The sequence below is a fragment of the Delphinapterus leucas genome, chromosome 2 (assembly GCF_059928025.1).
Source record: "Delphinapterus leucas isolate spDelLeu-1000000601 "Yukka" chromosome 2, BTC_Dleu_Yukka2, whole genome shotgun sequence".
Taxonomy (NCBI): Eukaryota; Metazoa; Chordata; class Mammalia; order Artiodactyla; family Monodontidae; genus Delphinapterus; species Delphinapterus leucas.
Genome location: NC_143130.1, coordinates 36,658,252 through 36,780,147, shown reverse-complemented (window position 1 = coordinate 36,780,147; position 121,896 = coordinate 36,658,252). Strand labels below are relative to the sequence as shown.

The 121,896-nt window shown below is 44.9% G+C and overlaps 1 protein-coding gene and 1 non-coding gene across 3 annotated transcripts; both read right to left on the bottom strand.

Moving 5' to 3' along the window:
• Positions 1-4,301: 4,301 nt before the first annotated feature.
• Positions 4,302-4,374, bottom strand: TRNAA-UGC (transfer RNA alanine (anticodon UGC)). The gene has a single exon. It is a non-coding gene; the product is annotated as a tRNA-Ala (tRNA).
• Positions 4,375-18,943: 14,569 nt separating this feature from the next.
• Positions 18,944-75,749, bottom strand: ABHD17C (abhydrolase domain containing 17C, depalmitoylase). 2 transcript variants are annotated; one of them, XM_022554544.3, is made up of 3 exons: positions 74,858-75,732; positions 24,062-24,241; positions 18,944-20,123 (listed from the first exon to the last, which is right to left on the bottom strand). In XM_022554544.3, exons 1-3 carry the CDS (start codon positions 75,445-75,447, stop codon positions 19,904-19,906), a joined length of 990 nt encoding a protein of 329 aa, XP_022410252.1. In that variant the 5' UTR covers positions 75,448-75,732; the 3' UTR covers positions 18,944-19,903. The 2 variants fall into 2 exon arrangements, with proteins under 2 accessions (XP_022410252.1, XP_089762828.1); XM_089906702.1 differs by lacking the exons at positions 18,944-20,123; positions 24,062-24,241 and adding an exon at positions 25,875-26,938 and having other exon boundaries at positions 74,858-75,749.
• Between the last annotated feature and the right edge of the window lie 46,147 nt (positions 75,750-121,896).

Genomic DNA, 121,896 nt, shown 5'->3' with positions numbered 1-121,896 from the left:
GGTACAGGTGGAGAAGGGTCAGCCTTGAATTAGCCTTGCTTAGAGCAATGAGAGGGATAGGTGGGATTCTCCTCTCTCCCATCAGGAGAGAGTAGATTTGGGGCCTGCAGGGAATGAGGTCTCTGGAGAGAAGCCTGCACCATAGGCGTCTGAGAGATGAAATAGTAAAGAAGGATTCTTGTCTGCTGATGGGCTCTGAGAAGTGCTTAGTCATGTTTTCTCAAAGCACAGAAATGCCCAGCACATTCCTTGGTGTCCAGCTTTCTTTATCACAGACCAGTGCCCCGGGGAAAATGAGCGATGCTGAGGAATTACAAACAGGCTCTGCTTGTCTAAAAACAGATTCTTCAGGCAGAGCTCCATTCAGCACTTCCACTCAGCACTCGGTGATGGACGGGGTATGTGGGTAGTTCTTTTTTTGGATGAATGTTGGCAACATGACTCTGGCATAATTACTACCCATACTTTCCTCATGCCGAGGTCTTACTCTTATACATGCAGACACCGGAGCTGGTCAAGAAAGGCTGTATTGGGTTTTCTGGTTTGGGGCAGAATCTCTAGAGAGGAAAGAGCCTGTCTTCCTCAGGAGAGCTGCTGCCCCCCTCAACCACATTCTTGTAGTAGAATGGCCTACCTGCTCGCTGCTCCCATAAGCTGCCCAAGTCTGGTGTTTTCAGTCGGCTTTCAGGATCCAAGTCTGTCACTTAGAGCAAGGGTCACCGCACTCTACCCTCTGGCCGGCAAAGCCAGCCCCCTGCCCCTATAGCAGCCTGCCTGCGTGATGTTTAAAAGCTGGCCACAACTGTGGCTTCGTCCTTCAAGCCCCAGGCTTGGTTTTCCCAGGCAAACAGCAGGCAAACCTGGGGCAAGGAGGGGCATGGAAAGTTGGGAAGCAGCTGGGGTAAGGAGCGAGTGGCTGTTGGCTTTAAGGCTTCCAGCAGACCCCGCAAAAAAATAAAACCTCGGGGATGCCGATCCTAATAGCAGCTCGCAAATAATGGGCATACTTCAATTCCACCAACAGGGGTCGCCCTTGGACACCAAGCCTGAAGCTGGCATCCGAAAAGGGAAATTCCCAGCCATGGGCCCTGGGGCCAGATTTCCAAGACTCGTAACTGCTCAGTTCCTGTTTTGTTGGATGCAGATGAGGTTGGCCAGCTGAGGAGAGCCAAGTCCTCAGTTCTTCTGGTGAGTGGAGGTCTGCACTGGAACTTGGGACGGGAAGTCCTAGAACACTGGCCAGCCACTTAGGAGCTCTGAAAATAGATTTCTACATCTTTCTCTGCAGTGTCCTCATTACCATACAGAAAGAACATTCTTTCCTGTGTTTTTTTCTGTCTAAAATACATGTAAACCTGTGTGCCTGTCCATGATGTTTTCATATCTCTTTGTTCTTTTTCCTAAATGCAAAAATCATACGTGTTCTTTGCAAAAACAAAAAAAACTTCGAAAATCCAGAAAATGAACAAAAGGAGAAATCAACTAACTGCAAACATAATGTATGTACATTACAAAAAGCTCAGAAAATATAGAAAAGGAAAAATATCACTTCTTCTCAAGATCATCTCTGTTAACTCATAGTGTATAACCAAGTATTTTTCCGTGTATAAATTACATATACAGATGCACAGATATGTACATGTATGTAAGTATTCCATAAGTAGTTCAATGTTTAGCTCAAAAGCCTTCTCTTCCACCAGCTCGCACACTTTGGGAGAGCAGGGGTTAGAGTCTCCCAAGTTCACCCCTTTACCTACAGTAGCGCCTATAATGTCCAACAGAGAGTTGGTGTGTAGGAAGCGTTTACATGATAAATAAATGAATACACAGATAGAGCATTTTTTTTGGCTGTGCCACGTGGTTTGCAGGATCTTAATTCCCCGACCAGGGATTGAACCCGGGCCAGAGCAGTGGAAGAGCCGAGTCCTAACCATTGGACCACCAGGGAATTCCCCAGATGAGCATTTTTAATTAAAATGATATATTCATACATGCAGTTCATGGAAAAAGAGACCCAAATAGTTCATAAACATTTGAAAAGAGGCTCAACTTTGCCCATAAACAAAGAAATGCAAACTAATGCTACACTGAAACCCCTATCAGATTGGCAAAAATCCAAACATTTGCTGATAGCACCTTTGTTAGGGGATGGCGTGAGGTTGGAGAACAGAGCCTTGCCTCATACCTTGCTGGTGAAATTTCCATTTGGTACAACCTCTGAGGGCAGTCTGCAAAGACTTTTGAGAATGTGCATAATATTTGACTCAGCGGTTCCACTTATAGGAATTTATCCTATAAATAGCGTTGCACCATGTGTGAAATAACATGTGCAGGGTTATACATTGCAGCCCTATTTGTAATCACAAAAAATTAGAAAGAGCCTAGATGCCTATTGGTAGGGCTAACTAACGTATGTTACATTCACATAATAGCATACTGTACAGCTATTTTTTTTTAAAGAATAAAGATCAGTTTTATGTATTAAAATGAAAAATCAAAGTGTAAATCAATGTATATAGGAAGCTATCGTATGTCCAAAAGGATGTTTATTTGCATTTACTTAGAGATGCATAAGAAATCATCTAGAATGCTACACAAGAAACCAATAACATGATTTCCTGTCTGTTGCTGGTGATGGTTTTGCTGGGGCTGTAGGATGATGGAACAGACAGGAATAAGAAATAGACTTTTCCTTGTGTATGTTTTTGTGCCTTTTCATTTTTGAACCAAGTAAATATGCTACCTAGGAAAAAAGTGAATAAATTTTTAAATGGCAAAAAAATTATGCCATATATAATAATAAGCCTTTTTTCACTTAATAATATACCGTAAACATTTCCCCAAGTCTTAAATCTCCTTCAACATTATCTTTAAATGGTATACTGTTTCCTAATATGGACATAATTTTTATAATCAATCCCCTAATACTGGTTTCAGTATTCTAAATAAGGCTATGATTTTGAACACCTTTGCACTTCTCTCTCGTTATTTCTTCTGGATAAATTTAAGTTTGCATCAGCTTATTTATTTGTTTTATTTTTGGCTGCGTTCGGTCTTCATTGCTGCACGTGGGCTTTCTCTAGTTGTGGCGAGCAGGGGCTACTCTTTGTTGCGGCGCACAGGCTTCTCATTGCAGTGGCTTCTCATGTTGCGGAGCACGGGCTCTAGGCGCACGGACTTCAGTAGTTGCAGCATGTGGGCTCAGTAGTTGTGGCTTGCCAGCTTAGTTTCTCTGCAGCATTTGGGATCTCTCCGGACCAGGGCTTGAACCTGTGTTCCCTGCCTTGGCAGGCAGATTCTTAAGCACTGGGCCACCAGGGAAGTTCCTGCATCAACTTAAAGCCAACTTACCCTCTAGAAAAGTTAGACCAGTCTCCATTCCAACAATCCACACATGAGTGGGCCTCTTTCCCTGAATCCTCTTTAATACCTGGTATTCTTTTTTTTTTTTTTTAACCCATTGCCAAAGTAGTAGAAAAATATTATATTTCATTGTACTTTTAGTTTTCATTGCTTCTAGTTAAACACTTTGATGTGAGCATTTCTAGTTCTTCCTTTGGAAGTTGCCTGCTCCAGAAGAGAATATATCATGGGTCAATCACACCAAGCATTTGTGAGCTTAGTAGATGTTACTGAAGAATTGCTGCAGTGAAGGCTCTAAACTGCCTTGATATCAGACAGTGTCCTGGCAGGTCACAGAAGCATTGCTCGTTTCTCCAAAGATACACAACTGGCCAATAAGCACATGCAGAGATGCTCAACATCACTAATCATTAGGGAAACACAAATCAAAACCTCAATGAAATATTCCTTCACATCCATTAGGATAGCCACTATAAACAAAACAAAATTAGAAAATCACAAGTGTTAGCGAGGCTGTGGAGAGATTGTACACTATCGGTGAGAATGTAAAATGATGTAAGCACCATGGAAAACAATATGGCATTTGTGAAAAAATTAAAAATAGAACTACGATCGGATCCAGCAATCCCACTTCTGGGTCTATAGCCAAAGGAATTGAAAGCAGAGTACTGAAGAGATATTTGTACACTCATATTGATTGCAGCATTATTCACAATAGGCAGAAGGTCCCAAGCGTCCATCAACTGATGAGAAGATAAACAAAATGTGGTATATCCATACAATAGAATATTATTCAGCCTTAAAAAAGGGATGAGATCCTGACTTGGATGAAACTTGAGGACATTATGCTAAAAGAAATTAGCCAGTCACAAAAAGACAAATACTATATGCCTCCTTTTGGGGGCGGGGGGCATGCCGCACGGCTTGCAGGATCTTAGTTCCCTGACCAGGGATCGAACCCAGGCCCCCTGCAGTGCAAGCACAGAGTCCTAACCACTGGACCGCCAGGGAAGTCCCTATACACCTCCTCTTTAATGAAGTACGTAGTCAAATTCATAGCGTAGAAAGTAGAATGGTGGTTGCTAGGGGCTGGGGGGACAGGGAGCCGTCGTTGAACAGAGGTAGAGTTTCCTTTTTGCAAGATGAAGAAGTTCTGGGTATCGGTTGCACAACGGTGTGAATACACTCTGAACACTACTAAACTGTGCACTTTAAAGTGGTTAAGATGGTAAATTTTATCACAATCTAAAAAAAAAAGAAGCATTACAAGGAATTATGACTAGGGTTTTCCTTCCAACACGGATGTCAAAACATGATCCTTCTCTACTCAAAACCCTCCAATTTACTTCTCACTCGGAGCAAAATCTGGAGACGTGATGGGCAAGGGCCCACCTGCTGCCACTGCAACCACAGTCACTAGACATCTTGCTTGCTTGACTCTAGCCCCCTTCGGCGTCTTGCTGCTTCCTCAACGCATTAAATATATTGTGTTGATACTTGCTGTTTCTTCTGTCTGAAGTGATGCTTCTTCAACTACCTGCATGACCCCATCCCCGACTTTATTCAGGTCTCTGCTCAAAACTCACACACTCAGAAAGGTCTTTCCCATCTTTCCTATAGTCTCCAGCACCATCACTCTCTAGCCCATCCTCTTACCCTGATTTATCTTCCTTTTATTTTTTTCTTTTATTCGTTGTTTATTACCTATTGTCCCAATACCACTGGAGTATAAATGCCAGTGGATCAGAAATATAGTCGTTTATGGGACCTTCCTTGTGATGCAGTGGTTAAGAATCCTCCTGCCAATGCAGGGGACACGGGTCCGAGCCCTGGTCCGGGAAGATCCCACATGCCATGGAGCAGCTAAGCCCGTGCTCCACAACTACTGAGCCTGCGCTCTAGACCCCATGAGCCACAACTTCTGAGCCCGCGTGCAGCAACTGGTGGAGCCCGTGCACCTAGAGCCCGTGCTCCGCAACAAGAGAAGCCACCGCAATGAGAAGCCCGCACGCTCGCTCCAACTAGAGAAAACCCGCGCGCAGCAACAAAGATCCAGTGCAGCCAAAAATAAGTAAAAGAAATAATTTATTTTAAAAAAAGACTCAAATTTTGCTGCCATTGGGATACTTTTTCTGCTCTCCCCCATCCTGAGTTCTCATGGAATCTTGTAGAGAATTCTGTTGTAATATCATGGCACTGTGTGTGTTTACGGCACTGCGTGTGTTTGCGCCCCTCTCTTCCTCCTCCTCCCCACCTCCGGCTGTGAGCTTTGTGGCACAGAGATGCATCTTACCCATCTCTCTGTCCCCAGCCTAGCACAATGCGAGACTCAGTAGATGCTCAATAGATGAATTAATGGATAAATAACATTTCTCCACTGAGATTTATACTGTACTCTTAAAGAGAAACTCCTGGCATGGGAAATAATAAATACATATGAGCGAAATGGTATTTAAATACTCCATGAAATTCCTAGATAGCCAAGAGGAAGGGTTTTGTTTTGTTTTTATTGCTAATACCCTTAGCCAGAACCTGGATACCTCATGGTTTCAGTGGCAACATAATAAACACATTTGACATTTTTTTGTAATGCCATGAAATGTTCTTTCCAAAAGTATAGAAAGTACAGCAGTGTGGGAATGAACTGTATTTGAACTGCCACTAATGTATAAAGTAGAAAACTAATGAGAACTTACTATGTAGCACAGGGAACTCTACTCAGTGCTCCGTGGTGACCTAAATGGGAAGGAAATCCACAAAAGAGGGGATACAGATGTACGTATAGCTGATTCACTTTGCTGTACAGAAGAAACTAACACAACATTGTAAAGCAACTATACTCCAATAAAAGTTTTTTTAAAAAGTTAAAAAAATAATATTATATAATTGCTCTTAAGTTTGCATTAATAAAATAACACATTTTCTTGAAAAATAAATAAACTGCCACTAAATCAATTGTTCTTGGGCATCTCCCTTTACCTAGATCACCTCTTGTATAAAAAAAGAAGGGGGTGGGACTTCCCTGGTGGCCTGCCGATGCGGGGGACACGGGTTCGTGCCGCGGTCCGGGAAGATCCCACATGCCGCGGAGCGGTTGGGCCCGTGAGCCATGGCCGCTGAGCCTGCGCGTCCGGAGCCTGTGCTCTGCAACGGGAGAGGCCACAACAGTGAGAGGCCCGCGTACCGCAAAAAAAAAAAAAAAAGAAGAAGAAGGGGTGGTTTTGGTGTACGTGTCATAAAAATGTGACTGCCTTTCCATGTCACCACTTCTTTACTCAGTACTGCCTCACACCTGGCCCACTTTGTGCATTTACGATGCCCTCTTCCCCCGTAGGTGTCAGCGGCTGTCATCTCGGACTAAATCCAATTTTCTGCATGGGGTGCTGAAGGAAGAGGCCTCTCTCTACTCTATATCTGAAGCGAAAGGCTGGATTCATCGTTTGCAAGGCAGTGAACACGGCAGACTGCGGATCTCCTGTGGGGTATTTGGGAAGTGTGGGGCTGGGATTAGTAGAGTCTTCACAGCGGGAGTATTCAGGCATTAAGTGACCTTTAGCGGAGGCAGCTTGGCCACTGGAGCAAGGCTGTTGCTGATTGGCCCTCAGAAGCGTGTGTACTGACCAGAGGAAGCTGTCCTTGGGACTCCTGGTTACTTGTTCCAGTGGCCAAAGAACAGTGAGTCTTTTCTTGAACGGGAGGATAGGAACTATTCTCGGTAGGATCCCTTTTTTATTTAAATGTCAAATAATCCAGCTCAGAGATTTTCAAACTTTAATATGAATCAAATCCGATCACCCAGAGGGCTTGTTAGAGCAGACTATTGGGCCGCTCTCCTGCCGAGTGTCTGATTAGGTAGGTCTGGGATGGGAGCCAAGAATCGGCACTTCTAATGAGTTCCCAGGTGATGCTGATGCTCTGGTCCAGGGACCACACTTTGAGAACTACTGGTCCAGTATGATCGGAGTTGTAGTTAATTATTTGCTGTTAAGAAAATATTTAGGGGCTTCCCTGGTGGCGCAGTGGTTGAGAATCCGTCTGCCGATGCAGGGGACACGGGTTCGAGCCCCGGTCTGGGAAGATCCCACATGCCGCGGAGCAACTAGGCCTGCGAGCCACAGCTACTGAGCCTGCGCGTCTGGAGCCTGTGCTCCGCAACAAGAGAGGCCGCGACAGCGAGAGGCCCGCGCACCGTGATGAAGAGTGGCCCCTGCTCGCCGCAACTAGAGAAAGCCCTCACACAGAAACGAAGACCCAACACAGCCAAAAATAAATAAATTAATTAAATTAAATAAAAAACATATTTAGGGAATTCCCTGATGATCCAGTGGTTAGGGCTCCGTGCTTCCAATGCTGGGGTCCTGGGTTCAATCTCTGGTAGGGGAAGTAAGATCCCACAAGTTGTGCAGCGTGGCCAGAAAAAAAAAAAAAAGAAATATATATACATATTTAGCACAATACGTTACTGACGAGTCTAAGAATTCTGTAAATGATTTTGTAAAATGGTTATTAATCACAGCCACATCTATATACATTTGAAAAATAATGGTAAATACATAGGAGAAAGATAATACTCCTTCTAAAGCTAATGACTAGAAAATATGAATTCCAGGACATATTGTAGTAATTCTGTCCTGTCCTTCCCCTCCTCTTCCTTTCCCAACTTCCGCCTCAGAATGTGTGACCCATCCCGTCCTGGGGAATCCTAGACCAGGTACTTCCCAAGGATCCTCCCAGGTTTGTGATTCTATGTTTGTGGCAGATCGTGGTTTAACACATGAATTTCTGGTCAAGGTATGAGCCATGTTAGTAAAGTGATGTAAATTGAAAATACAGGAGGCAAGGAAGTTTACAAGACAATTGGGAGAGGAAGAGAGAGAGAGGAAGAAGAAGAAAGAAAGAGAGAGAGAGGCTGGCTGACTTTAGAAATTCTCCTTCATATCACCAAGGAAAACTGTCCATCTTTGTATCAGTGTAAGTGCTGGGTGATATCAGATTGTTGTGGTTCGTTGAAGATAAACCATGTTGCAGGCAGGACACACACTGTCCTCAGAAGGAAAGTTTGGCACGTCCCTGCGTTTCTACTGTGACGATCTGAGGTAGGGCCATTGCATGTAAATGTATGGAAGAGAAATGGAAACACTTTGTGTTTCTGAAGAAAATTTTTACAAGGAAAATTCTGATTAAACAAAAAAACCCCAAGGGATACTAGGACACACAAAAGCCATGGCTCTGCATGATACGGTGCCGGGAGTGAATGCTGCCATTTTCCCATATCTTCCCAAGAGGCTTTTACTAATGGGTTCATTGGAAAATCCTTTCAGTAGAGACCACAATGTTCTATTTCTACAAGTGGTAATAGCTAGTATTTTTATTGAGAGCTCAGTATGTTCTAGGCTCATACAATCCTCACCTGAGTATTATGAGGTAAGTACTAAGTCACCCTTATTTTACAGGTGAGGAAACTGAGACACGGAGAGGTCACATTGCGTCCCTGTGACACACAGGGAGTAGCCAGTGGAGCTGAGATTCAAGAGCAGGCAGAGGGACTCCCCAGATGCATGTTGAACCCGCTAGGTCATAATCCTCTCAAAAGCCTAAAGATTCGATCCCCTTAATCACTTTCTCGGCTTGTTTGTTGTTTCCTTTAGAACACATTATGATTTGATTTTTTCATTTGTTCACCTGTTATTGTCTGTTTCTCCTCCTAGCATATAAGCTGCAAGAGGATAGGGGCTTTGTTCACTGCTGCATCCCCAGAATCAAGTGTTTGGGCTCATAAACTTTTGTGGAAGGAAGGAAGGAAGGAAGAGAGGGAGGGAGGGAGGGACGGAGGGAATTCTGAGTATCAGTCAGCTTGATAGATGAGGTCTGATTAAAAGAATGCCTGTTATATTTTGTTTTTTTCCTATCGACCGCTAATTACGCACCGAGCGGTCTTGTTTTTAAAGAAAAACCCACTTGTGTCTTGCGCTGAAAAGAACAGAGGTCATCTTTAAGGTGACAGCAGGCAGTGCAGAGGGCAAAGCACCGCCCAGCTACAACCATCTGCCCTTTTTTAAAAATATATTTATTTATTTATTTTTATTTTTTTGGCTGTGTTGGGTCTTCATTGCTGTGTACGGGCTTTCTTCATTGCGGTGCGCAGGCTCCTCGTTGTGGTGGCTTCTCTTGTTGCAGAGCACGGGCTCTAGGCACACGGACTTCAGTAGTTGCAGCACGCAGGCTCAGTAGTTGTGTCTCATGGGCTCTAGAGCGCAGGCTCCATAGTTGTGGCACACGGGCTTTGTTGCTCCACGGCATGTGGGATCTTCCTGGACCAGGGCTCAAACCCGTATCCCCTGCACTGGCAGGCGGGTTCTTAACCACTGCGTCACCAGGGAAGTCCCATCTGCCCTTTATGTACATCTTCCCCTAGGTTACACTGAGACCCTGAAGGTAGTGGCATGGCTCCGTATTGGAAGTCCCAAGCTTCCTTCTAGTATGTCACCTGGGTCATCTCTGGTGCGTGGGATTAGTAAAGTAGGAAAGAGGAGGCCTCTCATCTTTTTACTTTAAATATTCCTGTATTGTTTGAATTCCACCACCCCCGCCCACCATGAGCATGTGTTATTTCTGAAATGAAACACAAGCGGTAAACAATATAAAAAGAAGAATTTGTAAGGCAGGGATTGGCAAACTACAGCCCATGAGCCAAATCTGGCCCACCACCTGTTTTGTTTTTTTTTTAATTTAATTTAATTTTTTTTAACATCTTTATTGGAGTAGAATTGCTTTACAATGTGGTATTAGTTTCTGCTGTACGACAAAGTGAATCAGCCATATGCATACATATGTCCCCATGTCTCCTCCCTCTTCCGTCTCCCTCCCACCCTCCCTATCTCACCCCTCTGGGTGGACACAAAGCACCGAGCTGATCTCCCTGTGCTATGCGGCTGCTCCACCACCTGTTTTATAAATCAGGTTTTCTTGGAACACAGGCACCTCCCTTCCTTTACATACTATCTATGGTTGCTTTACTACAACAGTGGCAGAGTTTGAGTATGGAGACCATATGGTCCACAAAACCAAAAATATTTACTCTCTGACATTCTATAGAAAACATTTTCTGACCCTTGATCTAAAATAATTTATTTTAAATTCCTTTTAGTTTCCCCCCCACCCCATAGAAACGAGACCTAGTGAAACCAATGAACAGAACTGGGTTCTTTCTGCCTACTAGGAAGGTAATCACTGGCTATATCTTGTTAATTTATTCAACGGCTATGTTCTCTGCATATACAAAGAGTATAAGATAATTGCTCAGCTAAAAAAACAAACAAACCTTTCTTAGCATTTCTAGAAATACAAACATCTGTCAGGATATCTGCAAGACTCAGGATAACACTTGGCATATTACACATTTATCTGATTATTGCCTGTTGTCCCACTGCCACCAGAATGTAAGTTTTACTACGTTAGGGATATAGTAAGCATGATTTATGTAAAAGGAGCTTGATACTGAGGCAATCTAGATATTTGGTGTTATTGGAATCGATGGTGTTTATAGATTTCTTCTTGTGGTTTTGCAAAAAAGTTTAATGTATTTTGAATCTACTTATTAAAGTAATAAGGAAGCAAAAACCTATTAGGGTTTCCCCGAGTAAAACTGAGAATATCCGTTCCGCAAAACATGTCACGAAGAAAATAAAAAGGCGAGGAACAAACTGGGAGAATATATTTGCAGCACGTAAAAATAAAAGATTAGTTTGAATATCAAGAATATATAGGGCTTCCCTGGTGACGCAGTGGTTGAGAGTCCGCCTGCCGATGCAGGGGACGCGGGTTCGTGCCCCGGTCCGGGAAGATCCCACATGCCGTAGAGCGGCTGGGCCCGTGAGCCATGGCCGCTGAGCCTGCGCGTCCGGAGCCTGTGCTCCGCAACGGGAGAGGCCACAACAGTGAGAGGCCCGCGTACCGCAAAAAAAAAAAAAAAAAAAAAAAAAAATATATATATGATCACCTGAAAAAGAGAGTACTCTATCAGAAAAGTGGGCCAGAGTCATGCATAGACATTTCACATGAAAGAACATACAAATGGCCCGTGTGTTTTTGAAAAGTTGCTCATGCCCATGCATAATCGGGGATGTAATATTTCACATACACTGTTTAGGCAAAAATTCACAAAGTCAGACAATGTCAACTGTGAATGACTAGGGGCTTCCCTGGAGGTCCAGTGGTTAAGACTCCACAGTTCCACTGCAGGAGGCGCGGGTTCGATACCTGGTTGCGGAACTAAGATCCTGCATGTCATGCGGCACAGCTGAAAAAAAAAATGTGAATGACTAGAACTTCCATCCAATGTTGATGGGAGGGAAATCAGTGTCTTACTTTGGAAATGACTTGGCATTACCGAGTGAAGCTGAACAGACAGATCCCCTACTCAAAATGGGGCCGTGCAAGCAGCATCGCTTAGGAGCCTCTTAGAAATGCAGAATTTGGGGCCCCATCCTGGACCTACTGAGTCAAGATCTGCATTTAGATGCCCACTGGAGGCCTCTGGGGTGCTTTTAAAAGTCCAGATGCCCACGTGGCACCCAGACCAGCTAAATTGTAATCTCTGAGGGTGGGACCCAGGCATCAGTATTTTAAAAAGCTTCTCAGTAACTTCAACATGTAACTAGGGTTAAGAAGCAGCAACCAGATGTCTCTCATATCATAAGAAATACAAAAATATCTTTAATATCTGAAATCTGGGTGATAACCAGTATGTATACCAGTGGTAGATCACACACACATTCTTACTATAAAGAAAAGCAAAGGAATGACTAGTAGAAAATTCAGGATAGTGGTTACTCTGTGGGGCGAGGGAGGAAAAGGCATGTGATTGGAGGAGACGCAGGGAGAAGGTGAGTTTCTAAGGTCCTGGTAATATTCTGTATCTTAGGTTCAATAATGGAAACATGGGTGCTCATTTTTTTTCCCCGTAAACTATAAAAATAGGTTTTATCCACTCTTTTGGATAAAATTTTAAAGTCTAAAAAATGTTTTAAGAGGGCATCTTTCATATCCGTTCTTCTAAGCCGCCTTCTTCGAGGCATCCCACCCTTTCCCAGGCCTCATTTGCTACTCTCCTCCAAGCTGGTTTTCTCTGCCTTTGCTAAGAAATCAGAGTCAAGAGGATCCACTGCTCTACCCACCTGGATCTTTTTTATCCCAGAAATCCTAGCCCACTCCAGGTCCCATCTTAGAAAGTTCTGGATGGGCTCAGGATCTACATGTGCCTCCCAGCCGCATCTAAGGGTCATCTGGAAGTCCAGGGAAGGGAGATCTGAAGGGCACTGAAACAGGAGACAATATGTGCACATGTCTGGAAGGCCCCGGGCCCTCCCACCCTGAAGCAGAGCCAGACAGGGCCAGGTGTCAACAAGTTGTGTCCGGCCAAATGGTAAATCATTTAGCAGCAGAGTAATGATTAAGCTACGACAGGGTAGACTGTCTTAAACTAGAGTTTTCAGAGTGTTCTCTGTTTTGTTCTAAACCCAAACTCAGCCAGCCATTTAATGAGTGGGTCTAAGACCCCACTACCTCTTACAAAGCTTTTCTACCTACAGAATTTCATCTGATCCCACCATGACTGCGGTGGGGATTACTACCACTTTAGAGACGAAGAACAGGCTCAGAGCGGTTAAGAGAGTTGCCCAAGGTCACACGGTATCATGGCAGAAAAACAGCCAGGCCTGCTGTAGCCAAGATTCTTCCAATGGTCTCAGGCCCTTCTGGGTCTGTAAATGCTTCTGCACTCAACTCCCGCACATCCGGAGATGCTCTCCTTATACAGAGAGCTCTGACCAGCCCATGGCCTTCCCTCCCTGGGCCTGCCTGCAGAATACATTCAAGCTCCTTAACCTCCCCAAAATCCGTACTCACAGTTCCTGGAATTCAAAAATATTGGCTTTAAAAGAAGCTGTAGACATTACTGTCTAGTTCAGTGATTTTAATCCTTCAGAATCACTGATACCTTTGAGAATCTGCTGAAGTTGTGGACCTTCTCCCCAGAAAAATGCCCATAGGTACAGACATCTCAAAGGGGCCACAGACCCCAAGACTCTTGTTAAGAATTACAGATCAGGGCTTCCCTGGTGGTGCAGTGGTTGAGGGTCTGCCTGCCGATGCAGGGGACACGGGTTCGTGCCCCAGTCCGGGAAGATCCCACATGCCGCAGAGCGGCTGGGCCCTTGAGCCATGGCCGCTGGGCCTGCGCATCCCGAGCCTGTGCTCCACAGCGGGAGAGGCCACAACAGTGAGAGGCCCACGTACCGCAAAAAAAAAAAATTGCAGATCAAGTATTACAATTTTGGTGTTTTCTCCAAAAAGTAAAAATAGAATTACCATACAATCCAGAAATTCCACCTTTAGGTATATATCCAAAAGAACTGAAAGCAGGGTCTCCAAATATATATATATATATATATATATGTGTGTGTGTGTGTGTGTGTGTGTATATATATATATATATATATATATACACACACCTATATTCATAGCAGCACTATTCACAATAGCCAAAAGGTGGAAACAACCCAAATGTCCATCAACGGATGAATGGATGAACAAAATGTGGTCTATCCATACAATAGAAAATTATTCAGCCTTAAAAGGAAGGGAATGAAATGTTACATGAATGAACCTTGACAACATTCTATTAAGTGAAATAAGCTAGTCACAAAAGGACAAATACTGTGTGATCCCACATCTATGAGGTACTTAGAGGAGTCAAATTCACGAAGACAGAAAGTAGAATGGTGGTTTCCAGGGTCCAGAGGAGGGGAAATGAGGAGTTAGTGTTTAATGGGCACAGTTTCAGTTTGGGAAGGTGATAATTTTCTGGGGATGGATGGTGGTGATGCTTGCCCAACAAATGTGAATGTACCTAATGCTACCGAACCGTACACTTAAAATTGGTTAAAATGGTGAATTTTATGTTACATATATTTTCCTCTGGCTGGGAAGGAGTAGGGCCAGGCCTCCTTGTTCCAAGGGCTGCGTCCCAGGCCCTCTGCTGGGCAAGCTCTGTGCGAGCTCCTGCAGGCACGACTATGTCTTCTTTGCAGAAATCCTGGTAGGCAAGGCCTCAGGGAAGAGGAGGCATCGGAGTTGGACAGCATGGGATGTGATATTTATATGAACTTCGTCTATTGGCTTAGTAACCCTCACACATGAGGGAATGAGATGTACTGAGGATGACTTGTTCTTTCTAGCTTGGGGAGTAAAACAGTGCCATCCAATGGATTCCAAAACAAATTATTTTAACAAAAGATCCTACTGATGATATGTTTTATAACCACTTCGCATGAATTCTGAAAGAAGGTTTGGGCTTTCCTCTTTATAAAGACTTATTGACAATATAATTAAACATCAACAACAAAGATGTCCATCTATTACATATCCAGCTCTTGGTCCAAGTTTGAATGTGTGGGGGTGTGAAGAGAAGAATCATACACGGGAGCTATTTAGTGATCAGTTTTACCATATAACGTATTTTGGCAATTTTGTCGTGCCACTAAATATTGTTCTACAGCATCGTTTATGATGGTTACAGAATAATGCATTGTACGGACATAATAAAAACGAAATCCCTGTTGCTGGAAACTTAGATTGTTTGCAAGTTTTCACTTTTACTAACAGTGTAGCCGTGATTATCCCATATAAGCCCAGGTCATCTTCTTGATTATTTCCTAAGGATAAATTCCTAGAAGCCAAATTGCTAGATTAGGCTTTTGATTCAAAGTATACTTTAGAACGTTTGTACCAACTTGGTGTGTAAAATTAGCAATATAATTTTTTTTTTTTTTTTTTTTGCGGTACGCGGGCCTCTCACTGCCGTGGCCTCTCCCTTTGCAGAGCACAGGCTCCGGACCCGCAGGCTCAGCGGCCATGGCTCACGGGCCCAGCCGCTCCGCGGCATGTGGGATTTTCCCGGACCGGGGCACCAACCCGTGTCCCCTGCATCGGCAGGCGGACTCTCAACCACTGCGCCACCAGGGAAGCCCCAGCAATATAATTTTAAAGTAACTATTTATCCAAACATTTACCACCAATGGGTATTATAATTCAAATATTTATACCAGCTTATAATTTAAATGGCATTTAATTATTTAAATGTATTTTAAAATATGTCTATTAGATTATTTGATTAAATCTGTGATTCTTTTGGGCAATAATCTCTTCAAATAAATACTGAGCAACCTCTTCAAATAAATATTTGTACCAAGTTTATAATTTAAAATGGCATTTCATTGTTCAAATGTATATATATTTGATATAGTCATTTGATTATTTGATTGGATCTATATGTGGTTATTATGGACAATAATCTCTTATGAGAGTCTCTTCACATCCTGTGCTTTGATAGAGTGCCTCATCATTTGATTATTAAATATATTTTTACATTACATGTCATTTGCTTTATAATGTCACCCCAGTTTGTCACTAGGTTATGCTATTTTTTCTTTTACTATGAAAGTTTTTAATTTTTAATAAATCAAACCTAGAAATGTATTCCTTTGTGGTTTCAAGCAGTAATGATATAGCTATGGTCAGGTGAGTACAGAATACTGAAGCAGCTGTTGGCAGGGGCTACAGTCAGGGTCATGAAGGTTTCTAGACTCTAGAATCTGAAAGACTGAGCCTTTTCAGTCTTAAGACTTCCCGCCTGGAATTCTTCTATCCGGTAAAGCACGTGCCTGCATCTTTTTCGTCTTCAGTTGCCCTGGCTATTCTTGGCACTTTGTTCTCCCATACAAATTTTAGGATCACCTTGTCAGTTTCCTGACAAAAAATCCTGTTGGGATTTTTACTGGAGTCATTATTAATCCTAGAGGTCTATTTGGGAAGAATATATTAAAAAGGAGCCTTCTTATCCATTAACATGGTATAACCCTCATTAACTTAGGTTTTAATGTCCTTCAAAAATGTTTTATGATTTTCTCCAGAGTATGTCTAACATGTGTTAGATTATTCCCAGTTACTCAATATTTTTAAAAGCTATTGTAAATGGTATCTTTGTTTTTAATTGAATTTAAAACATTTTTAACTGACTTATAGAAATAAGATTGACTTTTCTATATTGATTTTTGTGTCCAGAAACCTAACTAGATTCTTATTACATCTAATAATTTGTAGATACTTTCTGGTGTAGCTGTCTGGTGTTTCATCCAGACATCATAATCTGAGTTTTATTTATTTTTCATTTATTTAAACATCTTTTATTATGGTATAATCTACATATCATAAAATCTACCCCTTTTAAGTGTACATTTCAATGATTTTTGGTAAATTTAGTGAGTTGTGCAGCCACAATAATTTGGCTTTAGAACATATTCATCCTTTTTTTTTTTCCATGTCTTATACCTTTTTCATTTCTTTGACTCTACTGCATTTGCTAGGGGCTTTGTGTAATTTTGAGCAGAAGTGAGAATGGTCCTATGGCTAATTCCCAATCTAAAATAGAATAATGCTTCCAGTGTTTTACCACTCAGTACAATGATTGGTTTTTCAGTTTGTTTTGAGATAATCTGTTCATAAAGTTGCTTTCTAGCCCAAGTTTGATATGAGTTTGGTTTGGTTTTTAATCATGAATGGGATATTGAATTCCATCCAATGTTTTGTCTGTGTCTGTGGAGATGATCATATGATTTTCCTCTAAAAAGGGAAGCTTCCAATTAGTCTCCCCACCGTGGAGGGCACTCTAGGGTTTGTTTACTGTCCCGAGCTCCACCAGACTGGAAAACCAACGCTCAGGTTAACCTAGTCCAGGAAATTCCTTCCAAGAGAAAACTGGCTTCAAAGCTCCTCATCTTTACCTAGTATTTGGCCTACATAGTCTTTATTTTCTTACCAGTTCATGCGTCTATGATTTTTCCATTTTACTTAGTAGTGCTAGTTTGTTTTTGCTTTTTTTTTTTTTTTTTTTTCCACAAGGAGAGTTGGTCCTCACCCCAAGTCCATCTTACAGCAGAAAACAGAAGTGGCCAGATCTTTCAGGTTCAGTACTAAGTATGTTTTGTAATCTGAAACTGGCATGAGTGGGGTCTCTCTTGGGATTCCCACTATCATCACCCACGCCATCCTCAGAGAAAGGCTGTCCCCATGTCAAACTCTGCGAAAGAGCAGACAAAACCCCCTCCCCGGTTTTGGGGAAAGAGTCAGGAGTCAGAAAACAGGAGTTGCTTCCAATAAATATAAACCACCTACATCAAGTCATAAAAACAGTGAACTGAAAGGGCTTTGCCACCTTAGCTTCTGTAATTGTCAATCTTATTATCGTTTCCCATTAACTGCTGAAATCTGGCGGACAAAAGTAAGTTTACTAAATAGTTCAGGAGGGAAAAAAGGGGGAACTGGTTTACAGAAGATGCAAGCAGCAGACAAACGGGATCAGAAATCAGGTCTCTGGAAACTAGGTTAGGTGCTCTCGCACCCCAAAGGCAGGCTGTTGGATATGCTTCTTTCCCTTCTAAGTCTCCTGGACCCCTGGGACAGTACCACCTCTGTAGCTTCACTGATGACTCCCCTAGGTGAGCAGGGCCCCATCCTTCCAAGATCCCCCATTACAGGTACTGATCTAAGACCAGGAAGTAGCCTGCAATGTGCTGGGACACACACTCACGGGAGCATAGCCCACGCCCTTACACCTTCCCTCCACCACCATTTCTCTTCCTGCGTGCCCAGAAGGGGTGTTCTGAGAGTTGAAAACAAGCATCCCTCAGTTGCTCTTTTTCTAGTCAGTGATCAAAGGACTGAAAAGACTCAGCTCAGGTTTTCCAAAGAAACAGGCCTGTTCTCCCTCCTAGCCGGGTCACAGTGAGATTGCCTTCATCGTTCTTGTTTCACAGCCAGAATCCACTGCCCTCTCTATTTGGATGCCACCTGTACTTTACTGCTACAGGCTTTACATCTTGGCTTCTTCAAAAGTTATCTATGGTCTTTTAGAGAACAAAAACACACACCTTGAGACCTACTGCATAGCACAGGGAATTCTGCTCAATATTATGTAACAACCTAAATGGGAAAAGAATTTGAAAAAGAATAGACCCATGTATATGTGTAACTGAATCACTTTGCTGTACACCTGAAACTATCACAACATTGTAAATCAACTATACTCCAATATAAAATAAAAAGTTAAAAAAAACATATACACTTTGAGAAAGGTAGTGACGTTTGTAAGCTCCGAGGGTTTCTTCTTAAATCTAGACAGAATGTTTTCTTTGATGGAGAGGTAAAGGAAAAAAACTGCATGAGCCCGCACATTCTGATCCATGCATCCTTTATTCCATGACCAACCGCTGTGTCGCATCCAAGCAACAGTACACAAACTGGCAATCAACCGCAATCCAGCTGTACAACAATCTGAGGCTTACAGTACATTTAAGGCTTTTAAATTTGGAAAAAAAAATTTTTTTTTAATAAAACCAAAGAACCCTCAAACCCAAACCCCCAACCAACACAAGTAGTGTAGCAATTTTCAGCATCTTACACTTCTGATGCTTACTGGCGCAACTCCAGTGTCAAAACCCAAATAACTCCTAAACTAAAAAGATTAGTTGAGTGAAATTTTAATTACATAAATTTTTCAAAGCATAAACTTGTAATTTTTTGTCTTGGAAATGTTATAAAATTTTTTAATAGCAAAACATAGGAATAAAAACGTATTAACAAAATGTATTCAATCATTTACATTACAAACAAGGAATCTGCAGTTCATTGTTGTGGCCTGACAAAAGAAAACTACCCATTAAGAATCTATGCACAATGTAATTGCATATATGTACAGTACTTTAAAAAAGCCTACAAGGAGGACTTTACAGAAGGAAGGTCGGCTAGGTTCTTTGTTAGACCAACCAGACGATCAAAATATTAAAACTCTGTGGACTAGTAATAAATTTACACTTAAAAAAAACCCCAGTTTCCTTTTAAGAATATTCCAGTTATATTCATATGGTTCCAGTTGATGAAGTCGTTCATGATAGTTCCAGTAAATTACCCTTTAATTGATTTGTTTGGGGGAAAGATCGGAGTGTGAACAAAAATTAACAAAGGAATTTTCATCACGATGGTTTCCAGTTACACTATCACAGCTTCACAAATGGATTGGACCCATGAATCTAGTGGCTGAAAGAGAGCTGCAGCTCACATACTGAGAACACGGGTGGAGAGAGGCTGAGTCCTGCATAAATGAATCCTACGTGGTGGGTAAGGAATAGAAAGGGGTGTGAGCATCTTTTATAGCAGGAGAAAACGGTCCCCCCACTCAGCTCTCATTCCCATTCTGCAAGGCGATGAAGCTGGGAATCACAACTGTTCAGTTTAACATGATGTGTGAGTTAGTAGAACCTCTGGATATGAAAGACCGAGATGCCCTCAGCTCTTTGAGTAGGACGCCTGAAAAGCTGGGCACTTCCTCCTGGTTATCCCGCCATGACAGCTATCCAGTTAAAGCATGTGCAAAACCGAGGATTCCTGTGTTCACAGTAGATGAGGTAAAATCAAGTCATCTTCTTCAGGAATTAGGAAGTTCGTGAGATATGAACTGTTTTAGCCTTTCTAGGTATTGTGCATAAAGCTCTATGTCATTATGGCCAGCCCCTTCGACCCAGAGGGGCTCCACGGCCCGGGGACAGCGCTCGTACATGGCCAGGCCATGGGAGAAATCGATGACCTCGTCCTCTGTACCGTGAATGACCAACACGGGAGAGGTAACTTTAGATATCTTGTCAATGCTGCAAGACAGGAAAGGGGGAGGGGGAGAAAAAGGACTCCTTTAGTTATGCTCACAGATGACAGACATCACACTTAATGGAACCGAGTCGGTGTTCACAGGCAAGGGAGGTAAGCACGCGAGGGTGTTTTCCCCCCTCACTTTTCTAGTAATTCACTTTTTAAAAAGTTAATTTTGCATTTTGCAATAATTCTGGATTTACAGGAAAGGTACAAAGATAACACAGAGCTCCTATCCACCCCAACCCCTTTCCCATAAGGCCAACACCACGCGTTACCAATAGTACATTGCTCAAAACCGAAAACCAGCGTCGGTACATCACCAAACTCCAGACTTTATTTGGATTTCACGAGTTTTTCCACTGAAGTTTTTCCACTTTTTCCACTTTACATGAAGTTTTTCTGTTCCAAGATCCAACTGAGAATACCACACTGCATTTAGCCACATTGTGTTTCTGTTAAAGTATTTTATTAAAAACAGAACTCCTAAATGTCGTCAGACTAGCAATCCAGTAACGAATATTTCAGATATATTCATATTTTGGAGAGAGGATTTTTTTTTTAAATAAACAAGCTAGACCTTAACATACCAGAATGGACGTCTCTTTTGAAATCTGAGCACTGAATCCACAGCCACTCAAGTTTCCAGGACTCTTTCCGTGTAAGCCACCTTCAGCATCGATTAACAAGATCCTCAGAAACCTCACTTCATAGAAACAAATACCTCATTTGAAAATAAAAACCATACTATTTAGCTTGAAAACTTAATGTACAACATCTAGATTGAATTCTGAATGATTTCTGACTGTTTACAAAAATCAAAGCTACCCACAAAGGATGAATATTTGAGCATCTCCAAAAGAATGTGCTGCAGACTCTGAAAGCGTTTCCCAAAGAGGAATTAAGAAGACTGTAAACCTTGTTGGGCTGCGTGTGTAGGCAACTTCTCTGACAGTGGTAACTGTCATTTCACCTGCAAACACATGGAGGCAGGCGACCCTCTGTCCATTCTGGCCTCCTGCCAGAGACCCCCTTTACTGTTGACTTTCTGTATCTGATCCTAGCCAAAGTTACAGAGGGATCAAATTGGTACTACCCGTAGGGATCATTTTGTTAAAAGTCATAGCTAACATTTACTCAGCATTGACCACAGCCAGGTGCTTTGCACTTTACATACAAAACCGCATTGCATCTCCCATGAGCCACAGTGAAAGAGGAAGGACCATCTCTGTTAAACCAAGGAGCTAACTGAAGCTTGGAGAGATCATTAAAGGACAGACATGAGGCTGTGGTGATAGTACAGAGCTCTGACATCCGTTACACATTCCAAAGATCTACAAACAGCTGTCACAGAGCCTTATTAACAACTCAGGAAGTTGCCGGTCACCTCAAGACATCCGGGAAGACTGCAAAATCTCATCAGCCATGTCATTTGCCAAGATCAGGGCCACTGTGGAAGGGGTCAATTTTGCAAATCAGGAATCTTGTTTAGAAATCTACTTTCCTCTTATATTTAAATTTTAAAGTGACTTCTTCTAAGAATGCAATAGTCCAGTTATATTCAATTTAAAAATCTATTTACTGACAGCTCCATGCTGCGTGAGTTAGGAGACTCTGCAACCTGGAGGATGGATGTACCTGAGGTTAAATGCCACCATCTGATTCTAAATGTAAAGGAGGTAAAAGAAAATTAAACCACCAACCAAATAATAATCAGGACTCCTTATCTCTATTTTTTTAATACTAAAAAAGAAATGGGAAAGTGCCTTTCTTTAAAGACCGGGGCAGGGACTTCCCTGGTGGCGCAGTGGTTAAGAATCCGCCTGCCAATGCAGGGAACATGGGTTTGAGCCCTGCTCCGGGAAGATCCCAAATGCGGTGGAGAAACTAAGCCCATGAGCCACAACTACTGAGCCCGTGTGCCACAAACTACTGAAGCCCATGTGCCTAGTGCCCACAACAAGAGAGGTCACCGCAATGAGAAGCCCGTGTGCCTAGTGCCCACAACAAGAGAGTTCACCGCAACGAGAAGCCCACGCACCACAATGAAGAGCAGCCCCCACTCGCCGCAACTAGAGAAAGCCCACGCGCAGCAACGAAGACCCAACACAGCCAGAAATAAATAAATAAAATTAATAAATTTTTTAAAAAAAGAGAGAGAGAGGGACACAGAGGCAAGTGTGCATTTGGTACCAATGGACACCGTAAGAAAACATTCTCCAAATTCAATTAATGAAGAAAGTCCATGTGACTGTTAATGGTTTGAAATCTATCATATTAACACTTTATGGTACTGAAAAGGATGAATGGCCTTTTCTGGCTGTTTCCACTCACCAACTTTAATTAAGCAGCTTAAATCGCTTAACTTTCTAAGCCTCAGTTTCCTAACTATAAAATGAGTCTTGTGAGATAAGAGGCGTGAAATGTTTAGCCGTGGACTGGCAGCTCAGACAAACCCAGTAAAGACTAGTTGCTGGTTTCCTATTAATGAATAAGCTATAATTAGTTGTCGTGGCTGTACTTTAAGGTATATGCTAATTTAAGAGTCAGGGGGAAAACCGATTCATTTTGTTGCCAGGGTAACTCCTACCATAGCTTCCCGCAAACATGCTAAATATGTCCCTTTCAACAAACTGGCCTCTCAATACCCATTCAGCGCAAATAAGGCCACATTTGAGTCGCACATGGGCCCTACTTAGCATTCTCAGCCACGCCACTGGAAATTTGCAGTGCGTTCAACTTTCCCATGAAACTGAACTTCATTGAACCTGGTACACGGTGCACAGAAATGAAGTTCACCCAAGGTGTTAAGAGAAAGTTTCTTCTTGTAAAACAGGCCAGTCTGTGGAACAGGTGTTTATGTAACCAAATGATGTTCTTTTTCTCTCCCAGCAATAACAGAATGACAGCAATGAATGGGTCAATCAAAATCCGAAAACTGTACATTCTTCTGTTGAGGCTTTTTCTACAGTGTGGCCGTGTGAGTCCTGTTGTCAGAACCTCGGCCCGTTTAGCAACGTACCATGGGCAAATAGGTTTTAGTAAATACTTTCCTCAGCTTAGATTTTAAAAAACAAGCAGAAGTTTTCAAAGAGAGGTATTCAAGAAAGCAGTGTGCTCGCTGCTTTTGCATGTATATACAGCTGCCCGTTTTTCTTCCTTCTATTAGGGGACTAGAAAACAGCAGGGACTGGGGTGGCAGGGGCTCTGCTGCCCCTGGGGCGCCGGCAGGAGGGGGCCCGGCTGTGGGCTCTCATGCACATGCTTCCAGCGGAGGGTGCCGGCCCCTCTGCAGGGGAGGGGGTCTTCAGGGACAAGTGGGCGGCAGGAGGAATGAGTGGTCGCACTGGTCTGGGGCGGTGGGGAGGGGAGGGAAGGACCATCCACTTACACGGTCCCTGCAGCCCATTACCAGCTTGCAAATAGCTCACGTCGCTTTTTCTCTTACCTATCGGCCTGACTGAAAACGTAACAGAAATTTCAAAACTGGGGATGCTTGCGGTTTTTCTTTGCGTGTCTAGACCACTGCTAATGGCCTCATCACAGATTTTGCATTTAGCTCTCGTGATTCAACAATACATGTCCATCTGAGCGAATGAAAGAACACTGAACTAGACGTTCCTTTAAGACATGTGGGCACTTTTTTTTTTTTTATCCTGCACATCCAGCTAAACCAATTAATCCTGGATATCGGTACAAGCAAGGTCCTTATACATCATCTGGTAGATTGTTTTTACAAATGAGTCCAGCCCAGAGGACCAGGTTTCCGGCTGGTGGACATGTCATATCCACCTCCACGTTCCCTGAGGAGCGCAGCACAGGGGCTGGCGTCCGGCTGCATTCAGGAGACATTTATTAGTAGCCCACGATTAACGGTGGCATCTGATGTGAAGCTGGGTCACTGGACGCCTTAGCACTTGTTGGACAGGAGTGAGCTTACCTGGGGAAAGCATCAAAGCAGTACGTCTTCCTGGTATCGGGAAAAGCCACGCGCAATCCAGACATCAGAGGCGAATGGAGAATTACGGCCGCACACTCGTACCTGGAGGCCAGGTCTACCGTGGGGACAGTCCCGATGCTCTGACCATACAGGATGATGTTCTCGGGGCTTACGCCATACCTGGAGAAATCAGAGGGCACGGGCCGTTAGCTGATATGTGAAAGAAAGAGACAGTGAGACCGACAGCACAGTATCATGAACTCACAAAACTCCCACACCTGCCAGTTTAGAACCACATCATCTCACGGGTACCCTATAGCTGAAGACGGATGTGAACGCCACAAAAATGTTAGGGGCCTATCTCAGGACTAAGTGACTGAGATTCTGTCCTCCACAATTTTTGCAAAAATAATGAACACGACATTTTTTTCTGGAAATTAACTATATGAGTGCATCATAAACTTTATTTCAGTGTTCCCAGAGTCATTTCATTTCCTACTCTCCCCTCCTGAGTTTCTTTGACCATCCTAAATGTATTTCTGAAATAAAAACAGAAGCGTGTTTGCTAGATCATAATGAGAGTCCTTGAAGTGAGGTTTTAATAAAATACGAAAGAAATGAACATTTATCATCAGGAAAAGGTACTGGGAGACAATTAAAGGCAAATATATTTTCTATAGCCTCTCCTTGGGGTTTAACCCTTCCGAGTCTTTCAATCCATCAATGGTCTCCCCCTCCGCTGTCCGCCAAGGTTTAGTTGGGTAAACAGCTGTGTGGAATACGGGCTTCATCTCTTGGCCTGCCTGGCAGCCTGGTGTGCAGACAACTCAGCCTTGGGCGTGGGCTGTGAGCAGAAGTGACAGGGACAACCTGCAGGTCATAACTTTAAATGGAAGGCTCCATGCCCTCCCCTTCCCGTTGGTGGGGAGGAGACGTGATGGTGAGCTACCCTGGCCCAAGCAGAAGGACGAGCACCCCAGATGTGATGGAGGAACAAAATAGACGAATCCCAGGAAAACAGGTACGCTACATATGAACCTACAAAGGATATCCAGAATATATAGAGTACGTAGAAATAAAGAAGAAAAAGAAAGACAAAAGAAATGAAGACATATCGCAGAAAAGAAAACACGATGCCTAGTAAACACGTAAAAAGATGTGATGCTCGGGCTTCCCCGGTGGCGCAGTGGTTAAGAATCTGCCTGCCGATGCAGGGGACACAGGTTTGGGCCCTGGTCCGGGAAGATCCCACATGCCGTGGAGCAGCTGGGCCCATGCGCCACAACTGCTGAGCCTGCAAGCCACAACTACCAAGCCCGCTGTGCCACAACTGGTGAGGCCCACGCACCTGGAGCCCATGCTCTGCAATAGGATAGGCCACCGCAGTGAGAAGCCCGTGCACCTCAACAAAGAATAGCCCCCGCTCGCCGCAACTGGAGAAAGCCCGTGTGCAGCAATGAAGACCCAACGCAGCCAAAAATAAATAATGATAAATAAAAAAAACTTAAAAAAAAAAGATGTGATGCTCAACCTCGTTAGTATGTGAACATGCAAATTAAATCCACAATTTATTTTTTTACACCTAAAAGAAAGGCAAAAACTAAAAAGTCAGACAATGTCAAGGGATATAGCAAGGACATGGAAAAGTGGAAGTCTGTGACATTGCTGCAGGAATATAAATTGGTATGAGCCCTTGGGAAGATAATGTGATATTATCCGGTGAAGTTGAAGGCTATAACCCAACGATTCCAACTTCTTTGCATAAATACCCACTGTAGTTTACAGGGCAGTAGGATGTGCTTTCTTTTCTTTCTTTTCTTTTTTTTTTTTTTTTTCCTGGGTAATGTAGTTTTTTTAATTATTATTACATTATTATTTTTAATTGAAGTAGTTGATTTATAATGTGCCAACTTCTACTATACAGCAAAGTGACTCAGTTACACACATATACATTCTTTTTTTAATTTTAAAAAAATATTTATTTATTTGTTTGGTTTTGGCTGCATTGGGTCTTCGTTGCTGTGCTTGGGCTTTCTCTAGTTGCGGCGAGCGGGAGCTACTCTTCCTTGCAACGCACGTCCTTCTCATTGCAGCGGCTTCTCTTGCTGCGGAGCACGGGCTCTAGGTGCACGGGCTTCAGGAGTTGTGGCTCACGGGCTCTAGAGCACAGGCTCAAGTAGTTGTGGCGCATGGGCTTAGTTGCTCCGCAGCATGTGGGATCTTCCCGGACCAGGGCTCGAACCCGTGTCCCCTGCATTGGCAGGCAGATTCTCAACAACTGCACCACCAGGGAAGTCCTATACATTCTTTTTTTTAAATACACTTTTCCATTATGGTTTATCCCTAGGACATGCTTTCTGATAACAGCCTTCAGTGAAAAGAACTGTCAGTCTAGAGCTGAGGCGGGTGGCAGGATTTCACTGAGCTGCCTCCCGCTCAGGCTCCCTCAAACTTCACAGGAAAATGGGGGCCCTTAGGAAGGAATCTGGGGAGGGAATGGCTATTTCTGGCTGGTAAGTGCCGTTCTGTGCTTTATAGAGAGGCGACATCTGGGCTGTGCCGAGAGGGGCGGACAGGAGCTGAACACGTGGGGATAAAAAGGACCGTCGGTAAGCAGCATGAAGTCACACAGGGCCGGGGTGGAGTCCAGGGAGTAGCTTGGGGGGCTGGAGGGCTGAGGCGAGGCTGGGCAGGCCATCAGGGGGAAGATAAGGAGGTAGAGCTTGTCCTGGAGAAGGTGAGGGGCCACTGGAGACGTTCAGGTCAAGAGGACAGGAACAAGGCTGTGCTTCGTGAAGATTCATCTTCCCGCAGCACGCAGGGCATGACAGAGCATAAAAAGGGACCAGGGAGATAGGTAAGGGGCTATTAAGAATCCTACAGGGAAGAGGAAACAGGAATGTAAAAATCGAAGACAAACCAACCAACAAAAAAGAGATGCTCTCCTCCCCAGACGCAGGTAGGAAATCACCTGCTCAGAACGAGGATGCACCCTCTCTTTCTAAAGGGAAGTTTCTGTGTGGCCCCAGCCCTTTGAACTTTGACACCATCTAATACAACTGTGCCTGTGGAGGGGGGTCCCAAGATGCACGTCTTGTCTGACGTTCTTGCCTGGGCTTCATTTCAGTTGGAAGAACAGGTTATTAAAAAATGGTTGGGCTTCCCTGGTGGCGCAGTGGTTGAGAGTCCACCTGCCGATGCAGGGGACACGGGTTGGTGCCCCGGTCCGGGAAAATCCCACATGCCGCGGAGCGGCTGGGCCCGTGAGCCATGGCCGCTGAGCCTGCGAGTCCCGCAACAGGAGAAGCCACAACAGTGAGAGGCCCGCGTACCGCAAAAAAACAAAAACGTCAGCAAAAGGAGTTTTGATGGAAGGTTTGAGGAAGGAACTCATGTCTGCAGCATTCTGTGCCTTAAATCCCTATGTCAGAGACCATAGCTTTTAAAACATAAATCCCTTCGATCAGGATGGAATGATGAGAGATGTGAGAAATGACCGCTGTTCTAGTGCATCAGCAGGCCATCACCCAGGGTGATGCTTTTTACTGGAGGAAAGTTACCCGAAGGACCTCCCTCCACTGTAACTGCCACGGAATTCCTTCTATGATGGACTAGGAGGTCCATTTCAGTCGAATTTAACTGAGAGTTCAAAGTCCCTTGGAGGGGGAAGTATAAATAAGATTAGGGGGCTTCCCTGGTGGCGCAGTGGTTGAGAGTCCGCCTGCCGATGCAGGGGACACGGGTTCGTGCCCCGGTCCGGGAAGATCCCACATGCCGCGGAGCAGCTGGGCCCGTGAGCCATGGCCGCTGAGCCTGCACATCCGGAGCCTGTGCTCCGCAACGGGAGAGGCCACAACGGGAGAGGCCCGCGTACCACAAAAAAAATAAAAATAAAAAAAAATACGATTAGGGGTCTCCTTCTCCCCCCACAATTTGCAGCAAAAGTAGGCTATGACACCCCAAAGCACGAGGGCCATGGGATGCTGCATGCGGTGGGGTGTGGGGGTCACAAGGCACCTGAAGGTAAGAGCACCTCCAAACCGCACATGTGAAGTGTAGGCTCTTTCCACAGTGGCCGTCCCGTGGCAGGATATTGTGCGATTAATGATAAACAAATAGATCATAAATCAAAAAAGGAAGAGGAAGAGGAAAATGAAAACTGAATGTAGTTATTGAAGGACAGAGGATTAAGAGATGATTAATACTAAAAATCAAAAATAAAGCAGAAGACTTCCGTATTGAAATGGCATCAGACTCGCCCTTACCTTCTTTGATCAAATTTGCGGAATGATGAGAATCACATAGGATAACCTATCCCACTAATGAGTACTATCGTTATAGTCAAACCTATTTTCTCGGCATCTTTTTTTTTTAACATCTTTATTGGAGTATAATTGCTGTATAACAAAGTGAATCAGCTATGTGCATACATATATGCCCATATCCCCTCCCTCTTGCATCTCCCTCCCACCCTCCCTATCCCACCCCTCTAGGTGGTCACAAAGCACCGAGCTGATCTCCCTGTGCTATGTGGCTGCTTCCCACTAGCTATCTATTTTACATTTGGTAGTGTATATATGTCCATGCCACTCTCTCACTTCGTCCCAGCTTACCCTTCCCCCTCCCCGTGGCCTCAAATTCATTCCCTACGTCTGCATCTTTATTCCTGTCCTGCCCCTAGGTTCTTCAGAACCTTTTTTTTTAGATTCCATATATATGTGTTAGCATATGGTATTTGTTTTTCTCTTTCTGACTTCACTCTGTATGACAGACTCTAGGTCCATCCATCTCACTACAAATAACTTCATTTCATTTCTTATTATGGCTGAGTAATATTCCATTGTACATATGTGCCACATCTTCTTTATCCATTCATCTGTCAATGGACACTTAGGTTGCTTCCATGTCCTGGCTATTGTAAATAGAGCTGCAGTGAACATTTTGGTACATGACTCTTTTTGAATGATTGTTTTCTCAGGGTATATGCCCAGTAGTGGATTGCTGGCTCATATGGTAGTTCTATTTGTAGTTTTTTAAGGAACCTCCATACTGTTCTCCATAGTGGCTGTATCAGTTTACATTCCCACCAACAGTGTAAGAGGGTTCCCTTTTCTCCACACCCTCTCCAGCATTGATTGTTTGTAGATTTTTTTTTTTTTTGCGGTACGCAGGCCTCTCACTGTTGTGGCCTCTCCTGTTGCAGAGCACAGGCTCCAGACGCGCAGGCCCAGCGGCCATGGCTCACGGGCCCAGCTGCTCCGTGGCATGTGGGATCTTCCCGGACTGGGGCACGAACCCGTGTCCCCTGCATCGGCAGGCGGACTCTCAACCACTGCGCCACCAGGGAAGCCCTTGTTTGTAGGTTTTTTGATGATGGCCATTCTGACGGGTGTTTTTCTCAGTATCTTGATACTGTGTTTTATATCCTGCTCTATGGACCTTGGGGGCCACACTGAATAAGTAAAGGAGAAATGGGCACAGACTCAAGGAGCAGAGGTGGGTGTGTGGTTCCTGGAACAGCCTTTTCTCTTGAGGGCCCTGAATCTGTCCATCCTCTGAGATCATGATCTTGAAACGCCTTATGGAGAAGCCTGAGTATTTCACTGAAGGACCCTCAGCTTTCAGCTTTCCACTCACAGGCACCAGGACACACCCAGTACCAATCTCAACAAATTCCACCTTTGACACACAGACATTCGTAGCCTTAATGACAACAAACACTTTGCAACTCAACGTTTTCACTGGAAAACTTCGTCACGTAAAACAGTAGCCATTAAACAGGGGAAAATATGACAACTGGTATTATGTTAAAGAACATCCGGTCATCAGAAGACATCAGTAAGAAAGTAAAAAGGCAAGTGGGAAAAGATATTTGCCACACATATAACCAACAAAGGGCTCACATCTACAAAATATAAAGAACACATCAGTGGGGGGAAAAATGACCAAATACAGAAAAGCAGCATTTTACAAAATGGGCATTTCATAAAAGAAGAAATCTAAATGGCAGGGAGGGAAGAAAGGGAGGGAGAGAGGGAGGGAAACTCAACTTCATTAGTAAAAACGAAATGAAATTTCACCAATGAAAACCACAATGTGATACTAACAAAAATTTAAAAGTTGACAATATCAAGTGTTGACAAAAATGTGACCACAGGAACTTTCATTCACTCCTGATGGGGTTGTTAAGTTGATAGAAGCCCTTTACAAAAAGTAGAAGTGAAGACATCATAACACGTACCCAGTGACCTAGCAATTCTACTCCCAGGTATATTCACCACAGACTAGAAATATCCTCAAGGCCATTTGTGAGCGGTTGGAGACAACCCTAAGGGGTGTCAACAGCAGGGCGGATAAGTGGATGGGGGTGAAGTCGTGCCACAGAATATCACAGGGCAACGATGATGAATCTTAAAGGCTTGCTGTAAATCAGAAGGGGCAGACACAAGAGGACACATGCTATACAACACCATGTGCAGAAAACTTAAACCCACCCAAATTAAACTTCACTGTCTAGGGATACTTAACTGAAAGAAAAGCAAGGGAAGTGAAGCCCTAAAAACCAGGATAGCGGTTAAGGATGGGGGAGGGGAACGGGTTATGGCTGGGAAGAAGCATGTCATTTTGGGGGGGCTTACGGCTCGCTGGTTATAGTCTATGTCTTTTTTTTTTTTTTTTTTTTGGCTATGCCACTCGGCATGCCGGATCCTAGTTCCCTGACCAGGACTCGAACTCTCGCCCCCTGCAGTGGAAGCATGGAGTCTTAACCACTGGACCGCCAGGGAAGTCCCTATAGCCTGTGTCTTGTCACGAGTGTTCCTTTTACAGTTCATTAAGCTGGATATGTACATCTTATGAACATTCCTATCTGGCTACTTCTATCTGTTATATTTCGCAACAAAAAATATTTTTAAAAAGTTCACCAGATATTTCAGATATGGAGACAACCCTCCTCAAAACTGTTACAACTCATGATAGATTTTGTGCTAAAAACAAATCTCCTAAGGAAACATGAGGCCATTAAAAATTATGTCTCAAGAGCTAACGTGGGGAAAACTCATGTTGAAATGCTCCATAAAAAGCAGCCTACAAAAAACAGGGTCACAACTATGTTCCTTCCAACAAAATCTATATATGGAAAAGGGACTTGAAAGTAATATATTAAAATGATAATAATGGTAATGTTTCTTCTTTCAAATTTTCATTTCTAATTCGGGTAATTATTAGGTAGTGATTTGGTAAAATAAATAAATAAAGGAAACGGTATTGCCGGACCTTTTTGCATGGAGTCAGCAAGCTTTCTTTATAGTGTCTGTATTTGAAAAGGCTTTGAAAACTGTAACATGCTAGTGAAGTGTTCAGATTTGTCAGTATTACATTGAGGACTTTTCCACTGTTTTTCCCTGTTTATTAGACTGTTTATTATACTGTCTGACAACACATGAGATGCCTGGGAGGTGGGGATGGGGGCTAATTCTTTGAAGGTATGGAAGATTCTCGGGAAAACTCTAAGAGGCCTCTGTTCCAACACCCGCCGCTTGCACATGAGGATGTTGAAGTGGAGGGTCCTTTTCATGGTACCACTAGGGTGTTGTTTTTGACAAAAAAAGCTAGAAGACTGATGACCTCTATACCAATGGTTCCAAAATGAGAAGTATCTGAATTTCTTGGGACTTTTAAAAAATGTAAATTCCCCTTACTTAGAAATCTTCCACACGTAGAAATTCCAGCGGGTTTGTGGATTCCTCAAACTAACCATTGTTTGATACTGAGTAAAAAGGGTCAGACCAGATCCTATAGACCTTTTACCTCTCAAATTCAATTAAAAGATAAAGGATAAAAAGAGAGATGGTAAAGGGAATCTATTACTAAGTCTGTGTGAAATACAGGGCATTTAAAGATCACAGCTTTTCACAAAAGAGCAGGATTAAGTGCAAAGTATTTTCTTCAAAAACATCAACAATCCCAAAGTCCAAAACCTTTATCCTAAAGTAAAACAGATGTTAAACCCTCCCAACCTGGAACAGGACAGTTTTGTAGCAGGCAGACATGACACATAGGCAGGCAGGATTTTCTGCATTTTTACTTAGAATTTGCTATTTTCGGGTACGACGATAGCAAAACATTAAAAGTGATTTCTTCTCGCTCATACCACCTTTGTGGGCAAGATACAGGGACAGGAGGAACGGCAGCATCGGCCTACAAACAATGTTTTCTTCAATGCGTCCAATCCCCAAGGCAGGCTTTTACAAGTAAACTTCCTCATTGCTCAGCTACAAACACACCAGTCGCTGGGTGGATGACTTCAATCGGGAGACAAGGATGCCGTCCCTCCCGTCCTACGCCTACCAGCTCTCCTTCCTCTGCTGTTTCCCCCTGCTCCCCAGCGTGTCTGGAAGAGGCACTGCTTTTCCATCCCAGGGCTAACCTTCCACCTGAGCGCTGGATTCCCACCCTCCCAGGACTTTGAGAATTTCATCCCCACCCACGCCGAATTCCAGTCTTATTCCCAACGCAACACACGTCTCCAAGTCTCTGAAGCTAAGAAAGGGCCTGTCTTCACGGGTGCTTCATCCTTTAAGTGACGGCCCCATCTCTTACCTCTGCTTCCCTACTGCATCCTCAACCCTAACAAAGGCCCCTGAAACCCACCCTCTCCTCCCACAGTGTACCGAAAGCTGCTATCAGAAATGCCAGAAAAAAAAAAAAAAAAAGAAATGCCAGGTCCAACCGCTTTTTCCCCCTCCTCATCCAATTTTTTTTTTTTTTTTTTTTGCGGTACGCGGACTTCTCACTGTTGTGGCCTCTCCCGTTGCAGAGCACAGGCTCCGGATGCGCAGGCTCAGCAGCCATGGCTCACGGGCCATGGCTCCGCGGCATGTGGGATCTTCCCGGACCGGGGCACAAACCCGTGTCCCCTGCATCGGCAGGCGGACTCTCAACCACTGCGCCACCAGGGAAGCCCCCTCATCCAACTTGACTTCTCCTCAGTTCACGCTAAGAATGATGACTTTCTTCTTCAACTCCATTCCTGGGCCTCTGAGACATTGAGCTGCTCTTAGTTCCTCCCCCGTCCCCACCACCAGCGGGCTTGGCCCCTTCCCTGACTCCACTCCTCCTGCTGTAGACTTCCTACTGCATTCTTTTTTTTTTTGCTTTTGTTTTATTTTAAATTTTATGTGGCCGCACCACACAGCATGCGGGATCTTAGTTCCCTGACCAGGGATCGAACCCATGCCCCCTGCAGTGGAAGCGCTGAGTCTTAACCACTGGACCGCCAGGGAAGTCCCCTTCCTATTGCACTCTTACATGTTGTCTCCAAATGATTTCACTGAATCCCAGGCCTCAACTATTAACTCTGCTGATTCTCAAATATTTACTTCCAGCCCTGGCCTTTGTCCTGAGACAGAGCAGAATGCCCCCCTGCCTGAAGGGAAGGGAGGTGGATCAAATACAATGTCCCTTGCGCCCGCCTTGGTTCTCAGTGCTGGCCCTGACCTCACGCCTCATTCCATCTTCCAGTGATCCTGGGAGGGGGATATTCTTGTCCCCGTTTTATATCTGAGGAACTTGATAGTAAAAGCTAAGTAACTTGTCCAAGGTCAAGTGAGTGGGGAGGCTATGAATTTAATACTGTTATCTGTGATGGATAAATTCCAAACTCAACGTGTCTAAAACCAAATTCGTTATTTTCTCCCCTCAAAACCTTCTCAATAACTCAGTCATCAGGTAAAATTCTAAAAACTATATTCCCCTCTGTTGCCAATCCAGTATCCAAAGTCAGGATGAAGACAAATTATGAAAAGGAGTGGACGGTTACATGACAAATTCAGCTAAAGATCTAAACTTACTTCTGGCAGTGACCGATTAGCTTGGTGATTATGCAAACTGTGGATTCGTTTCTACACCTGGAAGATGTCACCTATTTTTTTTAAATAATGCATTCAAAAAAGTAGTTACTGAGCACCTCTTTTGGACTAGGCATGGAACCTCTGGGGGTGCAGAAGGAGCTTATAGCCAGTTGGGGAGGCAAGGAATGTATACAAAAGTATGGGGAGACAAGCAGAAGCCAGGTCTAAATCTGAGTCATTAGGACGCAGGATGTCACAGCAGATGAGGTAAGAGATTCAAGGTCAGGCCAGGGTAAAAGCCATGTGGACAAAGGCCTTCATTTGCTATGAGTCAACTACAGCTATATTTGCATGTCAGACAGACACACGTTCTTAGCAGACTCTCCCTGGACCTCCTCATGCAATCTGCAGGCCTGACTTAAATGTGTAAGTAGGTGTTGTCTGCACATGGATCTCTAGGGAAAAGCCATTCTTAGCCAGTGAGATTCAATGCATTCATCTTATAGCAGAGTCTCAGGTTAGTGCATCACCATCTCCTGCTGGGGTACGTCTAGGACTGCCACAGCTGGCCCTGGGGACCCACGGCAGGTCCCGACACTCAGATCTGACCCTTGGCATGTGGCTATATGGAACGGCTGAGACATGTATCTATACAAGAGCTATAATTGGGTCTGGCGGTCCTGATACTAACGATCAGAATTCCAAGGCTGCCAATGAAGAGGCCCTAGTTTCACAGCATCTTAAACATCAATATCGTACAAAACAAAGGTCTCCATCTCTAAGAGTCTCCTCTTGAGTACCGTTCCTTAGCCCTTCTTTGACCCGATCATAAGCTCTAATCCCTCAAATTTCTCCCAGGCTAGAATTCTGATTCTGTAAGTCCCATACCCAAGCACAGTCCATCTGGTCTTCAATTCCCAGTGTTACAACCCCCAGAATCCTGGACCTCCTGACCATCCTGCTTTTATCAATCCCCAGCCCCCAGACTTAGGTGAGAAGAACTGCCAGAGGAGAGGGGTGGGGGCGGGGGCAGGCAGTGGATGGATCCTCTTCCCACCACGGAGACCATGGCTCTACCCAAACGGCCAGAGCACCAAGTACCTTAAGTCCCCTACATATGAACCCTCAAGTTGTGAGCTTTCAAAGATGCGAACCAATCACATACGTTAGTTCACGTGTCTGGTGTATATTGTCACATGCGTGCATCCTCTACAAGTGGCTGTGCTTCTGTGTACTTTCCTGTACGGTACTGTACAGATTCCAGTAGTACAGTTTCTTTAGTTCAAGCCCAGGATGTCCAGAGTCAAGCGTAAGAGCAACGGTGATGTAGCTGGTACTGCTGTACTTTTCAAGGTACTGTACTGTAAGATTAAAAATGCTTATTTTTTGTTTGTTTTTTATGTATTATTTGCGTGAAAAGTAGTATAAACCTATTCCAGTACAGTACTATAGAGCCGACTGTGTTAGCTGGGTACCTAGGCTAACTTTGTTGGACTTACGAACAAATTGGATTTACGAACGCGCTCTCAGAACTGAACTCGTTTGTATGTAGGGGACTTACTGTACAGCCTAGAAGATGGAATTCATGATGCTTCTCATCAGAGTCTACAGATGAGCCTGAGAGGGCTCAGAACCCATTAGGTCTTGGAACTAACATTTCTTCTCTCTAAGGAGCTCGAGACATAGCATATGGTGCTGCATAGGGAAGACCAGCAGGGAAGAGTCCCAGAGCTAAGTACTGAGGTCAGGATGAGCTACAGGTCTGAGGAGGTGGAGGGGGTGAAAGCTGTTGGACGTTGTATCAAGGGGTTAGTTAGGCAGCGGAATCAGGAAGTCTGCGTGTGTGGGACACGTAGGACCAGAAAACAAACAAAAGCAAGCCTAGGCACAGACTGGGCAGTGGGGTTTCAGAAGTCAGACAGGGAGCTGGTAGAGCCCAAAGGTGTCATCTGCAGAGGCGTGGATGGACCTAGAGACTGTCACAAGAGTAAAGTAAGTCAGAAAGAGAAAAACAAATATCGTATAATATTGCTCATACGTGGAATCTAGAAAAATGGTACAGATGAACTTATTTCTAAGCAAAAATAGAGACAGGCACAGAGAACAAATGTATGGACTCCAAGGGGGGAAGGGGGGGGTGGGATGAATTGGGAAATGGGGATTGATTTATATACACTATTGATACTATGTATAAAATAGATAACTAATGAGAACCTACTATACATATATAGCTCAGGGAACTCTACTCAATGCTCTGTGGTAACCTAAATGGGAAGGAAATTTAAAAAAAGAGGGGATATATATATATACGTAGAGCTGATTCACTTTGCTGTACAGCAGAAACTAACACAACATTGTAAAGCAACTACACTCCAATAAAAATTAAAAAAAAAAATCTGCAGAACACGTATGTGGCACCAGCAGTTTAAAAAGGAGGAAGAAAACGCCCACAGAGGAAAAGACTTTAGTAAAGAGAAAACTCAAGCAACAGCTCACCTGTAAATTCGTAGAAATACTTGGATGACCCAGAGCGAAGGGGGCAAAAGTCAGGGTGGGTTCTGATGAACACATACTAGAAAACCCAAAATGCAGCGCAGTAACTAAGGCACGCCGCGTGAGCTGTTATGTGGGACCCTGGGGGTCAGGACGAGAGAGGGCTCCCAGGTGGGTGGTGGGTTTGGTGGTCAGCGAAGGCCCTGCTGCCTTTCAAGGGATGGTGTGAAGGGTGAAGTGTTTCTGCGTCAGGGAGCGGTGCTCAGTCAACTTTACCTATAGACGACCATGCCATTCTTTAAATGCTCTTCGCCTGTGGCTGCCCCAGTATCACACTGGCCAGATTCTTCTTCTCGCTCTTCTGTTTCCTTTGCTCACTCCTCTCTCTTCTCCCACACTTACCTGGGCATCCCTCGAAGGTCAGTCCTCACCCTCCTCTGGAATCTTTTCCTATGTAGTCCCTTGTTGAACTCTCCCAGTGCCAGACCCTAGCATAGCACAGCGTCTGTTCTATAGTAATCGTGCAATAAATACGTGTTAATGGAACACACGGGTGGCGAGGGTTTCTACAATGTGTTGACTCACTCCCGATATCTCACCTCTGCTCCAGCCCCCGGCCCCTCTCCTTTCTGTTGATATTTCTTCCTGAGCATCCCAGCACTGCACACTCAACACCTCCCAGACCGGACTCTTCCTAGTCTCTCCCCAAATCTTTCCATTTCTACCTATCACTCTACCCTCTACCTCACAGGCTTAAGAGTTAGGATGAACTTCAGTCTTTGCCTCTCACAGAGACTTTGTCACTAAGCCTGGTCACTTCTGTCTTGGAGCCGGTTTCCAGAGGATCGTTTCTGACACCACTTCTGTTGCTCTGTGGTGGCATCTTGTGGTCAATCGACCAGTAGCTGCCTGTCGGTTCAGTGTAAGAATGAGCGTTGCCCGCGACGAACATCCCCACTGGTACCCAGGGTCTGTTCCTCAGAGGCCTTCCTGGAACCCTCACCACCACTGGCTGTCCATCCCCACGGTGCGCACCCTGCTCCAGTGGGTCCCTGAATGCTCAAACTACTGACCTGTCCTGTCCTTTTGGTTCCTGTGGGTCCTTTTATATGGCTGGTGAGGGGGTGGGTATCCTAGTTCCTGACCACTGACCTCGTTTCCACCCACCGCTCACTCTGACTCTTGCTAACTGCTTGCACTTAGCAGCTTCCATCCTGGCCTCTCCCTTCTTCCCAGGGCAGAACCTGGGAACCTCCAGGCCTAATCGAGTCCCATTTCTGACTTCTCCTCTGCTCTCCCAGACCTGCTTTCTCCCCGGTTCTATCTGTACAAGCTGCCACACTCATGTCACTCCCCATGCCAATCCATCCTGTAACTTCCCATCAGGTAGATCTTCCAAAAAACTTTTGTTGTGTTACCTGGCTCATCAAACCCTTCGGCAAATCACTATCCCTGGGATAAAAACCCATGTCCTTTGAGTAACCTCCACAACGTGGCCGCATCTTACTATTCCAACCCTTTCTTTTCTCTCCAAGTAAATCTTCCGCTCCTGCGATTAGACTCCCCACTGCCTCATCACAGCCCCTGAGCCCCTGTCTGGACTGTCCTCACTCCTCCCCACAACCTAGAAAACCCTGGGGCCCTTCAGGTCCATTCAAGTCCTACCGCCTTCAGACACTTTTCCCAACCACCGCAGTCTACCTGTGGGGTTTTCTTTCCTGACCCATTCACTTGTGCACCAGGTCAACATGAGGTTGTATGTGATGAACCGTTTTGTGGCATGTCCTATGATGTCAGTGAGATTTTGAGCTCCCCAAAGTAAATAAAACTGTTTATCTCTTTGGGAACATTAACAATACCCAGGGGACTTCCCTGGCGGTCCAGTGATTAAGACTTTGCCTTCCAATGCAGGGGGTGTGATCGGGGAGCTAAGATCCCACAAGCCTTGTGGCCCAAAAAAACAAAACATAAAACAGAAGCAATATTCTAACAAATTCAATAAAGACTTTAAAAATGGTCGTTAAAAAAAACAAACCAAAAAACTAAAACAATACCCAGGCTCAGGGATCGGTACACTGGAGGCATATCTTGCTTTGAATGGAATGTGATTCTGGCCAAAGGCTGTTTCTGAACAAATTAAAACTAGATCTCATATATAGTTATCATTCCAATGGATAGACAATCCACTCCAAGTTCATTATCTTCTTTGGGATCTGGACAGGAGCAGAAACGACCTCTTGTCTGCAACCTAGCAAAAATGAGTCAGTCCATGAAGGATGACAGTAATATTTAGTAAGCACTAATGTTACTTTAGGCATTACGTAAGATTTACTTAAAACACGACACAAGGAACTGAAGTCTCCCAAATTTTGCTAGGGGAAAGCCACGACCCTGAATGATTACCTTCCATAACAGGCAATGCCAGGTGTATAGTTACCCCCTTGGAAACCCACAGTGTTTGCTCCCTGCCTCTTCCAAATGTCTAGCGTCTTCCTGCAGTCACCAGCTATGCTGAGCTCAGGCTGACAACACAAATTTAGGTTTCAGTTCCCGCTCAGCATACAGGACATGTCCCCAGGAGCCTCCACAGCCCGTACCCAAGGTACAGCAGCATTAGCTGCGAGAGCAGGAGCTGAGGTAGGAGGTGCCCACGGAGGAGGCCGGGAGCGCCAGGGGACAGTGTCCAGCGGGAACGCTCCCTCCACTCGTAAGGTAAAACCTGTTTGTTTTTGTTTGAACGTAAGGCTTTGCTCTTCTGTCGACAAACACGGCCAAGCTGAGCCTCCCTAAGACACACTGCATCCTGTTTAAGTTAATGGGCCCTGACTTTGCCCTGTGTCAAGAGCATTTCCATTTATCTTCAGATGAAGCATGCTTGGCACGGTTCCACTGACTTTGAAGTCTATATTTTAAATATTTCAGAGCTAGAACTCCTAGTGGAAATATCTTTAGACAGAGAACGAAGATAAATACACAAGGTAAGGTGAAAGTTAACTGAAGGATGAGGTCTGAGGATACTGGGAAACCCTAATAAACTTCAGAGCAAAGCCTCAGAGTAAAAGGACTGGCTGGGAGGGAAGCAGGTGGGTAAACACGGCCGGCTGAAAACACAGACGGCCTGTGGAACTCTAGCCTTCAGGCTCAGAACTGGGAAATCCATCTTTTACTTTCTGTAGCCAAAGCTTAGCAAATGTGTGATTTATATTTTAATCATGAGGAAGATAAAAAAGTATCAATCCCCGGAACATGCTTATTTTTCCTTTTGAAAAACACATCTTTGTAGGTTTAGACTTTTTAAAATGTTATACTGATGTTTCACAAACAGATTTCTATTGGTCGTTAACTCCAGTGGCAAAAGCAAAGGAAACACATTTTATTTTTTTGGCCACAACGTGAGGCACGCGGGATCTTAGTTCCCCGACCAGGGATCGAACCTGAGCCTCCTGCAGTGGAAGCGTGGAGTCTTAACCACTGGACCACCAGGGAATTCCCAGAAACATATTTTAGAGTGAGCACCTGCTGCATTAGCACTGTCTGAGACAATTAAAAGTTTTAAAGGTTAGTGATGTCAGTTGATTTGCTTCCTTTTTTCCGACCGAGGGAACTTAGTTAAAAAGGACATTTAAAAGCAAGATAATGATATAACTGTGCAAGTTCCAAAAATCTGAGCATGCTCAAGTATTCTCTCAACACTGCTTATAAAATAAAATGCGCCAATGCAGCATTAGAAGTAGCCTCCTTCAACGAAATAGTGCCATTTGCAGAGCGTGGGAGTCTAATCGCAGGCGGTAGGACTTGAATGGACCTGAAGGGCCCCAGGGTTTTCTAGGTTGTGGGGAGGAGTGAGGACAGTCCAGACAGGGGCTCAGGGCCTCAGGGGCTGTGATGAGGCAGTGGGGAGTCTAATCGCAGGAGCGGAAGATTTACTTGGAGAGAAAAGAAAGGGTTGGATAGATTGTCATACAGAGTGAAGTTAAGTCAGAAAGAGAGAAACAAATATCACATAATATCACTTATATGTGGAATCTAGAAAAACGGTAGAGATGAACTTATCTGCAAAGCGGAAATAGAGTCACAGATGGAGAGAACAAACTTACGGATACCAAGGGGGCAGGGAGGGTGGAAGGAACTGGGAGACTGGGATTGACATATATACACTATTGATACCATGTATAAAACAGATAACTAATGAGAACCTACTGTATAGCTCAGGGAACTCTACTCAGTGCTCTGTGGTGACCTAAATGGGAAAGAAATCTAAAAAAGAGGGGATATATGTATACGTATAGCTGATTCATTTTGCTGTACAGTAGAAACTAATGCAACACTGCAAAGCAGCTAAACTCCAATAAAAATTAATAAAAAAAAAAAGTAGCCTCCTTCACCTGAAGCATCAGTGAATGTAATGGGGATAAATATGAGCTCCTGGGTTATTCATCTTTGAGGAAATGAAGAAGGAAATGAGATTCAGACCAAGCAATAACACTAAAACCAAGCGTAAGTTTAGGCAACATGAATATTATGGTCAGTAAGCTCATCAAAGCACAGCGAAGGGAATGGTCCAAACTGGGGGCCAGGAAATCAGGAAGCACAGAAGTCGAGCTTGAAGCCAGTCACAAGGGAGGGGATATTTGAAAACATCCAGAGAGGAAAGGCAAGAGCTGAAGGGGAGGAAGAGCATCCTGCAAACATGGACGGCAGGCTGGCCTGGCTGGGGTGAGAGGTTCACCTTGGGAAGCAGAGGGCCATCCAAAGGAGGTGGCGCATACTCTGGAAGCATCTGGGAAATGTGCACAGGGTCCCTGAGAGGATGGAGACGTGACAAGTTGTGCCACAGGAAGGAAGAGAACGTCTGGACAAGACGTGCTCTGAGTGGCTTGCATCAGGTGTGTATGTAGCAAGTCGTGGCGGGGAAGGGAGAGACTTGAAGATAATTCTGCGGTTGAGGGTTGGAAAATGGGCACAGAGAGAGAAGTTGAGAGGGATATCATGGGTGGTTGGAATTTCGTTTTGTTAGAACATACATTCAGCTTGGGAAGACACTGAGTTCCAGGTAACTGTGGACCATCCTAGGAAGGCAAATACGAGTCAGACTCTCCGGGTTCCTTATAAGAAAAATCTTCCTGGGACTTCCCTCGTGGCACAGTGGTTGGGAGTCCGCCTGCCAATGCAGGGGACACAGTTCAATCCCTGGTCCGGGGAAGATCCCACATGCCGCGGAGCAACTAAGCCCGTGCGCCACAACTACTGAGCCTGCTGCGCTCTAGAGCCCGTGAGCCACAACTACTGAAGCCCGCGTGCCTAGAGCCCGTGCTCCGCAACAAGAGAAGCCACCGCAATGAGAAGCCCATGCACCGCAATGAAGAGTAGCGCCTGCCCTCCCCAACTAGAGGAAGCCCGCGCACAGCAACGAAGACCCAATGCAGCCAAAAATAAATAAAGAAAGAAAATTTTTTTTTTTTTTAAAAAGAAAAATCTTCCTGAATTGTACTGGGGTCTATGCTAGATAGACAGACGATCCCCTGAGTGCCCCTCATTGTGCCTCCTGCCAGGAAGGTGAGCAGCTGGAAGGAGGAGTCTGGGAATATCTGTCCAGGCCAGCAGCTGCAGGCGTACCTACGGCTGCAGGCAGAGGCTCTGGGGGACCAAGCGGCCCAGGTCCCATGGAGATGGACAGATCAGACACATCAAAACTTACATCTGTAAACGAAAAGATAACTGTGCCCTTTTCTTCAACGGACTGTGACGACAATGACACAACGCACAGAACAAGGCCATTCCAGCAAAACATAACTCTCCAGGAGGCATGGTATGGCGATGCATGCTCAGTCAATGGAGCCTTTCCTATAGGTACTCATGTATTTCAAAACATTATCAAGACATGCACTATCTAATTTTTGTAAAACAGCATCCACCCTCGGGTACGGTGTTTCATTCTATCCTAGGTTTGAGAAGTTTCCTTCCAAATGGTGGTGCAGGGAAGGGCTTTCTGTGCCAGGCCTAAACGCACCTTCAAAACAACGTCATTCTTTATGACATTCAAGACTGTTCTCTCCTCTACAATACTCTTTCTCTGTGTCAAAGCAAAAATAAACAAGACTTGGCATGATTTAATTTTTTTAAAAAACTACTTTTCAGAGGAAAAGTTACAGTCCTAAAGAATACAAAATCAGGGCTTCCCTGGTGGCGCAGTGGTTGGGGGTCCGCCTGCCGATGCAGGGGACACGGGTTCGTGCCCCGGTCCGGGAAGATCCCACGTGCCGCGGAGCGGCTGGGCCCGTGAGCCATGGCCGCTGAGCCTGTGCTCCGCAACGGGAGAGACCACAGTAGTGAGAGGCCCGCGTACCGCAAAAAAAAAAAAAAAAAAAGGAATACAAAATCAACTCTCTTTAGCTCTGTTACAATGAAAATAGAAAAATTTGCTTGAACTTGTTCGAGTATACTTGTGCATGAAATTGTTCTAATGATAACTGGGGCTCTTGGCATTCTGTAATTATCTAACATGTTGGAAAAGCTAAAAAATGCTACCTTACCCCCTACAGCTGCATAAATACCTGTGAAATGGTTAGGATACCACCTCCCCTACAGCTTTTGAGAGGATTACACGAGCCGGCTTATGTAAATCACCTGGTACAGGCATCTGACAAAAAAAGCCATTTAATAAATGTCACTTCCGTCCATACCAAACACAGATTAAAAACAGACCCTTGACCAAAGTGAAGCCTTAAAGGATCTCCCTATTTCACACCCAAGAAACACAGCCAAGGTTAAGGGACAGAGCTCATGAAATCTCTGGGACAGGGAAAAACATTTTTTAAAAATCTAATTTAATTTTCCACTTGAGGGCCAAGGCTGAAAGTCATTTCTTAGAACTAGAAACCCAAGAATCAATTCCTAATTATTTTATCTCACCGTAAGGTGCATTCTCACAACAGCTGTAGCACACAAGACACTAGATGGTAGGTGTGTCTGCCCCGGCTCACACTGACTTGCAAATGGAATTTGACAAAATCCCTTGAGTTCCGATGCTACAGCTGCTGAGATGTCCAGTAGAGAGATGTGCTGAAATGATACAGCAGGTCAAAAATGCTCCCTGTCCCCAGTAGGTGACCATCCAAGAATGTCCTACTGGAGCTGCAGGTATGAACACAAGCCCATTCCAGAACCCCCTGGCCAGAGTGACTGCTTCTGGGAGAAGCAGAGTTGGAACCAAGACGGGTCAATGGGAGTCCCTCCAGGACGTCTATGCCCTCTTCTGCCAAGCCTGGGGGAGATCACCTTTGTCACCACACAGAAAGAACCTCTTCAAGAATCACCACAAACAGGAAAGCAAAGCCGAGAGAGGGAGCAAGCGAGCTGAGTCCTGAAGCTACCGTTCGTTGCTGGAGACCCGGCACTTGGTCGCGCCTGGCCAGGGGGCTCCCAGCGTTCTGACCTGGGCGGAGCTTACATTGTTCTCTCTTGAAACTGGGCTAACATGAGTCTTTGGTGAGCAACTCCGAGTGTGTAGTCACGACAGTGTGGCTGTCTGGGGGCGGGGATGGCGGGTGGAGATTTGCACAGCGGGTTAGAGGAGTAGGCTTTGAAATCAGAGGACTCAAGGTCTGGAGCCCGGCTCTGCCTTGCACGGTGATCCGACCTCTGTGCAGTCTTGTTCCCTGGGCCGGAAAGGGGTGTAAGTTGCCTCAGGCCTGTGGTGACAATTAAATGAGGTAATGAGTGAAACTCCATGGACTCCCCTCTCCTCCCCCTTCTGGGCTGCTTTCCTGTGTCCACATCCAGACATGGCACGATTGGGAATTGAACATGACCCACGACGACACCTAATCTGAAACCAGAATGCTGGTTCGCTCGTCAGCTAGGGCTTGGCACTGTTTGCTCCCTTAAATGTTTTGTGTACACTCAAAAACATCTGCCTTGGGCAGACCCGGTGCAGCCCTTTGCCCCTCCTTGACGACATCTTCAGTTCCCTTTTCTCTTCAGTCTAATCCCTTCTTTGTGCCTGTCTTTTTTCCTTGTGTTGCCTACTCTTCACTCGGCTTCCAGAACCTTCCATTTTCTCCCCTGTCATCCTTCTTAAAAGCGGGCAAAGTTCACAGCACCGATTATGGAAATAACTCAAACCACAGGACAGGTGGCTGGAAAGGCCCTTGGAGATCACACAGATGGGTCCCTTTAAGATAAGGAAACTCAAGCTTTGAGAGAGGTTAAAACTTAACTCAGAACTGTAATTACCAAGACAGCTGCTGTGAGTACATTATGGCTCCAGAATATGGACAAACTGGCGGAAGAATTATGAATCCCATGAATTACAACCAAGCTGGCAAAAGCATCACTTAGTGGAGGGGGAACAGCACAGCTTCAGAATCAGGCGGAACTGCCAGAATCATGCTCTGGGTTTTGGTTGTCTCGTGCGTCAAATGAGGCTCCTACCTATCAAGGCTGGTGTGGTGTGTAGCTGCTCAATCACGTTAGTTATCACCCCCTTGTAACTCAAAGGTAAAACAATTTGGAATTAGCACGTCCGGAGCACCAACCTAAGCATGTCTGATATAAATACTGTTTTAAAAAGTGAACGTTCTGTGTAATGGGTACATAGCTTTCATCTGGGACAATGAAAAGTTCTGGAGACAGATGGTGGTGATGGTTTCACAGCAATGTAAATGGACCCAATGCCACAGAACTGTCCAGTTAAAAGTGGTTCAAAGAATCAATTTTATGTTATATACAGTTGGTCACAGAAAGAGGGAAAAAAAGTGAACAATCCTCTTAAATCTGACTTCTCCTAATTATTTCCTTATTACAGAGTACAAGGGAGAAATTCTAGCTCTCCTTGAATTCAAAATGAGATTTTTAGGGAATTGCCTGGCAGTCCAGTGGTTAGGACTTGGCGCCTTCACTTCTGGAGCCCAGGTTCGATCCCTGGTTGGGGAACTAAGATCCTGGAAGCCGTGTGGTACAGCCAAAAAAAAAAAAAAAAAGAGAGAGAGATTTTATTACAAAAATAAAAATAAATAGTAAATATAGTTTGCTTTTTTTAAATTGTCAACTCTCTAGAATCCAAAGGCATTAAAATCTATCCGTAACATGAAAAAAGATTCTAAAGATATGCATGTCACTAACACTGTGTTCTTCTACAAATCTGGTAGAATATTCTACTCAAGATCCATCTTCAGGGAAGCTTCAGGGAAGCTCAGTGGCTATTACGAAGCTGGGATCCAGTGACAGCTCGATTCTACTTGAGCACAAAAACTAGGCACAAAGACCTTGTTATCCTTTCCATTTTATCCTTCCACCTTGCCTGGGATTTTTTTTTTTTTTTTTTAAAGCAAAACAAAGAAAAACCACTGCTTAGCACAACCCAACGGTACTGCCATCCTTCTCTTCTGGACATGAAAGGCCTCCCTCGGGAACATCACGAAAGGACGCCAGTTTGGGAGGTGGTGATGGAGAGAGACCCCTCTCTTTTTAGCTGCACCTTTCATTTGAATAACACCGGGACAGAATTCCAATTCTATATTTGAACACTCAAGGGCTGTTGTTAGACAGGTCGGCTGCCTTCAGAAATATCACCCCCTTGTCTGTCAAGGACAGAGGATTTGGGATTGTAGGTGCCGGATCCAGCCTCGTAGCCTCCAAATAGCAGGCAGTGTCTGTGAGACTCAGAGGTCTTACCCACACGGAGTCTTCATTTCCTTTCTCAAGTCAGCCTAAAATACGGCCTTGAGGTAACGTCAACATTACATTTTAATCAAAATACTATGTAGCATATAAACATAGAGGCAAATGCCATGTCCTTATTTATCGTAAACAGGAAGCCTACATTTGGCCACTACGAACATTGTGTACCGTAACATTACTAATTCAAACATACCCAGCTCGGGACTTCCCTGGTGGTGCAGTGGTTAAGAACCCGCCTGCCAATGCAGGGGACACGGGTTCGAGCCCTGGTCCCGGAGGATCCCACATGCCGCGGAGCAACTAAGCCCGTGCGCCACAACTACTGAGCCTGCGCTCTGAGAAGCCCACACACTGCAACGAAGAGCAGACCCTGCTCTCCACAACTAGAGAAAGCCCACGCGCAGCAATGAAGACCCAACGCAGCCAATAAATAAATCAATAAATAATTCTTAAAAAATACCCAGCTTGCCACACTCCATTCCATACACTTCACGTAATCTGTTCTGATATCCTTATAACCCAGTCTTTGGAGTTCTTTCTGCAGGCCACACAAGCCCGTAATAACATGGGCTCTGAAGTAAGAAACTGGCAAGTTTTTTCCCCTTAAACCCACACGTCAATCCATACTCTCTACCTCGGTGGCCTACATTTTTCCCCTTGGGGTCATGGCTTGTCTTTGGCAGGATATAAAATACTATGTGTCTCTTATTTTAATCACTTCGGAAACACACAGACTTCATGCAAGCTGCGTGCCAAGGATGTTCCAAACAGGGACAGATGTGGACCCGGGTTTGCGTTCTGAAACGCAACCGTTTGGTCACTGCAGAAACTGCAGACTGTAACGACTCGATGCGTTTATCATACACAGTGAGGAGCCTGGTGGGGGTGACCTCTATCCCCATCCAGCCAACGGAAATTCAGGGAGGGCAGAGCAGGCCAGGCCACCAGAAGAAGTGGATCCATGTGCTATGTGGGGCATAGGACCTCAGGGCCCACCGGCGGACACTGGGATTAAGATGCTAAAACAAAGGATGGGAGGGCTTCCCTGGTGGCGCAGTGGTTGAGCGTCCGCCTGCCGATGCAGGGGACACGGGTTCGTGCCCCGGTCCGGGAGGATCCCACATGCCGCGGAGCGGCTGGGTCGGTGAGCCATGGCCGCTGAACCTGCGCGTCCGGAGCCTGTGCTCCACAACAGGAGAGGCCACAGCAGTGAGAGGCCCGCGTACCGCAAAAAACAACAACAACAACAAAAAAAAAAACACACAAAGGATGGGAGATGAAGAGTGGAGGATCAGACACAGTTAGGGGTACCCCTAACTCAGGCAATGCTCCTAGAACCTCAGCTGGATCCATCTTCCTTTCCTTTGTTCTGAGCATAATAAATGTATTCCACCCCTCTGAGCAAGGCTGATCTGTTAAGCTCCATATGTCTGCTCCTAGGCACTTACCTTGATTCTCTCTTGTTCCAGTTTCTATCACCCCATCATGCCAGTGGTCCCCTGTTCCAAACTGGCTTATCTGGCTGGATTCTCTCTTCTCTCTAAGCTCACTGGACCTCAAACAGTCCCCGTCTCTCTAAAATTCCATCCAAGACACCAATGGGCAATCTCTTCCCTCAGTCCTGGAATGTTCCTACGTTATTACTTCTAATACATTTGACTCCCTGTTGACAATTTACCACGGTTTGTGAGTTCCCGTCAAGTCAATGCAATTTGGAAAAGGAGTGTTTTGACCTCAGAATTGCAAAGTTAGTCGAAAAAATGTTTCACTCAAGACTGGAAAGAAATCAAAATGATACAAATCTTCTATAAAGTATTAACCATGCTTTCGATACTAGAGCTCTGTTTGTATGCATTTTTATCTTGAAAAAGAAGCTAATTTTTACCCTCTTTTACAACATATCAGAATTCCTCAGATCAAAAAAAAACAAGTGAAAGAGTACAGCCAAAATGTTTATGAAAATATTAAGATTCTATTACAGTTTCAAACTTGCTACTTCTTTGGCACAAAGCAAAATTTATGGGCAAGGTTATAAGTTTTCATAAAATGAATATTTGAATCGAGTTTTGCATAAGAAATATGTCAGTTGAGTGGTCCCCATTCCCACTGGTTACGTACATACATGTTGACCCGGTTCTATCCCAGGACAGAGATAGGGAAGGGGATAATTTATTGCTCAAATAATCACTGAGGGACCGCTATGCATCTGCGGTGCTCCAAGCTAAGGGTATAAGAATGAACAAGAAAGATTTGGGTTTTGCCCTCGTGGAGCTTATAGTCTAACGGTGTGATTATGTAGGTTCTCTTTATTCTAAAATAAGAATGCCTGATTTTAAAGATCTGGGGGAGGCAGATCCAGGCCTAATTCATTCCCTTCAGTTGACAGATCAGGAATCCAAAGCACATCACCTGATTGCTAATGTCCCCACATGGTCAACGCCTCCAGGCATTTTCATGGGGGCATTACAGGGCCTTTGACCTCATTTTCCAAGGGGACTAGGCCCATATTTGCCTCCTCCACCGTGTCCCCCGTGCCCCCCCACCCCCGCAATCACTGCCACTTTGCCCTGCAGGCTTGGGTCATAAATCACACCCAATCAGGCCAGACCAGAGGTGCTCGCTCCAGGGGAGGTTGGCATCTCATCTACCTGTGAACAATAGCCAAGAACCACTGGGGGTCTGGCTGCTGTTCAACACTAGAAGGTACTTGGCAGACAGCAGGATGACCCAGGATGAACCATGGTGATGATGATGGGGGCGGGGCGGGGGGGACATACCTTATCTCTCAATCTCACAACAACCTGCACGGTGCCATGAAGGTGCTATCATCAGTGCTTTTCATCTGTAGTTCTGGGCGTTTGGTGGCTTTCACCCAAGGCCATGAAGCTTGTAGGTGGTAGAGCCTGGCTCTGAACTCACATCCAATGCTTGCCTCCAAAGCTAAGCCCCTCTGCCCTGAGCCCCACAACAGCTAGAGAGGTGTGGCAGCACCCACACCGTCCGGTGACGGCCGGATGAAATCAGGAGTGCAAGAGGCCTAACGACCCTCCTCCTTCACCAAGGTACTTAAGGATGTCACCTGGCCCTTCCCCTAACTCCACACTCACGTCTCGAAATCATGAAGCACCTGAACCTTACTGGAAGCCCCAGAATTCATGGTGCAGCAGAAATCAGCACACACATTGCCAGCCCAGTCCCTGGTTCCACGACCTCGGGAAGTCTCAGACCCCACTGCACGTAGACCTGAGAATTATAGGCTTTGGACCACTGTTCTCACAGGTGCTCTTTCATTTCCTCCCTCCTTTCTCACCCAATACCTTCCCAGTTCTCTCAGGAAAGTTACCTCTATTTATGGAGAGTGATTCTATTCTAATTTTTAAAAGAATGCTATATCAGGACATTGATTGTTAAAGGATTGGGAGTGACTCAAAAGAATGCGTACCATTCAACCCTTCCAGGGCAAAGGCTGGCTAAGCCTCAGAGGACATTCTTCAGCTAAGGTGCAACGAACACAGGAGGTGTCACCTGCCAAACAACCAGACAGTTGGAATTTCTCAACTCAAATTTTTCAAATAACCAGATACTACAACCCATCCTCCACTGGCTAACTACCCAAATCTCTGCCTAAGTGCCGCACGGACCCACACAAAGCAGTTCACATCTCTTGCCTGGAGGGAGAAGAAAGAATTAAAGCTGAGCTCCTCCAGGACTTGGAGAAGACACCGAGGCAAGTCTTCCTAAGGATTCATCGTAGCCACGAGAACATTTTCAAATGAGTCAACGATATTTTGATTTTGCACTTTAAATGTTTCTCTCTGCCTTGGACCACAAGATTTGAACAGGGTCACATATCACCTCTGATAGAACGTATTTCAACTCCTAATAACAAGCCACTCTAGGACACCCTGAAGGAACAGACAATCAGAGGAAAAGCACTAGACATATGAAGAAAAGCTCTAAGTTCTGAAAAGGGGCTGATTTGAAGGATCAAAGTAAATAAAAGCTATGACACGTTGTTTGACTGCAATGCAAATAACAACAGAAATAGAAGGAATTAACCAAGAGAGGAGGAACAGTCCATGAAATTATCAAGGAAAAATCAAAACCACAATGACAGACGAGGTAAAACATAATGAGATCACCAGGTATCGAAAGGCAAAATAACAGTAAAATCATCACCGCCGTCTTGCCCAGCAAAACAGCCAAATCTATGGTAACACTAAACTAGCGTATGGAATTCAGAGCTTAAAGAATATGCAGCTGCCCACACTTGCTAACAGCATGGAGCAGGAATTCGGGACCTTTCCAGGTCTGCAGGAGCCCATCATTCCCAGAGAATGTCTGAGGAAGAGATCACAGATACTCTCCGTTCCCAGGGTCTGTTAGTGCGTAGAAACTGCAGAGAACATTTTCTGTATATATGGGTTAAATGTTTGGGGCAAGTTTTGGTTGGCTAGTTTTTGTTTCTTTTTGCGTCCCCTACTTGCCTAGGACCTTAAATCCAGTAGCGCCTGCACCTCTGAGTGAAACTCCCCCACAGACTAAACAGTGCTGGGCAGACACGCCCGCTTCTAGCTCTTGCAAGTCTTTGTTTGACTGGTTATTCTCCAAGAAACTAGAGTATAAAAACGTAATAACAGTGGTTATATAACTAAGCTAACAAGGAAATACTATTTGGTACAGGATTTAAAGACCAATAATGGGACTTGTCATAAAAATTGGCAAAGTAAAGGCATGCTTCTCTATTCTCCCCACTTGAAGCCCACTCAAAACAAAAAGAAAAAGTTTTTAAATAAGAAGGAGATGAAAAGAAAAAAGAAAACACTGCAGAGAGCCCAGTGTAGGGGCATCACTATCCCCACAGACCCACCAAGGGCAACGACACTCCAGCACAGAGCAAGCAGAGCCTGTGGAAGGCATTTTTAAATCTCATTTCTGGCTCCATTTTCTGTTTCCAGCCATGTTTTTATTTTTCCCTTATTGTAACTTATCTCCCTTGTTATTTTATAGAACATTCTAAGACAAGGTATAAATAGATCAATCAATCAAAAGTCACTGTATAGTACAATACCCAATTTCCATATCGATGACCGTGGGTCATCAAAATGATGTATTTTCTGCTCAGGATGGAAAAGTACATAAAATATTTTAGAAACATCTCATCACAAAGTGTAAGTTTTGGCGCTGAAAATAACGCACACCAGACCACTCTGAAGCCCTGCGGCTGAGCACCAGACTGTGGATCCCGTCTCCGCTGTCTCTGACCAGTGCCCAGCACACACCCCTCAGATGCCTTCTGAGCGAACGGAACCCCTTAAGAGTCCCAGGTAATCCAAGAGGACAGGCCTCCCTGACGGCAAATATCCGGTTCGCAACATCTGTGGGACTGAATTAGGAGGGACAAATACTATTAACCATTCAAAGCCAGAGCATCTCCTTCTGTGGTGACTTCATGTGCCCCAAGAAACCTTTGGTAATCTAGCTTTCTCTGAATTTCCCCTACATGGAGACAATGAGTTCTAACAACGCAAACATCAGCTTTACCTAACAGCTCTTATTGACAATTAATAAAGTGTCTCACGAGAGTCTTTTAGTGTGCCCTGGCTGAGTCTGATCAACTCTGGAAAACTGGCAAGATGTCCTTCTGGAGCCCCCAGTGTGATGCGACCCGTTGGCAAATTCTCTTTGGACTGTGGCAGTTCAACAAGATTCAATGAGCAAACGCCCTCACTATGTGACCTAGTCAGTTCCTGCACAGTATTAGATACCAAGACAGACCAAAAGGGCTGTCAGCACGGACAAAATTACAGGAGTCTCACCTGTGGGGAGGCTCACCTATAGCTGCACGGGCTGTATTCAGGGCAACTCTGGGGGTGCCACGTGCACAGGCTACAAAGTGAGTGGTGTCCCCGAGGTCGTGTGATGGGGAAGCCCTGATCACTAGCACAGGTAACAACACTGGTAGCTCAAAGGAAAACTTCTGGTTTATGAAACTGTAATGAAGGAGATTCCTTTGGCTTCTAGTTTAAAATGAGGACCCAAGCCCACGTGTTTGCTTCTCAACCCCACTGAAAAAGAAGTATAGAAGTTCAGCAAGGAATAAACCCACAATAGCAGAGACAATGGGAAGATGGGGCAAAATCAAGACACAGAAGATTTCAGTACATTTCTAGTGACAGGAGAATGGAAATGTGTGGTAGAGAAAGTTGTCCAGAATACACTACAAGAGGGCTGCAGGGAAGGCGGGGGTCACCTGAGTCACAGGAAGGCTTCTGGCTCAAAATTAGCATGAAACTAAAAATAGATAAGTTATAGAAAGTCTGCATAGAGAATTACACAATCTACTCCCCTCCCTAACACAGAGTTTAAATCCTCTGGGTGAGCTAAGACTTCTAGTTGGTGCCCCCAAATCAAGTCATCCTCATCCTGGCATTGGAGGGTCTCCTTCACCTGCCCAGGCTGACTTCCCTCTCAGGGGCGACGCCGAGAGGGGAACAGATCTGCTCACACCATGTGGCGGAAACCCAACCTGATTATCCAATCTTTCTTCCTTCAGTGAGAACAGATAACCAAAAATGATGGTGATGACAGCTAACATTTACTGAGCATTTACTGTATCCCTAGCACAATTCTAAAAACTCTGCAGGTACTGACTCATTCAATCCTCAACAACAGCCCTAACAGGGAGCTACCATTATTATTATTAAAGTGCTTTATAAGGACCAAAGGCAAAGCCAGGATTCAACCCGAGTCTGAGTCAGAGACCAAGCTCTTAACCACTAAGCTAAACTACCAACATATAAGGAAAGCGAGCGGCACAAAAGACCCAAATGTGTCCTCAGAAGAACAGACAATTATGGGACCAGCATTTAAGGCTTAAAAGAAAGAAGAAAGATACATTAAAAAAAAAAACAACCTCACAAATCTGAGAAAATATATCCATAAAACAAGAACAGTGTGTTAACAAAAAAGGGAAAGTCAAAGAGGAAAAGTGAACTCAGAGATGAAAAATGATGGCTAAAATAGAAAATTTAACTCAGAGGCTAGAAACTAAAATTGAAGAGACCTCCCAGGACATCAAAGTAGACAAAGAGATGGAGACCATGAGCGACAAAGGGGAAAATAAAGTCCAGGAAGTTGGAGTAACAGAAGCTATACTCAGAACTAGGACAACAGACAACCTTGACACTGTAGCAGTAAAGGTCAAACTGACAGTAAGCAGGAGTTGAGGGTAAAGGAAGGTGAAGAGAGTTCAGATACTGACTAAAGTGGATGGAGCTGGACGTAAAGTTTAAGTATATTATTTAAAATCACGAACACTGCCAGTGAAGAACCAAAAACAACTACCAAACACCAAAACTAGCAAAAAGAAGTCATCAGGACTGGATAGCTAAAAAAATTCCCCATGTTTATTAGCAGGAAATCAATAAATACTGTCTAGAGTTGCTCCTGGGTGCTGGGGGTAAGGAGGAAGAGGGGTCACTATTACTTTCCACCATAATCTCTTCTCTTTTTTTTTTTTTTTGCGGTACGCGGGCCTCTCACCGCTGTGGCCTCTCCCGTTGCGGAGCACAGCCTCCGGACGCGCAGGCTCAGCGGCCATGGCTCACGGGCCCAGCCGCTTCGCGGCATGTGGGATCCTCCCAGACCGGAGCACGAACCCGTGTCCCCTGCATCGGCAGGCAGACTCTCAACCACTGAGCCACCAGGGAAGCCCCAATCTCTTCTCTTTGATTTATATTGTCTGCATACGTTATTTCAGTAAAAATGCTCACTTCTGTCATTAAAATGTCATTCACCTCTTACGCCACGCGTTACTAAATTTTCTCACCAGCATGCTGGCATAACTTGGTGCCTAACGATATATGCTACCGTATTTACTGGGGCATACTCTCCACGGGTACCCCAATGGCACTTTCTTTAGAACAAATGAGGGGTGCGGTTTGAGGAAATGAAACGCAGGCGTTATTCGGACTGATTCTCAGAGTTATTCTGTCCCCTCCTGTGCCTCTTTCTGCCCTTCACAAATCAACTACATCTCCAGCTGAAGCAAAATGACGGCACTGGGTTGGCCTGGTGCCGCAGTCCTCCAAGTCACCAGAGCCTAATTTGCTGTCCTTGCGTTTAAGAATCGGATCTAAAAATCAAGACTGAATATTAACAAGGTCAATGGCAAGGAGATACCATGGGCAAAGCATGGGGCCTAAACTTACAGGAAGAAATTTAATATAAATATGTTTAAAATCTTCAAAGGTGGTGTAAAACAATTAAACAACAAGCAAGAGATCTGATTTGGCAACAGTGCATGTGGGTGGAAAATGAAATTGACAGGAGAGTCTTAAAATTGACAAAAAGGGACTTTCCTTGGCAGCCCAGTGGTTAAGACCCCGTGCTTCCAATGCGGGGGGGCGTGGGTTCGATCCCTGGTCGGGGAACTAAGATCCCACGTGCTACGTGCTGCGCAGTGCAGCCAAAAAAAAAAAAATCAAAAGATTGGAATGAGGCAAAATTCTGAGTGGGCTGTGGAGAACGCTTCTGAAGGCTGTGTTTGGTTCTAGAACAACCCCACTTTCCTAACCTAAGCCACCTTCCTGACAGACCACCCATGTAGACTTCTGTGTCCTATGGTGACGATGAACCAGCTGGGGGTTCCGTTAGACCAGCAGCAGCCTTACTCAGCGGTGTGTGTGAAATCATCGGAATATTTTATTGCAACCAGTTAAGGACTCTGTTCTAGGGCATCTTAAGCTCTTCAGGAACCCAGACAAGGGGAGAGGGTGGGGCTTCCTACTTGGATTCAACTTAATTGCTCTGAAGAAAAAGGGGTCAACTGCCAAATAAGGATTTTCAAACCTCTGTTTAAACACGTTTTGCTCCTATTTTATCAAACGAGTGGAAAATGGAAAAAATGAGAAGAGCTAAGATTAATAAGCACAAGTCTCATAAACTTAATACAGCTGAGGCAAGGATGAAAAGTATTCGATGGACCAAAGCTTTGATTTTTTTTTCTTTTTTGTCTCCATCAAATGGCCTCTGACTGAGAGTATATGTTCAATTGTAAAGGGAAAAAAGAACACTTACAGAGCAGGCATGGGGCTTCCCTGGTGGCGTAGTGGTTAAGAATCCACCTGCCACTGCAGGGGACACGGGTTCGAGCCCTGGTCCGGGAAGATCCCACATGCCATGGAGCAACTAAGCCCATGCGCCACAACTACTGAGCCTGCGCTCTAGAGCCCGCGAGCCACAACTACTGAGCCTGTGTGCCACAATTACTGAAGTCCACGTGCCTAGAGCCTGTGCTCCTCAACAAGAGAAGCCACCGCAATGAGAAGCCTGCGCACCACAACGAAGTGTAGCCCCCGCTCGCCGCAACTAGAGAAAGCCTGCATGCAGCAATGAACACAGCCAAAAAAATGAATAAATAAATTTTAAAAAAGAGAGCACACATGAAAAGCTAGCAATAAATGGAAATTGAGATATAATTCGGGAATTTTATAAAATGAATTTTCAAAGAATGCAATCTTCCATATAACATAGAAGTCTATCATTGCGCTTGATCCGATATTTTCAGAGATGCGTGCTGCCTGTTCATAGTTAGGCTGTACCAACTGGTGGGTCTAGGCCCTGGGAGGGAAAGTTCCATTGCACTTCTCTCTGGTCAAACCCCATCCAAAGTACTGCTGGTATAACTCCAGGCCTGTCTCAGAAATGTCGCTCAACAGGAATGCATTCAGAGGAGGACCAGGATGGTGAGGAATCTGGAAGCAACACACACAAAGCGTGCCCCAAGGAACCGTGGATACTTAGCCTGCAAAAGAGATGAGCGAGTATGAGAAGATTTTAATTCAGCTGACACTTACTGAGGCTCTACTTTTGCTCGACGCTGCAGGCAATTCAGACCTGAAGGAGATGCCATCATTGCCCTCGTGGTGGTGTCCAAATATCTGAGAAATGTTGTGTGAAATGGCAAGCAAGAATTGGGACCAAGGAGAGAAAAGTAAAAGACAGAGTGGAGCTTAACAGAAGAAAAACTGTTCTTCTTGGAAGGACTTGACTGCTGATATGCAGATATTAATTCAGGTATTCATTCAAACATAAAAAAGGAATTATTGGCAAAGATAAATTCAGGATTCGGGTGGTTGGCTACCTGGGAATTGGAGGCGGTTGCCAGGGGTGGGCGAGAGTGAGACAGGGACCAGATGGTTAGAAGTAAATTACTGTCATTTCCCTAGCTTTTACCCTTTACGGTAAAGCTCTGGGACACTTATTATTAAAACAAACATTAAACAAAATAATTAATTGATAGCAGATCATAAAAGTGTACTAAGAACCTAAAATTATGATGAATCAAATTTTGCACTTGATGTTAGAAATTAAAATAAATTCTTTTTTTTTTTTTTTTTTTTTGTGGTACGCGGGCCTCTCACTGTTGTGGCCTCTTCCGTTGCAGAGCACAGGCTCCAGACGCGCAGGCTCAGCAGCCATGGCTCACAGGCCCAGCCGCTCCGCGGCATGTGGGATCTTCCCAGACTGGGGCACGAACCCGTGTCCCCTGCATCGGCAGGCGGACTCTCAACCACTGAGTCACCAGGGAAGCCCAAAATAAATTCTTAAATAATGTATGAGTTAGACTAATTGACCAGCTCCTAGACTTCTACATTTCAGACACCAGGCAAACTGTCCCTTCCTTCCCTACTCCAGTAAAATGGGGAAATGATTTAGGTTGCCAAATAAAATATTTTTCAAGGTGATTTTAACAACAAAAGCAAGAGTGGCCAAAACCTCAGAATATCCAAACTTTGAATACATCCAGCTTCAGGAAACCTGCATTGCCTTTATTTTTCTTATTTTGCTGTGAAAAATAAGTCAAAGTGTCTTCTTACACCATGGATTGGCATTAGGGGTCCACGAGATCACATCAATTCTCAGGTCCCTTCCGAGGATCATCTGACTGTATGCCCTAAGGGTCTACCCGACAATGGAAGGTCAACACCTTATAACCCGTTGATAAATATAATGGACTTACACAGCACAGTTAACCAGAGAAATGACCATGCCCTTTAATATATCTGGCCATAATTCAAGAAGACTAAACTTTAGTGGGGTGGGAGGAGAGGGGAAGGATTTAAAATGATTTTCTTTATGAATGGTGTCTTATGCCAGGGATCCATTCTGCCGAAAAGCCTCTAGATGCCCTGGACATAACTCTTCTACTGCATGAGCCTCTCCTTTTAGGGTTAAAGAGACCTTCTCACTTCCAAAAAACTGTAAGGGACCTACAGCCTGATAAGAATCCACAAAGCAGAGAGGTTTCCAACAAGGTCAGAGGACTTACCTTACTTGTTGTCCCGTGGTTGTTGAGACAGAAGCATGTCCAGATCCAGTCTGGGGTTAAGTCAGTAAATCCTTATTGAAAACTGCCAAGTACTAGGCTCTTGGGCAGCTGGGTATGATAAACACCCTATATCCGTGGAGGGGACATGACTCCAGGAAACCATCTGCAATGGTAATTCAAGTTCTTGAGGATAAGAACCCCATTCTTAAGTTATCCCTCAAGGCCAGGTCCATAAATATCAGATGGCTTTTTAAAGATTTTCACTTCCCATCTAAAAAGAGAACCCCTGCAATTCCGTAGGAAAAACTGGTCCAACTTAAAATGCTCAGGAATAAAACACTGCTCTATTATTTAAAATAGGTCATAATGGCTCCTTAAAACCAATTTCGGGAATGAAAAACAGACGAATGAGAAAGAAAACTCAGTTGCACTTTTAAAAAAATAATAAAAATAAAAGGGTCAAATACAAAAAGACCATGTTGCCGGACCATTTGTACACGACTGCTTTATTTACAGACTGACAGAATCATTAGAAAACAAACTACAGAAGTAATTACTAATGGCAACAAATTAAGAGAGGCAGCCCTGGAACATTTTTTAAAGTCTAAAGAAATACACTGAAGCCTTGCACTTACTACTTAACAGCCACGTGGGGTGATGTGAGTCATTTACTCTCCCTCCGCTTCCTTCTACCTTTGGATCGAGTGGGGGTAACAGTATCTGTCCTATCTTTCTCACAGAACTATTCTCAGGAACAAAGACAGTGTCTGTGATAGTGCTTTGGAGATTACAAAACCCTTGAGAGATACAGCAGGCTGCTATTTCTCCAATCTTTGAAGGCTATCTACTATAAACTTTTTCATTTCTTTCCCTCTTCCTTTTCAGCTTTTTAAAAACCCATTTGATCTAACTTACATATAAAGCACTTTACACTGACTCATTTCTTATTCATGACAAACACTACTACATATACTACTACTATCATTTCTCCATTTTACAGAAGAGGAAACTGAGGCACAGAGGAACCAGCACAGGCAGGATTCAAACCCAGGCAGTCTGGCTGTACTGTCGTTGCTCTGTACCATGCAGCTCACCTAAAGTTATCGAGCGTTCTATTGACTAATCTTCAGCCATCTTCATTTTATCAGGATCCATAAAACAAAAGGCAACTTCGTGAGAACCATCTCATCCAAGTGCTGAAAGGAATCTGAGTAGACATCTCGGTAGAAAAGAATCATTTCTATTCTTCCTTTCATTTGATTTCCAAAGGTTCAGGAGACATTTTTTGTCTTCAGAATACTGTTAGACAAAAGTACAGAATTCTGTGTGTGTGTGTGTGTGTGTGTGTGTGTGTGTGTAGATAGATAAAAATTTATATGTACATTAGTGTTTTAAAACACTATATAAAATCTTATGAACATTTAAAACAAAAACATATATTGAAAAATAGTAAATAATGAGCAGAAATATAAGTTCTGGTATTTTCTTTCTGCATCCCAATGTACAGTCTTGAGCACCTTGGAAGATGCTCACCCCCTACCTACCCCATCACCTTGGGAGACTAGTTACATAGGGAATATTGCATGATTTTAGAACAGGAGCTCCAGGGTCAGGATGCCTGGGTCCACATCTTGGCTTGCCTTTTAACTCTGTGTGACCCTGGGCAAGTCATTCATCTTTCCTGGTCCTCAGTTTTCAAATCTTTAAAATGGAGATAACAGTCCCCACCTCACAGATACGTTGATGCTTAAATAATGTAATGTGTGAAATGTGCTTAGCACAAAACAGCCAATCAATGAATGATGGTTAAACCAGAACTGACATTTAATGCAAACCTTCTTTTTATAAATGGAGAAAATGAGGCCCAAAGACATTACCTGACTATCCAGGCCACACAGCTGGGTATCTCAATGGTTGCCTAGAAGCTACATCTCCTAGCCCCACACCAGTGATCTTTTAACTGTACCCCACTAATTCTAGATAAAATGGAACATACCCCTGGGGGTCCCCAACTTATTCTCTCTTTACAACACTGATATTGAAAACAAGGGCCAAGACTCCAGTGCCTTTCCTTTGATAATTATTGGATATTAAATCTATTTAATATCTCCCTTAGACCTGTTCTCACATTGCAATCCATACTCCAGTGGTGTGACACCACAGCACATCAGGAAAAGCTCGAGTCTGCAGCTAGCTCATCACACGCCTGAGTGCTAATACAGACAGCAAGAAGATACTGCTGGGGAAGCAGGCAGCTAAGATTTGTGCATTTCAATGATGCAGATTTTTTCTTAAAAAAAAAAAAAAAGACCTATTATAAAGTAATAATAAAAGAGTAAGGATGGGGCGTGATGCTACAAGAATGGCAGAATGTTGATAGCTGTTGAAGGTGGGTGATAAAGACATGGGGTTTATTTTAATATTTTATTTGCCTTGTATATCATAATAAAGTTAAAAAAAAAAAAAAACATGGCAAGGGAAACAAAGTAGCTGGTGTAGAGGCCTCAAGGACCATGAGGAAATGAAGGCGATAGAGAGGCAGTCAGTGGACTTCGAGAGACATTTTCTTCCAAGTCTGCATTCTCTTAATTGCCAGCTGAGATGAAATATACAAATATTCCTCAATAACAATAACCACAACCACCTTTTCCAAGTCTTAGAAAAACATGAGATGGCCATCAGTACAGGTATGGAGGACTGTGGGAATTCACTTTGATAGTAGACAGACTTGCATCCACTCTTGGCCCATCAATGACAAAAAACACAAATGTCCCCCCATTGCCTCTAAGTACTCCTCTACTCTTCTTGGAATGGTCCCACAGACAGGTGTCTCCGAAGAAAACAGCTCTGTCTTCCAGAAGGAGGGCCGGCCATGCGGAGGATCGGATGGCGGGCTGCCGGGAGGATCTCAGTTCCCAGGGTCCCTTATCGCCCCTCTCTCTCCCCTGGGCTGGGGTATACATTCACACCCAACCCAGGAAAGAGGCCTCAGCAGGAAGCTGGGGTGGCCACAGATACCTGAGGCCCAATCAAAGGAGATTAAGACTCTGAATCTTGAACCTGAAAAGAAAGAGGCCTCAGTACAAACACCACCCCTCAGTGATTCTCACCATTCCTTTGGCTGACACTGAAGGGTCTTCTGTACAATACACAGGGTATTGTACTGGGGTCTCAGTGTGAGCCAAAAGAGTCAGAGCCTGGCCCTGTCCTCAAGGAGATGGCATTCTTGTACAAGAGTCAGACAGAACAAACCAAAAGACCAGGTGATAAGAGCTGGAGCAGACATATAATCAGAGCTCTGGGAGCAGAGGAAGGGCCAGCCGCCTGGATGGCAAGGCTCTGTAGGGGAGACGTGTCACTGGGGGCGGGGGGGCGGATCCTGAACAGCCTGTGCTGGCCAGAGAAGGGCATTCCAGGTAAAGACACAGAAAGGCCAAGGCATATTTTTCTTTCATAAGCATACAGGCAGCAGTCTTTTACTCCAAGTAGCACTTTCCAGAAAAGAGGTGCTGATGGAAGAGAACAGCTCCTAAGAGGTTTAGATTCCAATTGTCTGGGCTGTTAATTAATTAACTTTGCAATCCTTTAGTAAAGGTGAAGATGGGAGGATAACTCAAAGATAATAAAAGAGTGCATTTTAGAAGATACAGATGCCTATAAAAGTCCCCCAGAAACTCTTGCCCCATTTTCGTTCGGTTCAGAGAGAAAACACGTGGAAATAGATAGGCAGGAGGAATTATGCAAATTAAAACTGTAATCTTCACCACACTTAATCCTGCAAAAGTAATTATGGTGCTCTCACATTTTACACATCAAGAAACGCTGGTCCAGGATTTCCCTGGTGGTCCAGTGGTTAGAACTCCGCACTCCCAATGCAGGGGGCATGGCTTTGATCCTAGGTGGGAAACTAAGATCCAGCATGCTGCACGGTGCAACCAAAATTTTAAATTTTTTTAAAAAAAATTCTAAGGAGGAAGCAATTATGATACAACTGTGAGCCATTCTGGGGGTCCTCAAGCAACTTAAATGTCTCAGTATTCCTCAAATACAGACCACCCACCCTTTGTACCAGGCCTGCTGATATAAAATGCTTTAATCCAGATCTACTATATCAGAATCTCTGAGGGTGGGGTCCAGAATCCATTTTAGCAAGGCCCCCCAGGCATTTCTTACACTCAAGTCTGTAAACTCATAATCACCGAGTCATCCATTTATTTACTCAACACATATTCCATAAGCGCTCATTATTGGCCAGACAGCGGTGTCCCAGGTACGCACAGATGTAAGCTAGATCTGGGCAGTGGATGGAGCGTATGGAGAAGGATGTGAGGTGCGGAGAGAGGGCTGTCGCAGGAAGCCCAGGGAAGCCCTAAAATGATTTTTAAATGAACTTGGAGTCGTATGTTTAATTGGAATACATTAGTTTTTCCTACTAAAAACATCAAGAAAACCCTAGAAAGATGTATTAAGAGTAGATGAAGCTGGGCTTCCATGGTGGCACAGTGGTTAAGAGTCTGCCTGCCAATGCAGGGGACATGGGTTGGAGCCCTGGTCTGGGAAGATCCCACATGCCGCGGAGCAACTAAGCCCGTGTGCCACAACTACTGAGCCTGCGCTCTGGAGCCCACTATCCACAACTACTGAAGCCCACGTGCCAAGAGCCCGTGCTCCGCAGCAAGAGAAGCCACCGCAATGAGAAACCCGCACACCGCAAGGAAGAGTAGCCCCTGCTCTCAGCAACTAGAGAAAGCCCACGTGCAGCAACGAAGACCCAATGCAGCCTAAAATAAAAAATAAATAAATTTATTTAAAAGATTTTAAAAATCATTTTATGTAGCCTTGTTATATGAAATGTTTAGAAATGATTAAACACGTAAATGGTTACATGTATGTATATATACATGTATGTAAATTTAAATGGTATGAATGTTATGATAATAGTAATCGTTAAACAACATAGCAACCAAAAACAGAGATTCTGAAATATCCTTGCATTATTTATGACACTAGGGATAACTCAAACTGTTTTAGTTAAACCAGCGCACAAGAATCTTGCTCTGGTATCACAGACCTTTGCAGTCAACATAATGATCACTGCACACGGTCGGGTTCTGTCTGTGACCATCACTAAGAACAGTTTTGGGTAAGCTGGAATTCTCATGGGATTACCAACTATAATAACAGAGGTGTTGGCCGGCAGAGTTATAATTACCGTCTGGAAACTCACTCTTTGTAGATATATTCTGAATACAGGCTTGCTTTACGTTTCCCCCCAGTGTAACTGCCCGGGTTTCATTTTAACCGTTTAAAAATGTAAACTGAAGGAACAAACTAATAATCGGCACTGCAGGTTCCTTGTGCTCCTTTTTCATTCGACTCGGTTAACAAGTAACCTTGAGGTAGGGCTCCTCTTGGTGATTCAGCAAGTCAATGTCATGCAACAGTTAACAGTCTGAGCATTGAATGTGAATGACCTAGACTTCCTGGAAACAGAGGTCTCCAGTTTCACCATGGTGCCACGGTCCTTTAACACTCTGAAGTAAATCAATATTGTAGGAGTCATCAATGAGCTCCATTTCACACAGCCTTGAAAACTCAACAGGGATCTGAGGTACAAGGCGTCACGGAGCATTCATATTTTAGGAGGAAATGTGCATTCAGGTCCCTGGGCCAACTTTAGGAAAAAAAGATAACTCTTATCTACTGAAGGCTGTCCCATTAAAAAAGAGCAGCCAGAGGGCTTCCCTGGTGGCGCAGTGGTTGAGAGTCCGCCTGCCGATGCAGGGGACACGGGTTTGTGCCCCGGTCCGGGAAGATCCCACATGCCGCGGAGCGGCTGGGCCCGTGAGCCATGGCCGCTGAGCCTGCGCGTCCGGAGCCTGTGCTCCGCAGCGCGAGAGGCCACAACAGTGAGAGGCCCGTGTACCGCAAAAAAAAAAAAAAAAAAAAAAGAGCAACCAGAATGTCCTAAGTGGTGGAGAAAGAAGGAGTTCCACTTCCTCGTTCTCCCCATCCCTGACTCTGTGTCTGAGGAAGTCTCTGGTTCCGCCCAGAACACAAGCTCAGCTCCTGAGCAGCTAAGCCTGGAAACAGCAGGGCAGAGGGAAGGGAGCAAAGCAGGAAGCGTTTGCAAAGTAATTGCAAGGTGTTGGATTACAGGTAAGGTTTCTTCTCCTTTTAAGGTCTCCTTTGGGGATATAAACACCTTGGTAGATGAAGTGCTATCCGATTTAAAATACTAATGCACACCACTCCCCGGAGCCAAAACATCATACATAGAGCCCTCGAGGTCAGAGGAACAAATTCAAAGAGCCTCTTCCCCCTTAGCTGCAAATAAAACTAAAACTCCTTTACAGTTCCTCTATAGCCACGCCCATCAAGCTCCCTCGCCCTGGGTATTATTTACATGTATGGAGAAGGGGGAAGGGAGCAATTTCTTTAGCACCTGATCTAAGCGTCTGGTCTACAGCATGATCTGAGCATTTGGTGATTACAGCTCTAATGCTCTCAACGATCTTAAACAACAACAGCTTCCCATTTTTTGTCCCCTGACTATGCGGAAAGCCTCGTGTGCTAGAGCATCTGACATGAGGTCGTTGTTGTTATTGTTACGATTATTATTACCATGTAGGGGCAGAAAAGTTTTCCCTTCTTCCTTTCTAGGTTCTTTGGCTGGTCTGCTAATTAAATTGAAAGAAGACAGATTAACAGGAGAAAAGCAAACAAAAGTTTAATAACATGCATACATGGGAAAGACCCAGGAAAACTGAGTAAGTCTCTGAAATGGCAGAAGTCTGCACCTTAGATATCGTCGTCAGCTAAAGCAAAACAAGACTGCGGTGGGGATCAGCTCTGGGAGGTCACCAGGAAAAGCAGAGGAAACAAAGGTGCGGTTGTTATGCAGATTTAAGTCCTCACCTTCTGCACTGATAAGAGCTTCTAGAGATAAGGTCACGCCCCCTCCCCCCCACCTTCCTGGAGCAGCTGGGGAGACACCCTTACAAATGGAGATTTCCCTTATACATGTAAATGTCTCTTACGGAAAGGTAACTTCTACTCGGGTTTTCCAAAGCTTCTCCCGTGGCTGCAGTTTCTTCAAATAATCAGCCTCAAATAATCCTTCTGCCAAAGAGACACACATTGCAGTGGCCAATTTTGCGCCCCTACGACCACCACTGTTACTACTTTAACTGAGGTTCAGAAAGGTTAGGAAACTTGCCTGAGGTCAAGCAGTTAATAAGTGGCCCAGGCAGGACCTAAACTCAGGTGTGTGATTCCAAAACCTCTGCCCATGACCATTAAAAACATCAGAGAAAGTGAAGGCTGGCAGCCACACTCCTCTTCAGGTTACCCTTGAGGTTAACCTTGCCTGAGCTGCTCTGATGTAAGAGCCACAAATCGGTTCCAGCAGTAAATCATCTCAATGAAGAACTGAATCATTAAATCATTTCAAGGTGGGGATCTCTTGTGACTCAGTGACACAGGAGTCCGCTGGCCCCTGCAGAGTTGGGGGCCTCCCTCTCCCCGCCCCCTTCACCCACCGCCTCCCTGTCTCCTTTGCCCCAAGGGCGGTGCAGAATTCCGTCCACACCACAGACCGTTTGCACAGCAGCCCCCGTTGCAGGGTGGATGGTGCATCTGCTGCAGGGCAGAGAGGGGCGAGGCAACTGGAGAGGAGAGCCCTATTTTTCCACAATCTTCCGTTTCCAGGCTCACAAAGGGAGCCACACGCCGGTCACGAGGCAACCATGTCACTGGTCTACTGACCTGGTTTAAGGTCTCTTAATTATGATCTATTCTTCAAGGTCCGTGCTCTCTGGCCAGTCACAGGCTGGGGTACACAGGGGCTGAGTGAAGAGTGGAGATGGCCCCGGGCAACCCCCTCCAGAAGTGCTAGTGATGGCTGTGCGGGGCACTGCTCATCCCAGCCACAGCCCCACCTTATCCCCAAGGAGGGAGCCCTGTTCACTTACACTGCCTCGGCCCCGGCCATCACTATCCCGGGGTACAACTGGGGGAATCAAGAATGGGAACGACGCTACTATATATAAAGTAGATAATGAATGGGAACCTACTGTATAGCACAGGGAACTCTACTCGGTGCTCTCTAATGGCCTATATGGGAAAAGAATCTTAAAAAAGAGTGGATATATGTATATGTATGGCTGATTCACTTTTCTGTACACCTGATACTAACACAGCGTTGTAAATCAAATATACTCCAATAAAAATTTTTTACAAAAGAATAAGAATGGGAACGAGGTATCTAGAAGCCAGAGGGAGACCAGCTCCTGGGCAGCTGAGTCGGGGGTAAACACAGCTGGGGTGAAGTGATGCGCAGAGACCAGGAACAGGGAAGAGGCTTGTTGTAGAAAGAGCAATGGACCAGGCATGCAGAGAGAAGGAGCTGGGAGGCACCAGCTCACACAGAGGAAGCTGAGAGCGTGAGGGCCAAGGGCCAAGACGGCTTTCGAGTCCCCAGCTTCAGTCCCCGGGAGGCTCAGGAATCTTGCAAGTATGAACATGGCTGTGTCCTCTCAACAACTACTCCCCGACTTGGTCCACGCTAGCAGGTTCCTGGCCACCAAAGACCTTCAACTAAAACCATCTACATACGCGTATAAAAAAATCATCCCTAGCATACTCTTTTCTTCAAGTGTTAACCAACTGTAATTGTGGCCAATCTTTAACTATAGTTTCTAGGTGCTTGCATCTCAACCCTGGCTGCACATGTGCACGCACAGATGCACACACACGTGAATGAATACATGCTCACTTATATATACGTACACAGACACACACACATGCATGTGTCTAGATACACACACAAACACACACACACACACACAGACACACACACACACACACACTAAGATAAAATCTACCAGGAACTGCTGAAGGGCAGCCAGGGTTGAGATCCACTGTAGAGACTTGAATCCACCAAGTTTCTCCGTGTAGTCAGGGAAAGCAAATTCAGAAACATGAGGCACTTCCTCTGAAAATCATGAAACACAGCCTTACTTAAAGAAGGCACCTCAGAAGCCATGTACAGTAAGTCCCTACATATGAACCAGTTCCGGTCTGAGAGCATGTTCGAAACAAGTCCAACTTGTTCATAAGTCCAACAAATTTAGCCTAGGTCCCCAACTAACACAGTCGACTCTATAGTACTGCACTGGAATAGGTTTATAATACTTTTCACACAAATAATACATAAAAGTAACACAAAAAACAAAGGAAACATTTTGACTCTTACAGTGCAGTACCTTGAAAAGTACAGTAGTAAAGTACAACAGCTGGCATCCAGGGGCTGGCATCGAGTGAACAGGCAAGAAGAGTTACTGACTGGAGGAGGGAGAGGAGGTGGGGGATGGTAGAGCTGAAGGATCCTCAGCAACAGGAGACGGAGGGCGAGCTGCAACGTCACTCACACCTGACATGGATGGCACAGGTTCTGGTTCCTTGCTGGAACCAGATGCACATTCGCATCTTTGAAAGCTCGCAACTTGAGGGTTCGTATGTAGCGGACTTACTGTAGTTGAATCCCTTGCTTTTAAAACAATGGAATGTAAAGCCCAGAAGTGTGGAGCGTCTCCCTGCATGAAGTGACATCATGGATTAGAGGGACTGCTGGAATTAGAACTAAGTTCCCTAGTTCAAAAAGTTTTGTGTACATCTAATTTTCGCAAATTAAGTCTTTTACAAATCAGCAAACCTATTATTTAAAGCAATCCTGAAAAAAAAATCATTCTGATATCCAATTCACGATCTCCTAAGTGTATCTGTGTTGAGACTTTGGATTCTTGTACCTGAAGCTTCTTTTCTTTTCTTTTTTTTAACATCTTTATTGGAGTATAATTGCTTTACAATGGTGTGTTAGTTTCTGCTGTATCACAAAATGAATCAGCTATACGTATACATATATCCCCATAGCCCCTCCCTCTTGCGGCTCCCTCCCACCCTCCCTATCCCACCCCTCTAGGTGGTCACAAAGCACCGAGCTGATCTCCCTGTGTTATGCGGCTGCTTCCCACTAGCTATCAATTTTACATTTGATAGTGCGTATATGTCAATGCCCCTCTCTCACTTCATCCCAGCTTACCCTTCTCCCTCCCCGTGTCCTCAAGTCCATTCTCTATGTACATGAAGCTTCTTAAAATGGAGCAGATTTATGGCCTCCAACACTAGCGTAAGCAAGATCCAATAGAGAAGGTAAATCTGCTGCCACGATGAACAGTAAAATTCCTGAAGCCAGACTCTGGAGTCTTATGCGGGGTTATTAATATGGGTACAGTAGTTACTAAATTTGGAGAGAGGGAGGGAAGTGCAAGCAGTAGCAGAAGGTCGGGAGTGAACTTAAGGGTTTGCTCTAAGTGATCTCACGACAGTATCATTCTAAAGACTTCTTCAGAAAATTAAAAAAAAAAAAAAAAAAGAGGGGGCTCGTCCACCAATATGCCATTGCACTAGTAGAGTTTTCAGACTGAATTTTAGAAAACTGAGCCTCCAAGATTGCCCTAAATAAAAACAGGAAGAGAAAACCCATTAAGGAGTTATTGACCATTAACACAGAAACATGGAAAGGTTTGTCAGATCTTTGGCATCTGGGTTACTAGAGGAAAGTAAGGCCCCTCAAAAAATAGAACCATGGGAAAGTAAGCTTTGGTGGGATAGGGGTGACAGCGCAGATTCTGGTTGTGCTAGAGGAAGAAATCCTGCCTGATGGCATGGCGAGGGCAGCCTGAAGAACCAGGTACAGCCCGAGGGCACTGGAGAAGGGCGGCGGGGACATTAAAGAAAAGGCTCTAAGTGAACCCCCAAAACACACATCACCAATGTCAGTTTCAAAAGGTCTCTTCTTAGGAGTTGCGTTCTTCCTGATGGGATATTTTCACACTGACTGCCTTGAACTGCAAGCTGATATTCTATTTCCATTCTAGAAAGATCATTGTGCATTCACATAACACATTATTCATAACACATTCTGTTTTCCTTGTCGCTAATCAGTCAAACTCAGGAAGAGATCATGAGCATTCTTCCTTTAATGGCACCGTGGAATTAATTCCCTCTGAGAAAACTGAGAATAAAGAAGTTAGGTCATTACATTCAACACTCTCGGGAAAGTAGTAACTGTTTTGCTGCTCCCAGGAGAAATCCATCCTGAGTCATAACTGTAAACATTCACAACCAACAGAAGAAGGTGCTTTTCAAGGCTCTCACTACCTGAGGATATCCACGACAGCCTTCCCATGACTTAGGGATTTTCCAATTATGGATCCTATGAATCACAGATGCAAAAGTTATAAAAGAGCAACACATGGCTACATATTCAAAATGCCTCTAAAATTTAGTCCATCCTTTCACAAAAAAAAGAAACAGTTTGAGATTAACGATACTCAAGCAAACCTTAGTGTCTGCTACAATCACAGTATCAATATATGTGTGTTCAACGGTTAATGGTTTATTAGCTGAAAGAATGAATGAGTGAAAGAAATAGTAAGTCTCTTGTAACTTGCCTTTTGTACCTAGGCATTTAAAGTTCTTTTTTTAACCCCCGCCTCTCGGCTTGCGGGATCTTACATCTTAGTTCCCTGATCAGGGATCAAACCCTGGTCCTGGCAATGAAAGCGCAGAGTCCTAACCAAGAGACCGCCAAGGACTTCCCTGAAAGTTCTTATTTACCTTCCTCTCTCTGCATTTGCTTTCTCTGATTAGGTCAATTTCTCTGCCAGTGTTATACCAAATGCCTCTCCCGTCCACAGTCATTGCACAAAACAACTTCTGTGAATGGTGATGGGAAACACTAATAACATATGGAATCATAAATGCCTCTACTCTCCTGTTTCTCTAGATTAAAATGTTCCAGCCAAAATTCTGTCTAACTTACACCTCATCCTCTGGGTTATTTGCTTGTTTGGGTTTACACCTTCAAATCAGCTTGATTCACTCCCTCTTGAATCACAGGTCCCAATTCTGCAGCCTAAATCAGCTCACATCCGAGAAGACCCCTGAAGGATGTGTGCTGAGGAAGCTTAATCCGCCTACCTAATCCCACCTTAACCAACAGGCAGCCTTCACTGCACAAATTAATCGCACCAGCTCAAATGACGACACTACCCTCCAGTAAGGCTACATTGATTTTCACAGTGTCCTTTCTACAAATATTTCTAAGTGATTCCAATTCATTCCCTCAACTGCTTGGAGTCACAACATGCTTATAAAGTGTATTAGTAACTCAAATGTAAAACATGCCCTAACCTTCAAGGCCTCCACCATGTTTAGATTCTCAACTGTCTCTCTCTGTTCTAAAACCAACTGCCGAGGGGCTTCCCTGGTGGCACGGAGGTTAAGAATCCACCTGCCGGGCTTCCCTGGTGGCACAATGGTTGAGAGTCCGCCTGCCGATGCAGGGGACACGGGTTCGTGCCCTGGTCCGGGAGGATCCCACATGCCGCGGAGCGGCTGGGCCCGTGAGCCATGGCTGCTGAGCCTGCGCGACGGGAGTCTGTGCTCCGCAACGGGAGGGGCCGTAACAGTGAGAGGCCCGCGTACCGCAAAAAAAAAAAGAATCCACCTGCCAATGCAGGGGACACGGGTTCGAGCCCTGGTCCGGGAGGATCCCACATGCCGCGGAGCGGCTGGGCCCGTGAGCCATGGCTGCTGAGCCTGCGCGACGGGAGTCTGTGCTCCGCAACGGGAGGGGCCGTAACAGTGAGAGGCCCGCGTACCGCAAAAAAAAAAAGAATCCACCTGCCAATGCAGGGGACACGGGTTCGAGCCCTGGTACGGGAAGGTCCCACAAGCCACAGAGCAATTAAGCCACTAAGCTGTGCACTGCAACTACTCTAGAGCCCACAGGCTACAAGTACTAAGCCTGCGAGCCACAGCTACTGAAGCCCGTGCGCCTACAGCCTGTGCTCTGCAACTGCAACAAGAGAAGCCTCCGCAATGAGAAGCCTGCGCATCGCAACGAAGAGTAGCCCCCGCTCGCCGCAACTACAGAAAGCCCGCGCACAGCAACAAAGACCCAATGCAGCCAAAAAATAAATTAATTAAAAATAAATAAAATAAATAAAACCAACTGCCGGTAGGCTGAATATTGTGTTTGTGTGTGTGTGTGCGTGCGCACGCACGCGTGCATGCACGCACATGTCCCATATGTTGAAACCTAATCCACAGGGTGATGTTATTAGGAGGTGGGGTTTTTGAAAGGTGACTAGGTCATGAAGGTGGAACCCATATGAATGGGATTAGTGCCCTTATAAACCAGCCCAAGAAAGCTCCCTTGCCCCTTCCACCGTGTGAGAAAACGATGAGAAGTCCGCAACCAGAAACAGGGTTCTCACCAGAGCCTGACAATGCTGGCACCCTGATCTCAGACTTCCAGCCTCCAGAACTGAGAAATTTTTGTTGCTTTTAAGCCACCCAGTCTATGGTACTTTGCTACAGCTGTACGAACCTAATAAAACACCAACTTACTTCTTCCATGCTGAGTCCATGCTCTCCCTGGCTCTTTCAAATCCCACCTCTCTTCTACACCCTTTTCAGTCATTTTTCAAATGCTTAAAATAATCATCTCTTGGCCAAACAGCAATGACCACCTTTTTGCCTTAGAATTTACTTCCTCCCCAAACCCTTATTTTAGATTACTGGCCCACTCTACTGCTCATCATTTAGGGAATTTGCTACCTTTACCCATGGAAATACTAGGTAGTATTTGTGTTTGAAGTCCTCCATCAAGGACTGGGCAGCTCACTGGAGCATGCACAGATAGTAATGGAGAAAGGATGAAGAGAAATACAAAAGGGTTACTGTTACTCTTCTGTTCAATACAGATACTTCAATGTTGCAAACATGGGCATATAATAGATACAAAGTGGATCAGACCTCAAGCCAACACATTGTAACCCCTTTCTTTGCCTGTGGTTATGCCCATGGATACCAAATCCTAGAGGTGAAATAGATGCAACTCTTTGTAAGAAAATTAGGAAAATTTGAATCTATCCCATCTATTTATGGGGCACCCATATGTGCAACCCATTAAACAAACATTTAATGAGTGTCTCTTATCTTAAAGCACTTTGCCGGTTGTTGGGAAAACAGAAGACAGGGAGTCCTTGCCCTCAAGGAACTTTCAACTTAGTGGGATGCAGTCACACAACAGGACACAGCAACACAGTGTGATAAGTGCAGGTAAAGGAGCTGAGTACCAGGTGCACAGGAATACCAAGGGTCCTGGAACCCAGTCAGGATCCAGAGGATACAGAATTCAGGGCATAGGAAAGGGGCATATACAAAAGGCCGGGTGTGAGTATGAGGAGGGAGGGCAAGTACTGGGCTGGGTACTTTGGGGGATGCACAGCACTGACACACACACACCTTACATTCCTCCTGGGGGAATAACACCTGAGTGCAGAGATGGAGATGATTTAGGATAGGGTGGGCTCTCCAATCAGTGTTCGGAGCAGTGTTCTGAGTGTCTCTCCTCATCAGGAGATCAGAAAAGAGAAAGATCCCCAAGGAAGACATGAAGGCTGGGGGTGGAAAACGGGATCTGAGGCAGCCACGGAACAATGGGTACATGGGGCGGGGGGGGAGGTCCTGCTGCCGTGGCAATGACCTGAACGGAGCTGTACATGGGCAGAGAAGAGGGCATCTTCCAGGCAAGGTTAGAGCAGAAAAACTACAGAGAGCTGAGAGGAGGTGGTTAAGGGACTGCCTAGCTTCTGAGTCAAGTAACTCCTAGCCTATTAGAATAACTGAGACCTCTAGAGAGGTTAATGCACCTCTAGAGAAATCTGATAAATAGGACTGCATGGTGTGGAAAGAGTACTAAACTAGCAGTCAAGAGACCTACTGCTCTTCCCCAGTTCTCCGTCAAATGAGGGTGCACAAGGACAGTGTCCATAAATGATATGGGACATAAACTTAGTCCTTCACAACCAGCATTCTTTTTCTTCTTCTTTAAAAAAAAAATAATATGAAATAAAACAGAACATAGTGGGACTGCCCTGGTGGCGCAGTGGTTAAGGATCTGCCTGCCAATGCAGGGGACATGGGTTCAAACCCTGGTCCAGGAAGATCCCACATGCTGCGGAGCAACTAAGCCCGTGCACCACAACTACTGAGCCTGCGCTCTAGAGCCCGCGAGCCACAACTACTGAGCCTGCACACCACAACTACTGAAGCCCGCGTGCCTACAGCCTGTGCTCCGCAACAAGAGAAGCCCCTGCAATGAGAAGCCCAAGCACCACAACGAAGAGTAGCCCCCGCTCGCCGCAACTAGAGAAACCTCGCACGCCGCAACTAGAGGAACCTCGCACGCAGCAACAAAGACCCAACACGGTCAAAAATAAATAAATATATTTATTTAAAAAAAAAAAAAAAACATAGTCTGCATGTGTATTGCCCACAGGCAAAAATATTGTTTTGTGAGACATTTGCTTCTGATATATAGACACAGATGTGTATGTGTGCGCTTGATCTAGATGTAAAATGTGTTTCTTATTGTGGGGTCACAATCCAAAAAAGTTTGAAAAGCACAGGACAAGAAGATTTGAAAGGTTTCTTCAAATCCTAAGATTCTCACTTAGCCTTTAAGTTCTAACCTATTTTACAGGTGAGTAACTCAATCTAGACATGAGTTCTGGTATAAAGTTAAATAAATCCTGGGCAAAGTTAAGCTACACCAGCACATAATTCAAAATTTAACCTTACCTAAAACAATGCCCTTAATTAAATTAAATATGACAAGTCTCCAGGAAATAACTATGCCTCACATATGTTGTAACACAGACACACCTGCATATTCAGGGCAAAGGGTTAGCCTTACATCTGAAAGGATTTCATTCTAATCCAGACACGCATATCTGAAAGGATTTCATTCTAATCCAGACAGGCACATACAGGAACAGTGTTCTGCAGAAATTTTATCATAAAACCTATTCAAGGTAGGATTTTAATGTTTCACTTTAAAAAGATCTAATGCCAACCCTTATTTTTAATACCTTTACCAACAGCAAATTCTAGCAATCTATTGATTGTGTGTGACACACATACTTTTGAAACCCTTTACTGGAACAGGTGGCTTTTTAACTTGTAGATTCTGACTCAGTGTCTCTGCCTATGGTACCATCTCAGCCTAAACCACTTTCAAAAAGCTATCATCCAAATGAACTCCTTCAGGACTTCAGGAGAACGTGAATAAGCAACATATTGAATCCTAAGTACTTCCCTGTTGGACAAGTCATCTTCCCAGAAAGGCACAGGGTAATTTATGAGCATATGTATGAACAGGCATGGAGACAAAAATCACTAATGTTGGCAGTCTGTATGAGCCGAGCAATCACATTTTAGATAAAGACTATACGTGTCAATAGCCATAACAGTGCCAATTAAACTTATTCTGGGGACTCTTTCATCTGAAGCAATCGGATGTCATAGGAGACATGATCTCAGGTATTTTCACCCCCTGGTACCAGGTGGCTGGGGCAAAATCATAGATACCCAAACCGGAGCACAAACAGGTGACACGACTTGCCCACTTACCAGACTTCTGCCTCACTCGGACTAACACTCAAGTTTTGTTTGCTGGTCTTACTAGGTCTAGCCCCGAAACCACGCCCCCAATTTCTGCCTTGCACAAAAAAGGCCCTCCCTCGATAAAATACTTTGTAGTTCTCCTGTGAATGCTAACTCAAGGTCAAGAGATTCCCCAAACCCTGTAACGTAAGATTCCAACTCATCCTGGGTTTTTATTGAGGCTCTGAGGAAGGTGCCAGGCCCACAGGCACGAGCTAACTCCCTGCCCGCAGTGCCAGCTACTCAGCCCCACCAGGAGGCAAACTTCACACCACCCGACCCTGCGGCTGACTCCACGGATGCCCAGACACGGCCCCGCCGAGCACTTTACAACCGGAACGTCTTTTGGAAGTCTTCCCGTCTCGCCCCCTGATTTTACAAGGAAGGAAACAGGGGTATGAGACTCGCGCGCCTTGCCCAAGGTCACTTCAGCCTGAGGACCTCCAGCCTCTGGCTGCCAGCTCACACAAACTAAACGCGAACCAAGCTGTTTCTGCCCGGTATTTAAGCACCCCAACGTTGCCACTTGCGGTAACCAGAACCACAAAAGACCCAGCCGGTGGATCGGGGGCACCCGGGCGCGCCAAAGCAGGCAAAATCCTCCGAGTCCGAACTCTCCAGGAACCCGAGGGCTGGCGGAGTTTTTGGAGGGGGTGAGAGAAAGCCAGGGAGCGAGAAGAAAAGAGAATCCACGGCGGCCGCGGGGCGGCGGGTTGGGTGGGGGGGGTCTCTGCTCGCCCACAGCCCCGGACGAGGGGCCCCTGTCCTCTCAGGCCGCCCCAGAGGCCCCCAGGGGACCCCCCGCCCGCCTCCCCGCAGTGGCAGGCCAGGCCTGGCGACCGCCGCCGGGCTCACCGGGTGCGTAGCGCCTGCCACGCGGCGTCGATGTCGGCGTAGAGGTTCTTCTCGGAGGGCTTGCCCGAGCTGACGCCGTAGCCCGAGTAGTCGTAGGAGAAGATGTTGCAGTTGATGCGCGAGCCGAGGCCGATGTAGAAGCTGCACATCTGGCCGAGGTCCACGGCGTTGCCGTGCGAGAAGAGCAGCGTGTAGCGGCTGGAGGGCGCGCAGCGCACGAACATGCAGCCGAGCCGGTTGTCCCGGGCCGTGCGCGAGAAGAAGACCTCGACGGCGTCCAGCTCGCGCTGCGAGTACTGCCAGTCGGCGCGCTCGCTCAGGTGCAGGCTGCACGCGCCGGGCCCCGAGCCCGCGCCCTCCTCGGGCTGCTGCGGCGCCGGCTGGGCCGCGGCGGTGGCGGCGGCGGCGGCGGCCGAGGCCGGGGCGGGGGCGCCGGGGCCGCGCTGCTCGGGCGCCAGCACCGTGTAGGTGGGCTCGGGCGGCAGGAAGGCCAGCTTGGCGGCGATGCGGCTCGGGCAGGGCGGGCAGCAGAAGAGCCAGCACAGCTCGCCCAGCGAGAAGCCGTTCATCCTGGGGCCTGGCTCGGGCATCGGGGCGGCCTCGAGCCCGCCGCCGCCAGTACGGCAGGCAGGCAGGCTGGCTCGGGTGCGAGGGCGGGCGGGCGCGCGGCGAGGAGCGCGCGAGCAGAGCACGGAGGGCGGCTGCTGCCCGCCCGCCCGGCGGCAGGAGGACGGGGGGGAGGGGAAGGGCAGGAGGAGGGAGGCGGGGCCGGCCCGGCGGGCGCCGAGCTTAGAGTCGGGGCGGGCCAGCGGCGGCCCCGCGGGCCGGGCGAGGCGCGGGCGGCTGGGGCCCGCGCGCTGCACACAAAGCGGGCGGTGGCGGCGGCGGCGGCGGCGGCCATGCCGGCTCGAGCGCACCGCCCCCAGGCCCCCGCTCCCGCACGACCGCCGCCGCCGCCGCCGCCGCCGCCGCCGCCACTTCCGGGTTACCGAGCGCCCGCGCCCCGGCCGGGCCCCGGCGCCGGGCTCGGCATCTGGGCGGGGCTCCCCGGCCACCTCCTCCGACTCCGCGTGTGAGGGCGCGGGCACCTGCTCTGGCCTGGGAAGCGAGTCCTCCTTCCCGGGACGGACCGGGGCCCGGAGCATGGGGCGCCCGGCTTAGGTGTCTGCGTGGGGGGCAAGGGGGCAGATCCCCAGAGGGGGCCCTGGAGGGGGCGCCGGCACCTTTAGCCCCCTGGGAAGCACGACCTGGGGCCGACAGGGGCTCTCCGGGAGCGCAGGGACCCGGAGGAGCGGGGCACCCGGGCTTAGGCACGTGGGGCAGGTGGGCCGATCCCCAGGCCGGACAGTGGAAGTGGCGCGGGTATCCTCCCCGATCGGACCATTCCCCTCTCTCCCCTTCCCCTGAAATTCCCTTCCTCAAATCCAAGTTTTCTCATGCATGGAGGTTCTTGGGAATCTATTGAAAATTTAACGAGTGGAAGAGAGTTGGAATGAACCTGAAATACTTGACTCTTTGGGTCCATGGTGCTTTCTGAACTGCCTCTTCCCAAAGTCTCAGGACCATAAAGGGTACTGGTGGTGTGGGGTAGAGCGGCGATCGCTGTATTTCCCTGTTACAGGAGGCTGTTTCTGCATATGTAGCCACAGTATTGCTTTCCTAGGGACATGACTGGGCCTTTAGTAAATCCCTACATCTATAAAAGTCAGCTACTATAACAGGGCCGCACTGTATAGTTAGCAATATATCACGTGGCCGTTGTCATTTCTAATCCCACGGGCAGTAGATTTTCTAGTAGCAGCTAGGCGTCCTTTACAGTGCTAGTTTCTCAAGGCTTGTTTCTCGGGCCCTGGATTTTTAATGGTCTTAATCAGGAAAGATTTTATAATGATTTAAATCCATTGTAATCTTGGCATGCACCTTTAAGTAATTTTTTCCCCCCTCCAAATATTACTCTCAGTGCCTTGAGACTGAGTAAGCTCCGGTGCCAACTTCCTTTCTCCTCCTGAATTGGCAGCTGAATTCTCTTTCAGGAATTGACAGGAGATACCCTTTCTGGACTGCCAGCAGGGCAGCTAAACACATGGAAGTTGCCAGCATCACCACTCTGGATCTGTTGTTTTAACTCACAGACATCCAGGAGAATTTAAACATTGTTGTGGCTTTTGTGGAAGGTGTTTTTTAAATTAATTAATTTTTTTGTGGTACGCGGGCCTCTCACTGTTGTGGCCTCTCCCGTTGCGGAGCACAGGCTCCGGACGCGCAGGCTCAGCGGCCATGGCTCACGGGCCCAGCCGCTCCGCGGCATGTGGGATCTTCCCGGACCGGGGCACAAACCCGTGTCCCCTGCATCGGCAGGCGGACTCTCAACCACTGCGCCACCAGGGAAGCCCCGAAGGTGTTTTCTTTTGTTTTTGTTTTTTTGCGGTACGCGGGCCTCTCACTGTTGTGGCCTCTCCCGTTGTGGAGCACAGGCTCCGGACGCGCACCGCTCCGCAGCATGTGGGATCTTCCCAGACCGGGGCACGAACCCATGTCCCCTGCATCGGCAGGCGGACTCTCAACCACTGCGCCATCAGTCGAAGGTGTATTTTTGAGCACCTTCATCTAAATGAATTTACCCATACTGATTTCTTTTTTCTTTCTTTCTTTATTTGGCTGTGTTGGGCCTTCACTGCTGCACACGAGCTTTCTCTAGTTGTGAGCAGGGACTACTCTTCGATGCGGTACACGGGCTTCTCATTGTGGTGGCTTCTCTTGTTGCGGAGCACAGGCTCTAGGTGCACAGGCTTCCGTAGTTGCGGCACGCAGGCTCAGTAGTTGTGGCTCACGGGCTCTAGAGCGCAGGCTTAGTTGCTCTGCGACATGTGGGATCTTCCCAGACCAGGGATCGAACCCGTGTCCCCTGCATTGGTAGGCAGATTCTTAACCACTGCACCACCAGGGAAGTCCCCATACTGATTTCTATAACCTTCAGGACCTGGTTTTAAAAGGTTATTTCTTCACTAAAATATTAATAGTTATTAAATGTTTTCGAAACTGTCCAAAAACTTGGGCTAAAGAAAACTTGGTTGGCAAAGCCTGTTCAGACTAAATATTTGAAGTGTTATTTTAACGTTATTTGCACTTGGTGATGTTTCACCCCAAACCAAATTTTATCTTCTGGAGATTAGGTTTCCCTTTCTAAAAAGCTTTATAACTTGCTACTGTTTAGGCACTTTGTTTCTTGTATTCAACATATACTGATGTAATGTTTTTCATGCTCACAGCACCTAAGATGTTAGAACTTTTGTGCTGAAGCTATAAAGATAAGACAGCCCCTGCTCTCAAGTACCTTACAATTTAATTAAAGTATTGGCAGAAGATTCAGAACACTTTTCCCCATGCATTCAAAACAAAACAAAACAATCAAAAAAAAACCCCAAATCCCTGTAAAAGCTAAGGAAATGGTTTTGAATACTGGTTCCATGGTGATATTTCTGTGGGAAGGTAAGGTGATAGCCAAGTGTGTTACTCCCTAGTCTTATTCAGAATAAAATAGGATTTGGGGAACTGAAATGAAAAAGTGTTTTAACATGCCCCTTGGTCAGTCTTTCTCCAATACTGCTGCCCTCATCTGTCTTTTGATGGGACTTGAATAGCATGGCAGTTCATGAAAGAGTGAGAGTCCCAAGTAGGTGCGTCTAACGTGCAGCTGGTGGAAGAGACCAGCTTTATATTCCAGATGGCCTGGTAGTAGTAGTGTTAATATTGTTAGGAAAATTTTAAAGTCAGATATTTGTTTTTTTTACATCCCTAAAGGATTTGTGGAGTGTCATGGAGTAAAATACCAATAAATAAACAACTAAATAAATAAAAGCCTGGTTTTTATTTTCATCCTCTTGGAAGGCTACACAGAGGTGGATTCAAAGAGCATTTATTGTGGGAGGGAGATGCAAGAGGGAGGAGATATGGGCATATATGTATACGTATAGCTGATTCACTTTGTTATATAGCAGAAACTAATGCACCATTGTAAAGCAATAATACTCCAATAAAGATGTTAAAAAAAAAACAAACAGAGCATTTATTTCCCTGGAGAGTATGTTGGTTCAGGTTTGTGGGAATATTAAATTGAGACCCTTTTTTAAATGAAATTGCCCATATTGATTTCAATAACCTTCCAGACCTGGTTTCAAAAGACCATGTCTTCACCAAATCATTTTTAGATGTTTCTGAACTATTCAAAAACTTGGCTAAAGAAAAACCTGGTTGACAAAGACTGTTCAAACTATGTATTTGAAGTCTGTTTTTAAGTTATTCAAACTTCATGAAGTTTCACCTAAAACCAAAATGTTATCTGTGCCACAGAATAGAGCTCCCAAATGTTTCTCACCCCATGCCACACATAGTCATGGTCAAGTTTGTGTGGCCCCTTGAGACAAGGCCCCCTCCCACCCCGGGGGGCTCAGCCTCCCCAGACAGAAGGGGTTCAGTATCTGCACGCCTCTCACACCCACAGCAAATGTGGCTGCGCGCCTTGGCATATTGGTTGGCGAACTTCAACATACAGCACAGGAAGAATAAATCTGCCCTATAGAATGCAAAAGTCAGGGATTACTAGCTGTTCACTTTGACCTTAAAGAATGTCTCTTTGGCTCTTCCTACATTTTAGTAGAGAAAGACGTTAAGTTTGGGTCTAGATCAGCAAACGTATTTACTAGCTACTTACCATGATTCGGTCACTGAGCTGATGTGCAGAATGCAAAGGTGGCTAAGACACAGTCCCTCCTGCCCTCCACAAGCTCATTGGTCTGCTGCTCAGACTAACTCTGCATCCTGCTAAGCCAGTCTGGGTCCGTAAACTAAACGATATTCCAAGTAGCTAAATGCCTTGGTCTCAAATTATTTAGTATTGGCCCTTTACACACTGAACTTTTCTACCAGATCAGTCGGCTTGATTTTGAGTGGGTCGAGATGGCCTCAGTTGTGTCAGCAGTGTAGAGGAGAATGATCCATTTTTCACTGACCGTAAGAGGAGGATATTTATGCTTCAAAACTGAATATGGTGGTTTCGATGGAAGGTAAAAGAGAAATCTAAGATACATTGCCCCCCAGGAATTCCCTGGTGGTCCACTGGTTAGGACGTGGTGCTGTCACTGCCAGGGCCCTGGTTCAATCCCTGGTCGGGGAATTAAGATCCCGCAAGCCGGGTGGCACAGCCAAATTAGGAAAAAAAAAAAAAATGAGTGCCCTGTTTTACTTTTGCTTTTCTTTTCTTTTTTTTAAATTTAGGACTGGATGCTCTCTGAGGGCAAGGATCATGCCTATTTTGGTCACCACTGTTTCTTCCGTGCCTGGCTAAAAGAAGATGCTCAGTAAATATTTATTAAATTGATCAAGGAAAGAATGAGTGAGTGATTTAGTGAGTGCATCAAGAGATCAAGACTGTACCTTCTGTTTTGGGCAGTATTATTGAAGGACAGGCTTTGTGGAAGACACAGAAGTCCAAAGCCCATGCCAGCATCCCCCTGCAGGAATAGACTACACACGCCCTCCGTCTAAGGAGTTGTGGCATTCTCCCCATCTTTCTTATCAACAGAGCTCAGGTTTTGTTCTGGGTAACAATGCTCCCAGTTAAGATGCACAGTCACCTGGCCTCCCCTGCTGTGAAGATGGCCACAGGACACAGTTCTGGCTAATAGTCTCTATGTGGAGAGTTTTGCAGAGCTTCTGGAAAGACTTAACAGAGCCAGACTCATCTGGAATGTTTCTCTTTGCCCTTCCCCTTGGTTCCCACTTGGGTTGCAGGCATTATTATCATTAGAGCTATGGGAGCCACCTTGCCACTATGAGGGTGAATTTCATAGTTGAAGATGGTGGAGAAGAAAGATAAAATTCTAGATCCTTCGTGGCATTGTTGAATAGCTGCCCAGCTTTGCCGTCATCTCGGCGGCTTCTTATTCTGTGAGAATAAGTCACTTTATGTAACTGTAGTTGAGTATTTTGTTACCCGTAGCCTAATGCAATAATTAGGAATCGGATTCAGGAATCAGAAACAAAAGATCTTACGTTGTTCTTAACTGCTTTCTCAATAAAATCAAAGAATATTGGTTGATGAACAATGGAACAGTTATGCCTGAATCCTGCTTTTTTCCCCCATTTAAAGAAAATATTAAAGTATGCCTGAAGATGGGATAGATTTTTGAGACGATATCTATTAAATGCATTGGAAATGTGAAGAAAATCAAGCTTATAATTTTGAAAATAGTATAGATGACACTTGAGGCAATTCCAGGAAATCTAAGCCCGTGTTAATTAGGGGAAGGGCCCACCATTCAACTAAAAGCTTTTGGAGGCAAAGTATCTTTTCCCAGAACCTTTTTCAGCCTGAGGGCTCTTATCAAAAGTGTTGTAAATGAGGTCACTGGAACCCAGCTGGGGAGAGCTCAGGAGATCCATGAAATGCTGAGAAAGCACTGCAGAGATAAGGATTGAAAGAAATAAAACACCAGCAACACACAGATAGGTGTTTTCACAGTTCCATTCTTCTCATGGATGATTAGGTCCTCAGACCTGCATTTCTAACTAGTCTCATCCTATCACCTATTCACGGATTCTTAATAGGAGGTCCAGAGTCCCTGAAATTGATCACAGAATTTGGACTTGGTAAGATACTTGAAGATAGGAACTGTGTCCATCTTGCTTTTCCCTGTACAATCAGCACCAAACATTATGTCCTAGCACGTAATAGGAATCCAAAACATATTTACTAGTTATTGGAATTCAATTTCTAGTAATTTCTAATTGCTTTTTTAATGTGCAAAGATGTAATAGTTAGTTTATATAAGTGATTTTTTTTAAATGGGAAGTGGGAAGGAACAGCCTTTCATATGCTGAGCTTGCAAATCTAATTTTAAGGTGATAATGAACAATATCAAGGCTTCAATTTTAAGGTTTTGGTTTTTTTTTTTCCAGAATTTTAGATAATTGCACATGAAAACAGTGTACATGAATGATTGATCTATAGTGTTATTCAGGGAATTTATAATAATGAAAGAACATACTCAAAAAAACAGTAATACTAGCATAAGACCGGACAGATCTAGCTGTCTGTAAATATTTCAGGTGTGATAAAGTTGATATTCCAAATTTGTAAGATTATATTAACTTATTTCGATAATTGGTTAAATATTTGAAAAAAAGATAAAGTTCAATCCTGATGGATCAAAAAACTCAAAGATTTTTTGAAAGGAAACCAAAAGACAACTGGAAAATACAGATGAAAATTTATATATTTTTGAGCTTAACACCAAAGGCAGAAACCACAAAGGAAAAAATTGGTGAATTTGACTACATAATTTTCAGTCTTCTATATACTGAAATATTTACAGATGAAATGAGATGATGTTGAAGATTTGCTACCAAAAAAAAAAAAAAGGTAAAAGAAAGAAATAGAAGAAAAAAAAGGCAACAAGATTGATTAGCTATGAGTTGATAATTGTCGAGTCTGGGTGCTGAGTTGATGAGTACATGAAGGTTTCATATACAAGTCTCTCTACTTTTGTATATATTGGAAATTTCCCATAATAAAAAATTTACATTTTTTTGATTTTTAGGATTTTGAAAAACTAGGCCAAAATGTTTGCCATGAATTCATTTAAAAAAAAAAGACAAAACACCCCAATGTGGAAAATGGACAAAATATATGAACAAGCATTTTATAAAAAGGAGTACAAATAACCAATAAGTATATGAAAAAAGTTTAGACGCAGTTTAAAAAAGCAAATTGTAAAAGTTTACTTTTAACCTTCTTGCATTGACCCAAATTAAAAAAAAAAGAAAAAGGAATAAAAAACACTAGTGCTCTGCTGGATATGATATAGAAAAGGAAGCACTCTCAGATACAACTTTCTGGTGGAAGTATTAATTGATATAACTTTCTGGAAGGAAGCTTGACAATATATATCAAAATGCTTAAAACAAGTCAAATTTGTAATCAAGTCATTCATGTTGAAATCTAGCCTAAGGAAATAATCCATTTTGCGCATAGATTTTTAAATAGTAGGATGTTTATGACAGCGTAGTTTAGAAGGGCAAAAAAAGCAAAGCAAAACATTGAGAACATCAAAGTCTAAAAAAGAAAATGATAGCGCATTCAGGCAATGGACCAATATGTGCCATTAAAACTGAAATGAAAGAACCATATTTGTTACCATAGGAAAATAGCCACAATATTTTGAGTAAGAACAGAAAAATATGTACAACAATATGTAAATATACTTTAAAATTTTAGGCCCAGAAAAAAAATCACTGGTCAATGAGATTATGGGGGTTTTGTTTTGGTTTGGTTGGTTGGTTGTTTCTGGTAGATGTGTATATTCTTTTAGTTCTGGGCGTGTTTTATTTCATAACTTAAAAGGAATAATAAAGGTTATTATAAACCAAACAAGGGGGGGAAAAAGGAGGAAAGAAAGTACTTTAGAATAATGAAAACGTTCTTCTGGCTAGTTTAAGATTCTTCAAAGATTAACATCCCAAAGATAAAGTAATTTTCCATTTACATGAGAACAAAATAATTTTATTACAATTGAGTTAAGCAGAGCTCTACCAAGACTTACTATGTGCCGGAAATATGGTGGTTTCTGCAGCAAATACAAAGATGAACAAGATAACCCACACCCCAGCCTCAAGAACCATTTCTTCTCTCTTGGAGTCCATATTATCTGGTTGCACAGGCTTTCACAGTGTTGGTACCTGCCTAGCCCAGGAATGTGCTTTTCTCCTCCGTGGTGGGTTTTTCTTTTGCAGCGGGTTTACCCTCCTTCTCTCCTCCCTTCTCTGCCTCCCTTCCCTATGATGAAGGTGGTGCTCACAGTGACAGCACTCCAGGTGAAGAGCCTGACCTCACAATTCTCTGTTGCCTCATTTCTTCTGACCTAAACGTTGTCACCACCTGGCCCTTGTTATTACGTGGCACTGTTTCATTTCCTGGGAGGTTGCCATTCCTTTCCCTGACTACAACTTCCTGTTCCTTCACCCTTCTTCCCTCCCATCGAACCTCTTACAGATTCTCTTGTTACCCATTCCTTTGACCGGACAGCCCACATGACTTGTGGGGTCCTATATTCAGTATCTCAGATTCAGACAACCCTCCCTTCCCTGCCCCAAGCTCCACTGTCCAGCCAAGAGAGCCTAGAGAACTATTAGACCCAAGGAAGAAGGAGCAAGGGCGTCAGAGTTAACTCAGCTTAATGGTAGCAGAAGTGCTACAACAGCTCTTGCCTTGATAGAATAGTGGTTGCCAGGACACTTGGCTCCAGAGATTCCATTGCTCTGGCTGGGCAAGTCCAGTCCTCAGACCTTTGAACTAAAGACAGTGTCTTCTTGCCTTTAGTCCCATGTCTTAGCATCCCATTGACCTACCCAACTTTACCCAGCAGGCCTTTGCTTTTTGGTGTGAATGCTTAACCACCACTGGCCTGTCCAAATGACTTGGGACTAACTCTCAAATTCTATCATTGGATACTGGTCCATGCCTAGTTTCTCCATCTGGAAGATCCAGAGAACAGGAACAGCCAGTATCCCAAGTATGTTGAAAGATTTAGATTAAGGCAACCCACATACAGTATGATTAAAGAGCACTGTGGAAATGTCAAATGCTATAAATATGGATAATATAATAATAACTGAGAAGAAGCTTGGTTAATTGAAGCCAGTCCCCAGAGCTCTCCTGTAATTATGGTATGATTGTATCTGGTATGCCCTGAAGCATGGCAAGGACATCTTATGCAAACAGGCAAGTCAAATAATTTGCATCCCACTAATTTCTGAGATACAGCTTAAGCCCAGGAGATGATGAGATGCATTCTTAAGAGTTTTGATAAGTCAAGAGAATTTCTTGACCCGAGCACTGTGTCTGTCTTTACAGCATATAAACTTATCACCAGTTGGCAATTCTAAGAGACACTGGACCTCTACAGTTCCTCGGGCCCTCTGCAAATCCATCTGAGTGTAAAATGCTAGGAAAGGTTTTTCCCCAACCTGAGCAGCTGAGAAAGAAAAATGAAAAGTCAGGGATGAGGGATATACACTTTTAAGGTCAATAATTTCTAAATCAATAACTAGGACTCCAATGTTTACAATAATAAAACTCTTGTTGAAATATTTATAGACATCTCCATTCTCCGTTTAGCTCTTGATGGTTGCCATGTCCCCCAAGAAGACAATTATGTTCTTACTTTGACAGACTAAAACCTCCAGGGCACCGAACCCTTATAGATTTATTTATTTAAAAAAAAATGTTGTTGTGGAATAAGTATGAATGGAATTGGTGTTTAAAAAAAAAACGGTACATATTCTGCAGTGTGCTTCCAATTCTCTTTCACAGATATGGGCAAATGCATAATATCATTCTGAGGGCTTCTCTCTGGATAATCTCAACTTCTAAATCATGAATAGTAGCCCACCACTTGCCCCACGTCTTTTTTTTTTTTTTTTGGCTGCGTTGGGTCTTCGTTGCAGTGTGCGTGCTTCTCATCGCGGTGGCTTCTCTTGTTGCAGAGCACAGGCTCTAGGCGCTCGGGCTTCAGTAGTTGTGGCTCATGGGCTCAGTACTTGTGGTGCACGGGCTTAGTTGCTCCGCGGCATGTGGGATCTTCCCTGACCAGGGCTCGAACTTGTGTCCCCTGCATTGGCAGGCGGATTCTTAACCACTGCACCACCAGGGAAGTCCCTGCCCCCACATCTTTAAATTGCTCTTCCACTTGCCTCCCAGACATCTCCATTTGAATGATCCACAGACGCCTTCTATTCAACATGTCCAAAACCGAGCTTTTTTCCCCAATCCGCATTCAGTGAGCCAGAACCTCTTCCCATATTTTCAACTCTGAATGACAGAGCCAGAAATTTTGATAATGTCTTTGATTCCTTCTTCTTTTTCACTCTCTATTTCCAATTGACCTGGGTCTTGCCAGTTCTAATTCCTAACTGTACTTGAATCCATCCCTACCATAACCCAGGCTATGATCCTTTCTTGCCTAGATTGCCGTCTTAACTTGTAGTCTCTGCCTCAATTCTTGTCCCCCATAAAATTTGATCATGTCGTGTCTCTGCTTTGAATCCTGCAGTGATATCCCCTTGATATGAAAATAAGGTCTAGACTCCTTCATATGGCCTCTGAGTTCTTTAACTTTGTCTCTAACTACTCCCTACCTCACAAGAACCTTCTCTCAATTCCTTAAATAGGTCACCCTCTCTACCTTCAGCCCCACTAGACTGTAAGCTCCAAGAGGGCAGGAACCATGTTTGTCTCAATTATCATCACATCTCCAGGGCCCCGTGCAGTGTCTGGCCCTCAATATATGGTCATGCTCTGTGGGTCTGCAGCGCTAGTCCAGTTTCCCTTATAACTGGTCATTTAAAAAGTGTATACCCTTTTTAATCCTCATATTCCTATCTTGAGCTCCTATCACACCAAATCAGCCTATTCTTACAAGATTGTATTTACTACACTACATCGTGATCTCAAATCCACATTACCAGTGAAATGTGCATTATTATGCAGGCAGCAGACGTTGTATGTGTCATTCATATAATCATTCAAATAATTTTCTTGTGTGAATCATGTGGTTCTTCCTGTATACCTTGAACCTGTCTTCCACAGTACCTGGTTTCACAGGTTTTCTAGGTTTTTGTCTCCCTCTTCTTCTTCTTTTTTAAAAATTATTATTTATTTTTTTTGGCCACACCGCACAGCTTGCAGGATCTTAGTTCCCTGAGCCCTCGGCAGTGAAAGTGCAGAGTCCTAAACACTGGACTGCCAGGGAATTCCCTCTCTCTCTTCTTCTAAATTCAGTCAAAAGCCCTTCTGATCTGGTCACATTGTCCCCATGACATAAGTACTCATCAACCCTCTTGAGGGGCATTCCCTCCCTAGTCAAGTGTTCGTCCGCTATTTCAAAGAAGGTTGATGTTTGACTTTGTTGCAATGTTATTTGAAGACTCTGATAGTCAGAAATTTTTCCGTTATGACTAAGAAATTACCCCTGCTTTAATTTCCACCATTCTTCTTCTTTGAAATAGTCAACCTAGGAAGGGAGAGTTTTACACATTCCCTCCCAATCCCCCCACCCCATACTCTTCCAGCCAAAAGTAAAGATCTAGGAAACACATTCCTTCATGGCACCCAGCCTTGAAGCCTGATTCTCACACACTTATGGGAGAACCCTAACCATAGATGACTTAGAAACTCCATTTCATTTCTGAAAGTCTGATGAGACAAAGTTTAGTTTATTTTCTTATGAAATCTCTCTTAAAGGGATCATGAATCTATCCAATTTTAAGCAACATATTATTAGGAAAACAATGTGAAAAGTGTCTTATCCTTCACTGTGGCAAATAAGGAGAAGAGATAGATTTTTAAAATACATCAATCTGTCCTGAGAATGTAAAGAGGAAAGCCTGAACAAATTCACTTTTTTTCTTTTTCTTTTTTTGGCCGCACCTCGCAGCTTGCAGGATCTTAGTTCCCTGACCAGGGATTGAACCTGTGCCCCTCAGCAGTGAAAGCTCAGAGTCCTAACCACTGGACCACAAGGGAATTCCTTTTTTTTTTTTTTTTAACAAATTCACTTTAGATGTCAATGTCTTCAAGGTACAGGGGGACCAAGATGATGGCATGAAGATGATATAATTGGATGGAATGGATTTCAAGAGAGGTCCTCTTCTCCGTGATCCTTCAGGGCTGTTCTCTTGCCAGTCTCTAGCCCTGGATAAACACAAACACCTGTCTCTTTCATTCTTCATCATGGGCCACTGAGCATTGCCATGACAAACTGTACTGGGTTATGCAATGTCAAGTGTGCCCTCAATATCACTCACAATCCTTCTCACTCCTTCCTTGTTGAGGTCCTGTTCCCAATCTGACCACACCTGGGTATTGCATGCAGTCTGGAGCCACACATCCAGATAGTTCGAGACAGGCTGAAGCATGCTCAGAGGCTTAGCTACTCACACCCTGCCTTCTGAAGAATTCTTCAAAGAGCGTTTGATATTTTTATTTAAGATTTTGTTTTAACGTGGACCACTTTTTTAAAGTCTTTATTGACTTTGTTACACTATTGCTTCTGTCTTAAGTTTTGGTTTTATGGCCACGAGGCATGTGGGATCTTAGCTCCCTGACCAGGGATTGAACCCACATCCCCTGCATTGGTAGGCAAAGTCTTAACCACTGGACCACCAGGGAAGTCCCTTGAACGTTTGATATTTAGACTGAAGAACATGAGAGCTGATTTCAAACGTCCGATTGTCCTTCTGGAGGTTCCTAGGGTAGAACTTGGAGTCCCCGGCATGAGTGGCAGACAGTAGGATTCAAGTGTCAGTCTAAGGGAGAACCACACCAGAGCTCTCCAAAAGTAGAATGGGCGTGTCAGGAGAGAGTTCCCTTTCACTGAACCTGATTATATCAAAGTTCAATCTTCAGGGCTTCCCTGGTGGCGCAGTGGTTGGGAGTCCGCCTTCCGGTGCAGGGGACGCGGGTTCGTGCCCCGTTCCGGGAAAATCCCACATGCCGCGGAGCGGCTGGGCCCGTGAGCCATGGCCGCTGAGCCTGTGCGTCCGGAGCCTGTGCTCCGCAGCGGGAGAGGCCGCAGCAGTGAGAGGCCCGCGTACCACACACACACACACAAAAAGTTCAATCTTCAGTGGGTGGCTGAACTAGAGTTGGGGGATCCCTTGTAATCAAGAGAGCCTATTTTGTGTTGTAGTTTTAAAATTTATTGAGACGTTCACTCACTATTTTATGTATAGGGGTACATTCATTATGATTGAAACTGGGTTGCTGCTTGAGGGTAAAAGAACGCAAATCAGAAAAGATCATTACCGTATGGTGTTACAAAGGGTGCGTAAGTAAGTCGGCACAGGAGGAATGAGCACTGCTGGGGAAGGGAGAGAAGACTTTAGTGAAAGAAGTGGGTTTTAAGCTCAAACTTATAGAATTCGGCCAGCGTGTTCATATAGGAGAAGCAGCATATGCAAAAGTACAGAAGAATAAATGCACCTGGTGTATAGACCCCAATGGGTGCAAATGGAAAGAAGCTCTTAAAAATATATTTATTGGGGACTTCCCTGGTGGCCCAGGGGTTAAAACCCCATGCTTCCACTGCAGGGGGCACGCGTCCCATCCCTGGTCGGGGAACTAATATCCCACATGCCGTGTGGAGTGGCCAAAAAAAAAGGAGTTTAAGACCAGATTTTGACTGACCCCAATGTCTTATGGTTGTCATGGGACAACGAAGCAGAGAATGAAATGATTAAGTTGGTGTTGTAGGAAGCTGTGCTGTGTTGTACGAGATAGTATGGGCTTTGGTGGGATCGAGGCTGGGAGAATTCTGAATTCGGGTGGTGGAGCTGGGAATAGGAAGGATAAGATGGAGCACATAATTATCTCAGGGGCAGAATTGACAAAACTGAGATGGGGGATTGTAAGGAAGCAGGATCAGTTGAATATGACTCAGGAATTTCTGTCTGGAGCAACTGAATGGTTGCTCAACTTAGAGGTACACATGGGACATGCAGCTGGGATAGTCTGATAATGCTCAGAAATAGGGAGAGAGAGAGAGAGAGGCAGGTAATAAAGCCAGGAGCCAGCATGGAGCAGACCCTCTTTACCCCGGATTCCTCCCTTCCTTTTCCCCTGGAAACAGAACCACCTTTTCTTCTGAGAACAGCCCCTCCCTGGCTACCCTGGAGTCCCAACCATAAGAGTTGCCAAGTTCACCACATCCCCTGGTTACTATGGCTTGATTCAGAGGTAGGATCAAGACAGGCTAACATATTGCTAATTCCTTCTCAAGGATTTTCTTTTTTTTAATTTAAAGAAAATTTTCAACATATATGAAAGTAGACAGAATAGCGTAATGAACCCCCATGTACCTAATAACCAGCTTCATCAATGATCAATTCATGGCCAACCTTGTTTCAGCTCTACTTCTATCTTGCTTCCTTTCCTTCCATGTTATTTTGAAGCAAATATCAGATATCTGGGGTTTTATTCTCTGGTATTAGGGAGTGTAGGATATCAACAAAAGATAGGAACTTTTGCAATCATGTTTCTGTCATGTTGAGGAAGCCAGTTCCATATAAGAGAGGATGACCGTGACATAAAATAATAATAATAATAGGGAGAAAGAGTCTTGGCAGTTTTTGAGTCTGTGGTTCCTGATGTTCCAGAGGCCTCTCCACCTCCTGGTTGTTTAATCTATGGATTCTATGAGCCAAAAGTCTGCTTTTCTGCCTTAACCAGGAAGTGGGCTGAGTTTCTGTCCCTTACAAGCAAGCGTCCTAATTAAGACACATCAACATTGCCCTAAGGATTAAAGCCCCACCAGAGAGGGTGTCCTCTCCTGTAAAAACAGCTTCCCTCCACTCCTGAATGTCTACATCCTTCAGCACAAAGGCCACTTCTTAATGACAGCCTCTCTAATCCCAGTAGCAGGAAGTGACCTCTCCCACTTCTGAATCACAGGACACTTTACCTAAGCATCCTCATTTCATGACCCACATTCTCTTCTGTTCTGTAGCTATTTGGGTGGGTGTATTAGCTTTCTGCTACAAACTGTAAGCCCCCTGAAAACAGGAACCACGTCAGTAGTTTTTTCTTCCCCATCTCACCTGTCCACATCACTCACAGTGTAAATTTTCAGTAAGTCTGCTGATTGAATGAGGAAAATTTTCATTTTGTTAAACAAAGGTTCAGTACCATTTAAAGCTTGAGAGAAATGGATGGAAAGAGATTTAGGACTGTTTCTCTGGACTCTTTTCAAGTCACATGTATGCAATAGATAAGGAGTTCATAATCATTCAGAAATACAGTCATAATAAAATCGAGAAAACAACATTACAGTTATATAATACTAATTTAATGAAAACATAAAGGCTACGAACTTGAAGTCACAACTCCTGCCATTTTCAACAGTCCCCCACAATAAAAATGTATTGTTTTCTTTCATCTAAAAGCAGAATATAGCATGTTTTATATACTGCTTCTCAAACTTTAGTGTGTACTGGACTCACCTGGTGTGTCCTATTAAAAGGTGGATTCTGTTTCAGCAGGTCTGGTCAAGATCTGAGATGATGTATGTCTTTCTTCCTCCCTCTCTTTCTTTCTTTCTTTCTTTCTTTCTTTCTATTGAAGTATAGTTGATTTACAATATTGTATTATTTCAGGTGTACAACATAGTGTTTCAATATTTTTACAGATTATACTCCATTTAACGTTATTATAAGATACTGGCTATGCTCCCTGTGCTGTACTGAGATGATACATTTCTGACACCCATGCTGCTAGTCTATGGACCACACTTTGAGTATCAAGGATATATACACCAGTGTTTCCCAGACATGGCTACCCACTGAAACCCTCAGGGAGCTTCAAACACTCCTGGTGCCTGTGTCCCACCCCAGATACTGTGACTTAACCCATGTGGTGCGTGGCCTGGGCTTTGGAAATTTTAAGAGATCCTCAAGTGATTTGAATGTGCAGACAAGTTTGGGAACCTCTTGCTCTATTCAAAACATAATTAGATTGAGAAGTAGCCAGATCTGAGTCCCACCTCCGCTGCTTTCATGCTAGCTGGGTTATCTTGGGCAAATAAGTTCATTTCTCTGAGTTTCAGTTTTCTCATCTCTAACATAGAAGGGATAAAACCTATTTGAACTCTCTCTCAGAACAAACTAGAAAAGGCATGGGGAATTTCTGTAACCTTTAAAGTTGTGTATGAATATGAGGAATTTCTCGAGAAGGGGTCTGGATCAGAGCTCTCCAGTATGACAGCCGCTCACCACGTGTGACTACTGAGCGCTTGAAATGTGGCTAGTGCCACATGGTGAAAATATTTTAGATATATTGGATTAAATAAAATATATTATTAAAATTCATTTCACCTGTTTCTTTTGTAACGTAGCTATTAGAAAATTTAAACGTAATGTATGTGGCTCATATTATATTTCTACTGGACAGTGCTGGCCTGGACACTTAAAAGAAATGGTAGGTGACAAAAAATTAACTTTATGTTACTAAATGCTAACATAGGAACTCTAAGTTCCTAAGTGCGAAGCAAATAAGTATTCAAAAGAGTGTCTTGGTGCGAATGAGCCATTTCTATGTCTCGCTCAGGCTTCCTGGCTAGAGCCCAGAGCAGGAGAGAATTCTGCCCTAGGTTCAGGATGAGATGTGAGCACTGCTGCCCCTGGGGCCACATGACCTGGCAAATTCCAAGGTGTGAGAGGATTTCATGGCAGGCAAGGAGACCGTGTGAGGTAGGAGGGTCCAGCGCAGCCCCCTAGGGCTCTGGAACAAGGCCACGCTATCCATAGCAGAGAACTATTCTCCATTTGAAAAGCAGATCCAGGCATATTACTGGGTCCCAGTTGAGACTGCGTGACTGATGTGAGTCACTGAAGGACCAGTAGGTTCTCAGAGCTGGCAAACCCACCAAGTCATTAGCTGGGGGTGGGCACAATAGCAGGGCATAATGGGAACCGACCATTTAAGGTTAGGCCTGAGCAGGTCTGGAGAGCACAAGTGAACTCTGCAAACAGACATCTCCCAAGTCATCCACTTCTGTGGCGCCAAGGCAACAGCTCCCACCCACGGCCTCCCGAAGAAGGTTCTCTACAGCTAGCTGATGGAGGAAGGAAAAACCGATGCCTGGGTCATACATGAATCAATCAACTCCATTTGTTGGTTCTAGCCCAAAATAGACTGCTGCCTCCAGAGAGACACTCATGGGTGGTCCTGAAAACAGCACTAAGGGAAGAGAGAGTCTCAGTGGACAGAGCTTCCAAAAGGACATCTGGTCATCAGATGGACATGGAGGGAGAAGTAGCCTGACATAATAAAACTGTCATCTGGGGGAAGAGAAAAGCAGATTTACTAAAGAAAAAAAAAAGGACTTGCTGTGTGGTGCTGCTTGCCTGTTTTCAGCTTGCAGTTATGACCTTTAAAGTGAACCAGTCATCCAGATTCCGGACTTTCCTCCAGTGACATTCAGGCCATCAGGAACGAGGACTAGGAAAGCCACAAGGTGGATTCAACTAGGGTTGGAGTTTTGCCGCCTAAAAGTGATAGAGGGAGAAAGGAACAAAGGAAATGAAGATATTTTAAAGAATGGAATGTAATGATGACACACAAAGACATAAGGGAGGTAAAGGGGTGTTGAAATTTTAATGGGGAAAAGAGGGAGGGGATTGAGGGATTCAGGTCAAATAATTTTATTATTTTTTTTAATTTTTGGCTTGCCATGTGGCATGCAGGATCTTAGTTCCGCGACCAGAGATCAAACCCATGCCCCCCTGCAGTGGAAGCACAGAGTCTTAACCATTGGACCGCCAGGGAAGTCCCAGCTCAAAAGAATTATGAAAGCGGGGTATTAGAGATCATGATGGGAAGAAGGGGCTGTGCTGGGCTGAAGGTAAGAAGCTTAAGGAATTGAAAGGCCAATACACTGAATAGTTAGATACTGGGGTCACCAAGGATTAAGGCAGGAGTGAGGGTGGAGAGGAAGTTACAGAGACGGGAGCCCAATTCCTCCATGAATACAGGAGGAGTGACCAGGAAGGCAGTGGGCAAGTCAGATTCTCAGATGGAATGAGACCGAAGGAGCTGGATGTTGGGAAGGAGGGAGGAGGGGAGGTAGGAGAAGTGCCTCGTAAGAGACAACGGGGATCAAAGAAGAAATCTTTGTTTTAAATTTTTATTGAAGTATAGTTGACTTACAATGTTGTGTTAGTTTCAGGTGTACAGCAAAGTGAATCAGTTATACATACACATATATTCACTGTTTTTAAAATTTATGTTAATTAATTAATTAATTAATTTAAATTTTTGGCTGCATTGGGTCTTCGTTGCTGCGCGCAGGCTTTCTCTAACTGTGGAGAGCGGGGCTCTTCGTTGCGGTGCACGGGCTTCTCATTGCAGTGGCTTCTCTTGTTGTGGAGCACAGGCTCTAGGCGTGCGGGCTTCAGTAGTTGCAGCACACGGGCTCAGTAGTTGTGACTCGCGGGCTCTAGAGCGTAGGCTCAGTAGTTGTGGCGCACGGGCTTAGTCGCTCCGTGGCATGTGGGATCTTCCCAGAGCAGGGATCGAACCCGTGTCCCCTGCATTGGCAGGCGGATTCTTAACCACGATGCTACCAGGGAAGTCCCCACTCTATTTTTTTTTAGATTCTTTTCCCATATAGGCCATTACAGAGTACTGAGTAGAGTCCCCTGTGCTATACAGCAGGTTCTTATTAATTATCTATTTTATATATAGTAGTGTGTATATGTCAATCCCAATCTCCCAATTTATCCCTCCCCCACTTTATCCCCTGGTAACCACAAGTTTGTTTTCTATATCCATGACTCTACTTGTGTTTTGTAAATAAGTTCCTTTGTATCCTTTTTTTTTTTTAAGTTGAGTGTCTCCCATTTAAAAAAAAAATTTTTTTTATTTATTTATTTTTGGCTGCGTTGGGTCTTTGTTGCTGCGTGTGGGCTTTCTCTAGTTGTGGTGAGCTGGGGCTACTCTTCAATGCGGTGCGGTGGCTTCTCTTGTTGCGGAGCACGGGCTCTAGGCGCAAGGGCTTCAGTAGCTGTGGCTGGTGGGCTGTAGAGCGCAGGCTCAGTAGTTGTGGCTCACGGGCTTAGTTGCCCCAAGGCATGTGGGATCTTCCTGGACCAGGGCTCGAACCCGTGTCGCCTGCATTGGCAGGTGGATTCTTAACCACTGCACCACCAGGGAAGTCCCTAGATAACCTTTTAAGTCCATACCAGCTCTCACATTCTAGATCTTTAAAATTCTTCTTTTTTTTTGGCCACAGCTTGCGGGATCTCAGTTAAGGGTTGAACCCAGACCACGGCACTGAAAACCCAGAATCCTAACCAGTAGGGCCACCATGGAACTCCCTAGATCTTTAAAATTCTGCGGACCTCAAAACAATGACAGTTGCAACAAATTCTGTGCAACTTTATAACCAGTGAAAGATGAGGATGTTACACAGGCAGGTGACTGAGTCTCAGAATGAATGCTCTGTCCTGGATTCTTAGATATATTGGTTTTACAATGTAAGAGCAAAAAAAATTTGTCCTGGTATGTGGAATATCCCAGAATGCTTCTTTCCATGCCACTGTGAGCAAATTCAGCTCAGTTTCAACGAACTTTCCCTCAGTGACCACCTCCTAAGTGCCAGGCAGTTTGCCAGTGGAATGGACAGTGAGAAAGGGATCGGGGGTAAAAGAGAGAAACAGGTAGAGGGCAAAGGAAGCCCACAGGTGCAAATGCCTTCCAGCTTGGAAGGATCTAGGAAGGCTTCATGAAGGAGGCGGCAGAGCAAATTGACTCCTCAGATATTTGTTTCTATTTAATGTGTATTTATTGAGCCATTACTCCGTGCACTGTACAATATGAAGGCCCTGGGGATGCAAGGCTGAAGAAGACACAAAGCCACGGTCCTTGCCTGCAAGGAGTTCCCAAGCAAGCAGCAGTTATGATAGCATGTGACGGAGGTGAACGGAGAAGGCTGTAGCCTGCAAAGGGACACCCAACCTTCTCAGGGAGAGGCTTGTCAAGGCTTCCAGGAGAAAGGGGCAGGGATAACCTTGTGCTTAAAGGATGTAGAGGAGTGATCCAGGCAGGTAACGAAAGGAAAGGCATTCTCTGCAAATCCAGTGGCACGTGTGAAGGCCTGGTGGTGGGAGAGAGCACAGCATATCTGGAAGGTGATACGTAATTCAATATTTCCAAAGCAGAAGGCATGCGAGTGGAAGGTGACAAAGTGAAGGGTGGGGCCTCTTTGTAAGGATCTGAGTGATCAATGAACACAGACGGATGCTCTGGTGAAAGGAACCTGATGGCAGAGAAGGTTAATGTTGTTAAAATAAAAAGGTAAAAACGACAGGTAGCGATACCGCAGAAACTGACGAGGCAGCAATATCAGAAACTTCACATTTCTCAATCATCCTCCCTCACGTGACTGAACAGCTCATCTTTTCTTTTTTTTTTTTTGCGGTACGCGGGCCTCTTACTGTTGTGGCCTCTCCCGTTGCGGAGCACAGGCTCCGGACGCGCAGGCTCAGCGGCCATGGCTCACGGGCCCAGCCGCTCCGCGGCATGTGGGATCTTCCCGGACCGGGGCACGATCCCGTGTCCCCTGCATCGGCAGGCGGACTCCCAACCACTGTGCCACCAGGGAAGCCCTGAACAGCTCATCTTTTGAAAAAAAGGATAGGAAATGGGATTTATCGTGTATTGAACAATTGGATTTTCCACTATCCCCTAAAACGGAATTTACTTCTCTCCCGGAAAACCACAATCCACAGAGGAGGAGAATAAACGAGACATAAATATAAACATACTCCCCTGAAGGGCAGTCAGCAGACAAAAGTCTTCTTGAGGAGATGCGCCAGTTGATGTCATAGTGAAGTCAGGTACAATTACTCATCCCCATTCTGTCCACTGAAGAAAAAAGGGGGAAATCTAGAGAAGGTCGTGGAAACTGTATCAATTGCAAATTATTCCAGGCAGCGCCACTGCTGCAGGCACCTTTGGCTTATGCTATAGTGAATAAACAAAGGACGTATTCTGGAAGTGGCTGTTTCTTTCCTCATCGTCTGGGCTCCTTCTGGGTGACGGCATCCTTTGACTATAGTCTCGTCCAAGCCCAGAATCAAGAGGAGAATAGCATCTCAGAGGCGCTGGCTCAGCTACCCTCTGCTTTATCCTGACTGTGCAAATTCACCAGCCTGTGTTTCTAATCCAGTTCAAGTGTCTTGAGTCCTGTCCCCATTCCCACCCCTCGCCGGTCCTACAGCTTTACAGGGGCCTCCTGACGCCCCGCCATGGCCTCTGCAGGCTCTGGAGGCCTTCCCAGCGGCCGCCTGGCAGAGCCCTGCAGGGTGGGCATTGCTGCTCCTTGGGAGGCCTCAGTGGTCTCTGTCTCCTGTGAGCTCGGCCTAAACAGTCTTCCTCTGGCTCTTTCGAGGCCCCTCACCCTCCTTATCCCTCTCCTCTGAACTCACGCTAGGTTTTCAATGGCTAAAAAAGGCCACGTGGGACTTTCCTGGTGGTCCAGCGGTTAAGATCCCACTCTTGCAATGCCGGGGGCGTGGGTTCCATCCCTGGTTGGGGAACCAAGGTGTCACATGCCACGTAGCCAAAAAGTACATAAATTTTAAAAATTAAAAAAGGCAAAAAGAGGGCTTCCCTGGTGGCGCAGTGGTTGAGAGTCCGCCTGCTAATGCAGGGGACATGGGTTCGAGCCCTGGTCTGGGAGGATCACACATGCCGTGGAGCGACTAGGCCCGTGAGCCACAACTACTGAGCCTGCACGTCTGGAGCCTGTGCTCCGCAACAAGAGAGGCCGTGATAGTGAGAAGCCCGCGCCCCGCGATGAAGAGTGGCCCCCGCTTGCCACAACTAGAGAAAGCCCTCGCACAGAAACGAAGACGCAACACAGCAAAAATAAATAAATTAATTAAAAAGGCAAAAAGAAAAAAGGCAACGTGATTTCAGTTTGCATTAGCAGAAGTGCAGAACGCAAAAGGAGAGCTGTGGGCAGCCACACTCACCTGCTCCTAGGGTCGTTGTGAGGGTTACGTGTAGAGCACTTCCCTACATCTTATAGAACCGTCTTCTTCTCGTTATCGTTCCATCCTCAGAGACTGTTCCTTTGCTACACACAGCGTAGGACCAAACCCTAAGGCGTCTGCGCTTGTCTGCAGGGAGACAGAATATCGGGCACCTACACAGTCAGGCATGGTCTCTGCCCGCAGGAGTCCCTGTCTATCAAGAGAGAGGGAGAAGGACCTGAGGCGGGTTCAAGGTAAAGGCAGCGGTGCGCACACGGGGGAGGGAGACAGCCCTCCCTCCCGGCCGAACCCCCTAATGGTGCTTTTCTCCCGGGGCTTGCATCCTAGAGGGAAGCTGGAGGCTGCCCGCCAGCCCCGCCAGCCCCGGAACAGACACTGTGCAGGGACTGAGGGACTGTGTTTGCAGGATCGTCCATCTGAACCGACAGTGAGGTTCGGCTCCAGTCACGGTGGGATGAGAGGGCCGTCCAGCACCAGGTCCGGAGGCTCCAGGATGAGGTACAGGAGGCCTCAACTCCCAGAGTATATGTACCACACAGACGTAGCGCAGGCTGCTCTCTCTGCCAAACACCGTCTAAAAACACAATGCCAGTCCCTGCCTGCCTGATCTTGGCTTGCTGGGGTCTGCAGCACCTCGGTCAATAGGCTCGAGGAAGAGGTAAGACGACAGGGTACCTGTATGTGGCCTCAGCCTCTCACTCAACATTTCTGGCACTTGTGTGATCACCAGCCGATGGTGTCCCTAAGCATCAGGGTGACAGTGGCTCTCAAAACTCTGTCTCCCCCCCCTACAGAAGCCACAGACATTGTGAGGTTGATGTCAGTGTACAGAGAGCCAGCATGTGAGAAAATATGAAAAATGTGAAAAGCTGATCTCAGGCGTCCATGGATCAGCCTCCTGGCAGCATCCAGCTCCTTCTCAGCAAAGACGCTGTTCATAGACGGAGGTGACTTCAGGTTCTGCGGCCAGCTGGCTCGGCCCCTCACTACCTGTGTCACTTGGGCAAATTTCTGCAGCACTCAGAGTCCCTGTTTCTCTATGTGTAATGCAGAGGGTGTTGGGAGGATAAACTGTCGACTGAAAAAAAATGCACAGCCTAAAAGTTGAGAGTTATGTTTTATTTGGTGGACTTTCTGAGGACTTCAAGCCCAAGAGACAGGACTCTCAGGTAGTGCTGTGCGACTGCTCCAAAGAGGCATGGGAGGAGCCAGGGGTTTTTTCAACAAAGCCCAGGTAGTCGGAACATCAAAAGATCACTGTTAATTGAAGTGAACCAGGTATCTCAAGCTAAAGAATTTAGCGCTCTTCTCTGTATGGGAAGATGCAAGAGTCTGGGCTCACTGAAATCATCCCTTTGATGTGCACCTCTGCTATCTGGGGCCAGTGCTTTCTCTTCTGAGTCCCCTCAGGGTGCACCGTTGGGGCCGCTGTAATGTGATGTCTTGATGGCTGCAATATTCTTTGTTTACTGATACGGCAGCAACATTTTTCATTCACAAAAGTGAGATAATTTAACGTTCTTATGGTACACAAGCCACTGGTTTACCTGGGCTGGAGGGATTCCCAGGACATGGGACCTTCGGTGCTAAACCCACAACAGATCCAGGCAAACTGGGACAGTTGGTCACCTTAGCAGCACCTGTCATATAGCAGGTGGTCAATAATGGCATCTGTAGGTACTTACTACTATTATTTCTACCGCCACGAACAGTAGTTAATGCTTGGAGGCTGAATCATGGCCAAGCCCTGTTCTACGTGTTTTGCGTGTATTAGCTCATGGAACCTCCAGGACCAGCCTGCAAGACAGGTAATTGTCATCTCAGTTTTGCAGAGGGAGAAATGGAGGAGCCAGGATTGGAGCTCAAGCAGTCTGATTCCACACGATACAATCCGAATCAATAGGCTATGCCCTCTCTTCTCCAATTTATTAAGCACTTTGTCCCAGGCACTGTTCCGAGTGCTTAAACTGTGTTAATTCATTTATTTTTATTGTTTTAAGATTTTTTTTTTTGATGTGGACCTTTTATTTTTTTTAAGTCTTAATTGAATTTGTTACAATATTGCTTCTGTTTTATGCTTTGGTTTTTTGGCCATGAGGCATGTAAGATCTTAGTTCCCTGACCAGGGATCAAACCCACAACCCCTGCATTGGAAGGTGAAGTGTTAACCACTGGACCACCAGGGAAGCCCTTATTTCATTTATTTTTACAGTGACCCTATTACTTCTCTTATGGACCAAAAAGAAAGGAAGGCTTATTTGGGAGAGTGGGAAGGAAAGCATCAAATACTAATTGTACAATAGCTGAACCTAGTATACAAAGATACGGCGATCATCTGGTTCTGGTTTTAGAACCAAAAGTTGCATCCCAGGAGCCTCCTCAATCCTGGGTAAACCAGGGCAGTTGGTCACCCAATGCAAAGAGCTAATACACACAGCAGGTCCAGACAAGCAAAAAACCCAAAGATCATTCGAATTAAGAGGAGATACAATTTTCAAATTTAGTTTCTCAAGGCCTAGTTCCTACGGCCACAGTATAGGATCTCTTTCTTTCTATTAGACTGCTACTCCATTGAAAGGTTGCAACTACCTAGAGACTTCCTTTTAAGACAAACTCTATATGGTTATTTTTAAGTTGTCTCTTTGAGGGAACTGAAGAACTTAATACAGTCCCTGGCTGGGTATCACTCTGAGGTCTCCAATACTATTTCTCTGGGAAACCTTTGGTACAGGAGTTTAAGAGTAGTATTGTCTTCTTGCCTTAATTCCTAGAAATTCTGTACTGGGAATCTCAGGAAATAAACTATGATAGGAGTTTAAAAATACCCTGATACATATTTAACCTTCCTCATTATCAAGGAAATGAGAAAAATATAACAACGAAGTTCAGTGTTTAACAAGTCAGTAAACCTTTTGAATCATATTAATAATCACGCAGATTTCAGGAAACTGTACACTCATCTATTGTTCGTGGCATTGGTGAAAGCAGCCAGTGAAATTCAGGGCAGCTATTAAACCGATGAAGTTTGTGTAGCAACATGGGAATGTACTGGTATGTGAGGCTAAGTGAGAACAGCTGAGTTCAGAATTAGGCCTTGCAGTGTTTACTGCAACAAAACATTTTTGCATAAATGTCACCAGGGCCTGGAAAAAGACTTGGAAAAATAAAAACGTCTGATGTGTTAAGCGGGAAAGTTGTGGTGTTTTGTTTGTTCTCTTTCTTTTTCCCCGACTTCTACTGTTGCTGTTTCATTTGTTTATACAATAAATGCAAAGGAAGGCCCCACAGTGACCCACTTTTCCGCCTTCAGTGGGCCTGCTGCTCAGGACCGGCTCTGCCCCCTCTTAACTGGCCAGGCGTCTCCAGACTGAGCAAATCTCCTTCCTCCAAGCCCCCTCGGTTGTTGGTTCCTCCCCTCTTGTGGCCCTCATCTGGCTCCACCGCGACCGGGTCGTATAGTCTGGGGCCTTGAAGGAGAGAACCAAGACGCACCCCCTTTGTGCTCACTCCATGTATCTGACAGCCAATTGCCACTAAAGTAATATCTGTTGAATCCAACATTTTGATTTCCTGTTTCTAGTTTCTCTGTCTGCAAGAGGCAAACAGGACAATGGAAGCCTGGGTGAGGTTAAAACGGCCTGAAATATTTCAAAGCTATGGAAGAGAGAAGCAAGGGGAGGGTGGGATGAATTAGGAGATTAGGTTTGACATATAAACTACCACGTGTAAAACAGATTGCTAGTGGGAACCTATGGTATAGCACAGGGAGCTCAGCTTGGTGCTCTGCAGTGACCTAGATGGATGGGATTGTAGGTGGGGAGGTAGGAGATCCAAGAGGGAGGGGATAGATGTATACATATAGCTGATTCACTTCATTGTACAGCAGAAACTAACACAACATCGTAAAGCAATTACACTCTTAAAAAAAAAAAAGGATGGATGGAGGGTGGGTGGTGACACAGCCACAAAACCTCCAATTAGACTTTTTATTATAACACAATTCATTAGAGCATAATTAAATTTCTTACTAAATGATTAACCATACGTTTAGGGGGAAAAAAAGAAAAAATTTTAAGTAATTTGGAATTCCTCATAAGGGATATAGGAGAGAGGGGGGCAAAATACCAGTGTATCCCAAAGATCCACAGACCCCCAGCAGCGGGTGTTGGGACATTAAGGAAGATGGAAACACCAGAGTTGGACGTTACATCAGCCAGCACCTAATTCCACCATCCATTGTATAGACAGAGAAACTGAGGTCAGGAAGTGGAGTGAAGTACCCCCAGCAAGTTAGCCCCGGTACTTCCTGCATCCCTTCCACCCTCCATGGGCCAGCTTCATCTACAGCAGCAGCTGTATCTCTGGCATGCCACGGCACCAGAAATTTCTGTCTTGCATGAGTCAGTCACTCTGTTTGGGAGTGGCATCTCGTCTGAAGAAGCCGTGCTAAATATTAGTTCAGTTTCCTGGAAGTGGTAACTTGTATTAGTTCAGTTTCCTGGAAGTGGTAACTTGTATTAGTTCAGTTTCCTGGAAGTGGTAACTTGTAAACTCACTGTGGGTCAGGCTGGCTCACTTTGCCTAAAGCCTAGCCTCATTAAAAAACTAAAAATAGAGGCTTCCCTGGTGGCGCAGTGGTTGAGAGTCCTCCTGCCGATGCAGGGGACGCGGGTTCGTGCCCCAGCCCGGGAAGATCCCACATGCCGCGGAGCGGCTGGGCCCGTGAGCCATGGCCGCTGAGCCTGCGCGTCCGGAGCCTGTGCTCCGCAACGGGAGAGGCCACAGCAGTGAGAGGCCCGCGTACCGCAAAAAAAAAACCAAAACAAACAAACTAAAAATAGAGCTACCATATGATCCAGCGATCCCACTTCTGGGCATATATCCAGAGAAAACTATAATTCAAAAAGATACATGCACCCCAATGTTCCTTGCAGCACTATTCACAATAGCCAAGATATGGAAGCAACCTAAATGTCCATCAACAAAGGAATGGATAAAGAAGATGTGGTACATATATACAATGGAATATTACTCAGCCATAAAAAGGAATGAAATAATGCCATTTGCAGTAACATGGATGGACCTAGAGGTGATCATACTAGGTCATCTCTGTCTGAAGTTAAGTCAGACAGAGAAAGACAATTATCATATATCACTTATGTGTGGCATCTGAAAAAACGATACAAATGAACTTATTTACAAAACAGAATAGACTCAGACATAGAGAACAAACTTATGGTTACCAAGGGGAAAGTGGGTAGAGAGGGGGTAGATTAGGAGTTTAGGATTAGAATATACATACTACTATATATAAAATAGATAACCAGCATGGACCTACTGCACAGCACAGGGAGCTATACTCAATATCTTGTAATAACATATAGTGGAAAAGAATCTAAAACATTATATATATATAATTTACACATAACCAACACACCATTTAAAATCAACTAGGCCCTGGTGGAGACGTGGAGAAAAAAAGATAGATTTTTATGGAAAAGGAGGGACTAGGGAGAGAAGCCCAGGGAGGTTGGACATGGATGGTGGAGGGGAGGGATGAGGGCATGAGGTCAGCCCATGGTGGTGGGTATAAGAAAACAGAGTGGTGTTGGGTGGTAGGGGGGCTTCTTCCCCTGTGCCTCTTCCTTGTATTAAACTACAATCTTGGGCAAGTCTTCCTGAGAGTTGGCTTCTACCTTCATCAAATAGGGTAACAACACCCACCCTCACTACCAGTTTTTGTGAGGATCCAATGTGACAAGGTCATAGCACTTTATAACCAGTCTGTGCCTGCTGGGCCAATGGGGAGGCTGGGCCAGAGAAGACCGGTGTCCAGCTCGATGTCACATGGCACCTCAGGAGCCAAACTGTGGCCACAACAGTGTCCGCACTCCAGTCCAAGTATCTGATGACGGGAAGTTCTCAGATAACTGTCCAAAAGGCTCATGGTCCCCATTGGACCAAGGTCATCATCCCAAGTGGCCCAGTCATTAAGGTTTGCTGATGGGCTGGATGTACATCTGTGCTCTGAACAAGAGTGCTCAGAATTCCTGATCTCGAGAGCCCTCCTTTTGCTCCCAGGTCCCAAACTTCCACCCTCCCACTTTACTGTAGACTGAGCAGCATTTCCTGCTATTGAGCTGAGAGGGCCCAGTTCCTTCTGGCCCAGCACACAGACTCCCAGGACACAGTGTGGGAAAGGGAGCCCCAGGAGGGGGGCGTAGGGCCGAAGCGAAAGAGGGGCTGGAGGTTGGTGCAAAAACAATGGGGCAAAGCACCTCGTGGACCATAAAAATGACTGTCACTTACTACACAAGGCTCTCTTCCTCTGTGTGCCTTACGTTTAATCCTCACAAGAACTCTATGCGTCCCCGTTTTACAGATGAGGAAACTGAGGTACAGAGTAGTTAAGTAACTTATCAAAACGCTCACAGCTAGCATTCCGTTGAGCCAGGATTTGAACCTGGGCAGGCTGATACCAAGAGGCCCTGCACTTTACTACTGCACCAGGCAGCAATCTGGTGATACTAGGGAAAATTCCAGTGAAATGTTTATCACCCACATAGTGTCATCTGGCAAAAATAAAGCTGGAGGAGGTGGCAAGAGTTTGGCCTCACTCCCAGCTCAGCTATTAATGTTCTGCTCAACCCCAGCAAGGTATATGGAGCCTCTCTGGGTCTCGGCATCCTGGCCGTAAAATGGGATGGGGGCAGGGTGGAGTAAGTTGCAATGGGTGAAGTTTAAGAAAGCCTTCACATCCATTGTGAAAAATCCCCCCATTAAATCAACAGTTTTCCCAATGACATCATGTGGTTGTTTGCTTAGGTCAGTAGAGACAAAATCATGAGGAAGTTGGAGGCTTCCAAGTCATTTCACAAAATATTTTCAAAGATGAAGAGAACTTGTTAAAAACAATGGAGGCATTTTCTCTTATTTCCAAAGGAAATGATTCAACCTAACCAAAGGTCACTAATGAAAGAGATGAATCCCATCACGTTATAAACATTAGAGATTCGGCATCTGTTCCCGGCTAGCTGGAGACACAGCCTGGTCTTCTGCTGTGTGTGTGTTCCTTCTAGAGGATTCTGCTGCTCAAAAAGAACTTTTTTAAAAAAAACTGAGATTTTCCAACCTGGTGGCATTAGAATCACCTGGAAAACTTAAAAACCAAACAAAACCAAAAAAACAAACAATGACTGGACCTCACTCCCAGTGACTGAATGGGAATCACCCTCTGAGGTCTGGGCATCAGTATTGTTTTCAAACTAAAGTCTCCCCCACAAGTTCTACTGAACAATCACGGTTTAGGACCATTGTTTTAAAACAGCGGTTCTTGGGCTTCCCTGGTGGTGCAGTGGTTGAGAGTCCGCCTGCCGATGCAGGGGACCCGGGTTCGTGCCCCAGTCCGGGAAGATCCCACATGCCGCAGGAGCGGCTGGGCCCGTGAGCCATGGCCCCTGGCGTCCGGAGCCTGTGCTCTGCAACGGAAGAGGCCACAGCAGTGAGAGCCCCGCGTACCGCAAAAAAAAAAAAAAAAAAAAATAGCGGTTCTCCCATTTTATCACTGCAAGAATCATCTGGAGGGCGTGTTAAAGACAGATTGCTCTTAGTCACTAATTCCTAAGACTGGGTTAAGGCTCCGTAGTTGACATTTCTAACAAGGGGACCAGTAGTTGCTGGTCCCCTCCCTACTTTGAAAATCACTGTAGTAAAGCTGTGTCTGCTGTTCAAAAGGCCTCTCACATCCGGTGGAGCAGGGCGGCTCAGCCCTGGCTGTGCACTGGAATCCCTCCGGAAGTTCTGAAACATCCCGATGCACTAGAGGCATCTCAGACCAACGAAATCATAATCTCTGGGCGTAGGACGAGTATTTCTCAAAGCTCAACTGATTCCAGTGTGCAGCCAGGTTGAGATCCACTGCAGGTGTCACACACGCTCACACACACAGCTGTGAGGAAGGCTGGAAACGCTTATTCCTGCTTCATTGCCGAGAAAAGTGGGGATCGGAAAGGCTGAGGTCAGTCAGCTAGAGCACCGAGGGCCTAACGTTTGAATCCAAACCTCTGGTTCCTCTTCCTGTGCTCTTTCCTTCCACACTACACACAGCCTGTCTCACACCCACCCACCTGGAGCAGGCTGAGACCCGGAATAGGTGTGGGGGTCATGTGGGGCTGAGGCTCTGCCCACGGGAAACAAGGAAGGCGGCAGAATGAACTGATAGGCACCACTAGACTTGAAACAGATAAGCAACAAGGATTTACTGCACAGCACAGGGAACAATTTTCAATATCTTGTAATAACCTATAATGGAAAAGCATGTTAAAAAGATATATATACAGATATATATAACTGAATCACTTTGCTGTACACCTGAAACTAACACAATATTGTAAATCAACTATACTTTGATAAAAATTTTTAAAAATTGAAAAGAGAAGGGGAGCAGAAAGTGCCTCTTTGGCATCAAGATTATTTGGAGCTGATTATTTTTAAGAAATGGCAGACTGGAGAATCTCTGAAAGCAGGAAAGAAGTTGCCTTTTTGTGAGGGAAACTGACATTTGTAAGAGAAGTCTCCATTTGTAAGGATGTCTTCCTGGAGGAAGGGAAAGAAGGCTCTAAATCTCCAGAAGCTGTGTAACAGTAGAGAAGGCACCAGCTTAAATCTGCATAACAAACCTTACCCTTGTTTACGGGGCTTTTCCTGGTCACCTCCCCTACCGGGCCCCGCCCAACCTCTTTCTTTTGCCTTTAGCTGAAGGTGGTCTTTCAGGTGGTAGCTTGGGACATCTTAGGGAGTTTCACTCAGTTTTCCTGGGTATCACCCATGTATACATGAGGTGTACATACATATTATTAAACTTCTGTTGGCTTTTCCCTTGTTTTTTTTTAAATTAATTTTTATTGGAGTGTAGTTGCTTTACAGTGTTGTGTTAGTTTCTACTGTACAGCAAAGTGACTCAGTATATATACATATATCCCCTCTGTTTTGGATTTCCGTCCCATTTAGGTCACCACAGAGCATTGAGGGTTTTTCCCTTGTTAATCTGTCTGTTATACATGGGGTCTCAGCCACAGAACCTAGAAGGGTAGAGGGAAATGACTATTCCTCCCCTACAGCCTTCCATGGGAACAGCGACAGACAGCAGGTGGTAATCCCCGCCGGACCCTGAGCGATGGGAGGTCATCCTGACAGATGGACCAACCTGGGTGAGCCTGGATGGAGCCGGAGGCAGGCAGCTCTTCAGTCTTCAGGAGGCTCCCACCCCACTGTTGGGCCTACCTTTTGAGTTCCCTGAGGTTGCTCGATGCCATTTTGAGGTTTGAAAACATTTGGAATCACTCCCTGCAAAAATAATTACAGAGTCAACTAGACAGCTCAGTCCCCTCTTCTATGCTGTGATCCACCTGACCCCTTACTCCTTTTAAAAAAGCATGGTGGTGGGGACTTCCCTGGCAGCCCAATGATTAAGACTCTGCGCTCCCACTGCAGGGGGCTCAGGATCCATCCCTGGTCGGGGAGCTAAGATCCTGCATCTGGTGTGGCCAAAAAAATTAAAAAACATGGTGGAATAAACGGAGATAGACCCTTTGCTCTTCTGATGGGGGCGGAGGAGGACGGTTTACTCAGGGGAGGTCAGGCTGCCTACGGAGACATTCCAGACACTTCCGACCCCAGCAAAATGCTCCAGGCTTCTTTGCCACAAGCCTGACACGGGGACTGTCTATTTTCTTGAAGACAAAATGCTCACCAAAAAAAAAATCAATTGGGATCCAACTGACTTAATCAAAATTTAAAAATTTAAATTTAAAAATTAAAAAATTAAATTAAAAAATTAAAAAATTTTTAAAAATTAAAAATCAAAAATTAAAAAATCAATCAATTTAATCAGAACTAACCAAATTTTGATTAAATTAATTAAATCGAACCAATTTAATTAAAAAATTTAAATGGAGGTGTAGAGGAGAGTGCATAGGTTGAGACGGGATGTGCTTACAGCAGCGTTTTGCAACCCTGACAGTACATTGTAATCTCCTGAGGTGCTGCCGAGGCCTGAGTCCTGCCCAGTAAATTATTATGATGATTTAATTGGTTTGGGGTGTGACCTGGGCAAGGGGACTTTTTAAAACTTCCCTTTAAAAAATATCTCTTACGTATATACACATACATGCATGTATTTAATACAATGGAATCATACTAAATGTATATGCTATATTTTTAAAATAAATTTATTTATTTATTTTTAGCTGCGTTGGGTCTTCGTTGCTGCACGCAGGCTTTCTCTAGTTGCGGAGAGCAGGGGCCACTCTTTGTTGCAGTGCGCAGGTTTCTCATTGCAGTGGCTTCTCTTGTTGCGGAGCACGGGCTCTAGGTGTGCGGGCTTCAGTAGTTGTGGCACGCGGGCTTAGTAGTTGTGGCTCGCGGGCTCTAGAGCGCAGGCTCACTAGTTGTGGTGCACGGGCTTAGCTGCTCTGTGGCAGGTGGGATCTTCCCGGACCAGGGCTCGAACCTGTGTCCCCTGCATTGGCAGATGGATTCTCAACCACTGTGCCACCAGGGAAGTCCTACTACTTGTTTTTAAATTTGCTTTCTTCGGGGACTTCCCTGGCAGTCTGGTGGTTAAGACTCTGCACTTCCAATGCAAGAGGCATGGGTTTGATCCCTGGTCGGGGAGCTAAGATCTCACATGTTATGTGGTGCAGCCAAAAAATAATTTTGCTTTTTTCTATTTTACTAAGTAATATTATTCTACAAACATTTTTATATGTCACTAGGTTCTTGTTTACAGGATTATTTTAACTTAGACATTTTAAATGCACTCTTACACTTAGTCTAAATAGTACATTTTGTACACTCTAAATGTATTATTTAGACCTTTAAATGTCTAAACAGTGTTTCATATTGTGGATTTACAATAATTAACATCATTCTATTAGGTATTTAGTTTAACCTTTTCACTATCATAAATAATATGTTAGTAAACAATCCATTACATAATGTATTTTGTGTCTAACAATAATCATTTCCTGAGAGTCAATGGTTATCATCTACATTAAACTGTCAACACGAGAATCTGCCTGCCAGACGCAGGGGACACGGGTCCGAACCCTGGTCTGGGGGGATCCCACATGCCGCGGAGCAACTGGGCCTGTGAGCCACAACTACTGAGGCTGCGCGTCTGGAGCTTGTGCTCCGCAACAAGAGAGGCCGCGATAGTGAGAGGCCCGTGCACTGCGATGAAGAGTGGCCCCCGCTCGCCGCAACTGGAGAAAGCCCTCGCACAGAAAAGAAGACCGAACACAGCCAAAAATAAATAAATAAATATTGATTCTTTGTTCCTTTTTTTAAAAAAAAATTATTGGCGTAGTTGAACATTTGTGTATGTGCATGGTTGCATTATGTTTCGTTTTAACAACATGTAGTTGTTCCTCTGAATTGCCTCTTTGAGTGCTTCGTCCTCCATATCCAAGGAGGAGGCTGGCTTTCAGGACTTGCCCTTGCCCCTTACGGTGACATTCACCCTGGTCTTCAGAACCTGATGAACACATTTTGGATGACATTCTAGACCTTCTTAAAACAGTACCTTTATATTCACTCCAGACCTGGCATTCCACAGGCAGCTGGTCTTGGGAGTACCCAAAGATGCTGGAAGCTGGAGCGAGGATTCAGCCATGAACAGGAAAAACAGAGAGGAAGTCCCTCTTCCCCTCCCCTCTCTTCGATTTCTCTCTAATGCTTCTTTTTGGCAAAATCTAAAAGGATGCCTTGGCAAGGGGATCTGGGAAATGGAGTTTGCAGAGTCCGTGCCCCAGCTTTGCTAAACAGCAAATAAGAGGGTGGATCAATAAGTAGCCTACGGAAGGGTAAGACCAAAGGGGCACAGTGCCCTTGGGACATGACTCACCTGGATTTTATTACCCATCTCTCTTATCTATCTCTCCATGCTCATGGCCCTCTGGTAGTTCCCTTCATGAGAATGGTTCATTCCTAATGCCGACAGGCGCCTCCATGTATGGTCGGCTTCGTGGTCTCTGAGATGTTCTCCCTTCCATGGTCACCATGTGCCTTCTGATAGGCTATTTGCCTCTTGGTTTTGGAAGAAAACTCCACCAAGGCCCACTAAGTCGATGTTAACTCCAGATGGCAAAATGACACACATCAAACAGAAAATGAAATATTTCCCTTGCTATCTCTACAGAACACAGTGAGACTGTCAACTTGACCTTTAGAGAATTCTCATATGAGTTATTGACTTTCTGCCATCAGAATGTCATGTTGCACACAATTATGGCTTTCCTCTTCCTGCTGAGTCTCTGCATCATGGTCACTCCGGCCACAGAACGCTGTAGCCAAGAACAGTAGAAATGTGCCGATCAGCTTTGGTCCCTCTGGGTGGGAGTCACCCATCGGTTCTCCTCTAGGACATGCCCTGTATTCGCTCACACAGAAAGGAACCAGTGTTCATAAGCCCAGTGGCTTTCCAATTCCACCTGCTTTTCAAGGGTGTTAATCCCATCTTTCCCTCTGTTCTGCTCCGCTGATCCCCCCTCTGTGTTCCGGCAGCCTGCCCTGCAGATCCAGAAGCCAGAGATGTGGATAAGAAGGTGTGCGCTCCTCGGCGTACCACAGATGGCTTCATACTCAGCTCCCAGGGAGAGTTCACCTGATGAATGGTCGTGGGAACCTGGCTCTGGCATTTGCAAAGTCTCTGTTAGGATATAGCTTTCCACCAGCTGAACTGGAGAAACTCCAGTCCCACCACATCCGTGAGGAAAATGAAAGAAAGGGTAATGTGGAAATTAACTAGGGATGTTGCACCCCCTTCTCTGCCCTTGCATCTCCTCTCCTCCCCACTTGCCTCTGGGAATTTTTTCACAGCCTGCCTTATGAATCCTCTTACTCCATATTGCTTATTCACTTTGTTTACCCTTCAGGTCAGATTCCTTTTTTGTCTTTTGCTTTCTCCTTGAGACTCAACCTTGCGTCTCCCCTTGTTTCCATGCCTACCCCACCCAGGACAGCTCACCAAGACCCGTTCAGCTGCACAAGAATCTCCTCTCTGGAATGCCCACCTCTATTCACTGGGGCCACTCTGACCTGCAGAGCAACATCTTCCTCGAGTGCTTTCATTCCCTTCCCTCAGATTTGCCCTGCTCAACTCAGACAGAGTTTCCCTCTCTGATTCTGTTTAAGGCTCTTGCCAGAGGAGCTGGAAGGGTGATTTTAAAGGAGGAGGATTTGCTTGGGCAAGGGAGAGGGCCATTTTTCACCGTCATCGGCCATCCCTTCTCCCAGAATGATGCAATGGGAACTGCAGGAAACAACTCAGCAGAGCCTTGACCATCCCTGGTCTATCCATCCACCACCCGTCTCAACAACCTGCTGGGTGCTTATGATGCGCAAAAGCTGAGGCTTGAGTGCACTGGGGGGCCTCATCTCATCACTGAGGTCCACTCCCCAGAACACACGTTCTTCCCCAAAACTCCCAAGCACTTGCAGGAGACAGTACTTTCGACAGACAGGACTCCTTCTTGGCCCCTTGGCTTTTCTCTGATGCCTCCACCAGAAGCGGCCTGATAGACTTTGCTGGGCCAATGTGTCGTAGAAAGCTCCACGCGACAAATTCTATTTAAAATTCGGTGCCAGAGAAAGTCCCGTTCCCTCAAGGAGAAGGTGTGCTTCTGCCTCTTTAATAAAAAGAATGATGCGAAAGCAGTCTTTGCTCTCCGCAGGGTACACTGAACCTGGAGTAGTGACAAAATTGGAGGAATTCCGGCACTAGCTTCGTGGTCCATTCACAGAGTCCTTTCTATGGGCTTGTGAACAGAGCCCATCTCAGGGTCCTCACCCCCTCCTCTGTTGCTGTTGGTTCCAGGCTCTGTGCAGGGACGAATGATTACAGGGAATACCAGAAGCCCACACAGAACCTCGGGATCAATAGGGTGTAAAAGAGGGAAGGAGGGAAGTTTCCATCATAGGTCTCACTGTCGGCTAGATTGGCGAACAGCAAACGAACGCATGTGTGAATGTATGAGTGAGTAAAAGAATGGACAAACAGGACTTCCCTGGCGGTCGAGTGTTTCATTGCAGGGGATGTGGATTCGGTCCCTGGTCCGGGAAGTAAGATCCCGCATGCCATGGGGCCAAAAACAAAACAAAACAAAACTTAGCGAGGTCGCTATAAAAGAAATGTACAAAAATGCTTTCCCCCTAAGCTATCACTAACTAGTTAAACAGAAAAACAGAATACAAAACCAGTTCAAATCTCCACAGAAAAAAACACACGAAACAGTACTCAAACTACAAATACATTTAACACAAAAAGTATAGGACCAGTATAAAGAAAACGGCAAATTATCACTACGGAACATATAATAGCATTTAAATAAATAGCCGTACCATATTCCCAGAGGTGAAAACGTTATTAAAAGATGTCACTTCTTAGGACTTCCCTGACGGTTCAGTGGTTAAGATCGCACTTCCATTGCAGGGGGCGCAGGTACGATCCCTGGTCGGGGAACTAAGATCCCGTGTGCCACGCGGCGCAGCCAGAAAAAAAAAAAAAAAAGAATGGACAAGCAAATCTATATCTGTAAGGTCAATTTTCTCCTGGCTTACGCTCTGCCTGGGGTGCAACTGAGATGCTTTCTGCCCCATTTAGCTACCTCAGGCCATGAAAGGTTCGGCCACCCACCCTATGCTGGTCGTTTTGGCCCTCAGCCCCTTTTGCATTCCTCCATGGGCTGCGCTGTGTGGCAGGAGCTGGGCCCTGCACGCTGCATGCAGGTGCTGCACACTGGTTAGATTCTGGCCCTGAGCGGCACTGGCAGGAGGTTGGAGGATGGGGAGAGAAGGCTTTCCGAGCTGTCGTTCTTGCAGCAGCAGTGGGGAGGGAGGACTCCTGGGCTCCAGCTCAGGCTGCCGTGATGTCAACAGTCTCTCCAGACAGATGCTGGGGCCTGTGGCTCAGGTGGTGCCAGGGCCAGCAGGAGCCCTGATCTGGCAGCCTGCCTTCAACCGCGGCAGCAGGGACGCAGCTCTGACTTCCCGGGGCACCGAGGTGTGGGCAGCTGCACGGGTGTGGGAGCCTCAGCCTCAGGGCATCTAGATCCCAGACTCTAGGTAGCACCAGCTCCTTCTTAGCTCTCTCCTCTAGGGGTCATCCAGTCTCTTTTTCTACTGCTCTGGCCCACAAAATGTAATCCATTCCCTGTATCCACCTCTTGCGAGCTGGTACAAGCTGGCTGCAGCCCCCTACGGGGACAGGCATCAGCTGGGGTTTTTTTGTTTTTTTTTTTTGCGGTATGCAGGCCTCTCACTGTTGTGGCCTCTCCCGTTGCGGAGCACAGGCTCCGGACGCACAGGCTCAGTGGCTATGGCTCACGGGCCCAACCGCTCCGCGGCATGTGGGATCTTCCCGGACCGGGGCACAAACCCGTGTCCCCTGCATCGGCAGGTGGACTCTCAACCACTGTGCCACCAGGGAAGCCCCAGCTGTTTTTTGAAGCTTCTAGCTGAGCCCAAAGTGCAGCTAAATTTGGAGTCCACTGCTTTAGAACAACAGCCCTCAAATTTTAACACCCTTTGGGATCACCTGGGGGGCTCGATAAAGCACAGACTGCTGTGCCCACCCCATCCCCAGCTTCTGACTTAGTAGGTCCACCTTGGGGGGCCAAGAACTTACCCTTCTTACAAGTTCCCAGAAGACGTTAATGTTGCTGATCTAGGGAGCACATTTTGATTAAAAATATGCCAGCCTTTTCAGTAATCAAGACAGTACAGTACTGGTACAAAAGCAGAAATATAGATCAATGGAACAGGTTAGAAAGCCCAGAGAGAAACCCACGCACATAGGGTCACCTTATCTTTGATAAACGAGGCCAGAGTATAAAATGGAGAAAAGACAGCCTCTTCAATAAGTGGTGCTGGGAAAGCTGGACAGCTACATGTAAAAGAATGAAATTAGAACACTCCATACACCATACACAGAAATAAACTCAAAATAGATTAAAGACCTAAATGTAAGGCCAGACACCATCAAACTCTTAGAGGAACACATAGGCAGAACACTCTATGACATAAATCACAGCAAGATCCTTTCTGACCCACCTCCTAGAGAAATGGGAATAAAAACAAAAATAAAGAAATGGAACTTACTGAAACTTAAAAGCTCTTGCACAACAAAGGAAACCATAAACAAGACAAAAAGACAACCCTCAGAATGGGAGAAAATATTTGAAAACAAAGCAACTGACAAAGGATTAATCTCCAAAATTTACAAGCAGCTCATGCAGCTCAATATCAAAATAACAAACAGCCCAATCCAAAAATAGGTGGAAGACCTAAATAGACATTTCTCCAAAGAAGATGTACAGATTGCCAACAAACACATGAAAGAATGCTCAACATCACTAATCATTAGAGAAATGCAAATCAAAACTACAGTGAGATATCACCTCACACCCTTCAGAATGGCTTCATCAAAAAATCTACAAACAATCAATGCTGGAGAGGGTGTGGAGAAAAGGGAACCCTCTTACACTGTTGGTGGGAATGTAAACTGATACAGCCACTATGGAGAACAATATGGAGGTTCCTTAAAAAACTAAAAATAGAACTACCATATGACCCAGCAATCCCACTACTGGGCATATACCCTGAGAAAACCATAATTCAAAAAGAGTCATGTACCACAATGTTCACTGCAGCTCTATTTACAATAGCCAGGACATGGACGCAACCTAAGTGCCCATCGACAGATGAATGGGTAAAGAAGATGTGGCACATATATACAATGGAATATTACTCAGCCATAAAAAGAAACGAAATTGAGTTATTTGTAGTGAGGTAGATGGACCTAGAGTCTGTCACACAGAGTGAAGTAAGTCAGAACGAGAAAAACAAATACCGTATGCTAACACATATATATGGAATCTAAAAAAAAATGGTTCTGAAGAACCTAGGGGCAGGACGGGAATAAAGACGCAGACATAGGGAATGGACTTGAGGACATGGGGAGGGGGAAGGGTAAGCTGAGATGAAGTGAGAGAGTGGCATGGACATATACACACTACCAAATGTAAAATAGATAGCTAGTGGGAAGCAGCTGCACAGCACAGGGAGATCAGCTCAGTGCTTTGTGACCACCTAGAGGGGTGGGATAGGGAGAATGGGAGGGAGACACAAGAGGGAGGGGATATGGGGATATATGTATACGTATAGCTGATTCACTTGTTATACAGCAGCAACTAAGACACCATTGTAAAGCAATTATACTCCAATAAAGATGCTAAAAACTAAAAAAAAAATAAATAAAAAATGCCAGTCTCAGTTCCTGGTTAACTTCCTTTCTGGGAATGGGCCGTGTTTGGTTGAAATCAGTCTGTCCTAACCTCTTCTTGCAGGTAGCAAGTCCCACCCATAGGACAGCAGACACGGTGAATGTCAGATGCCTGGGTGCAGTGCTTCAGCCTTGAGGATGCCCTGGGGATTCTGCAGCCCCTGCAGCAGACTGTGAGTCCTCCCAACTCCTCCCCCACCACACACTCAATCCCCTCCCCCCAGGGCGAAGGGTAAGTGGGTGGGGTTGGGGAGCAAGCAGCAAAGCTATCGCTCAGAAGGCCATTACCAGCTCCCTGGGGGCAGTCTCAAGTGCCTGACCCTGTCACCATGGAGACTGACCGTTATTGGTGGGCTGAGATCCAGAGGAATGAGGACTGAGGCTTGTCCAAAGGCTAAGGGAAGTAAGTGGCATTTTGTCGTTGGCCCATGAAACAGCATAAGAAAAGCTTACCCAGGTTTCTGCTACATTAGGTAAGAATAGAACTAGGAGGGTTCATCAGGTTAGAAATAGGCAAAATGATGCTGCACATATTCTCTAAGGGACTAAGCAAACAGTGACCTTCCTGAAGACAGGGGTTTTGCATTACTCATCTGTGTCCATCAGCTATACCCAGGGCGTGCAGGGAGCAGAGATGGATTTCAATAGATGCTTGCCCCACGGTGAGTGATGTACACAATTACATCTCAGAATCAGATGGAGCCTTCTCTCTGGGCTCTGGGCTTCCCACATTTCATAGCACGATCTGAGAAGGCAGGGGTTGGTGACAGATTTCTGTGAATTCTAGGACAACTTCTTAAGCTTCCTAAAGCCTCAGTTTCTCATCTGTAAAATAGAGATGCTGTCTGTCATGTGGGACTTCAGTGACCTGATTCGTTAAGGAATACTGAGCACAGTGACAGGCGGGTAATAAACGTCCACTGTTGTGACACAGTGAGCTGGGAAGCAAAAATGGACGGAAGTAGGCACCCCTACCTTACCCCCAGTGCTTCTGAAGCATCCATGGAGCATCTAGGCAGCTGTGTATGAGGAGCAGAGGTCCCCAGCCCCCCAAGGACCCCCGTGATGGGCACTGCTCCCTTCACATACTACGGTGAAAACATTCCACACAAATTTAGGAGCTGCATGTAAAAAAGAAAACCAAAGAGATCCTAAGAGAAAATTAGATTTTTCACATCTTTTGGATTTAATGTGGACAAGTCTTTTCTAAGCATATGAGCATAGTCAGAAAGCATAAAGAGAAAGAGTAACGCAATGACCCCACAAATATTTTTATTTGCATTAAGTCAAAAGGCTCACATAGGACATATAGGAGGCATCAATAAATATTGACTGAAAGAGTGAACAAGTAAGTAAAATTAAAAGGAAAATGAAGCACTGGGAAAATATTTGCAACTTTATGACAAAAGGTTACAGGCTTAAAATCCTTAAAATAGAGAAGAATCTCATGAACTAATGTGAGAAGAAAATGAGCACCTACAAGACAAAGGGGCAAAAACTGTGAACAGACAATTCACAAATATGAAGTGCAAATGTCCAATAACCGTAAGAAGTGGTTCAATTTCTTTGATTACGCAAGTTGAAACACCCAAGACGTTTTTGCTCATCAAATTAAGAAGGATAAAATGCTAGGTAGAAGTAAAGGGTGCAAGGAAATAATCATCTTGGTGCTCTATGACTGGGAGTAAAAAGAGGTATAGCTTTTTAAAATTGAGATGTAATTCACATAACCCCCAACTCATCTTTTTGAAGTATAAAATTCAGTGGTGTTTAGTAGAGTCACAAAGTTGTGTAGCCAGCACCACTATCTAATTCTAGAATATTTTCATTATTCAAAAAAAAAATCTCCAGTACCCCGTAGCGGTCTCTCTCCATTTCCTCCTCCTCCCCAGCTCCTGGCAACCACTAATCTACTTCCTTTCTCTATGGGTTTACCTATTCTGGACATTGTATATATTTGGAAACAGCAATATGTGGCCTTTTTTTTTTTTTTTTTTTGTGGTACGCGGGCCTCTCACTGCTGTGGCCTCTCCCGTTGCAGAGCACAGGCTCCGGACGCGCAGGCCCAGCGGCCATGGCTCACGGGCCCAGCCGCTCCACGGCACGTGGGATCTTCCCGGACCGGGGCACGAACCCGTGTCCTCTGCATTGGCAGGTGGACTCTCAACCACTGCGCCACCAGGGAAGCCACAATATGTAGCCTTTTGTTCTAGTTTCTTTCACTTGGAATAATGTTTTCAAGATTCATCCCTGTTGTAGCATGTATTAGTACTTCATTCCTTTTTATGGCTGAATAATATTCCATTGCATGGATATAGCACTTTTTGTTTATCCGTTCATTAGTTGATGGGCATTTGGATTGTTTCCACTTTTTGGCTATTATAAATAATGCTGCATGAACATTCGTGTACAAAGTTTTGTGTGAACAAGTTTTCAGTTCTCTTAGGTATATACCTAAGAGTGGAATTACCGAGTCTTATGGTAACTCTATGTTTCAACTTTTGAGGAAACCAAACTGGTTTCCAAAGTGACTGCGCCATTTTACATTCCCCCTAGTTTTATAAAACAGTTCTATTACTCCACATCTTTGTGAACACTTGTTATTGTCTGTCTTTTCAATTAGAGCCATCCTAGTGGGTGTACAGTGCTACATGGTTTCTCAATGCTATATGGTTTCTCATGGTTTTGACTTGCATTTCTCTAGTGGTTAGAATGTTGAGCATCTTTTCATGTGCTAGGTACTTCCTTTTTGGAGAACAGTTTGGTACTATGTTTAAAAAAACTACTAAATGTACATATACTTTGACCATAATTCCTGATTCTAGAATCCATACCAAGGACTAATTATGGATGGCTAAACCTGAAATGATGCTCATCATGATGTTAGGTAAAGAGCAAAGAGTTGGAAACAAAGTCTAACTATTGGGTGTTGATTAAATAAGTGATGGTCCATCCATAAAATGAATACAATAAAATAATTTAAAATAATCTCGTAGAAGACTGATGACATGGAAGTATATAGTTAATTAAAAATACAGGCTATAGGGGCTTCCCTGGTGGCGCAGTGGTTGAGAGTCCGCCTGCCGATGCAGGGGACACGGGTTCATGGCCCGGTCCGGGAAGATCCCACATGCCGCGGAGCGGCTGGGCCCGTGAGCCATGGCCGCTGAGCCTGCGCGTCCGGAGCCTGTGCTCCGCAACGGGAGAGGCCACAACAGTGAGAGGTCCGCATACCACACACACACACACACACAAATACAGGCTATAAAACATTACAATCCTAATTTTATTTAAAAATGTATAAATATGTGGGGGAAAATGGCCATAAAGACATCATAAAGATATATACCAAAATACTAATAACGATTATGGATACTTTTTTTGGTAACAGCTCTTTTGAGATATCACTCACAAACTACAAAATTCATTATTTAGGATATACAATTCAATGGTTTTAGTATATTCACAAAGTTGTGCAATCATCACCACAATCAATTTCAGAACATTTTCATCCCCTCAGAAAGAAACTGTACCAATTAGCAGTCACTGCCCTAGGCAACCATGAATCAACTTTGTCTCTCTAGATCTGTTGGACTTCCCTGGTGGTGCAGTGGTTAGGAATCCGCCTGCCAATGCAGGGGACACGGGTTCGAGCCCTGGTCCAGGAAAATCCCACATGCTGTGGAGCAAGTAAGGCCGCAAACCACAACTGTGGAGCCCGTGTGTCACAACTACTGAAGCCCACACACCTAGAGCCCGTGCTCCTCAACAAGGAGAAGCCACCACAATAAGAAGCCCTCATACCGCAATGAAGAGTAGCCCCTGCTCGCTGCAACTAGAGAAAGCCTGTGTGCAGCAACGAAGACCCAAAATAAATTTATTTTTAAAAAAAGATTTAGAGTTGTCTATTTTGTGTATTTTATGCTACTGAAATAAAATATATGTGGTCTTTTTTTATTTAGAATACAATAGAGTTAGAATAATGTTTTCAAGTTTCATCCATGTTGTATCTTGAATCAGTACTTCTTTTCTTTTATGATTGAATAATATTATATTGTATAGATATACCACATAATTTTATTTATCCATTCACCAGTTTATTGACATTTGGGTTGTTTTCACTTTTGGCTGTTATGAATATTCTTGCACCAGTTTTTGTGTGGATACATGTTTGTATTTCTCTTGAGTATATTTCTAGGACTGGAATTGCTGTGTGCCTTTTGAGGAACTGCCCAACGGTTTTCCTAAGTGTCTGCACCGTTTTATAATCCCACCAGCAGTGTATGGGGTTTTATTTTAGCTCTCACATTTAATCTTTTTTTTTTTTTTTTTTTTTTTGCGGTACGCGGGCCTTTCACTGTCGTGGCCTCTCCTGCCGCGGAGCACAGGCTCCGGACGCGCAGGCTCAGCGGCCACGGCTCACGGGCCCAGCCGCTCCGCGGCATGTGGGATCCTCCCGGACCGGGACACGAACCCTCGTCCCCTGCATCGGCAGGCGGACTCTCAACCACCACGCCACCAGGGAAGCCCTCACGTTTAATCTTTGATCCATGTTAAGTTAAATTTTGCATAAGGAGTGAGGTCCAACTTTTTTCTTTTGCATGTGGATATAGAGTTGTCCAGTACCATTTGTTGAAAAGACTATTCATTCCCATTGAATTGTCTTGTCACTCTTGTGGAAAATCAATTGACTGTAAATGTGAGGGTTTATTTCTGGACTTTTAGTTCAAGCTTATTTATCTATATATGTCTAACCTTATGCTAGTACCACACTGGCTTCTCCATGATTATAGTTTTGTAGTAAGTTTGAAATTAGGAATATGAGTCCTCCAATTTTGTCCTTCTTTTTAAAGATATTTTAACTAATCTGAGTCCCTTGAATTTCCATATACATTTTTTTCTCAGTTCCCCAACTAGGGATTGAACCTGGACCATGACAGTGAAAGTCCGGAATCCTAACCACTAGGCCACTAGGGAACCCCCCTCCATATAAATTTTAGAATCAGCTTGTCAATGTCTGCAAAGGAGCTAAGTAGAATTTTGATAGGGACAGCACTGAATCTGCAGATCTCTTTGTATTGCCATGTTAACAATATCAAGTCCTCCAATCCACCAACATGGATGTCTTTCCAATTATTAGGTTTTCTATAATTTCTTTCAACAATGTTTTATAGGGTTTTTTAAAATTAATTTTTATTGGAGTATAGTTGATTTACAATGTTGTGTTAGTTTCTGCCGTACAGCAAAGTGAATCAGTTATACATATACATATAACCGCTCTTTTTTCGATTCTTTTCCCATACAGGTCATTACAGAATATTGAGTAGAGTTCCCTGTGCTATACAGTAGGCTCTTATTAGTTATCCCTTTAATATATAGTAGTGTGTATATGTCAATCCCAGTCTCCCAATTTATTGCTCCCCCCACTTTACTCCTTGGTAACCGTACGTTTGTTTTCTACATCTGTGACTCTATTTCTGTTTTGTAAATAAGTTCATTTGTACCATTTTTTGAGATTCCACATATAAGCAATATCATATTGTCTTTTGTCTTTCTCTGTCTGGCCTACTTCACTCAGTATGACAACCTCTAGGTCCATCCATGTCACTGCAAATGGCATTATTTCATTCTTTCTATGGCTGAGTAATATTCCATTGTATATATGTACCACATCTTCTTTATCCATTCATCCGTCAATGGACATTTAGGTTGCTTCCATGTCCTGGCTATTGTAAATCGTGCTGCAATGAAGGTTGGGGTGCACGTATCTTTTCGAATTATGGTTTTCTCCAGATATATGCCCAGGAGTGGGATTTCTGGGTCATATGGTAATTCTATTTTTAGTTTTTTAAGGAACATCCATACTGTTCTCCATAGTGGCTGTACCAGTTTACATTCCCACCAACAGTTTAGGAGGGTTCCCTTTTCTCCATACCCTCTCCAGCATTCATCGTTTGTAGATTTTTTTGATGACGGCCATTCTGACTGGTGTGAGGCGATACCTTACTGTAGTTTTGACTTTCATTTCTCTAATAATTAGTGATGTTGAGCATCTTTTCTTGTGCTTTTTGGCCATCTGTATGTATTCTTTGGAGAAATGTCTATTTAGATCTTCCACCCAGGTTTTGATTGTGTTGTTTGTTTTTTTGATATTGAGCTGCATGAGCTGTTTGTATATTTTGGAGATTAATCCCTTGTGGGTCACTTCATTTGCAAATGTTTTCTCCCATTCTGTGGGTTGTCTTTTCATTTTGTTTATGGTTTCCTTTGCTGTGCAAAAGCTTTTAAGTTTAATTAGGTCCCATTTGTTTATTTTTGTTTTTATTTTCATTACTCTAGGAAGAGGATCAGAAATGATCTTGCTGCCATTTATGTCAGAGAGTGTTCTGCCTATGTTTTACTCAAAGAGTATTATAGTATCTGGTCTTACATTTAGGTCTTTAATCCATTTTGAGTTTACTTTTCTGTATGGTGTTAGAGAATGTTCTAATTTCATTCTTTTCCAAGTAGCTGTCCAGTTTTCCCAGCACCACTTATTGAAGAGACTGGCTTTTCTCCATTGCATATTCTTGCCTCCTTTGTCATAGGTTAGGTGACCATGGGTGTGTGGGTTTATCTCTGGACTTTCTATCCTGTTCCATTGATCTATATTTCTGTTTTTGTGCTAGTACCATACTGTTTTGATTACTGTAGCTTTGTAGTATAGTCTGAAGTCAGGGAGCCTGCTTTCTCCAGCTCCATTTTTCTTTCCCAAGATTGCTTTGGCTGCTCGAGGTCTTTTGTGTTTCCTTACAAATTATAAATTTTTTGTTCTAATTCTGTAGATCAATTTGTATTGCCATCATAATAATATTAAGTCTTCCAACCCATGAACATGGGATGTCTTTCCATTTATTAGGTCTTCTATAATTTCTTTCAACAATGTTTTAGAGGTTTTTGAGTGTATGTTTTGTATTTCTTTTGTTAATGGGTAATGTTTTCAGTGTGGTAAAATATACAAAACATAAAATTTACATTTTTAAGTGGCATTAAGTACCTTCACCTTACTGTGCATCCGTCATCAGCATCCATCTCCAGAACTTCATTTTCC

What these genes read in the sequence shown, in the direction of transcription:
- ABHD17C (XM_022554544.3), bottom strand. Translation starts at nt 75,447, where the DNA reads ATGCCCGAGCCAGGCCCCAGGATGAACGGCTTCTCGCTGGGCGAGCTG. An exon ending in TGGCAGGCGCTACGCACCCG is followed by an intron (nt 24,242 to 74,857) that starts GTGAGCCCGGCG and finishes TGATTTCTCCAG; the next exon opens with GTATGGCGTAAGCCCCGAGA. An exon ending in TGCTTTGATGCTTTCCCCAG is followed by an intron (nt 20,124 to 24,061) that starts GTAAGCTCACTC and finishes CCTGTCTTGCAG; the next exon opens with CATTGACAAGATATCTAAAG.